Consider the following 144,179-nt stretch of genomic DNA (forward strand, 5'->3'; position numbering starts at 1 on the left):
CGCGCGGTCTTTTCGACCGCACAGAATCTATGGGCCATTATTTAATGCACAAATTATTTTTTCGAACACAATACACCGAAACGTCATATCATAGCTTTATTACACAAACGTATGTCTAATCAGCTGAGAAAACATTCTACAAGACACAAAATAAAGACATCTTCATTTCAATTGACTACTTTGAACATCTGTCTGTCAGAACTTATGGCTACCGATGTTTAAAAATTGAACTCTGGAAATGTAAAAGGCAAACAATAATATACATTAAAGAATGAAAACCCACTCAAGTCCCAATGCACCAATCATTAGTAATTTTCATCACCCATGGCTGCTTCAAAACAAATCTCGGAACTAAACACTGAGTGCAATACAGGAAAACCGTTCAGAACTTGCCAGATCTCACAAATGCTGAAGAATTTAGTCATCATCCCCCTCCTCCTGTACGATTTCAACACTTTTCTCCGCGCACTGGACACATGATGGCCATGTGTGCTCTTTACATATGAAACGTGAACATGAAACACATTTAGTTTTGGTTTTCCGATTCTTCTTTCTGTCACAATAAGCACAGCGACCATTGTCTGTCTGATTTACAGTTTGGTGACGTTGGTCCTCTTTTTCAATACCCAAAATCCTACGCAAACGTATCTTTACTGAACACAAACAAAAGAACAACGCCAAACGCAAGGCCTCGCGCGCGGTGGAAAAGACCGCAACTTCCGTCGAGGTCAGAGTTTCGTCCTCCCGGTAACAATGGACAACAAATTTAGATTAACTGTTACTGCACTAGCGTTATCAACTCTCCATCGAAGGATAAGAGAAGCAAGAGCAAGACGAGATGTAAGCTCATTGCAGATTACAAGTGAATAAATGAATGTGCGGTCGAAAAGACCGCGCGGCGAGTACTCGCGGGCTAGACAAGACGAGTGACAGCAGTGTTCAGTATATCATTCTAAAGAAGAAAGACCAATTTAACATGAATATGACCTCCATATGACATCATCCGGTGATGCAATATCTCCGCTACATTTAGAAAATAAAATCGCCATGTTGCGTGGCTAAAAATTAGCCTAGTTCAGGAGTATGGTAGCTCGTCGTGTGATACTGTATGTCATTTAATTCGTCTCAGTGAGTACTACAAGCATGTGGCAACAAATAATAAAATTGTAACCCTTTATGAAAATTGTGACGCTAAAAAATGCGAAAATGTATTTCCTTTGCAGAATTTTTCGCGACATATGAGCAATGTATGGTTTGAAAGTGAACGAAAACGCATTCGGGTAAATAAAGTGCTTTGTAAAAAAATCCAAAATGCCCAAAATCGAGGTCCAAAATGCGTATGAAGATCGTCCCAAATTTAAGGTGGCCGAGCGTCGTGAAAAATATTGGAACCCCAGCTGAACACATCTACCACCCCAGTGGTGGAGAATGATTTGGAACTTGTAGATGTGTAAATTAGAATTAAGAAACTGAACCTCAACAATAAGATGCCAAAGTCATACAGATTAGATGCCTTATTTCGACAATAACTATCACGCGGTATGTGATCTACTTTAGAACTTGCCGCTGTGACCCCGACAGAGCCCTGTTCGAAATTTTTCGAAATTGAGAATTTACACCTAACTCCATGATTCCATTCCCCAATCGAAAGTTGTGGCAGGCCACATAGTGCGTAACGCCCACTCATTGGCCAGGAGATGAGCTACATTTGGAGGTGTGATGGAAGGAGTTAGGTACGTTAGAGATGTTGAAATTAATATTTCCCTTTCACCATCGAATTGTGCTTCCCGTTGATTTTGAGTTCTTTTGTGGGTCTTTGAACGGCATTTGTTCCCTTTTGGTGCTTTTTCTGGCTTTATATTGTCAATATCAACGCCCTTGTTTTTTGGATCTTGGTCGCTGACGAGATGGTCGAGAAAAGTTAGTCTATAACTAAGAACAGAGAAGAAAAATACAGGAATATCAAACAAACCGAGTGAGTTAGCTATTTGATACGGTAGGCATAGGGTTCGAATCCCACCATCGGCAGCTCTGAAGGTGGTTGACTGTGGCTTCCCGGTAAATGGCGGGGCTGTACAATAATTAAGGCCCCGGCCACTTCCCTCCGTACCCTATCGTTGCCGAAAAATTTCATTTTACGCCACGTTCAACCACTTGAAAATATATATCAGAATGAGAAGTACCGTAAATAAATAACGGATATTATATGTTTAAAATACGAATCCACTCGGCCATGCCAGGAACTACTGCTTGTTTACGTCGAGTGCTCTGTCAGATAGCTCTGTCTCTGGCTCGCTAACTCTATGACCGCTCAGTTAATCCGTGGTTTCTTTCTCTCTAACGTCGGTAGCCCCTGGACGATTGACACACATTCCACTGTTGTGCCTGTCCCTCAGCGTACTAGTGCCACTGTGCCCAAGTGAAATCGTATTTTGAATATTTAATATAATTTGAATATATAATTAATACACGGCACATTGATTAAATCATCAAGCAACGACAGGAGTACGAAAGTGGTTTGAATCCGTCTTCATTTTCCAGTTTCTCCTCCGATTAACCACTTCCACTGCTGCTGGGCGGTTGGAAGATGACATTCTGAGTGTTGACGAGAACTTGATCTGGGCAGTGTAATTACAGCGAGGAGTCAGGTGTTACAAGTCGTGGCCCGCAGCGCACTGTCTTGACTTTGACTTACGGCAGCTCACAGTTAATACGAGTTTGATTTATCTGCCGTCGTGACGTCATTTGTTAGCCCCCACGTCAATTATCACGTCTGGCGAGAGTAGTACTCCTCTGTAAACAGCACGCCTCGGTCGTGATTCTACTGTGCTACTCTGGAGCTTCCAGAAACCAACTGCCTGAAATTATTGACGTTCTCCCGTGACTCCCACACAAACAATAAAATAAACAGACAAATACTGAACTGAACACATTTTCGACTTTCGTATAAATAATCGGGGATAGAAACAAATTCTGAGGCAAACCTTGGAAGTGTGCAGACAAAATCGTAATTTTATTTCTATAAATATTCCAGTTCACGTATCCTCCGTTCTCTTGTGCTTGTTTTATTGTGTGTGTGTGAAGGTCACGGAAAAATGGCTTGACAGAATTTCTTGAAACTCGTTATTTAAGTTCAGGGATATCCAGAGAGTGCGCTAGGCTTATATAATATTTGATTAATATGCAGTTGTGTATTAATATTACGGGGACCGGAACAGGAAATATCAAATTTCTCCATTAACATTAGCTGTATCGGAAGCTGTAAATTGTCAAGGTTGTGTAAATATAATTTTATTTTTTAATGTTTTATATACTTATATATTTCGTATAGGTGTAATTCGGGGGTGGCAAGGAGTGGCAGCACCCCCTCCCAAATATTTTTGAGAAAACAAAATTTTCTTTTTATTACAGACAGAGATATACATTTTATACATATTGTGTTTTCCGTTACTCTGTTTAATTTTTGTTCAATGAACCAAATGGAAGATTAAATATTTTGCTAGTGGCTTTACGTCCCACCGACACAGATAGGTCTTATGGCGACGATGGGATAGGAAAGGGCTAGGAGTTGGAAGGAAGCGGCTGTGGCCTTAATAATGGAAGATTAAAGAAAAACAAGTATATCCAAGGAAAATCTCCCGTTCTTGCAGAGAAGTATTTGAAAAGTGTGTTCACTCTCATTTTTACCTCCCCATTTGTTTTTTACAGTTCCAATACATTCAGCAATCCGTGAGAGGTAATTTTCATGCTTAGGGCGTTTAACATACTGCAGGGACACGATCGCCCAGGAGAGGTAATCCTCTTTGGCTGTTTGGCTATCAAAAGGAGTACTGACCGGGCGAGTTGGCCGTGCCCGTAGAGGCGTGCGGCTGTGAGCTTGCATCCGGGAGATAGTAGGTTCGAATCCCACTATCGGCAGCCCTGAAGATGGTTTTCCGTGGTTTCCCATTTTCACACCAGGCAAAAGCTGGGGCTGTACCTTAATTAAGGATGTAGTTCTGGCAGACTACACAGGAAGCCTCGGCAAGTTCGTTCTTGCCCCCAGGACGTATTTTGGGCGGCCCTGGCGCACACAGGTAGCTTAGCGGAAGCATCCTCGTTTCGTCCGCTAAAGTTTTGACTTCCGTACTTGATACAAAAGGAATTGCAGTATAATAATGCTGGTTTTCTCCTAATGTTGAGGTTGTAGTAGAAAGAACATTACCGTATATGATACACATTTGTTAATCGTTTTTTTGGACCCTCGAATGCTTGAAATGCTCCGTTATCACAGTATGATAAAAGGACCTACTTTGCGAACTTGTGTCAAACGTAATTCCACTCAGAAACAAGTTTTCCCCTTCCTCATAAAGTCTAAAACTACGGACACAATGGGAATCTGGACATTGTTGAGGTCATCGTGAATGTGCAAGGCTGGATTTTCTCACTAAACAAGTTGGCCATCGGTAATCCACTCGTTGGCTGAACGGTCAGCGTACTGGCCTTCGGTTCAGAAGGTCCCGGGTTCGATTCCGGCCGGGTCGGGGATTTTAACCTTAATTGGTTAATTCCAATGGCACGGGGGCTGGGTGTATGTGTTGTCTTCATCATCATTTCATCCTCATCAAGACGCGGAGGTCGCCTACGGGCGTCAAATAGAAAGACCTACACCTGGCGAGCCGAACCCGTTCTGGGATATCCCGGCACTAAAAGCCACACGACATTTCATTTCATTTCATCGGTAATCGAAATGATGTTATAAACCATGACAATATAATCCTAAAATAACACATGTCCTGGTAACATGGTTGTCAAAGAGTGTATCAGAAAAGGATTTCTGCAGAGAGATCAGGCCATTTATCTCAGTTCAAGGGAACTTTACTGGATAGAATTTGAGGAACTGGATTGGATTGGGAACTCGGCAGAAGCGTGTTTCAAATATGTGTTACTCGTCGCTTCATACTCGTGATATTTGTTTTAGTACCCCGTAAGATTGATGAATAATGGAAATTATATCATCGGTGGAACATATTTTGAAACAGTCGAGTTTTCTGCTCTTCTTCCGTTCTCTGAAGGAACCTTAAATTTTCTTTCCTCGTCGTAGAAGTGTTTTGGGACAAGGAGAATTTCCTTTCGACATCCCTAGTACGCCTCTTCAGTGATGCCTAGGCCATCTATGACAGCTGATGGCAGAGCTGTTGAGGATCCCACGAGCGTTAGCGCTGACGGACTGAGCGAAGCCTACACACATACATGGTTTCATTTTTTTATTTTTTTTTTTTTTTTTTTTTTGCTGTTTGTTTTACGTCGCACCGACACAGACAGTATTATGGCAACGATAGAACAGGAAAGGCCTAGGAAGCGGCCGTGACCTTAATTAAGGTACAGTCCCAGAATTTGCCTGGTGTGAAAGATCACAATATGAAGATAAAGTTGGAATTCAAGAGGACAAACTGGGGCAAATATTCATTTATAGGAAGGGGAGTTAGGGATTGGAATAACTTACCAAGGGAGATGTTCAATAAATTTCCAATTTCTTTGAAATCATTTAGGAACAAGCTAGGAAAACAACAGATAGGTAATCTTCCACCTGTACGACTGCCCTAAATGCAGATCAGTATTGATTGATTGATTGATACATGGTACCGACACCCTTAACAATGAAGATTACTGAAGGAAGATTACGAATAACAATCCAGTCAACTTATGATTTAGAGTATTATGTGAAGCTTGCTTGTTTGTGCGTAGGTGGTGGAGTGCCTAAAGTATGTTATGCTGTTATTTTCTTAAACACATATTAATGGATACTATAGATCGAAACTCCGTATTACATAATTTATTATGGATAGTTATTAAGTTCCGTCGCTTGCTGGGTGGCTCACTGTCATGAGATCTTGAAGGATTTATGCAAAAGCGGTCCGTACACTTTACTGTTTGATGAACCATTAAAGTAGTAACCATTAAAATATTTATTACGATTTATCTATTGAAGATAAACATGCTGTCACGCACTTTCCTTACGAGCTCAGAGCTACAGTAATCTTACCGGTAATATTTTGATGCACCCGTAATAACTTAGGCAGTATATTCACTTTTAAGGGTGCTAAAAACCAATACCAAACCCGATGGCTCAACAGCCCTGAAAGACATTGGCCTACCAAGCGACCGCTGCTCAGAGGTCGTGTGGTCGGCACGACGAATCCTATCGGTGGTTATTCTTGGTTTTCTTGATTCGAGGGTTCGGGATATGCAATTCTGTCGACTTGACACTCTTCTTATTCCAATTGCTGGCTCATCAGATGTGCTAGGTCATTTATATATACCCTATGATCGTTTGGAAAAAAGTTAAAGTTTCTAATGGAGGAAGAATTATTAAAATCAGTCGAGTGCTTCCCAAAATGAACTTCTCTTTATAATATTAATATAGATCATATAATAACCGATAGTGAATATAACAGGGCAAGTCAGTACATGCTGGACGTAACTCAGAGGACTACTGTGAGAATATGCTGCAGGTGGTAAGTACTTAGTCTGGTCACGTGGCACTTCGGGGTGACGAGCTTTAGATCTGTGAAACTACTGTTCCATATTTCATCACGCGCAATTTATAGCACCATTGTGCTAGAAAGAACAATACATCGAACTTGTGGTAGGAGATAGGAGGAGTACAACAACATTCTTCCCATATTATCTACGCTCATCCCCGCTGACAGTCGGCCAATAACACTAACCCGCGCGTCATTCATCTTCTTGAACATAATTTCAGCCGAGGCAGTAATTATATCAGTAAATAGAGAAAGAAAGAAAAAATGAATTCCTAGCCTCATCCATGTCGCAACATGTTATTAAGTGACCAATTGAGAAAAGTCTCACTAGCGCAAGGCCCACTGACAAGCCGAGTTCAAATCACAGAGCTGATAGAAGTCATTTTGACAGTGTTTTATTCGGCACTAAAATTTGGGCAATGATGTGATTTCACATTGTATCTATTTCCATGGATGACATTTTAAATTCGGATACACATAAATTGCAAATTTTAAAAACAACAACGGGAATAATAAATAATAATAATAATAATAATAATAATAATAATAATAATAAATAATAATAATAATAATAATAATAATAAATAATCGTGGCGACTATAGACTTACCATGTACAGGCATACTGATTGAAGGACATTTAGACAGCTTGTATGTCAATTTCGTACCACTTTATTCTAGTGGATGGCAGAACTGTGCTCCTTGGCTGAATGGTCAGCTTACTGGCCTTCTGTTCAGGAGGCTGTTTGTTCGATTCCCGGTCGAACGGGGGATTTTAACTGTTTATGGTTAATTTATCTGGCTTGGGAACTGGATGTTTGTGTTCGTCTTAATACACTTCTCATTACATACACACATTACAAGCAACCACAGAAACACGAAAATGTGAATATATCTCTCCACATAGAGCTGGAGTCAGGAAGGGAATCCGGCCGTAAACATGAGCCAACTTTACATCTGTTGCCGATCCCATGAAATGAGCTAAGAAGATTACAAGGCAATAGAAACTCTATTGAGCTATCTCGTCTTACAATTCTTAATTAATTTCATCCTGTAAGCAACTAACGTGGGCGAAAATCTCTGCCATGCCAACATCGTACATATGGAGTGCCAAATAGGGTACAATAGTGATACAATAGCTAGTTGGGCACAATATGCATGAGGACTGAGTTTTCATTTCGATTATAACTCGTTCTTTTGCTCTTCCGACTTAAGAATAAATATTGTACTTTCTTTGGAGAAACAGCATAAATGTATATTATACATATACGGGTTATATGTCAAAAGCATGCCATCTCACATTCATTTATTAGTAGAAAGCTGTCTGCAGGCAGGGTGAAATTGGAATCTCCTCCACCCTAACTTTTAATGCATTACGTAACGAGTGTCAGTCACCAGTTTGTTTACTGACTCATCTGTACTTAAACAAAAAATAGAATTGTGTCTTCGAAAATATGAAGACGTATTATTTTTCATTGATTAGGGTTGGAATTTGATTTTCAGTCAAGAATATCTTATAAATCAGATGCAGTGTATAAAATAGATATACTTGTATGAAGAGCGATTGACAAATTTTAGGGCAGTTTTTAATTCTTCTTATCTCTTGGCTTGAAATATATTTCAAAATTTGTCTACTCTGATAAACTTGCAATCTAATTATGCGCGACGATTTGAGTATATTTTGAGGGAACTCTTTCATGTTTCGTGGAAACAGAATTGGAATATTTACTTTCTTTTTTTTTTTCTTTCCTTTTTGGTAGATTGTTCAGGCAGGACTGGTAAATAAGGAAAACATCTAATAAAGAATCACATACATTTGTATCGCGGTAATGTTAGTCGTATAAAAACGTTATACACCAAGCGCAGTGAAGCTCTTATCTTGCATTCTGCGGTTGCTGGGTTCGACCCTCACCATCGGCAACACGGAAGATGGTTTTATGTGTTTTCTTATTTACACACCAGGAGTTGTGCCTGTATAAGGGCTACGGACGCTTCCTTCCTTGCTCTAGCTAGACTTTCCTATCCTATCGTCACTAAAAAGCATGTCCGTGTTAGTGGGTTATTAACCCACCGACAAAAATGGAAAGTCGTTGTAGATCAACAGCAAAAGAGACAATTTCCGATCTTATCTGTATTTCGAAAAGTTAATTACGGTATTGCGGTAGAAAGTTGTGAAAAAGTTCAAGTTATTCCTCCCTCTCCGGAATATTTAATTAATCAGTATTCAACATTTTACTGGTGGTACAAACAGCGCAGTGACCTGGCTTCCAGATTTTTATCCAGGTTGTTGAGAATGAATTTCAGTCGATACTGGAGTGCAATTTTCACCTGCAACAAACTCACGTGGCATCGGGTTAGGTATCTCACCTTAAACCAAAGATCAAAACTCAAAAATGAGCCAAGGCAGCTACAGAAACTTGAAAAATAACTGAAATAAAAGTAAGTTTCTGCCACCATTTCCATCCATGAAGAATAATGGTTTCTCTCTCGTAGGTGACTAAAATGGGTGACTCTAGAGACTCTCAACTTAGAAGAGTGGGTTGACAACCACAGGTACTCTAACTGTGTGTGTAATTGTTTCCTCCTACTTGCAATGTACCAGTCTCCTCATTTCATCTTTCCTGTCTGACCTCCTTCGGTCAAGATTTGTCCTCTACCAAACCTCTGCCACCTTGACCGTGTACAATCTTTTTTCTGTGCTATCGTCAGAGCCAGGGTCCCTGCATGTCGCAATCTAAGCACTATCCAAGTGCTTGGGAAACTGAACCTCAAGACTCTTTCTGCTCGGAGGAAAGTAGCCGACCTAAAGCTGCTATACAAAGCAGTTAATGGTCTGTTTAGGTCTCCAGATTAAGCTTCCTTATTTCCCCTCCACGTCCCATCCCGTAATACCAGAATGAAGACCCTATTCCATACTCCTTACTCCCGGCTTTCTCTCACCCAAAGGTCCCTTTCGGTACGTATTCCAGCAATGTTTAATACATTATCTATCAACAACAACCTAGATCTCTTCGTAACGTTTCCTTCCTTCTGTCATGATATTTATCATATAACTTAATTTTCCTTCTTGTTCTTTCCCGTTCTGCTCCTGTATTTACTGTAAATGTATTTTTCTTTGTTAATAACGTTGTTTATGTAAATATGTATTATGTATGATTGTACAGTTTTTATTGTGTATATTCGTGTCCTTTGTAAGTATTTATATATCTTTCATTTTAGATTCATATCTGTTGTACATAGCTCAGATCGTTGTAATTCGGCGTTATGCTGTTGCTGATCCTGAATAAATAAATAAATAAATAAATAGATGATGTTACATTTGCTCCTTTCTCTCGTTCCACCGATAACTTCGTTCTTCGAAAGGTTGAAACTCCTCCAATTTTCCTTCCGATTAGTCTATGTTAAAAGGAAATGTTTGCCTAGTTGCACAGGTCGATCAAAATCAATATTTGGAATTTGTATAACATAGGTAACGTTTGAATCAATACTAGCAAACGTGTGCAATCTGTTATGAATTAAAGAGTAACTGTGAGAGATTACCCAAAGTTATTATTTCCGGGTCAGGTTCTTTTACTTCAACTCCTTCTCTGCCCTTGCGGCTCTCTGACCTGTGCCATAGGAGCAGCCAGTCTCCCGGCTCAATCGACGCAGTGATTTCTTTGGAGAGATCAGTAAGCGCCCTTAAATGTCATCAATACAATCTTGACTAAATTTTCGTCTGTGATTTCCACTCTCACTGAGGGCCGAGCCAGCTCTCCCCAGCTATCTTACCATTGATAAAATTGTGGACCTGGTTGGAACATCAATTGATTTGTCTTCTAATTCATCTTCACAGGGCTCTTGCATCTAATATGACATACATCGCCTGATTTCAGTGATTTACGCCAAGTATTGCATATGTTATACAATTTTAAATGTTATAAGGTCACATCAGAAAGTCAACATTTTTGGAAATAATATGTACTGTATCCTCTAATTGGTTTCAAGTATCACCACCAAGATTCTTGTAGAGACTTAGCAATAGTTAGGGGACATTTTAGTATAAATATGAAAATTCCGAAAAAATGTGGCACCCATTTTTGTGGGTTTATTTTTTTTCAAACCAGTGCTAAAATAGTCAATTTTTCCTTGTTCTTGTCATAGGTCTCAGTGTGAACTATCGACATCAGAAACGTATTCTTGGATGCCATCCACAGAGTGAAAATGAAACTATCAGGGCAGATAAGTTTAACGCCGATAGCTCACACTGAGACCTTGGGCCATACATGACAAAGGCAAAGAAAAATCAACGATTTTGGCCCTGGTTCAAAAAAATAAAACACGAAAAAAAAAAAACCGGTGCCGAATATTTTTGGAATTGTTATGTTTATACTAAAATGTCCCCCACCTATTCCTAAGTCTACAGAAAAATCTTGTTGGTGATACTTCCAACCAATTAGAGTATTAAGTACATTATATTACCAAAATGTTTTATTTTTGTTGTGACCTTCAAAGAGTTAAAAATTCATAACTTCTACAGTACTTGAACTAACTCAATGAAATCAGGCGACATATATCCTATTAGATGTGAGATATCAGAAAGAAAATTACAGAGGTCTAGTTGCACAATTTTAGGTTCTAGATGACATTTCGTGATTTCTTTATGTGGTCCTAAACAGTTGACCGGTACTATACTTAAAATGTTGTAAACATGGACAGTTCCTTGTTTATATAACGTGCAAGCTACGTTACGTAACTCACACTCTATTGTCAGATAGATTGCGACAGAAATTGGCAGCTGACAACGGCAGTCCTTGTTATGGAACGAATGATATCAACAACAGTAAATACATTTATCTGTGTGCATAAAGGCTATACCCCATACGTGTGTAGAAAAAATTCAGTGAAGAATACATAATAACACAGAAAAATATTATATTTAGAAAACAAAAGCTCTACAGTGATATATTTAAAAAAAACCCATGATACTACAGCCCTTGAAGGGCTTTGGCCTACCAAGTGACCGCTGCTCAGCCCGAAGGCCTACAGATTACGAGGTGTCGTATTGTCAGCACGACGAATCCTCTCGGCCGTTATTCTTGGCTTTCGAGACCGACAGTGATATATAATTATATGCAATCGTGCTGCTCGCCATTCGAATCCAACAAAAGCGAATAGAGAAGTGAAAAACGAGATGACTTTGTCTCTTCCCTCTTTTTACACATTTCTTTGGGTCATTGAAATAACTTAACCCATCTCTTTCTTGGCCGGTAATTTGAAAACGGACGCTCTTGTGGAGATTCGACCGTAATTATACACCAGAGTCTGCCATTGCTAGTGGTGATGATCATTTTTTTTATGGGGAAACAGCTGTGGTACTTGCAGGTGCTTAAATACGCCAACCTCCTGTAGTTAAATGTATCAACATTTAAAAGAAACTTCTGACACTTGGGTCTCCAAATATCGTAAATTGGTTTGTCAGACATAAAACCGATAATATTTTTACCACATGGTTCGACAGGACTAGTTATTTTAGTCACTAACTTCTATACCAACCATTCAAATATTGTTAGTGTTAAACTGTAGAAGTATTGTAGAATTATAATGTAGAATTAAAGCTCTGTTTCCGTTCTTTTCTTTTTTCTGGAATCCAGTACTTTTATGAGATTCTTTGATATTCCCGTGGGATGCCGATGTCACCAATAGGCTACAGAAATTTGGACAACGTATTTATTTATTTATTTATTTATTTATTTATTTATTTATTTATTTATTTATTTATTTATTTGAGATTCTTTGATATTCCCGTGGGATGCCGATGTCACCAATAGGCTACAGAAATTTGGACAACGTATTTATTTATTTATTTATTTATTTATTTATTTATTTATTTATTTATTTATTTATTTATTTATTTATTTATTTATTTATTTATTTATTTATTTATTTATTTATTTTGCTCATGGTTTAATGTCGCACTAACACATTGAACGTTTTCAGTGACGCAAGGTTGGGAAAGGTCTAGGATAGGGAAGGAACGCATCACAACAAAGCAGTGCCTGAAATCAGAAAATATCAAAGGGATGACAGTGAAGTGAGTGCAATAATGCTCCAGCTCATCCAGATGAAGTCTATCGTGCAATCAGATTATTGCCCTCACTTTGCGGTTGTTTACTTTTCCCTACTTTACCATATTTTAGCATTTGGATGAAAATGTGGAACCAGACGAAGATGGGTATCACACGCAAGATTTTCATGAAGCTATGCTTCGAGACGGTGAGAAGGAAGTTCTGGTGGGGGTGATTGTTGTTTTAATAGGAACTACAACTGGGCAACCATCCTCTCTTAACAATAATCTGAGGGGAAAATGAAGGTATCGGCAAAAGAAAGGGAAGCGTAACGCATGACATGAATATGAAAGACGCCTCAGGACTCACAAACGTAATAGTGTTGGGGTAAGAAGAGAACAAGAGATTGACTTAGGGAGATCATACAGAAAATTTGAAAGTGAGGAGCCTAACAGAAGTGGAAGTAATGCAACCACTGAGGGGAATCGTGGTCGCCAACCCACATTCCTAGTTTTTTTCTTTTACTTTTTCTTAATTTGTTTATATTTTTGGGAGGCTGGAGATACCGTGGATGTATTCTATTTTCCGATATAAAAGTAAGTTCTATTGGAGGATGTTGAGGCAACGCTGGAAGCTGATTAAGGTGATATTTTAACGGATCCTGCCACTGTGCATGTCAGTGTTTATTTCGTGAAATAGAGCTTGAATTAGTAAGCACTATCATAACAATGCCTATGGCTATCAATAATAAGGTAGGGTACTGTGTCAACAGATTTTTCAAGATTTGAGGATCAAATGTTCTGAACTTGGAGTTGAAATAACTATTCTTCGAGTCAGTACATTTCAGAACAATCCATCAAACATCTCTACTACAGACCCCAGGTCATCTATCATGTTTCAACCTTTGTGCCATTCCTGGAAGACTTCTTCTCGGCTCTGGAAGAACGATTTCTACACCACGAGGAAATCATTTCATCCCTGCAATTTGTCATCCCTCGCTTCTCTGATGTCAACTTTGAAAATGTCAGATGTTGTGTCAATATCTACAAAGCGGACCTTGGTAACCCAATGGGAGATCTAGTTAAAGTGCACTGGTACTTGTGAAGACCGATGTGGCATTGTAGCACGGAACTCCCAGCAACAACCACGTAGTCTGCGCTTTTTCACAGTCTTCCAACATTATTAATTTTGCTCCATATCTTTGCCGTCTTACCCTTGGCCACAGGAAGAGTGGAGAGGAGATTCTCTACGTCGAGACTCTTCAAAACTTACTTGAGGAGCATAACAGGACAGAAGAGGTTCACCGGATTCACTTCACTATCTGCGAAATAATCACATACTCACATAATCACATGCCCGAAGCCTTCAGTTAAGTTTGTAGGTGATTTGATTCCTGTTTGATCATTTGTACCATAATATTTCAGTCCTGTGTCTGCATGAAATACTACTATATTCTAGCTCTGATGGTCGCATCTAACGGGTGCACGGCATTTCGGGCCAGTCCGTACCCCCGCCCCACAAAAGAAATCGTGGGTCAGCAGGTTTTCTCCTGCCCGTATCTTAATATAAAGGAAGTCTAGATTAGGCATAGGAGTAATACTGAAAAAATTCTAGGTCTACCATTTGTATTAATGAAAATAATTATTTTATCTCGCCAATATCTGAAATTATTTATTTATTTATTTATTTATTTATTTATTTATTTATTTATTTATTTATTTATTTATTTATTTATTTATTTATTTATTTATTTATTTATTTGTAGAGATGCCTGTGGAATGCAAAAGCCTTACTCCACAACCAACTCAAATGCTTCTCTCATGCAATCAGAAGAAAATGCTCCTACGTCTTTCTTTTCCGATTTATAGTTATGTTCTGTAATTTTAAAGAAAACAATTACGCTTCCATTAGTCAACCTGTATAAAGCTGCTATCGTATTCTAACATACAAATAAGGTTGTATGAAAATTATTATTAAACTTAATTTGCTTTAAGGACACAATGAGATAGTCATATATAGCGTCTCGTAGAACCCCATCTGGTTGTGTCCAACTGTGACCCACGACTAGTGACCCGCTGTGGGTGGGGGAGGTAGAATAACACCCACGGCATCCCCTGCCTGTCGTAAGAGGCGACTAAAAGGGGCCCCAGCGGCTCTGAACTTTGGAGCGTGGGTTGGCGACCACGGGGCCCTTAGCTGAGTCCTGGCATTGCTTCCACTTACTTGTGCCAGGCTCCTAACTTTCATCTATCCTATCCGACCTCTCTTGGTCAACTCTTGTTCTTTTCTGACCCCGACGCTATTAGGTTTGCGAGGGCTAGGGAGTCTTTCAATTTCACGCCTTCATGGCCCTTGTCTTCCTTTGGCTGATATCTTCATTTTTTGAAGTGTCGGACCCCTTCCATTTTTTCTCTCTGATTAGTGTTATATAGAGGATGGTTGCCTAGTTGTACTTCCTCTTAAAACAATAATCACCACCACCACCACCACGACTAGTGCATTTATAAAAACAAAAGAACGTTTCTCCTAGCCTTGAAACAAGCACAATCAAAGGTTCTTCTCAGCTCTTTATTCGCATTGCCTGCTATATTCCATTCACAATAATTGAATAGCGATGCATAATACTATAGAAAGCAAGACTACATGAAGCGAACACAAAAAATGTACGGTAACTTTATTTACGGTACTTCAAAAGTAATCAACTGGAATAACAAAGAAACTTCTTCTTCAAGACTTCTAGGGTCAGAATAGCCACATTAATTCTAGTTCATATTTTCACCATAGCTGCCCCTTCTAAGACAATTCGAAATATTTGAAATCAGCAATGTGTCACTGCTGCTGCTACTACTACTAAATGTTTACAGCATCACCTTTCTACTGTTAAAAGGTAGAACTATTTTGTAACCTCTGTAATTTTCTTTATAAGATATTCATGATTCAGAGTGTACTCTTATCCACAATATGTATATTAATTATCCGCAAACCACATAAACGTCCATCGATCGTTCCAATATACAGAGTTTGAAAGGTATAAACCGGGACTTTTCAATAGGGAGCGCAACAAAGCATGAGTCGCGCTCTTGTGGCAACGCACGGCACTACCCGCTTCATCCTGCCTCGTAGTGGCCTCTCGTGTGCATAAGTACAACTAACTCTCCACTTGGGAACCACTTTACAATACAGATGTCGCGCCATGTACAGTATGCAGTATACCTACGATATACATCAAGGAATGACATGAGCATGGGGAAGAAGAGACATGTTTACCGTTCCCATACCCAACCAAACCGCACATTCTGTGTTCTTGCTGAGCAAAGCGCCGTAGTAAAGATTTAGATCTAGAAAATGACAAATTGAACAGTCGATAGGGTTCCAACATGATATTATCGACATACTACAATATATTTCAATGAAATGAAATGGCGTATGGCTTTTAGTGCCGCGAGTGACCGAGGACAAGTTCGGTTCGCCAGATGCAGGTCTGTTGATTTGAATCCCGCAGGCGACCTGCGCGTCGTGATGACATTGATATGATGATGAAGACGACACATACACCCAGCCCCCGTGCCAGCGAAATTAACCAATTAAGTTTAAATTTCCCGGCCCTGCCGGGAATCGAACCCGGGACCCCTGCGACCAAAGGCCAGCACGCTAACCATTTAGCCATGGAGCCAATGATGTGGCTTAACTCGTCAGAAGAAGAGTTGAATGATAGATAAGTTTATTTGCTTTTACGCCCCACTAACTATTTTTAAGGTTTTCAGAAGAAGGGTTGTTTAGTACCATTTATTTCCCTGACTCTTCGTATTTCGTGGTTGATTTTTTGAACTCACTTTTTCCATGAATTCAGGTGTTCTGCGGATTCCTTTGTGAAAAAAATATCAGTCACCGATTGAAAAGGAAGAGTGTTTAAAGCTATCATATCGAGGAAATAACGAATCATCTGCTTACACTTGGTTTTTGCCTTGTTCTCACCAAGATTAATGTTTCGGGTAAATGATACATCATGGCCTCTGCCGTAATGTAGTGGTAAGTGAGATTAATTGCCAACCCCGGAGGCCTGAGTTCTATTCTCGGCTCTGTTATTAAATTTGAAAAGTGGTACGAGGACTGGAACGGGGTCCACTCAGCCTTCTGAAGTTAACTGATTAGAGGGTGGGGGTTCGATTCCCATATCGGCCATACTCGAAGTTGTTTTCCGTGGTTTCGCACTTCTCCTGCAGGCAAATGCCGGTATGGTAACTCTTTTAAGGCCACGGCCGTTTCCTTCCCTCTTCCTTGTGTATTCCCCCAAAAGGCCCTTGTTAAGCGTATAAGGTAAAGCCACCTGGGCCAGGTACTGGTCCCCCTCCCCAGTTTTATACCCCGACCCAAAGTTTCACGCTCCAAGACACTACACTTGAGGCGGTAGAGGTAGGATCCCTCACTGAGTCCGAGGGAGAAGCCAACCCTGGACGGTAAACGGATTGTAATTTACGTGCTTTAAATTCAAATCAAAGTTATTAATTTGTAAATTAAGTTTTTATTTATTTATTTTACAGTGTTCATACGGAAACACAATAAACTCGTTGAGTTCTAGATAACCAAAACATTTTTATTGGGAAGTTCCCTCAATTTTACCACAGATAAATGTTAAAACTAGCACCCGGCTCCTCAGCTGAATGGTCAGCGTCATATACTTCGGTTCGGAGGATCACGGGTTCGATTCACGGCCCGGTCGAGGATTTTATCTGTGTCTGGTCAATTCGTCTGACTCGAGGACTGGGAGTTCCTATTTGTTTCAGCACATATAAGTGGTCAGGGAGAAAAACAGGTAAATAAACTTGGTTCAGAGCTCAGAAAAAAGCAATTGTGAATTTCAGAATGTTACTAGAAAAACACATAAACAGTTACCAAATCATATGCTTTGAATAACTGAAGTTCGAAATGCATCAAATCAGTCATGTCAAGGTCACGAGCTGACCGTCAGCTTTGCGTGCACAGGTGCTACGAGTGCTAGCCCAGGACATTATCGGATAGCGCAAGCCTGGAGGTGTGTACATTTCTCGTTCATAAATACGGTACTCTCCCAATGCGTGTACATATTGTATATTATTCTTATAGGTCTTAACAAATACAGTAGAGATAATACGCGACACTGAGCGAGATATCGAGGAACAGCTACTGGCAGCTCACTCTAGCGGATAGACCTGAACAGTACTGATTCTCTCATAAGAGCACGTGCATTTTTGTGTGAAGTGTTTGTTGTTACTTATGCGTTTCCAGTGAGTTGACATAAATAAATAGTAGTGTGTATCATTCCTTGATATCTCCTCTCAACATGAGGGGAAAGGTATGTGCTGTGTTTGGCTGCAGTAATTACGAAGTAGAGAAAATGCGCGGTCGTTCTTCAGGTTCCCTCGTGAAAAGAACATGTAAGTAATATTGTGTTTGCATATATATTCTTCCAGTGACAGAGATTTTTATAGTACTTCGTAATCTTCTGACCTGCTCGACCCATATTTTAACTGGCATAAAATGTAATACGCATATTTTATTCTATAGTGCAGCAGTTAACCTTCAATACCGATGTGTTGTTGTAGGTGTGATCTGTGGGTTTTGAAATGTCACAAAAGCGATTTGGATAAGGTGTACAAGAAAGAAGGGACGTTACGCTTATATAAGAATTTTAAGATCTGTTCAGATCATTTCCAGGCCAGCGACTTTAAAAATCCTCGACAATACAGCCAAGGGTATGTTATATTTTTGTTCTAATTGTACGTAAATATTCCTTAAAGCATCACTATCGACAACATTTTCATATTTTCTTTCTTTATCCCTCTTCTCAGATTAAAGCCGGGATTTTATAGATGATCTTTCTGTTAGTAGGCTTCATGTTAGGAGGAAAATTGTCCAGCTATTAAATGTTAATTCGCCGGGCTGAGTGGCTCAGACGGTTAAAGCGCTGGCCTTCTGACCCCAACTTGGCAGGTTCGATCCTGGCTCAGTGCGGTGGTATTTGAAGGTGCTCAAATACGTCAGCCTCGTGTCGGTAGATTTATTGGCACGTAAAAGAACTCTTGCGGGACTAAATTCCGGCACCTCGGCGTCTCCGAAAACCGTATAAGAGTAGTTAGTGGGACGTAAAACAAAAACATTATTATTATTATTATTATTATTATTATTATTATTATTATTATTATTATTATTATTATTATTATTATTATTATTATTATTATTATTATTATTATTATTATTATTATTAAATGTTAATTCATTGCATCATATGTGTAAGTAATATCTTTCTCTTAGTAGGCTTCATGTTAAGAGCAAAATTGTCCATCTATTAAATGTTAATACATTGCATCATATGTGTAAGGAATGTGCCGATATTTTTATTGACAACTGTCTTAATGTGATGATACAATGTTTTTAAATGAGAAAAAAGACAAATCCAACCGTAAGAGTTCAGGCAGGAATGCTAAAGCTAAAAAATGCATAAATGAATGATCAAGCCATTTCACAACAGTCCATTTCACTTCTTCTTTATATGTCTAATTTCAGTCTTTGAATAATAACCTTTTAAATAATTCTTCATTCACTTATCCAGAATTGCTTTAGCAACTTCGAAGTTAATATCTCAATAACACTTTCTTTCTAGACGTAATTTATTTATCCATTTCCGTATATACATTTCCATTGATATTTGAATTTAGCGCGATTTGTTCAGGTCAAGTCACTAGGAGCGCCACCGTCGAATTGTCTCCCATTTTAGCAAGGCGAAATCCGTAAGTGTCGCGTATTATCTCTACTGTATTTGGTCTTAACGCTACGATGGGACAGGAAAGGGCAGGGAGTGGGAAGGAAGCGGCGATGGCCTTAATTCTGGTACAGCCCGAACATTTGCCTGATATGAAAATGAGAAACCACGGGAACCATCTTCAGGGCTGCCGACAGTGTGGTCTTCAACACACTATTTCCCGATTACTGGATACTGGCCGTACTTAAGCGACTGAAGCTATCGAGCTCGGCAATACCTTTCTTCCCCTAGGGTTGGTATATTAAAGGGTATTCTACCGTAAGAAAGCGCCGAGTCCACATGTGCAACACAGTTCATATCTGCGACCCCATATGAGTGTGGGAAAAGTGGTGGAAGTAGAAGAGATGGTATGGTATTAATATCATCGTTGTAACAGAATCTTTTCGAGAAAGAGGACGACATGAAACTCAGAAAATTTGTTGTCATTTTCATATAAGGAACCTTAAAAAGGACAGTCTGAAATTTACTCTGTATGAGAATCAGTGCTGGATTAAGGCGTTTGGGAGCCCTGGGCTATTTAAAAATGTGGGGCCCCTTCTTCGTAACATCACATAAGACTAGCATACTGAAGTCGGGTACTTCCACTTAAATTGATGAATAGGGAAGTGTTGAAATAGACTCAAATTCTTCTCTATTTTTCATGTCAAAATTTCATAATGCCGAAACATATTTTACATTTGTCTCATCATCACTACCAAATCGACATACAAAACAGAACTTAGGTTTTTGGCGCCACTAGGTTATTTTCTATCCATTTTACAAGAACATTACAGTTATAACTTACGAATGGTTCAATAATCAGAGGTAATGATAATAATTTTATGTGGCTATTTCTAGTCGGGTGCAGCCCTTGTAAGGCTCCGATGAGGATGGGCGGCATCAGTCATGTGTAGGTAACTGCGTGTTATTGTGGTGAAGGACAGTGTTATGTGTGGTGTGTGAGTTGCAGGGATGTTGGTAACAACACAAACAGGAATTAACTAATGAAGGTTAAAATCCCCGACCCGGCCGGGAATCGAACCCGAGACCCTCTGAACCGAAGGCCAGTACGCTGACCATTCAGCCAACGAGTCGGACATAATCAGAGGAGAACTGGAAGTTCTCTTCCTGATGGAAAGATATAGTATAGCATGCGCATTCCACCGTGCTTCCCCTGTCCTCACCCGCTTACTTCCTAGACTTCTTCCCCACTTCCCCCTCTGCCCGTACACACAAGCTGCCAGATTTAAATTTTCGTCAGCAATAACCTTTACAATAATTACAGTGCGTAAGTAGCAAGGATTCGTGTCTCCGGATGGTAATTGATTCTAGCAGTGATGAAATACTAACGCGGACAGCTGATAAGAAAGAAGGAAGAGTGCGTGCTCGATATTTTGCGAGCGTAAATATTCATATACATGCACGGAGGTGGAGCAGCAGACCTCTTTACACAATTTTACGTTCGGCCAAGGGCCGGGGCCTTTTGGCAGGCGGGGCCCGGGGCTGCAGCCCCTTTAGCCCCCCCCCCCCCCCCTTAATCCGACCCTGGTGAGAATATGTTCATAAACTAACAGTCCTGGTTACGTAAGGTGCAGACATGCGAGTTAATTTTAATTACTTCTGTAATGTTAATTTATCCCTCAGTCTTTCGTGTGGTAACAGTCCACATAATAATAATCAGAGGAAACAATGGATCTTTCGAATGATGACGATGTTTGCAGTTTCCATCTTTTTTTTATTTTATTTTTTTATTTTTTTTATTTTTTTTTATGACCCGAATATTAATGTCTACTATTGAGCATTATAGTTCCTTTTGCTGCGTATTAGACATTTAAAATCATCTGAGCAATAACAACAAGGATTCTAAGTGTGTATTTATATATGTCCAACCCATGTTCCGTTCCTCTACGGGGTCGGGTGTGAACTGGGATGAATCATCGTAGCAAGTTTTATGACCGGATGTCCTTCCCTACGTCAACCTCATCGGAGGAGTTAATGGCATGAGATGAATGATGTGACATATGATAGTAGGAAGGGAGAGGGTGAAACCCAGTGCCGGCACATAGCCTACACCCCTTGAATAGCACCGAGGGGTCTGCTAAAGGCTTTACGTCCCCATCCGACGGACGAATCACCATCAATAGCGGCATATGGCCTCACTCCATATAATCACTGCGGAGAGGTTTGGAATTAAATTCAGGCTTTTGGTATGCAATCTAGAGATTATAAATTGTATACCAGCACCTCCCCTACCCTGCCGGCTAATATTCTGACGATGGACAATTTTTTCGACCAACGGGACTCGAGCCGGCTAACCACGGTGTTAGACCTTATAGACTTATAGACTTATAGACTTAGACTTATAGACGCCTTAACGATCATGGCCACTAGGCGGGCTTTATGGTTGTACTGATTATAAATTCTTCATTGGAAACATAGATCATTCTACTAACAAAATGTTCATGGGTAAGCCCAGGGACCTTTCTCCTAGCAGAATATAATTTCTAAAGGGATTTCCATTACACAATAATCTGACACAACAAGAAATTGCAGCTAATTCAGGCATATCCTAGACTCCCCATAAGTGATAATGTGAAAGATGGAAATGATTACTTGAATAACAGAATGCTTCTGTGGAAAGTAGGAAATGGTGACTCCACGAAACAAGGAAACAAGAGGGTATCTAATGCAGCTGTCAGTAGGGAAATGAACAGTGCGTCGAATTTTGTTCAGTCTTGGGTACAGCTGCCTTCGGCCAACTAAGAAAGCAAGGCAGAAATAGAGGCTGCAATGGGAAAAAGACCACAGGCATGTTAGTGTAGAAGACTAGAAAAGAATAGTTTTTGAATATGAATCCCTCAACAAGAAATATTTTATGGTTCAGCCCATTCTGATGAACATCCCTCATTTTTTAATGGATCGTTTTCATTCTCACAGGTTTTCGCAGTGTCGAGTAAGAAGTCTTGGATTGTGAGAAGAGTGTCGAATGAAAAACATGATAGAAACTCCGTTCAGCAAATAGTTATCCAATAAAAGTCATGATAATGGCCAGTAATAAGCGAAAAGGGAACGAGAGTGCAAGCAGTCATAACAGCTAACATTGGGCTGACAAATATTAAAACTATCATGTTTAAATGGCATATCACGTTAACAAATATCCGACTCGTTGGCTGAACGGTCAACGTACTGGCCTTCGGTTCAGAGGGTCCCGGGTTCGATTCCCGGCCGGGTCGGGGATTTTAACCGTAATTGGTTAATTCCAATGGCACGGGGGCTGAGTGTATGTGTTGTCTTCATCATAATTTCACCCTCATCACGACGCGGAGGTCGCCTACGGCCGTCAAATAGAAAGACCTTCAGCTGGCGAGCCGAACCTGTCTTGGGATATCCCGGCACTATATATGTTTAAACATGGTAGCTAAAGAGACACGGTAGGTGTCACACGCAGCCGGCCAGGAGCATTTGATGACAGCGGACTCTAGTCTGCCAGTCGCTGTGCTGTAACTTAGAAATGACAAAGGTCACAATTATTCAGTAGTGACATCTGATTAATGTCCCAACTTCATGCAGTAACAATTTCACGTTTTATTCGATGGATAGAGTTCTTTATGGCGCTTCTTTTGAATGTTCGGAGTTGAGGTGTACCTACTGCTACAATTATTATTATTATTATTATTATTATTATTATTATTATTATTATTATTATTATTATTATAGAATTTTCTCAGTAATAAAAAAGCAATCATGTTAGTACAGTACTTACTATTTTCACGAAAAGTAATACAACTTTCAGTATTTAATCTTGTGTATTTTATTTAATATTATTTCTTGATTGTAAAGCTTTGATTTATTTAATCTGTACATATATAGGGCACTTATCTTAAATTATTTATAGTAATTGGGAACTGTAAATACTAAAATTTTCTGTATATTGGAACATTTAAAAATGATTTTCAAACATATTAGCAAAAAGTAGTATCCAGGAATTTCTTGTTTCCTTTTTTTTTTTTTTTGCTATTGACTTTACATTGCACCGACACAGATAGGTCTTATGGCGACGATGGGATAGGAAAGTCCTAGGAGTTGGAAGGAAGCGGCCTGGCCTTAATTAAGGTACAGCCCCAGCATTTGCCTGGTATGAAAATGGGAAACCACAGAAAACCATCTTCAGAGCTGCCGACGGAGGGGTTCGAACCCACTATCTCCCAAATACTGGATACTGCCCGCACTTAAGTGACTGAGCTATCGAGCTCGGTGTCAACATTTTCAAAAACTTATTTTGTTTATGTAAGCTATCTTCGAGGTTGTACTGCTCAGTAAACTGATCTATTAATGAGTCAACTACACAGTTACAGTCTTCATACTCTGAATCAAAAACTTCCAAGTTAGTTCGACTGATTCTATGGTGTCATTAGTAACAGACAGTCTACTCGGTCGAGGACATATATAGCTAATGTTTCACACTCTTTCCTATTGCCGTTTCCAGTTTTAATGATGTCATATGTACTTTTGCTCAGTAATAGGGACTTTATTCTCTGGATAACTGTTATGGGCAGCGTTGGTATTAAAACTGACCTAAGCCCCTAATCATAGAAAAATGTCTCTAAAACATCTTGATTACATTTCGATGCTAGTAGATATTGCTATCTTTCAGATTATAGGTTTCGAAATAATCCCAGCATACTACGGATGGAAACCATACAGCCTATTTGAAAAGGTAGTAAGTCAGTTTTTCCAGTAACTCTTGCTGATGAAAATAGGTCGAACATGACATTATATTCAGTATAACATCCTGTTCCTCTAAACCTGTTAAGCACTTTTGAACTTGTTTGTTGAATAATGAATTATTCTGTCATTAAGAACATCAAATCCATCATTAAAAGTTTCAACAAAATGTACTACATGTTGATTCCCAGGAAAAATGTACGATATAGCCACAGTGCCAGAGAGTTCAGCAGCTTCTCTCACGTTTTGTCATTCACTACCAGTTACTGGCAAATGTAGTTCGGTTATTTTGTGAGTGAATTTTAAGCCTCCAGTATTCTGGCACTGTACTAAGTCTACAAAGATGTCTTTGACACCAGTTTTTCCAAATGCAAGCATGTATCCTTGATCTAACAGGTGGTTTCTCCCAAATCACACGATCATCAGTACATGGATGTTTATGGAAAACTTCTCTAGACTTATTCCCAGGTCGATGCCTTACTTTCAGTTGGAACCACCCATATCACTCACAAAAGCCATTAGGCGAAATGCCGTATCCTCAACAAGTTTTAACGTTTTATAAAATAAAGTAGTAGTGACGGTCTGGTTACTCAGACAGTAAACAGGCTGTTTCCATTTACCAGTTAGACTGCTTAATATAATAAACTGGACATTTACATCGCGCCCTCTAAACACATCTTCGACACCATCGCAGTATATATCATATTTAACTTCCATCTCGTCAAAGCACATCAATACATCTCTTTCAAAACTAACATTCACAATATTTGCTTGACCCTTCAGTGGGTTAGAACTGGTATCTTTGGAGTTAAAAATTGCGACAACCGCCGTGTTATTGTTGTTTCACTACGAAGAGGGTATTTCACGGTTTCCCTAACATATAAGGGTTGGGGCAAAAGTCATGGCAACTATTTTTTTTTCTTGAAGATACCAGTCCGGTTGGAAAATGTGACATATACAGACGAAAGGACAAGGTGTTAGCTACATGTGTGGACAATGAATAGCACTGAAATATCGTAACACACTATTTTATTACGGTAGTATACAGGGCAATGTGGCCTTCCCGGTGCAAAAGAATGACAATACAGTACACATAAAGTTGACATGACAAATCTGGGCCTAAAGATCCTCAAAGTAGTCACCTGCTACTGACTCCACACGCTGCCAACGATGTGGGAGGCGCTGATTACCAATTTGCCTCAGCATTTGCCGCACCATGTGTGAATCGGGTCACCTGTTGGCGCACAGCATTAGCAATGTCCTCTCGTGTTGCAAACCGTCTACCACGTAGTGGTTCCTTAATCTTTCGAATGAGATCGAAGTCACAGGGCGAAATGTCAGGTGGGTACGGTGGGTGATGCAATTCTTCCCATCCCCAACGTCGCAGTAGCTGCCCAATACACTCTGATTTATGTGGTTTTGCATTGTCGTGCAGGATTATTGTACTGTCCACAAGATCCGGACATTTCTCCCGAACGCCACGTCGTGCCTGTCGCACCAGCGAGTCCCTGTAGTACTGTGCGGTCACTGTTCTGCCATGTGTAACAAAGTGGCAAACAATGACACCCCTGACGTCATACACGACGATCATCACCAATTTGACTGGGGAAGGATTCTGAGGGACCTTCTGCCTCCTTGGTGATCCAGCATGTCGCCACTCCGCGGACTGACGTTTCAGTTCTGGTTCGTATGCCCTGGCCCAAAATTCATCGATGGCGATTATAATTGACAAGAATTGATCGCCGTCCTGTTGCCAGCGTTCAAGGTGGTCGGAGCATATTTCATAGCGCACCCACCTTTGAACTTCCGTCAGTGCATGCGGTATGGACCGCGATACGATTTTGCGCAGTTGCAGCTCATTACGCAATATCATGTGGACGGTGCGTTTCTCGATGCCACTTGCCCTCTCTAACTCCAGTAGTAGGGATGGGTCCAGTCAGTTCATTTGTTTGAACTAGTTCATTCGATACCGTTCATCGCCTTGAGTCGTTCAAATGAACTAGTTCAAATGAACGAGGTAGTTCATAAGCAGGTGAGAAATGTGCTGTCACGTGACCATTAACATGGCACGCCATTGGCCATTTTTGAACGAGCTCATTTTGTCGTTCAAATGAACGAGGTAGTTCATTTGTGCTCTCGCGGCATTTCGTTCAAATAAACGAAATCGTTCAAACGAACGAAGTCGTTCAAATGAACGAGGTAGTTTATTATGAGCTCTCTTGGCAACAGCACAAGCGGCGTGAGGAGAGGTATATAGTTTACCGTACCGCACGCGAACTAGTACGTAAATTTTACAACAGATGGTACTTGCGTACGTCTTCGTCTTCCTTTAATTTAATGGCAAACCATACAGCCTTGACCCCACCCCACCTCCTTCGTTGTTTAAAGCTCGGTGGTTTTAAGGAGCGTATGAATCAGCTGTTTGAGAGAGAAGAAGCTACTATATTTACTGCCTTTATACACGGGAAAACATTGCACTAAGGTGATAATTGTCCTTTTTATCTGTTAACGAGCTGGGAGGACGAACCGTATGAAACGTCCTGTTAATAAGGGATGTTCCTGAATAGCTAACTAATAAAATGTCAGATGTAAGTCCTTTAAGGCGTTTGCTGTATAAAACTAGAGTTTCGTCTTAGGCCTGACATTACACTCATCAGAGTGGAATGTGTCAGGCCCTATCCACTGACGATGATTGGGTGTATGCACGTGAATTTATCAGAACTTTTGATATGCTCTATTGGTATGAAAAATCTAATTTCCTCATCGATAAACATTCCCCATTAATATTACAACATATTGCAGTGAGTTGTGACTGACATTATGAACTTGATATGCGGTCAGCTGATTCTTAACCCAGACGTAATTAATAGTTTCGTTGTCAGGGAAGAAATGTAGGAGATACACAATTTCAATTTGTCTTCATCACACCATTGTTAAAGCGTAGTTCTTTGCTCTATTCACTTGATCATAAGAATGTATGGTAATTTCGAAGGAATATGATAGAAAAATATTTTGTATGCGACAAAGTGACAATAAATACGTACATAGGTTAATGGGAATGCAAAATTCCCTCTGTAGATCAGTAGTCTACTTCCGATCCGCAAGATTGGGGGTTCAAACCCGGCAGAAGTACTCGGATGTTTGAAGGGCGGAAAGAAATCCGTTCGAAACTATATCGTGCGATATCGGCATGTAAAAGATCTCTGGTAACACATATGGTGTTTACCTTAAGTCAGTCAGATCACCCTCCTGGTGAAATAAAGCAGAACGTCAAATCAAAATGCCTGTACATGGTAGCTGAAGCGTACTTAAAATAATAATAATAATAATAATAATAATAATAATAATAATAATAATAATTTATTTATTTATCTGTTTACCCTCCAGGGTTGGTTTTCCCCTCGGACTCAGCAAGAGATCTCACCTCTACCGCCTCAGGGCAGAGTTCCGGAGCCTGAGACTTTTGGTCGGGGGATACAACTGGGGAGGAGGACTAGACCTCGCCTAGGCGGCTTCACCTGTTATGCTGAACAGGGGCCTAGTAGCGGGGGGGGGGTCAAAAGGGATAGACAAGGAGGAGGGAAGGAAGCGGCCGTGGCCTTAAGTTAGATACGATCCCGGCATTTGCCTGGAGGAGAAGTGGGGAGACCACGGAAAACCACTTCGAGGATAGCTGAGATGGGAATCGAACTCACCTCTACTCAGCTGACCTCCCGAGACTGAGTGGACCCCGTTCCAGCCCTCGTACCACTCTTCAAATTTCGTGGCAGAGCAGGGAATCGAATCCGGGCCTCCGGGGATGGCAGCTAATCACGTTAAGCACCACACCACAGAACAGAGGTGGGCATTATTATTATTATTATTATTATTATTATTATTATTATTATTATTATTATTATTATTATTATTATTATTATTATTATTATTATATTTTTGCTAGTTGCTTTACGTCGCACCGACACAGATAGGTCTTATGGCGACGATGGGACAGGAAAGGACTAGGAGTAGGAAGGAAGCGGTCGTTGCCTTAATTAAGCTACAGCCCCAGCATTTGCCTGGTGTGAAAATGGGAAACCACGGAAAACCATCTTCAGGGCTACCGACAGTGGGGTTCGAACCTACTTTCTCCCGAATACTGGATACTGGCCACACTTACGTGACTGCAGCTATCGAGCTCGGTGTTATTATTATAATACAGCAATTGAATGAGTGCACTTGTTACACACATGACCACTTCCTTTTAAAATTTAAAATTTGGGCTTGGAGCTGTAAAAACGGTGGTAGGGTGATAGTGATTACATTTTTATACAGGGAAACTGAACAGTTTTTAAAGCCCAAAACTGAAATATTGATAGGCCTATTTGAAGGAAAATAGCCAAATTTTCACTCCTGATTCACCTTAGCGTAGTTTACGGTATTATTTGCTTAAGATGTATTTGTTTAGAGAAAATATTCTTAAGGCGTATTTTTTATGTGGTTTATGATGGTGGAAATGATGAAAACTTTCGCGTATTCTGTGTCAATCGCATCTTAAGATAACTTATGTGTACTGATGTGTTGTAATTGTTACCATGTGCTAGCATGGTTTTGCTACTCCGCTCCAAATGCGTGTGATTTCGTTGTTGACATTGTTTATTTTGTGTGTAGACAAGAGTATTTATTTACCGGTGCCCGTGTATTATTCCCCACAACTGTCGTGTATGATAGAACGCTTACGCAAGTGCCAGACAGTGAACACGTTTTTTTTCCGTTTTTTTTTTTCGTAATGGAATTCTGAGGAACCTCGAATACGGTATTGTTCGTTAATATTATGTGGGATATCGTTGTTATAAGAGGTAAACCAGCGACATTATCACCCCATTGTGTGTTTCGTGGACCTATCTTGCATAGGACCGGACTCGAACCAACATGCGCTCAGTTACAAAGCTGGGCGACTAGTACGACATTCTGTGAACTTGGTACTTCATCGTCTTGCGGAGCGCCTAGCACGAGCAGAAAACAGCTGCCCAGTGCCCAGCGGCGCCGCCAGCCTGCCTAGGTGGAGAAAAGTCATCTACGAGAGACAGAGAAACAGGTAAACTTTCTAATTTTTTATAACTCTTCTCCCTGCTCCATCACCAGTTGAGAAATGTGCTGTCATGTGATCATTAACACGGCACGCCATTGGCCATTTTCGTGCGTGATTATTTTGTCGTTCAAATGATCGAGGTAGTTCATTTGTGCTGTCTTCATACAAGCAGCCCTCGCAGCATTTCGTTCAAATGAACTAGGTAAAGCTATCTTAGCAACAGCACCAGCGGCGCAAGAGAGATAGTATTCCGTGCTGGACGTAAGCTAGTACTTAAGATTTACAATAGATGGTGCTTGCTTACGTCTTCGTCCTCCTTTAATATGCTGTATGCTCGCGTGAACGACTCGTTCAAATAAACGAGTCGTTCAAATGAACTAGTTAGTTCATGAACGACCCAACTCTATCCAGTAGCGTCCATCATCTGTCTTCATCCAGCAGCTGCTCGATGACGGCACGTGCCACGTCGGTCCACACAATGGCAGGTCGTTCCAAACGTTGCTCATCACTGGTTGACACACGTCCTTGCTGAAACTTTCCTACGCACCGTGATGCTGTACGGTATGGTAGGGCATTATTCCCAAGGGCTTCCACTAATTCACTGTGACATTCCATCGCATTTCTTCCTCGGAGTGCGCTGCTCAACACGGGTTACGTCCATCTCGCACGACACTTACCAACTGACTGATTTCACATCCCTCGGTGCGCTGCTACCAGCTATCACTGAGCCATCTGTTGTTCTGCAAACCCACTATGCCTGCAGAACTTCCACGCGACACATACTGTATATGTTTGTGATCCGTTCGCATATCTACAAAAAAAAAAAAAAAATAGTTGTCATGACTTTTGCCCCAATTCTCGTATGACAAAGTTTTTTGGAGATATACCGAATTGTAACTGCTTTGGCTACATCTTTGGGTGACCAGTTTTTACACTTTTCCTTTAGTAAATAATATTTTTTGACATTTAGAAAAAATCCTCGTAGTTTTTTTAAATTTCGTCCAATTTTTTATTTTGGTTTCTGCTCTTTTTGGATCTTCAGTAAGTAATTTGATTCTTTCATTTAATTCTTCATTTGCGACCATCAGACCAGCTAGTTCACACTTCAGAGGCAAGTTGTCTATTTTGGCGTAACTGTTCATTAATTTGGCCTTCCTGAGAAAGGTCATAAAGCTCACTTGATTTCTCTACAGAATTGCTTATTAACGATTCTGGACCATTTTTTATCACCCCGCCTTTCGGCGTATTTCTTTCTGAATTGTTCAATGATGCAGAAAACGTGGGAATGCTTTGGGCAGGCACTGTTCCTTCTCTTCAATAAGCGCTTAGGGGAAAGGCCTAACAGTTCAGATTGTAAATCTCTTTCAGAATCAGAGGAGTGAAAATGTTCGGAGCATGTACATGCGATATTAGAATTAAACGCATCTTTTCTTCTAAAAAATGTACCCATTGTTTGTGCAGAGTTGGGTCTACTATCTCCCGGATGCAAGCTCATAGCTGCGCGCCGCTAACCTCACGGCCAACTCGCCCGGTATAAAATGAAATTGTGTATAGCTATTAGTGCCGGAAGTGTCGGAGGAAAAGTTCGGCTCGCCAGATGCAGGTCTCTTGATTTGACGCCCGTAGGCAACCTGTGCGTCGTGATGAGGATGAATACGATACATACACCCAAGCCCTGTGCCAGCGAAATTAAAGAATCATGGTTAAAATTCCCGACCCTGCCGGGAATCGAACCCGGGACCCCTGCGACCAAAGGCTAGCACGGTAACCATTTAGCCATGGAGCCGGACACTCGCCCGGTATGATGTTCTTAGGCAGTTTTCATTGTCATTGGCAATGGCAAGCAGTTCCTGATTTCAACACGGTCCGTTTCTGGTCGTCAGTCAGCAAACACGCCACGAATTTTGTACTAATAAGACGTATCTCAAGTTTAACGCTCAAAATTTGATTGAAATATCTCTGTGAAATTTTGTCCAAGTTTGTAACCAAATTTCACAAATACGCTTAGTTCTTCGAGCTCTTTTATTGCCACTTTGGCATTAATCCCACGAACAGCTTTATCTCCAAGGTGGTGATGGTATCTCAAATGGCCTGTAAAATGTCTGCAAGGATTTCGTCTGGTCCTGATGCCTTTCTCGTCTTGAAATAAAATTCTGCTCTGAATATTGGTGGTCCTATTTCATCAAATTCTACTTGGTCCTCACTTTACAGGACCTATGTATCCAGAATTCCGTGGTGTTGTTGTTGTTGGTGGTGGTGGTGATTATTGTTTTAATAGGAAGTACAACTAGACAACCATCCTCTATATGGCACTAATCAGAGAGAAAATTGAACTGATCCGACACTTCTAAAAATGAAGGTATCGGCGAAAGAAAGACAAGGGCCACGAAGAGGTTGAAAATGAAACACCCCTTAGCCTCGACTGCTCCAATACCGTCGGGGTCGGAAAACAACAAGGGTTGACGAAGGGAGAACGGATAGGATACATGAAAGTGAGGGACCTGGCACAAGTAAGTGGAAACAATGCCAGGACTCAGCTGAGGGTCCCATGGTTCGCAACCCACGCTCCCAAGATAAGAGCCTTTGTGGCCCCTTTCAGTCGCATCTTATGACAGGCGGGCGAATCCGTGGGTGAATTCCATGGTAGAGTTCTGTTTACTCCTTCCGATGTAGCTCTACTTTATCTTCTTAGGCCTTCGCCATTCTTCGGGGTTACCGTACTTACGCGATTATGCTGGCATGTCCTTATTTCCGACGTTTTATTGAACGCTGCATGGATTTCAACTGTGAGAAGGCGCAACGGGAGATTTTTCAACGTCGAAAGTAGAATAGGGTCTTTAAGTGTGGTGGCAGGCAAATTCATGGAAATGTATCGGTCGTCGAACCGAGGATTATTTATTTGTGAGGCTAGAGAATTGCCTGTGGATAATTACGGGGCTGAGATGACAAGAGACAGGCAATGAAAGCCATGATGTTACATTTGGAGCTATGATAATGTTGAGTTAATGAGCCGGCCTGTTACATATGAGATTCTTTAAGGCTGTGAGCCGTATTTTTGCTGGTCAGAATTTTGTGCTGTTCTCAAGCACCGAGAATATTGTCGATGTGCTTTCGTTCTTGCCAAGTAGCAGCCCCTTGACTCAGCTGTACGCTGGGCGCAGAAAATAATAGTCAATGTGGTTACAAATTATCCCGTTATTCTAATAAATCGCCTGATCACAAAGCCCTAGTTAGGTGAAGTTTAGGTTGCTAACTAGCTGAACTCCCTGCCGTTTCAAATACTACTGCTATGCTGCATGCTATATATGGGATATGTGAAGTCCAGTGCCCGGATATGTTGATTTCTTGACCCGACAACTCTATGAACTTCAGTGTGTTTATTCTGTGTGCTTTATTTTGCAGGTTGTGGTCATTTCATTTGTGATTGTATTGTTGTGTACAATGAGTTTTTCTTTGTTGAAATGGTGTCTTTTGCTCGATAATGCAGATACTTTGCTCGGCAGTCCTAACAACGTGTCGATCAATCCCGTTGAGGGTCTCCTCATTTTGGGGTTTCAGAATATGGTAACACTAGCATTCTTACCCCGTAAGGTGTTCAAGACTTTCTTTCTGGTTCCAAATGGTTTCCGCGTATCAGCATTTACTCTCTCGCTATTACGTTTACTGTTCGAGTTAGCTGTGTGGTTAGGGGCGCGCAGTTGTTAGCTTGCATCCGGCAGATAATGGGTTCGTGTCTCACTGTCGGTAGCCCCGAAGATGGTTTTCCGCGGTTTCTCATTTTCACACCAGGCAAATGCTGGGGCTGTACCTTAACTAAAGCCACGGCTGCTTCCTTGCCACTCCTAGTCTTTTCCTATCGTATCGCCGCCATAAGACCTGTGTCAGTAAGGCATAAAACAAATCGTAAAAGCAGAGAGATATTACATTTCATCATATTTTTTCTATGTCTTTGCACTCTTTTTATACAATTGTTCTCTTATTCTTCCTACTTCTCTGTTTATCTTATTCTGTAGTCTTCATATTCTTCCTGGATTCCTCTTGCTTTGCACTTCCTACGTTCTTACATTATCTCCAGTGATCCAAGGTTTGTAAACTGTCTCTTCCAGTCTTCCACACCATGTATCAGCCATTTGAGTTTCTTTCTTTCTTTTTTTTCTTTCTTTCTTTTTACTGTCGCATTTCTCCTGTACATTACTTCCTGACATCTTCTTGAAATCAATCTTTTTTTATAATTTTTTCTCTGAACTCATTTAAAGCTTGATTGTCATGAGTACACCGTGACTACAATTCTGTCTCTGTCTCTCTCTCTCTCTCTCTGTTGTTTTCTCAATATTTGCACGTTAATGCTGTGTGGAGTTTATGCAGACACTTAATATGTGGTGATCGCGTTGATGTTTCTAGAAATCAATATTTTCTGGCAGGCATTTACGCACTGCATTTAAGCTTCCCGGGGAGTTCAAAACAGCCCGAGATTGTATTTCTTTTCGGACTAGATAATACTATCCGGTAAATCTAATAGTAACTGCAGCACATCCTGATCATTATATCTGCATCTACGAGAAATTTACCACGGACTCTATTAGTAGTCCAGAAGGAACATACAGAGCTGGATATAATTGTGAACTGTTATTGTCAAGGAGTCTAATTTACTTTGCAGATTTTTTTATATGAATAAAATATAAAGAGGAAAATACAATGTTTTCTCCTTTAGTTAGGCAACTTTCAGGTTTGTATGAAAAAACAGTAACTCTCATTTGACTAGAAAAGTCAAGTCTGTAATCTTTTAGCATTAGGAAATAAAACTGCTAACCACTTATATTATGTTGACCTGTAGCTGCCAATGTTATACCTGTAACTGTATACTGTACTGTCCCCGTCAAATTTGGCGATATCTAGTATATTTCCAACAAGTGGATATTAAAAGTTTTATTGTCTGCCTGGAGCAGTAATTTGTCATTTGGGACGTAGTGTGGCGAGCTCAGAACCAGTTTCTTCGTCATTCAGAGGGGCGCTGTATTGATTGTGCTTCGACAAGGCTAAGGCAAATCACGTGACGAGTCCATGCACTACCCTGCCACGCGTGAACGACAGACAGCCTGATTCCAGAATAGTCTGAGCCAATTAAAGGAGACCTAACGACCAATTACCATTCTCGTTGGAGTACACGCCTCCCAAGCCGAGAATATAAAAAGCCTCGTTCCGAGTAAATCACTCTCTGAATGCTCTACTCTAATCTCTGAATACTCTGCACTCTCTGCACTCTGTACTTGCTATTCTACGCTGCTGTGCGACGCTACGACCACGTGGAGAAATAACTTTCGGTGCAAGCAGACACCCGTTCTGCCACAATTTAGTGAAATAATTAGCTAGCTCCTACGGAGTAAAAGTCATCTCAAAACCCAAGTTAAGTGTGACTATCTAGAAGAATAATCAATATTCTGCGTGTGTTTGTGCCCATATTTATTCTTGCCATCTCAGTTACAGCTTACGTCCGGAACTCAATAGAATTCGTCTTGAAAGCCGCAGCACATCAACATGGATAATTCTGCAATCATCTGCAACTCAACTTCATCAAGGGACCTCGACTACCAAGTCTCCGGGGATCTCTAAAATGTGAGGCGTCTCTGGTCATTGGAAGGAAACTGATCGGGGAAATGCTGGAATGATTGACTGCTACCTGGAATCGAACCTCATCTAAAACTTAAGTACCATTTAATCTAATTTCTGTCTCATCTTTTGTAAAACTAGAGGTCTTTCTTCTTTAAATCGTAAATCTATTAGTTTTGTTGTAGTTAGAAACATTTCATTTTCCATTTCTTAAGGTGTCGTGGTAGACGAGTCACGTGTGTGAATTAAATTTTGAACCTGTTAGAGTAGACATATAGTCTGTCTTTGAATGATTTCCGTGCTTATGAGCTAAATATCTAAAAATCACTGACCACACGATAAATCTACTTTTTTTGTAATGTTGAAATTTATCGAACTTGAATTTACGTGTACATTTTGTTAGGTAGGGTCGAACCTAGTGTCTTTATAGATCACTTGTATTCCTTAGGATCGAGTCATCTAATTTTATGATATTTCACGAGGATTGGTAGAGGTAATAATCACTTGAGTAATAATAAAAATTACTAAAGATCGGGTAAAAGAGAATTAAACGCTCGTGAGCCATAACTTTACAGTAGATTCCTTAGATGTCAGATTGAATGTGCTCTGTTCATGAAGTGTCTGGAATATGACCAATCCTGCGGGATATTCATTTTGTAATTGAGCGATTGGATGATTTATTTATGATGATTGACTTGTTCTTGTGTTATTGGGAGCGCAAGATAAATTATAATTAATGGAGCACGTGTTGCGTGTGTATATCACGGATAGGGAATAATAATAATGCGATTGAGGCTCACGGACGCGATAGTTTCAACTTGTAACCCATGTGCTGGTAGTGATTACGGATTTTATTGGAATCTTCAAATATAGTTTCAAAGGTTAGATGAGTGTCTATCGTTGTGAGAAGCATATTCCTACACAAGTCATATCCCTAACTTCGATCACTAGTCACCATTAATGATAAAAATAATTTCTGGACACAAATTATCTCCTACTGGATATGACGTGACCTGACCATTCTTACAAGTCAAGAGTAAACTTGCAGGAACAGGATTCGATGTAAATAATGTATATAAAATACGTGTTTCCCAGTATGAATGAGTATATGTGTGTGTGTAAATATGTGTATTCTTCTTGTATCATAATTGTTCTATTTAACTTGATCTGGTCGTGTACTTGTGGCGACGCAGATTACATTCATCGTTGTGTGCTACCTTAAGAAGTAAGTTTCGTGCCCTTGAGGGAAAATTTTATAAGTTTAAGTCGAGGTAGACTAGAAAAGGTTTTATTTTGTTGATGAACGTGATTTAAAAGGAAATATCATCTTGTTATTTTCACAAAGGCAATCGATTTTAAAGTAAACTATTATTTAACTAGCTCATACGTGGATATCAGAGTTTTTCTAACACATTTATATTTGAATTTTGAAATATTTTAAAATTAATTTGAAACGTAAATGCCATGCAAAGATCAGAAGTAGATGTTAACTAGCTGCATAATTACTTTGAATTCTGGTGATAGTGAGTCACAATAATTAATGGGAGAATAATTATTTTGGAATGTAAATGACAATCGCTATGTGAATGATGCAGTGAAAAATTAATTAGAAACATGATCGTGTGATGGTGAAGAACGTGTTAATTAAATAAGGAGAGAGATTGATAATAATAATGAGAATAATAATTAATTAAGTTTTAGTTTTTGAAATTAATTTCGATTTTCTATTAAAGCTTATACTGGTGTTATTGACCAATGTTAAATACTTTCAATGATAAAACTTAGTAGAATTCAGCTTAAACCACGTGTTGAGACTACTTTAAAGTCATGAAGCCTTTAACTACTTTGTTGTAAAAACATTCGCAAGACAGTTATCTAGTTATTTTGTGAACCTCTTTGTTAAGTTCTTGAATTCTTTCAGCCGAATATTGTGATTTTTAAAAGGCGGTAGGCCTAATTTTTCTTTGATTTTCGTTACAGAACAGTAAGGTTGGAGGTTAAGAAATACGTGTCTCTCAAAGGCTGAGGAAGAAATGGATATTATGAAAGTTCAATGTAAAAAAAAAGTAATATCAGTAAGAACATTTTCATTTGTGATCTGCTTGTGTTAATAAATGTCAGTGTGTTGTTTTAATTTTTTTTCTTTGCTTGGGTATCAACCCTTCTTTTCCCTTAAATGCCTCTAGAAAACAGTAGCCAATGAACGAACGGTCCACCTTGGGATCTCTCGCTCACTGGCTGGGCTTAGCTAGGCAATAATGGGGGCAGTACTATATATACTGTGTTTGATAACTTTATCGGATAATCCGACATATCACAGCCCCAATTAACCCTGATCATCCTGTTTCTAGTAGTTGCTATTAATTGCTATTATGCGTGAGAAAGTAATTTGTTTCAGTATTGTTATAGGTTTACACTAGTCACTAAAATATAATCACTTTTTCACAAGTCCGGCTCAATGACTAAATGGTTAGCGTGCTGGCCTTTGGTCGCAGGGGTCTCGGGTTCGATTCCCGGTAGGGTCGGGAATTTTAACCATCATTTGTTAATTTCGCTGGCACGAGGGCAGGGTGTATGTATCGTCTTCATCATCATTCCATCCTCATCACGACCGCAGGTCGCCTACGGTGTCAAATCAAAAGACGTGCACCTAGCGAGCCGAACATGTCCTCGGACACTCCCGGCATGAAAAGCCATACGCCATTTCATTTCTTTATTTTTTTCCTTTTTCACACAATGAGAATGCAGCAAGAATACAAAAAAATGCATGTTTGTATGTACTAAGTCCGCGTGATGAGAAGTCACCTGTGGCGGAGTGGGTGGGGCGAGTGGCTTCCGGCAAAATAATTCCTGAGCAGCACAGTGCTTGCCAGCTGTTGTGTCTTAAACGTGTTGGTTTGTAGGAAGTGTCGGAAGTGTTGTGGTTGTGAGAAATAGTTGACAGTATTTCCACTACTGTAGTTCTTTCCCTACACCTAGTGGGTTAGTGGGAGCGAACTGATTCGCACATGTGGATTTGGCGCTGGTTCTTCTTCTTCTCTTTTTTTGCTAATTGCTTTACGTCGCACCGACACAGATAGGTCTTTTCGCGACGATGGGATAGGGAAGGCCTAGGAATGGGGAGGAAGCGGCCGTGGCCTTCATTAAGGTACAGGCCCAGCATTTGCCTGGTGTGGGCAAATGTTAAACCACGGAAAACGATCTTCAGGGCTGCCGACAATGGGATTCGAACCCACTATCTCCCGATTACTGGATACTGGCCGCACTTAAGCGACCGCTTGGCGCTGTTTTATGGCGAGTATTTCTCATTCAATAAAGTATCTTCTTAGGTAAGTTGAAATTTTCGAAATGTATGGCACAGAAAATTTGTTTTATTTTAGAAGATTTTTATAGCTGAACAGTGAGTTTTGATGATGTTTTGTTTCATTATTGTTTAAAATATTTTCTGATCATGTCGAAGAGGAATTGTATATTTACGGATAAACTCCGAGAAAAGCATGCGAGCTTTCGTCACGGAGGAGTACAATAGGAATTTATGACTTGCTGTCCAGATACCTGTTTCAATTGCAAATAATGGCGCTAGCGAACAGAAACTGCACTTGAAGACAGAGAAACCTATGAAGTATGTTGACGGTGCAAATTCATCGAGATAAGAAACCATTTTTTTTATAAAACCCTATACTGAAGTGGAAAATAATGTAAATGTTGCTGAAGGCACTCTTGCTTATCATACAGTGTCACACCACAGCAGTAATAAATCTATGGATTGTACGCCTGGAGATAAATTCAGCTAATATTGTAGCCCGATGGCTATCTTTGAGAAGAAAGGTTCTGACCTTGTCTGTCATTATGGGTTCGAATCTATATAAGTAGAATCTGTGACCATTTTGGAAGGGAAATTCAGACGCATCCTAGCAAGTGTTTTATATGTTTGTGTCCGAGTGATCGGAATACATATGTGGTTTAGGCGAATTATTACGGGTATTACTATAGCATATCATGAACGGTTTAGAAATCGAGCGCCCCCCCCACACACACACACACACACAAATGAAAAACTTCTTAATCGGCTGTAGACTCGCACCATTATTCAAATAAAAAGATGATTCCTCATACCGCGTGTTGGGATATGAATATTTATGGATCTTCACTCAGTTTCACGAGAATAGTCACTGAGTATTACTTGAAACATTTATTCCTCAATAATATTTCCTCAAAAACACCACACAAAAAATATATTATAAGAACAACAAACACATTGACGAAAGCATAATGAGGTAAACCGACAAACAGACAAAAATAATTTCAATAATGAACTCAAGAATATTTGCGATAAGTCAGCATAGATTTCAGTCGACCTCCTCAATAGTTGGTCCTCCAGTAGCTGAGGAAGATCCTTGGTGCCCTCTAGGAAAGGGCTGGGTGCCAGCTCCCGCTTGATACATTCTGGTGATGATAGGGTTCAAAGCTTTCTCCAACTGGTGTAGATAATGTTCGTATTCGTCCTTCTCAGCCGTCTGATTGTCGTCCAGCCAGCGGATTGTTTCGTTACATTTCCTAAGGATAAAGGTACGGTCTGAATCAGGCAGTTTGTCTCTTACATTATCGTCCTCCATGGTATTCTTCATGTTGTAACAGTAGGACTCCAGGGCGTTCTTCGCTGCAATACGCTCCTTTTGCTGGTCATCTTCAGATTTATATCTCTCAGCCTCTTCCACCATTCGTTCTATCTCCTCTTTGGACAATCGTCCCTTGTCATTGGTGATAGTGATCTTATTATTCTTGCCGGTAGATTTGTCAACCGCTGAAACATTGAGTATGCCATTTGCATCTATGTCGAAAGTGACTTCTATTTGAGGAATACCTCTTGGTGCTGGTGGGATGCCAACGAGTTCAAATTTTCCAAGTAGGTTGTTGTCCCTTGTCATGCTCCTTTCACCCTCAAATACTTGTATTAGGACTCCAGGTTGGTTATCGGAGTAAGTGGTGAAGGTCTGAGTCTGTTTCGTAGGAATCGTAGTGTTGCGCTTTATAAGGCTGGTCATCACACCACCCGCTGTCTCAATACCCAAAGACAATGGAGTAACATCTAACAGTAGTAGATCCTGTACTTGCTCTGATTTGTCCCCCATAAGAATTGCTGCCTGGACTGCAGCTCCATATGCCACAGCTTCATCCGGGTTGATCGACTTGTTCAGTTCTTTCCCACTGAACAGATCTTGTAGTAACCTCTGGATCTTAGGAATACGAGTAGAACCACCCACTAAAACGATATCGTTTATCCTTGATTTGTCCATTTTAGCATCACGCAGAGCTTTCTCGACTGGTTCCAAGGTGCTTCTAAAAAGATCGGAGTTGAGTTCTTCGAATCTCGCACGAGTGATCGAGCTATAAAAGTCTATACCTTCGAAGAGGGAATCAATTTCGATGCTAGCTTGAGTTGAGGAGGACAGAGTGCGCTTTGCACGTTCACACGCCGTTCTAAGTCGGCGAACTGCTCGCTTATTCTCTATCATATCCCTCTTGTATTTCCTCTTAAATTCTTGAACGAAATGATTCACCAGCCTCGTATCGAAGTCCTCACCTCCCAAGTGAGTATCTCCCGCAGTAGACTTCACTTCGAATATACCATCCTCTATGGTCAACACAGACACGTCGAAAGTTCCTCCGCCCAAATCGTAGATAAGAACATTGCGTTCTCCGGTGCCCTGGAAAATTACGATAAAATTACATATTAACATTCGAAAATCAGAGTTTTTTACTTTAAAATTATTATGATTCTTGAATGTAACACCACTTTCATTGAAATGTACAGCGAGGAAAATATACAATTATTTTGTGCTTCCTAGATCTGAAGAAGTTATATGACACACACAAAGAAAGGGAAAAGATATTGGTCATGCTGACGAATAATGGTATCAGGGGTATGTTTTCACAGGCAATCGAAGGCATATAGTGTTGATGATCAGGCTACATAGAGAGTTCTTGGTTCAAGGAATAGTAGTTACATGGATTACAGAAGACTGTAATCGTTCACTCGGATTGTTCGTTTATAATATGGGTCATTCATTGAAAGTAATAAAATGGCAGGGTGGGATTCAGCTGGGTGAAAATGCAGTAAACAGTTTGGTCGATGTCGGAGGATTAATATTAATAGAAGACTTTTCCAAAAGCTTGCAAACTAATATCCAGGAAAATAGGAAGAGGTACATGATAAATCCCACGATAAAGTGGTGTGATCTTGGAGAAAGCATAAGATAAGTGAATATCAAATAGGGAAAACGAAACTGGAATAGATGAATCATTTCAAGTACTGTCCGGCTCCATGACTGAATGGTGAGGTTAGTAGCCTTTGCTTCAGATGTCCCTGGGTTTGATTCCGGCAGAGTGAGGTATTTTAATTTGGAATGTTTGTTTACCTTGCATTGGGACTTGCTTCGTCTCCTACATTCCTGAAATTCACATACGATACACAGCAATACCTTCTACCACATTAACACGCAGTTTCCTAGACACAGCACATGCCGCCCGCTCTCACTGGAGGGTGAGCCTACAAGGGCTGCACCAAGTTAGCAATAAACAACCGCAATGTTTTTCAAGTACTTATGATGTGTAGGCCTTACTCTTTCAGCATGGTAGTATACACAAAGTCATCTCCGTACAGGCCATGAAGGCCTTTGGAGGAGTGGAAGGTAAAGGCTTCCACTATCCGAAACCTTGACACTTGTTGAGGTAGAGTGATCAGCTCTACGCCCGGCCGCCTTTGCCCCAAGAAATTAACCTGGAACTGATTTTTGGTGTAGTCTGAGTGAACCTCAAGGCCATATGCACCACCGGAAGTGGAAATCTCACTTGTAAAATTTTTCGACTCCCTGACGGGGAATCGAACCGACGTCCTTCCGGGTAGAACTCGGCCACGCAGCCCCTGGATGATAGTGTAGTAAGTGAAAGGTACTGTAGCTAGTTTGCAGTTGTGATCAACGGCTTTCTTTAAGAAAGGTGACTTTTTAGACGATAGTATTTTACATAGGTAGGTTTTTAGACCGAGTTGGCTGTACGGGAGTGACACATAGGTATGCTCAGGATATTTCATTCATAACCTGGAAATAATTCTAAACAATGATTGCTAATACAAACAGTTGGAAACACAAGGCAGATGGGTACTCGAAGTTATAAAGAATTATTGCTAATACACACAGTTAGGAACACAAGTGAGATGGATACTCGAAGTTATGTTAGGAAATGAATTCGTGTATGAAGCTTTGAGAATGAAGCGATGTCACGTGAGGTGAATCGAGGAGGATGGGTTACCTAGGTGAATAATGGGCTCCCCTATGAAGGTTAAAAGAAGCAGAGAGAAACTAAGGTGACAATTATTAGACTCAGTTTAACAAGGCGAAACAAAACACGTTTAACTTCAACTGTGTTTTCGACGATTTTATTATAATAATGCTATGAACATAAACTTAACACGCATCATAATCAGTACTGTAATCTGTGAATCACCTTTAATCTTCGAGTGTTAGCAAAATTTTATTTTGAGATTTATCGTAAGAAAAAGTCAGTGATTCACTCAGGACATCGGTCATAATTTCTCAAATGCACTACTTAATGTCTCAGATTAGCCTCTTCCTATAGATATAACCGATGATTTTATTAGTATTAATTTTCCAGTTTTTCTGAGTATTATCATAGGAATCGTTTTCAACTATGTACAGATTCTAAAAAAACATCTGCTGTAGCACTTGCAATTTGCCTGAAGCGACGAAGTAAAATATTCAGTTTGACAATAATTGATAATTTCTACACGTACGGAACTCAAGGTCTGCTATATGTTTGTATGTATATATTGGTGTCCGATTATAACTGGACGTACATGTATTTTTATGGGGTTTCCACTGTTGCCTAGGATGTGTAGAGGAAAGTTTTTGAGCATAAAATGTTCAATTGTGGTGAAAGGAAACCTAGGAACAACGAATTACGCGAAACAACTCGAAGTAAACGACGCCACGTGATAAATGTATCCGCTTCAGCTACCTGGACAGTTAAAGCTATCAACAAAATTATATGCATGAAAATTGTTGAGCCTGAAAATGGACTACAGAAAAGTCCCCGAGATCATTTACCTGCGTTTAAACAGCTACAATGACTGTTTTTTCTTTTACTAGACATTCTGCGCTAGATACAGGAAGAAAATTTCGTAACTCAAGAACCGCTGGGAAGATTTTTAATATGGTATTCAGTGTTGCTTAGAAGATCGCCCGAGGAACGCTTGTAGGCCTATATACGAAATGTTGAAATGTGGTTACAGAAAACCGAGAAGTAACGATTTCTGAGAAATTGGGGAGTAAATTTTATCGGTTTTCCTTGCCTAGACGACTGAACTATATTGATAACGACTGTAGAGCATAAAGTATTCTTGAAAAAATTATTTCCGACTGCGTACCTATCTCTAAATGTTCGACTTCAATTACAGTTTTTATGCCTGTTAACAGTAGAAATCCTGACTATATATAAGAAGATCATCCCATAACTTGCGAACCAATGGAGAAATTCTTAGCGGTTTTCGCTGTAGCACGGAGGATCTACCGGGGAAAGATTTCACGTCACTCACAACGAAAGCTTTTATATAGCCCCCCTGGCACTATGATTGTAAAAGCATCAAGTCCTTACGGTTTGACACCGTAATAAGATGGTTCGAGTCCCGTTGGTTGAACATATTTTTACCATCAAAATATTCGTCGGCGGGGTAGAAGAGTTCTAATATCTAATATGTGCCTAACGCCTGAGTTCGGTTACAAATATCTCGCAGTGATCATATGACATATGACGCTGTTGATGGTTTTTCGTCCGTCCAATGTGGAAGTTAAGCTGTGAGGAGACCCCATGCTTTTATGCGTCGACACCGGATTTCACCCTCTTCCTACTTCGTTACTACCGCTCTCCCATGGCCGTCAACTAGAAAGACCTACACACATCATATGACATGATAGCTTATATGTATGAAGAGTAGAGCAGGGACGCCGTTGGCAGAGGATGGACGGGGGAGGCACATGCCCCTTCAGTACCCGTCTATTTGGGATCCAGAATATCTAGGTAGAGATATAAATAGTAGTTTGTTAGCCCTTTATACTTACATTAAACCGATCGAGTAGCTGAGTGGTTTGGCTGTCAGCATGCAGTGCGTTGGAACGCCACTGCCGGCAGCCCTGAAGGTGCTTTTCCACAGTTTTTCATTTCACCACGAGGAAACTGGTACTGTACCTTAATTAGGCCATGGTCACTTCTTTCCCACGAATAATCCTTTCCCATCCCACTGTCGCAGTAAGACCTATCGGAATCGGTACGACGTAAAGCAGATTGTATGCTGACATTCAAACCTGAGTTTGGCTGAATAAATGCATCCAATTATTGTAGGTAGAGTACAAACAATAAGGCTGTTCCAAAAAAATGGCGTGTTGCTTCCGAAGAGGCCTGGTGGAGATCTTTCGAGGCGACGCCGTACGGGCGATCTGCGCGTCTATAAGAATGGGGCCCTACATTTGATGAATTGTAATATTATGAATGCGGTACACACACACCCAGCCCTAGAATCATCGGAATTAATCATAAGGTTAAAATCTCCGACCAGACCAGGAATCGAATCCGGGGCCCCTTGACAAAAGGCCAGCAGGCTAACCATTTAGCTATGGAGTCAGACAAATATAAGTGTTGTCATGACATTTGCTGTGGGTGCAGTTCATTATTTTTGAGATACAATCTAGACTGATCGGTGTGAAGAAAGGGAGATATTGTGTTGTCATTTAAAAAAGAAAATGTTGTAAATTTCGTTTGAGTTTTTAGCCATGTATAAATAGATAGGTATATAGATGGACAGAAGGACGGAGGAATGGAGAGAGAGAGGGGGGAATTACAGCAGTTGAATATTATCGATTGCCATGATCAATCCAGGCCAGGAAGTTGTATTTCTTAAGTAATTTATACCAAACCCAATCATGGGTACGTTCCATGTGCCTTCTATTTTACGTTTCTTGAGTTTTCCCACAATTTCCTTAAGGAGGAAATAGCACCTAGCCGTAGCCGTGTTGAAACACCGGATCCCGTGAGATCTCCGACATTAAGCAACATTGGGCGTGTTCAATATTTGGATGGGTTGCCACGCACTGTTGGTGGAGATAAGGGAATGGAGGAGCGGAAACCCGACACAGGCACACCTCTACGGAGGTTCGGACCCGCCTTCGGGCAGAATACACCCTTGCGTTACCTTACAGGCACTCCTCAGATGTGAATTGTGTGCTACTCCATATCGCTCATTAGCATGTATCAAACGTATATGGTATCTATGATTTTATTTTGTGATTTTCTCCTTCTTATTCTTCTCTGCCAGTCTTCCCGCGCCCTAGTTGGGTATTAGTATTTATATTATAATATTGTGTGTTGTAGCTAGGGATGTCCAATAGCCCCATTGGTTACGAAGGACAAAGAATAGGAAGTTCTGAATATAGGATATCCCTTTGGTTAATAACGGAATGATATAAGCTACTACGTGCAGGTATCTTGACTTAACGCCATCTAGGCGTTCATTATTTACGTTCGTTGTACGTGCCATTCACTGTCTTCAAGATAACCAGGTCGTCAAGTGAAGGGAGGACAATCAACCTCTAACTGAAACTCCAGTTCTACCGGAAATTTTCCATCCATCATCATAAATTTAAAAAGGAGCTAGAGGCATACACTTCATTCTATGTCAATGTTCTAACACTTGTATTATTATGCTATGTGTACCTAAATGATATAATAAATTTATATCGGGGTAATTTTATTTTATATTGTGTTATTTTGCTATTGCTACGTATATATATTTTTGTTTGAATTTACAGTTATTTGGACACTAAGTTTACTGTTGCACAACTGTGAGGTCCTATCGGGCTGATGTCAGACAAGGGTATCTTTCGTGAGTGCTGTTTAACGTGATTTTACAGAAAGTGATGAGGTATTACAGGCAGCAGAAGTGGAGTGAAGTGGAGTGGAGCGGAGCGGAGTGAGGACGGCAAGTAATTTCAAATCCCTCACATACGCGGCAGTGTTAGGCCGCTTTCACACAGTCTACCGCCTTTAACGCCTCTTCACTGCACACTATCACAAGTATGAAAATAAGCCCGGATTATTCAGACGAGACACCTCACGTGGCGCCATTTCCCGCCACCCTCGACAACAACAGGCTTCTGTCAAGTGGCCTGAAGTTCCTTCCATTCTTGGTAACAGGTAGCTCACAGGTCAATGTTCAAGAGTCAGACTGAGACGCAAAAGATGTTGTGGGGACTAGAAGTTGCCAACAAGTTGCCGGAAGTAGACCCCGGGGTAAAACAGAATATCTGAAAAGTGGCGTGGAGTGGCGTGGAGTGGCGTGGAGTGGCGTGGAAGGTGATGTACCATGTGAAAGCGGACTTACTCAGTGAATCAACAAATGGGCTGAATAAAATGTACCGGTAAATGGTCAGTTGTGCGTGGGAAGTTTGACGCTGGTGAATCAGGGCCACAAGGATTTCGTGGAACTGGGCAGAAAACAATAGCTAAAGGCATCCCATGAAATATATGCTCTGATTCAGGGGGTTAAACAAAGTTCTTGGGATCCTACTTTAACACTGATAACATTCTCTTCAAGGACATCAAAGAGAGGATAGCAGTGGAATTCATATGCACTCATAGAGCTGTCCAACTCAACTCGAGCTCAGTGAACCCCAAGTGAGAATCTTTATGTACAACAGTAGGCCTACTTTATGGATCAGAAACCTACGAACTAAGAGTGAAACAGAATAAGTATTTAATTTTCAAATAAAGTTAATGAGGAAAATTTGGCGCCCTGTATTGGAGAATGGAGGAAAATCAAGAATGAAGAAATAAATTTCCTGACGCAGTAACGAATGACTCTGAGGAAATACAAGACCTGGAGAATTCAATGGGAAATCCATCAGGCTCATATCCCCGAAGTAAGTTGTTAAAGAAGGCACTCCAGGGAAATCTGAACGCTAGGCAACTCCTATGACGGCCATGACCACTTTGGATGAATGACCGACCAGGTGATGGAATTGACTCTCCTCGGTGGCGACGCCATCTACAGAAACCATGAAGGAAACAGAAGGGACTGGAAAAAATTTGTGAAAGCAGCACGCGGTCTGTGAGACCTGTGATAGGCATTGTAAATTGCATTGACGGCCGACAATGATTTCGTGTTCCATATGGTCAGTGCATTCATCAAGAAATAGTAATAGCATTCTTATTATAAGGGCAGTCTACCTTCTTGTCTAAGCCGTAAGCGATGGCGGCAGCCGTCGGCTCGTTAATAATGCGGAGAACATTGAGGTGTGCGATGGTTCCGGCGTCTTTAGTGGCCTGCCTCTGCGAGTCGTTGAAATATGCAGGCACAGTGATGACAGCATTTTCCACGACTTTACCGATGAAGGCTTCAGCAGTTTCCTTCATCTTAGACAAGACCATAGAGGAGATCTCTTCTGGGAAGAAGTTTTTAGTTTCTCCTTTAAACTCCACCGAGATCTTAGGTTTGCCGCGCTCATTGATCACAGTAAAAGGCCACAGCTTCATATCGTCCTGCACAGTGGGGTCATCAAAGCGCCGACCGATTAATCGCTTGGCGTCTGTAAACAGACAACATATCAAACTAGTACATGAGGTTCAGGACAAATAATTATACAAAGTTTCATTGTTAGAAATTGATTTTAACTGGTTGGTGTAGAAGTGGACTAAGTACGTTATGGGCTTTTCTATTTTCTTTCTTACGGAATATCGCTAGTAATATTTATCAAATTATCTTAATATGAGATGGATGTAATTGTGAATCATGGTTATAAATTGAAGACAATTGCGTAATATAGGTCTACCCCCAAAACTGAAAACTGTTGTCAGCTTCCTGCTAAAGTGACATTCAATAGCCAATGGCTATTCCAGCGGTTCCCAAGCACTTTCATATGTAACAGTTTCCATGTGACGAACCTGTACAAAAAATATTTATATAATCTAGTAATATTCGATAGTACTTCTGTAAACGAAAAACAAGTTATTTGCATCAGTAGTTTGCGATTTTTAAATGTAAAAAAAAAAAGAACAAATAGGAATAAATTGGTGAGATGTACGTATGCTTTTGTAGTACACCACCTCATATGTACAGATTGATCATAATGGCGAAACGTTTTAATATTTCAGTATAACTTTTTAAATAATACTTAATAATTATACACATTCGCACATAAGACATATTCTGGAATAACAAACACATTTGATGTGGGGTGTTATTATGTTTTATTTATGCAACAATTAATAAGTAAATGCATTTCACAATGGTAACACACTTCATTTGACTTACACATGATTAAAATAATTTTAGAAACTAGTTAACAGAGGTAGGTACCGTAATTTATGTCTTAGTGAGATAGGTGAGCTTGTTTCTTGTCGCGCAAAACATGAATCCGAGTACATTGTTCAATAAAGCTACGTGGATCTTCTCAACGTTAATTTTGGTTCTACATTACCGCCAGCACAAGCAAGGAAGAGATTTCTTAAGAAAAGAAACTTGCTCACTTCAAACATTGATATAGAAATTAGAAATATGTTTTTGAAGACTTTCGTGTGGAGCGTGGCACTGTGTGGAAGTGAAACATGGACGATAACTAGCACAGGAAGAAAGAGAATGGAAGCTTTTGAAATGTGGTGTTACAGAAGAATGCTGAAGGTGAGATGGATAGACCGAATCACAAATGAAGAGATACGGAATCGAATTGGCGAGAGGAGATTGATTTGGCTAAATTTGACGAGAAGAACGGATAGAATGATAGGACATAACTTAAGACACCCAGGACTTGTTCAGTTGGTTTTTGAAGGAAGTCTAGGTGGTAAGAACGGTAGGGATAGACCAAGGTATGAATATTACAAGCACATTAGAGCAGATGTAGGATGCAGTAGTTACGTAGAAATGAAAAGGTTAGCACAGGATAGGGTGGCATGGGGGGCTGCATCAAACCAGTCTATGGACTGATGACTCAAACAACAACATTACCCCCAGAGCTAAAAATCCTGCTTCGCACAGATAGAATGTGGAAAAATGGGATATTACTGTCCCGGATTTCTTGATCAGTTCTGGATATTCCTTTGAAACACGGTTCCAAAATTGTGGCAGAGTCCCCGGAGAGAATCTGATTTTCAGAGTGGAGTCTGTAGCAATGCCTATTAACTGTTCCTGCTCAGCAGTAGTGAAGGTTGATTGTGGATTTTCTGTAACCTATCTATGTTCACCCATTTCTGGAGGAAAATAATTGTCATATTGAACGTAAAGTTTAGATAGATTCTAAAATTGCCGATTTTAATTTCACACTTAACAGTATCTAGTTTTCTTGAATACACTTTTCTAACGTAGAAAAATAATCAAAATCAAATACAGCAGAAGTCCGATAGTCCAGGACGTTCGGGACCGGCCCGGTGCCGGATTACCGAAAATGCCGGACTATCGGGCGGTACCTCTTACTACGATATAGGTTAAGGTGTACAGCGAAAACAGCTGTAATACGGCGTTTTGCAGTAAAATCTTTTTGTTTCTTATGTCGTAAATTTTTGACGAGCCAGTATTAAATTCATTCTACAATATATTTCTATTCTAAACTTTCTCCAGGCGTTTGATGATTTCCAGTTTCTGGTTGATGGTCAGAGTTACGTGCTTACGTTTCTCTCCTGATTTGAAACTTGAAGAAGGTTTTGGTTTTGAGAACATTGTCACTGCTTAAATACCAAGAAAACTTCCACAGGGCACTTTGATATGTATGTTCACTACATTGCTGCACTACTGTAATATGGATCCTAGATCGCAAGAATTAAGTACTCTAGCGAAAAGTGCACGCAATCAAAACAATGAGCTGAACCTGTATGTGGTGACAGCCAACAATGTCGATTGTGTCTACCAATAGCAGACACGTAGTGGACACTTCCGTGTGGTTTCGAACCGCGCCGTGCGCTTCTACTGTCACAAACGTAAAAAAAAAAAGTAACATAAAAAATCCTGGATTGGTGTCGGACCATCAGGCGTTCCGGACTGTTGGATACCGGACTAATGGAATTCTACTGTAGGTGCTTACTGTTCTTTCACGAAAGTAGCTTTGTTATAAAAGCCAGAATCTTGTCGGACAGCTGCATTATGTGCGATTCTCTGTCTCGGAGGTTCACATGTAGATAATTCAACCCCTAAAACACGTCGCATAAATTCGCCAATTTTAAAATGAAGTCACTGTTAATGAATCACTAAGCGCTACTATGTATTTATTTTTTGAAAAAACGTAAAGGTAGTTAGTGGGACGTAAAGCAAATAAGATTAGTATTACTGTATTTTTTCAGTAAGGAACGAGAACATTTTATTCTTCAATTCAAAAACATACGGCCCCACATTGCCACGAGAAAGTGAGCGATATTTACGATCGTAGATCAGGAAAGTGTGCTCAGATCCACGTCAATGCACATATTTGTAAAGAATCTAGCCTTTTATGATTTATATTTGATGTAGTTCACGACTAACATTATTGTTTCCTGTACTAAATTCAAATCAGTAAATATTTTCTGAGATGCCATTGCCTCTTCATATATTAATCGATGCGTTCATCTGACGGTAGGGTCTTTCTCACTTTGAAAAACAACACACCGACAACTCATCGAACGAAAACCATTTGTGCAATCAACAATCGATACCACTTTCTGGTATGGAAGCACCCGTGATATTGTCTAAGTCCACTGGTTTGGTGCCGTCTCTAATGTCCTTACAGAAGAGAATATATTCATAAAAGTCACTGTCATGAAATACATATAACGTACTATGAATTTGTTGTTGTCAGTTGCCTCATCTAATTCAATATTAACATCTCTGCTTCTCAGTTTGTCGACGGTCTGGTCAGTTATGTACTCTGACGATTCACTCATTCGTCGACTAACTGTGTTGTTTAATAATGGAACACTAGAAGGCTGTCTGGGAGCAGACTTCCCGATCATAACTGACACAATGCCAAGAGCAGGAGGCAAAACTAACTCCTCGGTAATTGTGTGAGGTTTCTTGCTTTGTGCCACTTTGCAGTATACAAGTAGGGCTTGCTAACGTTTGTGCTTGTGCACAGAAATGAGTCTTATGCTCATGTATTTCATATAACTTCACGACAAAAATCATCTCTCAGCTGCTTACTTGCTAAGGCACTCTGTACGGTTTTCAGTTGATGTTGCAGTTTGTTTGGCAGCACAACTTCGGATGTCAACACTTTTAAGACAGGTCACACAGTGAGGACGTTCTTCATTCTTAACAACAGTGCACGTGAATCCAAAATCCAAATTCAAATACATGTGATATTTTCTGGACCAATGTCCACTCACCTGTGTAGAATAATCTACAACTTTTTGTACAGCACATTTCTTTCTGAAATATTATCTATGAACATAGTCCAGCTCCATGGCTAAATGGTTAGCGTGCTGGCCTTTGGTCACAGGAGTCCATAGTTCTATTCCTGGCAGGGTCGAGAATTTAACCATGATTGGTTAATTTCTCCGGAACGGGGGCTGGGTGTATGTGTTGTCTTCATCAGCATTTCATCTTCATCAAGACGCGCAGGTCACCTACGGGTTTCAAATTAAAAGACCTGCATCTGGCGAGCCGAACTTGTCCTCGGACTCTCCCGTCACTAAAAGCCATACGCCATTTCATCTACTAACATACATAAAAGAACACACAATATTATAGAAAGAATAACGCCCACATTTATTAAAATAACAGCAGTTCAGTTCTAATGAACGTTTTAAGAGGATAAAATTTATAAAGCCTGGTAATGGGTTGACAAATAGTTATTACTTAAGGTGGGTTAAGTTAATTTACAAACTGTGGTGAGGAGAAATCCGCATTACATCATCTCGTGTTTGCGGCACCAGAAGGTTGCCACTTGATATGGGTCAAATCCACTTTCAAACTGTAGGGGACTGAGGTCCGCACTACGACACGTCAGTTTATAAATGTATACGAAGGCTGTGCTTTCACAACAAGAAACAAAATGTGTTTTATTGTATGATTTCCTCCATTATTTAAAATTTTATTCGTATTGAAAATAGACATGCTTCAATACACAACATGGTTTAGTTTTTCTCATAACATCGACGACCTGGACCAAGACCGGCGATTCCTCAGAATGTCACAACGCACAGTTTGGGAACCCCTAGGTTAATCTATAATCAGGGAAGCTTGTGGTAGAAAAATTCGTTCACCTCAATTTTCTTGCTTGTCTGCCGAGGTCCTCATTTCCTCGAGGACTTTCTCTACATCATCTTGCCAACATATTGCGAGTTTGATTTATTCTTACATGTCATTCAACATTATCTTGAACTGGTTCATATGACTCCCTTACGATTGTCATTAATTCTTCTTTTCAATCATTATCCATATTTCTTCACCATATGCTATCATATATCCAATGACCGTCTTCAATACCTGTAATTTAAGACACTGAGGCATATGTCAGTTTCTTAAAATATTCAACAGTGCACAGTAGTATCTGTTACTAGCTTCATTTCTATATTTAACTTGTTCCCTCCACCTCGTTCTTACGAGTTACTGATACCATATTTTAAAAATAATTAAAATCGAAAAAGTAACCGAATACCTGCAATTGACCTTTATACACTATCTATCAAAATACCATTTTTAACTTGGACAACAATATAGAATCTATTTTCAAACGCACTTAAATTAATCTTCCATCAAATTGGAATGCGTCACTAATTCTTTTCACAAATGACATTCTTTCGGTAACGGATTTATTTCAGACATAAAAGCCCCTTATTGAGTTAGAACAGAAGGTGATACGCTAAACACGCTGGTATACGTCTGAAGTTAGTCCCTGTCATGAACAGTGTCAAAGTTACGGTTCTAGGAACAGTTATGTGAATTTTAGAGTGTAACAGTAATTTGTGTATCAGTAATTATATCAGCAGTGAGAAATTATTTGGCTCCTCATCTCAGTTACAAACTTCTTCAGTGGCGCCTGATGGTGGTGCTGTTTGGGATGCAACCATCCTTCGGGTAGAGGATTAAAAACAACGCAACACACGTTTGCAGTTAACAAATCATAAATTAACCAGCCTATTTCTCAGTCAATATTTTATAACGATTGTCTTGAATTGTTTAATACGGTAAAGAAAGGAAATTAAAAGTGAGTACATTATACCAACATTTTCTGACACCTTCGAAAAAATTGTAATTTTCTCCATAGGAGGAAAATGGGGATTAGACCGTTTTGATCCACGTGTCTAAAATTAGAAAACCGGTAGCCTGCTTTATTAAATCCTTTGATAGCGTCGCACTTTATCCGATATGGCGAGCTCTTCGACACCACGGAGTACCAGAAATGTCTGTGAGAGAGATGCAGATCCTCTATTGAAATGTATGAAGTGTTGTCCAGTGGCCCGCTGGGATCTCTCAACTTTAGTGTTGGCGTCCATCAGGTGTCAGTTCTCTCTCCGACACTCTTCGCCATCTGTATGGACACAGTAAAGTTTGATATACAGTCCCCCATCCCAGGAAACTTCTGCATGCAGACGACATGTTACTCATTCAGAGCAGCGTCTGGCACTCCAAAATCAGACGTAAACTTGGAAAGACAGACTAACAGAGAATGGCATGCCTCTCAATCTGCAAAAAATGAAATACCTCAAACTGGTGTACCATCAATATCAAAGATCAGAACTTGAAGAAAATCATTGTGTTAAAATAATCTGGATCTCTAATAACATCCTCGAACGATTCAGCCCGGATGCGTGTCAGTGCACCTTGGATAAACTGAAGACAAGTCTTTGGTATTCGCTGTGGCAAGAGAGATACCTGAACATCTGAAGTGAAAACATTGATAATACATTGGTGAGTCCAGTAGCCCTCTACGGGATAGAACGTTTTACAAGCAAACAGGGACAGGCTCTTTATAAGATGGAGATGATGATTCTGCGATGTCCCTCGGATTGGCCTTCTATGACCATATAACAAGTGACAACATGCGTCAAAAGCTTGGTGTACTCCTTTGGAGTAACGAAGAGAGGCCCGACTTTATGGTACGGTTAAGTCACAAAAGACGACGATTCCGCTTCCAAAACAGCACAGCAACTCGATCCTGGAGAAGGTCGACCCGTTGATTGACCGCTGGAGAGGTGGATCGATAACATCATGAATTAGGATGTACATCTCGATTCCGGAGACGTCCAAAACAGAGCCCTGTGGGAGGGACACGACAGCCCAAGCCCACAGAAAGCCATATAATGAGTTGCAGATCACGTGTAGTGTAACGAATTGCTAGTAAAGAAGGAGTAGTTAGCCTCCTCAGCGATTTCTGAAAATAAGTTAATATTAAAATATGTCAGTGCCGTATATGCTGTAACTGGTATTGCCGCCACATCGTCAGTTTATTACGAATATATATATGTTTAAAACACTAGACGGATTTTTGTTTCAGCGAATTTGAGAAGATGGCTGAGCCGACTGACATCTTAAGAGATTCTGACGATAGCTCCTGTCGTACAGATTTGCAGATTGTCTTCAAAAGCATAAACATTTCTTGCCGCATATTTTATTTTATTAAGGAAAAAAGAAATAATCTGATTGGCCAATGCACTCCCTAGTAGTTCAAGGCCACCTGCTGGTCTACTGCCGGCCATGCGCGTGACGGGAATACTAAAGGGCGCACACGCACGGGTGCACACATGCGCAGTTTGGTATGACGTCTCCTCGCTCTCGTCTACATAACTGAGCTGTCAGTCGTGAATTCAAGATATGTTGAGCGTATTTCACGTTTACTACACAAATATTCATCATCAATATTATCAATTTTCCAGAACTGGATTCCCGTGTGTGGTGTACAAGCGCTCTCCTTTTCTTTCTGTCAGAGTAGAGTTTCTGTTCCTCTACGTCTTCCCATTTCACATTTCGATCTTCCTACTGGTACTTTCCCTCTCATTTCTCTGTCCTAATCAATGTGAACCTAATTTACTCTCATTATTATTATTATTATTATTATTATTATTATTATTATTATTATTATATAATTCTCTGGGGCCACCAAGGACCACGTTAAGTCTTGTTGCATTTGACACTGAACTTGGCCTTCTTTAGAGCCCAAATTTCCCTCATTCTTTGTGAGTGGGCCTGCTTACGCTACTCTGTCCAAGGGGCAAAGTGTCTTCTCTTCGGTCGCTCGTCTCGGTTTAGCCCGTTCGTCAATATTTTCTTGCGGAAGAGATCTCTGTTAAGGGCGTCTTCAGCTGAGATATGTAGCATTTGCAGGTCTTCTTTGGTATTTCTAAACCAGGGAATGGTGGATGTGGGGTTTGAATAAAAAAGTGAAAGATTTCTTTAGTTAACCTTCTTCCGTCCATTCTTTTCAGATGACCGTGAAATCGTGCCCGTCTTTTTCTGATTGTGTCGGTAATTTTCTCTATTTTGCTGTAGACTTCCCTGTTGGATCTCTTTTGATGGATTCCATTTCTGTACTTTGATCCCAAGATTCCTCTCACACTTTTGCGTTCTCTTTTCTCCAGTTCTTCAAGGAGTCCTTTGTTGGCATTTAGAGACAGGGTTTCGGCTGCATATAGAACTACTGGCTTCAGAACTGTTTCATAGTGACGTACCTTGGTGTTTTAGGAAAGGCATTTTTTGTTGTAGATTGTGCGGGATGTTTGGTAGGCTATTTCCAGTTTGCGTACTCGCTCCTGAAGTGCTTCTTTGTCCAGTCCATTTTTCATGATGATCTCACCCAGGTATTTGAATTTGTCTACTCGGGTGATGGAGCCTCTTTGATGTTAGTCATTACTTCTGTTTTCTCAAACGATATCTGCAAACCGGTTTGCTCGGCAATTTCCTTTAAAATTTCAACTTGAGCTCTAGCGGTTTCTATGTCGTTTGAGAGAACATCAATATCATCGGCAAATGCTAAGCAGCCTGTTGCGATCCCCTCGGATTTGGTTCCTATTCTCAATGGACTGTAGTTGGTTTCCAGTAATCTCACCCGCCAGGTTCTGATGATCTTTTCAAGAACACAGTTGAAGAGTATCGGGAATAGCCCATTACCTTGTCGGACTCCTGTTTTGATGTCAAAGGAATGCGAGAGACATCCGTGGAACTTCACCTTGGATTTTGTATCGGTCAGGGTGGCTCTAATTAATGCCAGCAGTTTCAAATCAACTCCAAATTCATTTAAGATGTTTAGCAGGACTTCCCGGTCAATGGAGTCATACGCTTTCTTAAAGTCCACAAAGACAGACACATACTGCTTGGACCTTAGTGTACAATATCTGATGATCGTTTTGAGATTTTGGATCTGTTCAGCTGTTGAGCGACCTTTTCTGAACCCTCCTTGGTATTCACCTATTTGATGTTCGACTTGTGCTTCCAAACGCTCCAGGATGGCAAGTAATAGAATTTTGTAAGTCACGGGTAGCAAAGAATTCCTCTGTAGTTGCTGATGTTCTTCATGCTGCCTTTCTTGTGTAATGGATGGATCAAAGCTATTTTCCAATCTTCGGGTAGGGTCTCCTTGTTCCAAATTTCTTCAATTTGCTTTTGCAAGATATCAAGTGATTCCTATGGGGCGTATTTCCATAGTTCTGCTACTACTGAGTCTTCCCCCGGCGCTTTGTTATTTTTGAGACGGGCAATGTGGCACTTGATTTCATCTCTGTCGGGTGGTCTGGAATCTGGGTACCTGAGCAAGGGTTTCTTGGTCTCAATGGTGCTTTGCGGTTTAGAGCAATTAAGTAAATTCTTGAAGTAATCTGCCAGAATGCTGCGATTTTCATTTGACGTCGCCAGTGTGCCGTCCTTTCGCTCAAAGCATAGAGATGGTGGTTTATAGCCAGCGAGTTTGCGTTTGAAGGCTCTGTAGTACTCTCTGCTTTCATTCTTCTAAAGTTTTATTCTATCTTTTCAATGAGAGATTTTTCGTATTTACGTTTCTCAGTTCTGAACACCCTAGCTGCTTGGGCACGTTGGGTTTTGTAGGTTTACCAATAATTTTCTGATTTCGTGGAGTAGTACTGCTTCCACTCATTGAGTCTTTCTTGGAGGACTGATTCGCAGATACCATTCCACCAGGCATGCTTTTTGTTTCTCTCGATTTCTGCGTCTTTGGCGGCCTCAACAAAGTCACAGTCATTTGGTCTAGCCTTCTCCTGGAACTCCTTGAGTGGTGGTGGTGGTGATTATTGTTTTAAGAGGAAGTACAACTAGGCAACCATCCTCTATATAACACTAATCAGAGGGAAAAATGGAAGGGGTCCGACACTTCGAAAAATGAAGATATCGGCCAAAGGAAGACAAGGGCCACGAAGGGCGTGAAAATGAAAGACTCCCTAGCCCTCACAAACCTAGTAGCGTCGGGTTCGGAAAAGAACAAGAGTTGACCAAAGGAGGTCGGATAGGATAGATGAAAGAGAGGAGCCTGTCACAAGTAAGTGGAAGCAATGTCAGGACTCAGCTAATGGCCCCGTGGTCGCCAATCCACGCTCCAAAGTTCAGAGCCCCTGGGGCCCCTTTTAGTCGCCTCTTACGACAGGCAGGGGATACCGTGGGTGTTATTCTACCGCCCCCACCCACAGGGGGATGGAACTCCTTGACCCTTTGCTGAAGTTTATCATTGTCGAAGCTTGTGATCTGTTTGGTTGTCTTCCTTGTGTTTGCGGGAATTGGTTTGAATTTGATAAGAGACAAATAGTGATCTGAGGCCACATTGATGCCTTTCTTTACCTTGACATTCATAATCTCAGGGCTATTTCTCCTGGAGATTGCAACATGATCAATTTGGAACTCTCCGAGAGCTTGGACGGGAGAACGCCAAGTCATTTGCTTTCTGGGTAGATGGCGAAAGTGGGTCGACATGACCTGCAGGTTGTGATTTTCGCAAATGGACACCAGTCTTTTGCCGTTGGGATTGGTTCTTTTGTGAGCAGGGTCATTTCCTATAACTTTCTTGTACTTCTGTTCACGACCTAATTGGGCATTGAAGTCACCCAAAAGAAGCTTGACATGGTGTTTGGGGATTTTGTTTAATTTTTCATCCAGTAGTTCCCAGAAATTCTCAACTTCGTCTGGATCAGACTTGTTCTTATCGTTTGTAGGAGCATGTGCGTTAACTAGGGCGTAGGTTTTGTTCGCGCATTTAATTGTGAGTATAGACAATCTGTCATTCACAGGTTCGAAATTTTCAACCGATTTAAGGATCTTGGTTCTAACAGTAAACGCGGTTCCAAGCATCACAGCTCCATTGACGATTCCTCTTTGCGCTTTTTTCTTGAAAAATCGGTAGCCTTCGGATTCAAAAATCTCTTCATCTGGGTACCTTGTTTCCTGTAGGCCCATTATGGATATCTGATTTTCATGAAGAGCTTTGGTGAGGGTTTTCAGCTTGCGAGTTTGTGTAAGTGAATTTATGTTGAAAGTTGCTGGAAATGTTTTAGATTTTGGCCTGAGTTTTTGATTCTTCGGGGTACACCGAGACGCTCCGACTCGTCCCTTGCATGATGTCGAGTCTCCCCCAGAATCCGAACGAGACTCGTGCGCTGTGGCGTTCACGACTAGGGATTTACCCGAAGATTATCCCCTGGGGTATGTTTCTTGAAATGTTGTGCCATCATGCTTTTTGACTTGACTTTGCTTTGGACGGGTACCCATCCTTTTACAACTAGGTTTGTTAGCCCTAGAGGTTGCCTCAAGATGTTTTCTGGCTTCTGGTCATTTACCAGTCTTCGCCGTAACCCTGGCAGGGGACCAGTTTGTTTCACGGTGGTATTTTATTTCCCTACTACCCTCTGACTCTGCTGGTGGCAGAGCCAGCGAGCTTCCCCAATTCCAATGGGACGCGCCCGATGGAGGTAACCGGTAAATCCCCACATTATTATTATTATTATTATTATTATTATTATTATTATTATTATTATTATTATTATTATTATTCCGGGGTCTCCGTGGACCAGAAGGAGGTGAAAGAAAGTCCTGGTGTTGAATGGGTCTAACTACGATATCAAAAATTTATTTAAAACTTTAAATAAAGGTTATATTTCATTTAGAAATTCAAACTTAACAAAATTTTCACTGAGTAAATATAACAAAGCGACAGGTACAAATAGCAATCTTGAAACAGGAATTGGAAAACCCAACCATAGGCAATTTACAAATTTTGAGCTTCAGGCTTCATATTTACAAGTTTCGCAAAAATTTGCGTTATTCAGATAAGGAGAGATATCTCCCACTACACAGTGTTCTTCACGAGCGCTTTGCTCCAACAGTAACCATTTACGTCCTTCCAAAGGCACCTCACAATATTTCAGTAACTTAGAAAAGAGCTTACATGCTCTCCAACATTAACTGATATCTAACAGCCCGCTTAAGGCAACATTACACAAAATCTTACGATCTCTGGCCTCTTTGGGCACAATTTACAATTTAAAATTACTTTTACACAGGGGTATCTATTATCCAACTTACTGGGCCTTCGTGGAAAAAGAACAGGTTAAATTAATGGCCCGAACACAACATGAATGGAGGCGTACACTTGCGCTCCTAGATAACGAAGTATAAAATCCAAACTGGGCTCTCGGCCCAATGATACAGGTGCTAATCGCAAGCTACTGAGGTGACTTGAAAGAAGGTTATTTTAATGCAATAAAGGAAAGGAAAACAGTTATGAAATGGTAGTCACCTCAAACCAAGTTGAAGATAAACTCAAGAGGGTAACGCACTCTCTATCCCCGATTTACAGTTAAAGACTTTAGGAAATTCTACATTAGCCGAAAGAAAATTTACAATTTAGAAAAGGTTGGTTACATAGTTAGAAAATTCGAACCTTCCCCTCGGATAATTTTTCACAGACAGCTAGAAAGATAGAATATTGGTGGCTATTACCTGGGCTAGAAGTGTTGCAAACATACAAATATATAAAAAAATAGATGAACATTAATTTAGTTTGGAAACATAACACAAAACTCTTTAAATCTCTAATTCTTCCGTCTTGCACCAGAGTGCATGACCACAGTTTTCGTAGAGACAGCTATGGAGAAAAAATAAAACTTCTTGAAGTAAACAAACACAAAGCAAATAAATCCAGTCAGTTTAGGCAATTTCATAATAACACAATCACTCAGTACTTCAATGGTGACATCTTCAGGTCAATGTCTCAACTTCATGCCGTAGCTGTTTCACGTTTTGTTTGCGAGATAAAGTTCTTTAAGGCGCTTCTTTTGAATGGGCGGCGTTGAGGTGTACCTCCCGGTACAATTATTATTATTATTATTATTATTATTATTATTATTATTATTATTATTATATACTGCGCCATTCCCGCGTCCAGGTCGAGTCGCATGAGATCCATGCTAGCTCGAATATATCTTAATTCCTCGTTTCTTAAATTTTATGCGCTAATAAATAATAATAATAATAATCGTATGGCCTCAGCTACCGTGTGCAGACATTTCAATTTGACGCCATCTGGCTGTCTGCTCGTCAATTTCGACGTTCCGTTTTTCTCTAGGCCCCCACTAGGTGGCAAACCGAGTAAACCGAAACTCTCTTGGGCGTCTATGGCTGAGATTTAATTAATTTTGTCGGGTAAACACCAAATGTGTCACCAGAGATCTTTTACATGCCGACATCGTACGACTTGGAGTGTCGAATGGATTTTTTTCCGCCCTTCAAAAATCCGACTACCTCTGCCGGGTTTGAACCCGCTATCTTGGGATCCGGAGGCCGACACTCTACCGCTGATCCACAGAGGCAGCTATTTTATGCGCTATGGGTTCCACATTCGAGAAAAAAAAATGGCCAGCTTACGCTTGCAGTAAAGGCCTAATCTACGTAGTGGACGTGTCCTACCCGCAATTTGATTAGTTTCCACATTTGGCACATGAAAATATAAAAATAATCATCACTTTCATCTAATAGTTATTCTAAGAAATTGAAAGACTGCTTAAGTGTTACAATACAATATTTATTTGAAAATGAACTTGAGAAGAATAATTAAGTGTTGAATTCTTCGAGAAAGTAGATAACAAATAACTGACTTGATGTCACATAAATTAAACTTAATATATATATATATATATATATATATATATATATATATATATATATATATATATATATATATATATATATTTCGGAAATGTCTTGGAAATATTAGATTGAAAATATTAGATGCATCTAATTGAATGAAGGGAAATATATCAGTTTACATTATTTACAACGTCGTCGATTGAGAGTTATCAAATGCATTGGACGCAGATTTTTTACGACTGAATTACAAACAAATGTTAGAATCACATCTTTCATCTTATTAACTCTTGTGCGAAATGTTCCTACAATCTATCTCGTCTTCATCAAACACTTGCTAATTCCATCACAGTGCAACGATTTCGCATGGTTGTAACTGTTCATGTTCAATTACGGACAACAGGTTATTCATGAGAAAATGTTTTCAGAAACCATAAAAATATTCAACATGTATTACACTTTTCTAACATTCTTTCAAGATTCTTAGTGCTTTCTTCTTGTAGAGGAAGATAATCAATTTAGTTATATCCGTCAGAAAAATATGATCAAAATATAATGCCTAAAAATTACTCAAATTGTTTTCTAAGTTGTAAGTCTTAATTAATTTAAATGCTTATCTATGCCATAAAATGGTACAATTATCTATATCTGACAGTCATTCAACCAGATCATGCTGTTTTCAGGTGATCTAGCTTGTACGAATATTCTATCGATTATTAACAATCTTCAATTGTGAAGAAAATTACCAGTGATATTGGGTAATGCAGTAAAATAAGCTTCCTAGCTTTGCTAACCTGAGTAAGAATTCTTGTGGTTAGAAGAAACATATGAAAATAGGCGATTTCTATGTTATCCCTCCTATTAGGAATTTTTCGATGATCTACCAACTGAATATCAACATAAGGACGTTAATGAGATCGTATTCTGCGCTATATGTGGCTTATTCAAGTATCAACGGTCGATTGAAAACAAATTGTAATCATCCATCATCTCAAAAAATACGCAAATTGAAACAATATCATCGGTAACATAAACTAAAACTTCACTTGCGATGAAACAATAAATATCACCAACATCATTCATCACAATCTATTACCATTACTCGCATATAAAACCATCACTTCACATTATTCGTCTCATATAACATTCTACATTACCTTAAACACATCAATTCACTTCAACCTGACGTATATTATAACGCCCTCATTGACCATTCACCTGATTATTCCGTTGTATTCTCAATCTTGAATAAATTCAAATCACCACATTTTACTATTAAGCCCTCAAAATCTTATATACGATCTCATTTCCACTTAATTTCATGTCACATGTTCTTCTACAAACCTAGTGACTACCACAACGTCGTATATCATTCACCTAAAGGAGAAACTTAACCTTTTTTCACTTAATATTGACAGCATTACGAATGGAATACCTAATTATCACTGGTTAACTGTCTCCTATATATGGATTTGACGGCTATGTCAGATGATTACCTACCAACCTCTATTTATAGAAGTTGTCTTCTCATATGTTATTACTCCTACGATATTAATTAAGATAGCACTTTCCGAAAGAAATTAATTTCATTTACAATAATAACTCCAATGACTTATCTTTCTCTGTATTCCCTCGCTGTCATCACATGTCTCGGTGGTTAGACATGCAGGCTTGGTTCACGGCATTTCCCTCATCTATTTTGGAACTCCTAGGACAGTCTCGATCGGTTACCGGTCATCATGGGTTGGATCAGTCATCTCGTGTCGCTATAATCTAGGTAGCTGTGTCTCCTCATCCATAGTGCATGATGTTCTTGGTCTCTTGCGCAATTCAAACAGAACAATACGCCAGCATGGTTAATTTCGTCATATTACACATATAGCCTCCTATAATCTATATATTGTATGGGAATACCGCTTCTTAAAAATGATCTTTGGGTTATTCTAGGACTTGTAATGTATCTACGAATATTTCAATTGAGCTCTGATAGTAAACGCTTTTCTTTTCTCTTTCGCTATGCTGATATCACTGCTATGTGGCCTCTCAAAGTCAATTATACCGGCCAACACGTCGTTTTGTAAAGATAACGTGACGTAGTAGTACGGAAGTCTTTTTACTCTGTAGGGACAGTTTCAACTTTCGAAGTGAAATATTATTCAGCGCCGATATCTCGCAAAATAGTTCGTGGACAGTAACCCTTATCTATCTAATGTCTTAAACTTCGTCTAGACGATATTGTTCTTCCTCTCGAGCAGTTCTGGATGAGGTTCTCCTTCTGTACCTTCAGTGCGAATCGAATGTTATATTCCAATAATAAATTTTAACAATCTTCTTGCGTCTCTCTTTACCACCGCCTTCTATGCTCCATTCTCATCAAGTACCTGACGAAAACAGTACTCCTTTGACATGTAAGAATATTCTGACGCTTTACCAATGACGTTCTAATGGCTCAAACTCCATTTTTGTTCCAATTAGGCCTTCTTGGGAACAGTGAAATGGCACAATACACAACTCATCACACTACTAAGTACCACAAGAGCACGCAAAAGTGAATACATCCCTCCACATGGGATTAAAAAAGTATGTCGAAATATGTTAGTAATAATTGTTATTGTTTCAGCCAACTGAGTAGTCCTGAAATTAAATCACTAAATGACCACTCCAATATTTGCCCTATCCGGCAATACAGAGTTAAGGAGTAACATATTTGCGTAAACATGCACGAAGCTAAATGATTAAAAATGACAGGCGTCTATTGCCAAACCTGTAATTTCAACCAAACTTGGTACACGTATGACTTTCTATCTGGAGAAAAATACTGTGGGGTGGGGTGGGGGTAAATTACCCGCAGCACCCCTACGGTTGGGATATGAAAAATTATTAGTGTCGGATCCATATTTATCGGGACTGCTGAGATGAATTGTGACATTCTGTACGTCGTGTAAGACCAAGTTCAGCCTTCATGGGCATGGGAGTCAAAATCGTTGAAAAATAACATGTCAAAAATGCCCGAAATTAGTGTTGAATTCATAGTTCTCGGGTTCGCTGGGCTGATTAGTGACAGTTTAAATGACAGTTGGAATCGTATACATCATATCTATAGCGCAACACGTAAATACATATTGTACCGGAAGTACAACCGCCCCGTTCATTTAAATTAAGCGCCTTGGAGAACGCCATCTGATATAATGAAGTTTGCAACAACTAATACAAGGTGATTGGACATTTCTCAACAGATGACACTACTAGAAACTTACGTTATGAACTATGGTGTGAAGATTGTAGAGTAAATTTGTATGTTAAGGTTTCCTAACTGAATCGTTTATTCTTTGTTTTCGGTGTTTTAAAGTTTACAACCCTTCTATCTCTTCCCAGAAACCTAAGATGTCGGGTGATAGAAAAAAAATTATATTTATTTTTCATTTTCCAATCAAAATTTTCTGGTATTTATTTGATCAACCAGTAAGAATTGGGGGTATGTTGGGCTTTGGCCCTGAGCTTTCCGGAATTTGACCCTTGGCTATAAAAGCTAGCACATTTTCGGACCAGGTTGTCTTTGTGATCGCTCCAGTCTACAGAGTGTGTGTTAGTGAAGGAGGCGGGGTCGCCTCGTACCTCTTCGAGAGGTCCACCAGCTCAAGGTAATGGCAGATCCCTATTAAAATTTTATGATATTTCAAAAGTAGCTCGAGAGGAAAGTTTCAAACCTTTATTAATATCAAATGTAAAATCTAAAATGTAAATTTTAAACTCTAAATGTAAATTTCAAGCCAGTCGTAAGAACTTAGACCGAAATCAGGGAATAGAGAGTGAAATACCCTCTCGTATTCCCTCTCAAGTTAATTTTGAGGTGACTATGATTTTGTAACCTTTTCTATCCTGTAATTTCTCTAACATAACTTTTCTCCGTCTAATCACCTCGACTGTATAGGCCTAGCCTCTGTAACGTAGGGCCACAAGCGGAAATATGATTTTATATATTTAACGTAAATTTCTAGGTGTGCAAGAGTTCGCCTTCTCCCCATTTTGTCTTTTTGGGCTGGTATTTTACCCGTTTGGTTTTTTTTTTTGCTAGTTGCTTTACGTCGCACGGACACAGATAGGTTTTATGGCGACGATGGGACAGGGAAGGGCTGGAAGTGGGAAGGAAGCGGCCATGGCCTTAATTAAGGTACAGTCCCAGCATTTGACTGGTGTGAAAATGGTAAACCACGGAAAACCATTTTCAGGGCTGCCGACAGTGAGGTTCGAACCTACTATCTCCCGAATACTGGATACTGGCCGCACTTAAGTGACTGCAGCTATCGAGCTCGGTGCAGTTTGTTTTTTCCAAAGGCCGTGTAGAATGGGTACGTGTTACCCCTGTTACAATCGATGTCATTCAGCTTCATGTTAAGGATACCTGACTGGAGACAGATAATACTGTTTAGTTACATGTAGTTTGTGCCTAGAGAGGCCTGGAAAGTGTGAATTTTCTAAAATGGAATCCTAATTGTAAATTAATAAATCAAAGACCCTCTTCCTATTAATGTAAAGGTTGAATGGTGCCTTTGGAAGCCTGGAATTGTATAATGTTTGGAGAGTAGTCTACAAGATAATTTTGTGGAACAAAGGTGCTCCTTTAAGATTGTATATTTTGGATACTCAGTATTCTAGTGGTGCAAATGGAATCGGGAGATCTTTCTCCATGCTTGTGGGTTAGAAGGGAGCGGTTGTGCTCATGCAAAGTTGTAATGGGGAGCTTCAAGCCCAGCCTGTAAAATTGTTATTTTCAATCTCTCTAAAGGTGTTGTATCAAGACTACGGGCTAACTTCTGTAAATAACTTTTAATTACTTGGCAAGCTATTAAGATTGTGTTATTCGATTAGCGAACATCTGAAAAGGAAAAAAGGGAAGAAATAAAACTGCCAATTTTAAAGTTTTAAGTCAACCTTTCGATTGCGTTATATCCACACATTCATGCCGGCACCATCTTTCACCTCTGTTCACCACGGAATCTCCGTAACACGTGGTAGCAGAGCGTGGTTGAATGGGTCTGGATAAAGCCCATTTTGATGGCTAATCATAGAAGTCAATATCGAAATCTGAACACTGTTTTGGGTTACTGGAATTTTGCAAATTTTAGATTTTCTATGAATATGTCTGGTTCGCGCGAAGTCCTTGCAGGTGGGTACCTGTGCAAGGAGGAATTAATTTATGAACTAATTAGGAAGGTCCAGCCAGTTGCGGCAGATATTGCAAAACCTAAGGAATCTTTAGAATTTCGCATTTGTATCCCAGTATATGGGGAGAACGATATTGATGAGGCTCTGTCCACTATTACTGATAATACCACCAAGCTAGCTTCTGTCGTTAGTTATTTTGAAGTAAGTGACCCTTCTACTAATCAACCCAAAAAATTTCAGGCTAGACTGTTTCATTTTTGCAATGGGGCTAGGGACCTATATTCTCTGAAATTGAAGGATGAGCATGCTAGGGAAGCGAGTAATCTATTGGAACACCTGTCTGATATGCTGAATAGGGTTAGACAATTGTTGTCTGGGGCCGCTAGTGCTTAAAGTGACACTGTTCCAACTGTAAACTCAGCTGCGGAAGAGGACTCTAAGAGGTCGGCAGAGAGTAGGAAATCGGTGGCTACACAACAAACGTCGGTTCCATTGGAACAAACATCTGACCATCTAAAAAACTTCCATCCGTTTGTATGAGTAATGCTGCTTTTGAACCCACTCAGTCTCCAGTGTCGTCAGCTACTATGCCACCAGGTTTCAGCAGTTTGCCCCACCCCTTAGCCATGTCGCTTAAGGGCATATCCAAATTTTCAATGAATTCAACTTATGAGGTAATTTCATATCTAACAGTTTCCGGCCACCACTTCGCCGAATATTCCACACACGCAAGTGTTCTGCGTGCGGATCGACTGAACACCTTAGGAATAAGCGTCCCTTGGTAAAATTAAAATCTAGTGGAACTAGGACCGGAACAGGTCTGTCCAAAGGTTGTTTCAAGTGTGGGCCGTTTTACACTCTAGCCAAAAATTGCACTTCGCTTAACAGCAAACCGTCTTGTTCAACTTCTTGTTCTGCCTCTACTAACTAGGAAGTGACAAGGGTCATTGGCTGAGTACAATGTTCTGTTTCCCGAGGCTCAGCCGCCCTTAAACTAGGAAACGAATCCTTAATGGAAGGGAGCTCCTCCAATTTGTCATTTGAAGGCTTTAGAATTGCTTCTGATATCCAAGGATGCGTGCCATTTCTTAAAATTGAAGTGAATAACGAACCCGTCACGGCGCTATTAAATTTAGGGGCGTTATCTTTATTATTTCCGAGGAGTGGTACTCTAAGCTAAAAGCCTGTTTTAAATTCGCAGACTATTGTTTGTCTCCCATTAAATGCGTTTCGGCAAATTCATCACCGTTAGAAATTTTAGGCTTTATTTTTTATAAAGTTCATATCTCGAAATTTACTTGGAAAATTGTTTTTGGCTAAGCATTTGTCTTGCCCTATAATATTGGGAGCGGATTTCATGTCTCATTCTGGTCGACCTGCAGAGCAAGGCGTGCACATTCAAATTTGATAGTAACGTTAACATTACTCTTTTCACATGTAATTCTGTGTCATTTTCATCTATTTCGCCTATCCAAAATGAGATGTCGGTAGATCTTCGGCATCTACCTGAGGATCAGACCGAAATTATAAGAAAGTTGTGCCAGTCCTTCCGGACCCTTGGTGTCACTGACCTGATTGAGTATAAGATTGAGGTTCTGGATTCAATTCCTGTAATATTTTCCCCATATAGGCTATTTCCACCTAAAATGAAGGCTTTTGCGAAGATCATAGATCAAATGTTAAAGGACGGTATTATTCGACCTTCAGAGTCAGCGTATTCATTGCCCATTTTTTTGTACCGAAACCCCAATGTGGCTTCAGGCCTGTCATTGATTACAGGGCTTTAAACCGTAAGGTCGTATTACAATCTGTGCCCCTTGCTGATCATTCATGTTTTTCATGGTTTCGCAGGGCTAAGTTCTTTACAATCTTAGATCTGAACCAAGCATATAATCAGATTCCTATGGCGGAAAAATTCAAACATTGGCGGCTTTCGCTACCGACTGGAACTTATATGAATAAAACCGCGCGCCTTTCGTGCTCTCCACGGGCGCGGCTGTCCTGCCTGGACTGCTGGATGGGATCTTCTAGACATCAAATTGACTATCTTTATCATTATCTCGACGATGTCGTTGTGTTCTTGAAGACCTTCGAAGAACACTTAGATCATCTGAAGGAAGTCGTTAATCGCTTTCGTAAGGCTGGGTTGACAGTTAAGTTATCTAAGATTGCTTTTGCTATGCCTTGCATGTCATTTAGGGCATATTTTGTCGCCCGATGGTGTTTCTATAGAACATTCCAAAACGCAAGCTATTCGTAATTTCAAGCCCCCTAAGGATATCAAAGGAATTTCAAGGTTTATGGGCATGGTGAATTTTTCAGGAAAATTATTCCTAACTTCGCTAATAGGGTGGTGCCTCTAAACCTGCTTCGTAGGAAAGGTTCAAATTGGGGCCGTCACAGCAAGTTAGCTCTCTGTAACCCCATTTCATTGTTCAAACTAATGCCTCTTCATCTGCTATTTCTGCTGTCTTTCTTCAAGAAACTGAACTCAGAAGGTGGCCTATTGCCTATGTGTCTAGAACTTTGTCGGCTGAAGAAGCCAAGTACTCCATCTATGAGTTGGAAGGACTTTCAATCTGATTGCCTTGGAGAAGTTCCGCCTTTATCTGGAGCATGCCAAATTTGAATTAGAAATTGACAATCAAGCTTTAAGTTGGGTTTTAGGTAGGCCTCATCGTAATGGACGTATCTCCCGTTGGGCTATCACAATTTCTGCTTTTCAGTTCGACGTGCGACACATTCGAGGATCGGAAAATGTGGCCGCGGATGGACTAAGCCACATGTTTTCTAGTGACGTCGAGTCCAGAGAACAGGAGGACAGTTCTTATCCTTCCATGCCCATACCTTGTAGTGTTAGTACTATTTTGACTGTCGTGACATTGAGAAATGTCAACTATAAGATCCAGTGCTGGCTCGTATAATGGAGACCCTTTCTTCTGGGGAACATGTTCTCCCATATGTGTTGAGGAACGTGGTTCTGTGCTGCCCTTCCAAGCACGATCAGACGATGAAAGCAGTTGTTCTAGCTGTTCCTGTGCCAAGGATCTTCAAATACTATCATGAGACCCAACTAGGGGGGCATTCAGGTATCTTTAGAACCCGAGGGAAAATCAGAGAAATGTTTATTTGGAATAGTATGGACGGGAAAATCAGAGAAATCGTTAAAGCTTGTAAACCTTGCTTGCTTATTAATCCCGCCTTGTCTACTAAGCTAGGGATATTGTCACCTCATCAAGCATCTCGCCCCATGGAACGTTTGTATATAGACTACGTCGGACCCTACCCTCAATCGAATGGGAATGGGAATGGGAATAAATTCATTCTTGTATGTGTAGATGGCTTCACTAGATTCTCATTGTTATTTCCGACTAAGCTGGCTACGACTCAGTTTACCATTTCTTGACTGAATACTATCATTGCTTCTTTTGGTCCTTACAATATATAGGGTCCGATAATGCAAAGGCTTTCACATATAATTTATTCAAAAAATTCTGTTTTGATTCGTCCATATCTCATATAACTACCTCCGCTTATTACCGTCAAATATCTCTGGCTGAGCGGGTCGATCGTAATCTTCGATATGCTTTGATAGCTTTTCATAATGAAGATCATTCCAGGGGGCTCTTCTCTGCATTGGTTAGCCTTTGCTCTAAATTCGGCCGTTCATGAGTCCCACAAGTTCACTCCTGCCTCTCTCATATTTAAGTTTGTTCCTAACATGCTGTTGTCTAATCTTTGGTCCATCAATGAGATATTTCCAGAGACAATAGGTCCCGATAACATCAGGGACCTGTGGAAGCGGAGTAACAGGAACATTAAGGCCTCTCATGAGAAGGTTAGAGAGAGATATGATCGTGGACGTAGGCCCACCAATATAAAGTTTGGAGATCAGGTAATGGTAAAGAATTTTGTACCGGCAGGCAAACTTGCCCCCATATTTCATGGGCCATGTATTATTTTGGATTCCTTAACGCCAGTCACTCTTTTGGTGAGCAGTCCAGCCACTGAAATAATTTCTAGATTGCACCACTCCCAAATAAACCCGGCATAAATCTTTTGGTTTGCTGTATAGTCCGCTAAGTTATGGCAGTGAGGAAGTAGTTACATTTCTTTCCCTAAACGCTCAGAATTTTAAATTGTAAATAAAAGTGGATACCTTCTACCCCACTAATCTAGTGTATTACCTTTCATTGTTCCAACCGTGTACAAACCTTTTCTTCCGTTGCCTTGCTGCCACCACCTTTCCCCCGCCTCCAAAACCGTGCCGGCATTTCATACACTCATCCTTGATGCCACCCGGCTCATGTGAACCTGCATCTTAAATATAAACAGACTCGCTCACTACATAGAAACTCCACAGTCGCCAGGAAAATTACAGCTTCATTGCCCTGTCTGTCATCTGCGGCCGAGTCACAACATCTGGCGAGTGATGCTGGCGTGGGTTAACGGCCCACCCCACTTTGGCCCAGTCTCCCTCATGACGGCGCACAAGCACCATCCTTACGGGCAAGGGCTGATGTGCGGTAACATTACCGCCTACTTCACCTTGAAGCAGTGCATCAATACCCGATCTGTGGCGACAATCACCACGGCTACCCCTCTCATGGTAGCGGGAAGGGAACCCCACTCGGGTTTGCGCAGCGGCGGCTGCTCTTTCCGTCAAGCTTGAACTCTACATTCCGGACTTTTACCACTGCGGGAAGCCTTCAAGACTTGTCTTTGACATAATTTCTTACAAAATAACTTTCATCAAGATATTTTCTGTCCGTAAAAACAACTTCAATTTTTTCTAAAAAGAATAATTCCAAACTGTGTCCCCCGAGGAAGGACTTTGGGAGAAGGAGGTCTGTACCGGAGGTACCTGCCCCGTTCATTTAAATTTAGTGTCTTGGAGAACGTCATCTGATATATGATGTTTGCAACAATTATTACAAGAAAGTTGGACATTTCTCAACAGATGTCACTACTATAAACTTAGGTTATGCCCTCTGGTGTGAGGATGAGCTATTAAAATTGTAGAGTAATATTGCATGATAAGGTTTTCTAAACTGAATCGTTTATTCCCTGTTTTCGGTGTGTTAATATTTGAAACATTCCTATTTCTCCCGGCCAACTTAAGATGTCGAGCAATGGAATATTTTGTGTATTTATTTTTCATCCAAACAAAATTTTCTGGTATTTATGTGATCATGCAATAAGAACTGGGATGTGTCGGGCCTTAGCCCAGAGCTTTCTGGAACTTTCCCATTTGCTATAAAAGCTGGCACATTTTGGGCCAGGTTGTGTTAGTGATCGCTCCAGTCCACAGAGTGTGTGTTAGTGAAGCAGGTGGGGTCGCCTCGTCCATATTCGAGAGGTCCACCAGCTCAAGGTAATTGCAGATCCTGATTAAAATCTTATATTCAAAACTAGCTCGAGGGCAATATTTCAAACATTTAATAATTCAACTTCATTTCTCTAAAATGTAAATTTCAAACAAGACATAAACCTATTTACCTCCTCTAGTAAGAGGACCAAAATGGTAACGGGAACGTCATCTGACCGTAAAATAGTGTCATTTGTAGTTAAGCCCCTTCCAAGGTGACGACGGGAAGGCGTCTGGACATAAAACTAGGTTAGGTCATATGTGCCTCCTCTGGTGTGAGGATCAAAATGGCGACGGGAAGGTCATCTCACTGTATAACTGTGCCCTGTATATTTAGGCTCCTCCAACATGGCGTCGGGAATGGCATCTGACTGTAAAGCAAGGCTCTGTGTAGTTAGGCTCTTCCATGTGGTTAGGTTTGCTCTTTTATGCGAATCCCCATTGCCCTACTGTTCAAGATAGTGTCGCGAGAATCCCTATCACCCTACTACACAAGATGGCATCAGGAAGGGCATCTGACCGTAGAATTAGGCCATGTGTAGTTAAGCTCCTCCATGTGGTTGGTGTGCTCTCTTATGCGAATCACTATTGCGCTACTACTGAAGATAGCGCCTCGAGAATTCGCATTGACCTCCTACTCTGGACGGCGTCGGGATGGGCATGTAGCCGTAGAAGTGAAGTCAAGCCCCTCCATGAGTTTAGGCATGCTCTTTTACGCGAATCCAAATTGCCAACAACTTAAGTTGGCGTCGCGATAATCTCCATTGCTCTACTAGTCAAGATGCGTCGGGAAGGGCATCTAGCCGTTAAATTGAGGTTCAGTCCATCCAAGATGGCGACTGTCCACGTCGGGAAAGGCATCTGCTCGGAAAACTGAGGTTAGGCCCCTGCAAGATGGCGACTGTCCACGTCGCGAAGAGCATCTGCCCGTAAAAATGAGGTTAGGCCCCTCCAAATTGGCGACTGTGGGGTTAGGCATGTTCCCTTATGTAAAATCCACGTCGAGAAGTTCAACTTGCCTTGAAAGTGCGGTTAGACCCCTCTAAGGTGGCGTCTGTGAAGTTAGGCTCGCTCTCTTATGCAAATTCCATGAATCGGCATAGCCCTACTACTATACTAGGGGTCAATGACCCCAGGTCAGAACCCGCATAGTTATACTACTACAGTAGTGCTGACTCAGCAGAAAAATGCTGACACCAGTCACTTAGAACCGGCCTAGAGTATACTACTTATATCTGGTTCATTCAAAACATCCCTGACCAGGTCAAGGACTGGAAGACTGGTTGAAAGCTTTCATTATGCCGCGAACGCTCTAGGCCCTGGGCGGAAGTTCCTTAGAACGGAGGGGAGTGCGTTCGATCCTCGCACAGTCGAAAGAGCATTTGTTTACCCATAAGTTTGGATTATTTATTGCTTTCCAGATGGGCTGGCATTTATCTCTAGACTAAAAAGGTCCCTTGACTATCGATCGCCGTGGCGATATAGACCCATGTGGCTGTAGCTCAGTTGGGGCGTTATTGCCATCGTATGGTTCCATAAGGCCATTTGGGATGATGGGAAAGGTCCCAATACAAATCCGTGAACACAGTGGACTGCCCAAACATGTGCAAAAATTGCCACATTAGGAACCACTAAGATAAATGCCAAGTAGATCAGTCGTTCATTGGCAACGGCTACGGACATAAAAGTGACAACCATACCTCGTAAGGCTTGCATTCTCGCGCTTCACTGAATTGGTAATGTCTTCCCTTGTGTAGGAGCATTGTCCATGCAGATAATTTTTCAATTTGGGAATCAAAATGCTTATTTTTATTTCACTTTTGTGAGATGAGTGTGGTATATGTTTAACTTCTGCCCATCTGGATCAAAACGGATTCCCGAACATCGTGTCAAAATCACGACAAATTCCAGAGAAGATACATTCTGATGGACCTTGTCGATTCTTGATAGCACCATTTCGTGAATTTACAGCTCAGCAATAGTAGTCTTGGTCCTTTTTTCATTAATGCTAATGATATTTAACAAAATATTGCCTTCATTGCGTCCGTTTAATTCCATATTCACGCGACACATCTCAATGCGTACCATCTTTTGCATTTCAATCAGTGTGCAAGACAATTACTCTGCAGCAATCTTGCACATTTGTCTATATTTTCTTAAAATAATTGCCAGGTCAATACCTACGTGTGCCCGTATTACTCGTCGTGCATTTCTTAACATTTTCAGAACTATAACTATAACTATAACTATAACTATAACTATAACTATAACTATAACTATAACTATAACTATAACTATAACTATAACTATAACTATAACTATAACTATAACTATAACTATAACTATAACTATAACTATAACTATAACTATAACTATAACTATAACTATAACTATAACACATAACTTACAACTAGAAGTACAGTTTTGCGAAAGCCTTAAGACCTCATCGGAGCCTTAAATAATATTAATTTTAATAAAAAGAGAAGAATAAACTACAAAAACAGTTTAGCGATAGAAGATGACGTCACCGGAATATGACTTAACGGGAAGTTACCCGTGAACAAACCAGCTGGCATAACGCCAATGAAAGTACGTTGCACCATATCGCACTCCTAGCTGGATTTGTGAGAAGTAAGGAAGCACAAGAGGAGTACTCCATTAATAGAAGTCAGAATATTTAAAAGAAAGGAGGGTTTATACGGAATTTTAACATAAATATTTATACACGACTTAATAATATTCATCAATTAATAAAGTATAAAATAAGAATTAAAATTAATGTTTGGGAATATGGTAACGTTCTTTCAAGAAAGAAAAATATAATTCTGTTTTTAATTGATGACGGTTTATTCAGATATACTCTGTTATTAAAATAATGTGTTTTTTTCTTTTCTAAATTGAAACTCTCTCCTGAGTTAGTTTAAACATATTGAAAAACATCAAAGTTATAGATTAACTGACTTGAAACTGAAGATGATTTATTTCCACTATAACAAATAATTTCAGATATTCTATTACAAGTACAGAGCAACTGACATTACTTCATTTCAAGATTAATTTTTTTAAACCATACACATAAAATAAATAAATAATGAAAATATTATTACTAGAAAGGCTTCAGCTACCTTGTGTAGGCATTTGCTCCAACCGCGAATAAATTTTGAAGTTTTGTTTTACACTGCCAGGTGGCCAAATGAAACGATCTCTGTTGGGTGATCTATGATTTAGTTTCAATTAAATTTGTTGAGTAAACACCAAATGTTTCACCAGAGATCTTTTACGTACCGACATTGTACGACATGGAGAATCGAATGGACCTCGTTCCACCCTTCAAAAATCCGACTACCTCTGCTGGGGTTGAACCCATGATCTTGGAATCTGGAGACCGACGCCCTACCAGTGATCCACATAGGGAGGTTAGAAAAAAGTGAAATTATTACATTTCAATCACAGTAATATCAACATGAGTAATCAACCGAATTGACTTATATTAAACGATACTTCTCCCATTCAAAGCAAGTGCTAATTATGTCTCTATAAATAAGACTAAATAAGACATAAATCAGTCAATGTCAAAGACTCACCAAAGATGGTATTGTTGGGATTCATTGCAACCTGGTTCTTTGCAGGTTCTCCAACTAATCTCTCGGTATCAGTGAAAGCAACGTAACTCGGAGTTGTTCTATTCCCTTGCTCATTTGCAATTATTTCAACTTTACCATGTTGGAATACTGCGACACAGGAGAATGTGGTGCCTAGGTCGATCCCTATTGCTGGAACTTTTGCCATAGCAGTAGATCAATAAAAATAACGACCTGCAAAAAAATACAAATTTCTTGTTACTTCATTTAATTCTATGGAGTCATATTTCATTTAAATATTATAGTAACTATTATAAGCCGCAAATATATCGTACGGGTGATATTGCGCCCTCTGACGAGAGTCCCCAGCCTCCATTCCAGATATTTCTAAGTATTTGAATCCTAATGTTAGTAACGAGTTCCATCAGATTCCTGAGGAAATATATCATTTGATTTTTTTTGCTAGGGGCTTTACGTCGCACCGACACAGATAGGTCTTATGGCGACGATGGGATAGGAAAGGCCTAGGAGTTGGAAGGAAGCGGCCGTGGCCTTAATTAAGGTACAGCCCCAGCATTTGCCTGGTGTGAAAATGGGGAAACCACGGAAAACCATCTTCAGGGCTGCCGATAGTGGGATTCGAACCTACTATCTCCCGGATGCAAGCTCACAGCCGCGCGCCTCTACGCGCACGGCCAACTCGCCCGGTCATTTCATGTTAGTGAAGGGACGTTAAGCTGACCACTTGGCGCTCTCTCCCTCTCTCCATTTCTCACACATACACAAGCTGTTGAAGTATCAGATATGTTGTAGGTCTGTGACAATTACGCATTTGTATACAGGATTTCTAAAAGATATAATCAATATATTTGATCTTATTCACGTAATTCGAAGAATATGAAGATGTCGAATCCGTTGGTTGAAACATAAACATGCTGTCATTAATAATGTTTTTCATTATTATTATTTTCTAATTATTGTTTTTAAGTTTATTTATTGTCGCTTTAACTTAGAAAGTCATATAGCAACATTCATAATTGGATGCCGTTATGCATCACTAGACCAAGCGCCAAAAGTTGGTTGCGAGATAATCGCGTTTAAATTTGGTTCTATGTGTAAATTCGGGCGAACATAATTTTACTAAATATGGTATTACTGGTCTTGTAGGATAATAAATTGTACCTTCTCACCAAATTTCAACATTTTTATAATCGCACTACATAGATTTTCTTCAAGAAATGGCGCTTAGTCTACTGATGCAATTTAAGGTTTTTCTCAAGTGCGAATAATGTATCACGATGCTACACCAATAACACCTAAATGTTGAATATCTACTGAGTAAAACTTCAAAAAAATACAACGTGGCGGCAGCCATGATTAAAAATGGAATCTCCTACTGTCTGAAAAGGCCCGCTAATTGCTTGATCCACCACGAGCCGCGCCACAACTCCGGTACATTATTCAAGTTTTAGATGGAGAAATTCTAGAAGGGAAGCTATTCTCTAAAGTCGTTGCTATAACGACTTACTGATTTTAGGAATTTCAACTTATTTGAGTCAAATACAAATGTTAAGACATGAGCCATTCTAGTCTATACAATTTTTAATGGATTTTCCTTCACGATAGGCCTATTATATACTGAGAGTACAGTATTGACGTGATATTTTTAAGCCTATGGGTAAGTTTTGTTCTGCTTGAGACAGAAAATGTGATTAAAGATATTTTCTCCCATAAATACACACAAATCACTGGACAGGTAATAAGATTGTTGCTCTCAGTTCATTCAATCTCGAAATCAGGATCTCCATTAAATTCATCTACGTCATCCACGATCTGAGCATCTGCTTGAAGATTCTGGTAAAATTGTTTGGCATCTGTAGGTATTAGGTGCATCAGCGAACCAAAGTCTCTTAGTTTGGCTTCAGAGATAGGGTTTCCTTTTGGCCACAGAAGTATTAATGCCTGGTGAAATGGAACTCTACTTTCCCGTGGTCGTCCCTGTCTTGACTTATTTAGATTTACTTCCTGAGATTCACCATCAAATTCTAGAGAATGATTCTCAGACGCAACCTTCTTAGCAAGCTGCATTAGTAACATTGTCCTTCTACTTACTTTTGGAAGTACTTGATACATCGCTGAATTTCGTCACTTGATAAACCACTCAGTGTATCAGCACGTAAAAATGTCAGCACTATCGAAAATGCGGGCTCCCACGCTGTCATCCGCGCGCAATGTGAGGAATGTGGCGCTTGATCCAATGATGCAGACTGGTACGTCGCATAGTCTACTGATGCAATTTACGTTTTTACTGATTTCCGCTTTGTCGCTTAGGTTTTCTGTTTACTAACAACTAACGGCCTCTTGTAATGCAGTGGGGAATTTTTTATAAATAGTTCAAGCCTTCCTCTACAAGATGGCGCTAAAATCTCAATTTTCATCAAATGGCGCTTAGTCTACTGATGCATAACGGCATCCAATTATACATCAAGGCTTATTACACTGATTACATAGAGTTACAATTGAAAAAATAAGAACAGTACATATTGATCAGATAGTGATTACATGTCATTGAATAGATTAATTTGTTTGTCCAAAAAAAAATTAATGATGTTTTTACTCTGAGTATCTTTGTTCAAGGTGTCACATGTCTGGTTTAAATTACACAATTGTCTTTGTTGATCGTATAGATGGCATTCTAGTAAAATGTGGTCAACAGTCTTTCTTTTTTCTTTTTTTCTTTTTTTTTTGACAAGTGTCACACATTGATGGAGGTTTCTTAGAGAAGATATGTGCATGAGTCAGTGTGCTATGGCCTGTACGTATTATAGTTATGAGCACTTGTTCTCGACGCTGAAGGAATTAAACATCAACTTTATCTGTAGATCCACGCCTGATATCATGGAGTCTTGTGAGTTGTTCACGTGTCCACTCAGTTAACCACTGTTTTCAGATCTTGTAGTAAGAAAAGGAGCAACATCGGTGTAGGGGATTAGAAAGTTTCGATCATGTACAGGAAGACGAGTTGCTTTTTCAGCTGATATGTCAGCTTGTTTATTGCCTTTCATTCCCTTATATGAGGTAATCCATATTATAGTAACTTGCTGTCCTTTATTTTTCACAGTATTGTAAGTCTGCAGTATGTCTTGGGCTAATGCCTTTGAGGATGATGCATTTTGAATGAGTTTTACTGTTGATAAAGAATCACTAAGGATTAAAAAAGGTTCTTTAGGGGGGGGGACTCTTTATGGATTCCATAGCTTTTAGGATAACATACAGTTTAGATGTGAGTATGGAGCATGTAGCTGGTAGTGCATACTTCATTGTGTGATCGGAGTGGACAACAGCACAACCGCTACCATATTCGGTTTTTGAGCCTTCAATGTATACAGGAGTGTGTTTGGACAGACTTTCACGCTTTTCAGATAGTATTTGTTTAAATACAGTACTGTCTGTTGTTTCTTCATTGATTTCAATTAAATCTAATATTGTTACTGGTGGTTCAGCTTTCCATGGAGAGAATGTGATGTAATTTTTAGTTCTTGAAGCAATTGGGGGGGGGGGGGGAGGAACTGAATAATTAATTTCCTGTAAGTATTGCGTAAACCCAATGTGGAATGGTATATGTTTCTTTTGTTGCGACGAACAGCGTTGAGGCTGATAGCGTGGGAAAACATAATCATGTGCTCTGGAGTGAGGAGAGGCCGCTATCTTTACTGCGTAGTTGATAGTCAGTTGTTTACTGCGAGTCCGAAGCGGGGATTCATTAGCTTCTATTAATAAACTTGAGATCGGGATAGTTTTGAATGCTCCCAAAACAATTCTGAGAGACGTGTTTTGAATCGGGTCAAGCATTTTTCAGTGAGGATGCTCTAGCTGAATTATATATAATAGAACCATAACCCAGTTGGGTGCGAATTATTGATTTGTAAGTGCACATTAATACATGAAGATCTGCTGCCCAGTTATTAACAGCTAATGATTTGAGTACATTAATTCGATGTAGGCAATCTTTTCTTTTTACAGTTTTTAGATGAGAGTTCCATGTTAATTTTCTGTCAATGGTCATTCGTAGTATCTGTTACCGAGTTTTTGTGGTAGTTAAGCATGAAAGAAGGTGCTGGGTGGTGAATAGGTCTCAAGCTACTAAAGAGAAATTAAATTTTAAAATTTAACAAGGTTATATTTTCTTTTCAAAATTAGGTAACAACAAATAGAACAGGTACTTAGTAGCCGAAATACAACTTGAAATGTACAATTACAGGGATTAAAGAATTTGGGCTTCGAGCCCTGAAAACACAATTCTTGAGCAACTAGCTCAACTTTACGATATACCAATTTTAACAAAAGGGGCAGAAGACCCCACTCAAACTCTGGAGCCCTTGCTCCAAATTACACAGCAAAGCCTCCTCGAGGCATACAACTCTCAGTTTTAGAAAAGAGCCACTCGCTCTTAAAGTTAAGCCTCTCCCAGGCCACACCAAACTCAACTTTCAAGTTGTCCTCAAAGGACATATACACAGGGGTAAAATACCCAACCTACTGAGGTCTATTAGGTGAGAAAAGATTAATACATGACCTCTAAAATACAACTTGAGAGGAGGCGAACTTGCACTCCTAATACACTTTGCTTTTAAAACCTAATCTGGCTCTGGGCCACTAACGCAAGGGCTAATCCCATACTACAGAGGTGACTTAGAGAAGAACACTTTACATTACATAAACGAAGAAAAGTTTGAGAAAATAAGTTCACCTCAAAACAAATGTGAGTGGGAGCTCGAGAGGGTTAGCACTCTCTATCCCAATAGGTAACTTTACAAGAAAAAGAAGAAAAGAGTAGTTACATTTTAGGAAAAGGTTACATGATGGAAAACGCTTCGAACCCGCCGCGAGAGTTAAACTGCCGACCTAGCAAGAAAAGAAGATATTAATAGGCCATTACCTGGTAGTAGATCGCTGCCGAGGAAAGAGGCGCTTCCCGCCTCCTGCTATGTACTAAATACACTGAAAGATGGAACAGAAGTGGCCCGGAGACCCCAAAATCAGCAGTTTATATCCTCTCGCGGAAGATTCTAGGCGTTAGGGGAAAGAAAACACCCTCCCACAAAATCTTTATTGGTTCGGGAAAAGAAACCCCTACATAGAGGAAAAAGAAACACATTATTGGTGGAAAATTAATTAAAGAAATTCGGGATTGGCTAGATCCAAAATAAGGGGAAAAGGAGGGGTATACAGCCAACTTAAACCATGACAGAAAGAAATTTAACAAAGAACAAACTCTTGAAATAAAAATTTCTCCAACAAAATAGTTCTTTAACTCCGCACTAGGTCGCACTATTGTTGATCTTCAGTAGTGTCCTCTAGAAGAGAAAGTTCACACTTCTTACTTCAAGCGAAACAAGAACACATCAAAAGTGACACAGTTCAAAAACTCAAAATTTTCCACGTGGTGACATCTTCTGAGAAAGTAGAGAATTAATAGAATAGATAAAGTTCAACCTTCCTCCAGAAGAGGAGTTTCAACTGGCGCAACTTTTAAATAAACAGAGTAGAGGTGTACCGCCCGGTACAGACCTCCCCCCCCAAAAGTTCCTCCAAGGGGTAACACAGAAGAACATAAGTTTTGTTTCCAAAATAAGGTCCAAGTTTTGATGTTGATGTTAAGATTAATTGCGGAAGCATTTATAAGATTTTAGTAATTTGGTTGGTTGCAATTTCAAATTTTTGTTGTTGCCGGTGCAGTAAAGTTTTTATGTTTGTAGAATTTGTATTTCTGAAGATAAACTTTTAATACTTAAAGGTGAAGAAAAATTTTGCAATGTCCACCAAATATTGTTGTTAAATTCCCAAATGTAATTATTGCTTATGGTGACTGTCCATGTAGTTGATGTAGATTGAGTCGGATGGCCAGACCGGCCGTTGCAGCTTGCGTCCAACGGAGGCCGCTCGGACCCCTCAAGTACCCTGAGATACCGCTCGCCCGCACTATGAGGGGAGCAGAGGTGTTGAAGTACGCCGCGCCCGCGGTGAACAGATACAGGCTGCGGGCATGTAGCAGGTCGTGCGCCGCACATCAGCCTTGGCCGGGAGGTGAGCTCCGGCTCGCCGTGCACATGTCGTCCTCGCTGGAGAGGAGGGGGCCCATCCCCCTCCCCAGTCGCTGCACGGCGCTGCGCGGCTGCGGGGGCGCTGAAACATTAAAGCTAGGCGGCAGAATTGTGTTGGACAATTATTTTCTTTGAGGGTACAGGCTTGTAGAGAGAGTGAGGGGCCAGCGGCGTGCAGATATTCATGGTATTCATTAAGCCACTGTGTAGAGTGGAGCAGGAGACGGGAGCGTGGTAATGGCCGTGGCAAGAACAGGATGGCAGTTTAACGGGTCGGGGCAGGTTTTACATAAGGCTTACATCTAAAACCAAAATATTACAGAAGGGGCAGAATGCCTTAAAAGTGAAACTCAAAAAAAATATAACCTTCATATCCTTTCAAAATAATATGGAGCAAGTTAACACAGAAATTACACCGGTTTCACCTGGGACAGGTGAACTCTAAATATCCTCTCGGTGGCTGGATTACTTAGCAATAAGGTAACCGGCGTAAGAAAATCGAGAATGATACAAGGCCCATGAAATCTGGGGGCAAGCTTGCCCGCGGGAACAAAATTTTTGACCATAACCTGGTCACCTACCTTCAAAGTGGTGGGTCTCCGTCCACGATCATACCTTTCCCTAACCTTTTCATGAGACACTTTAAGATTAGCTTTAGCCTTCTTCCAAAGATCTTTAATGTTGTCCGGATCTATTGTCTCGGGCAGAATGTCATTCAGAGACCAGAGGTTAGAGAGCGGCGTGTTGGGAACGAACTTAAACATCAAAGAAGCTGGAGTAAATTTGTGAGATTCATGAACCGCCGAATTCAAAGCAAAAGCTAACCAATGCAGGGACGTGTCCCACCTAGAATGATCTTCATGATGATAGGCAATAAGTGCGGACCTGAGATTGCGGTTAACCCGTTCAGCCAGAGATGGTTGAGGGTAATAAGCAGATGTAGTTACATGAGAGATGGACAAGTCAAAACAGAATTTACGAAACAGATTTGATGTAAAAGCTTTAGCATTATCAGATACAATGTATTGGCACGGACCAAAAGAAGCAAAAATAGAATTTAGGCAAGTAATGGTGGACTGAGCGGTAGCCAGCTTAGTCGGAAATAACCAGGAAAATCTTGTAAAACCATCTACACACACAAAGATGAACTTGTTGGCATTACCCTTTGACTGGGGGAAGGGTCCCACATAATCGATATACAGGCGTTCCATGGGGCGCGACGCTTGATGAGAAGACAAAAGGCCTACTTTAGTGGACATGGTGGGTTTACTGATCAAACAAGATTTACAAGCTTTTACAAGTTCTCGAATTTCACCGTCCATACCTTTCCATATGAACATTTCACGAATCTTTTCACGAGTTTTAAAGATTCCAAGATGCCCCCCCAATGGGGTCTCATGATAGTATTTGAAGATCATAGGTACAAGAACCGCTGGAACAACAACTTTCATCAACTTATCATGCCTCGAAGGGCAACATAGAACACCATTCCTCAGAACATAAGGGACAACATGTTCCCCAGAAGAAAGGGTTTCCATTATAGGAGCCAGCGTCGGATCTTCACGTTGGTATTTCTCAATATCCCTAAAAAGCATGGGAGCACCTGTTAAGATGGCATTAACACCAGATAGTATGGACTCGGAAGGTGATGAACTATCGACCGGTTCGTGGGTCTCGACGTCGTTATGAAACATACGGCTGAGTCCATCAGCAACAACATTTTCGGTACCTCTGATATGCCGTACATCGAATTGGAAGGCAGAAATACGGATGGCCCAACGGGCTATACGACCTGTACGACGCGGCCTACCTAAGACCCAGCTTAAGGCTTGATTATCTGTCTCCAGGTCGAATTTGACATGTTCCAGATAGAGACGGAACTTTTCTAAGGCGAATAAGACTGCCAACCCTTCGAGCTCATAGATGGAATACTTGGCTTCTTGAACCGATAGAGTCCTAGATGCATAGGCGATGGGACGCCTCCCTAGTTCAGTCTCTTGAAGAAGGACTGCAGCTACAGCTGACGACGACGCGTCCGTTTGGACGATGAATTTCTTCGAGAAATCAGGCATAGCAAGTACAGGGGCATTACAGAGAGCTAATTTAAGATCTTCGAAAGCGGCTTGTTGAGAAGGTCCCCACTCGAATTTGATGCCTTTCCTACGAAGAAGGTTTAAGGGCGCCGCTCTATTAGCGAAGTTAGGAATAAACTTCCTGAAGAAATTCACCATACCAATGAATCTAGCGATACCTTTGATGTCCTTAGGAGGTTTAAAATCACGGATGGCCTGTGTTCTAGAATGATCGACTGCTACACCATCAGGTGACACAATATGCCCTAGGAATGACATAGAGGGCTTAGCAAAGGCAACCTTGGACAACTTAACAGTTAACCCAGCCTTACGAAGGCGATTGAGAACTTCTCGCAAATGATCTAGATGTTCTTCAAAGGTTTCGGAAAATACGACGACATCATCCAAGTAGTGATATAAGTACTCAAATTTGATGTCGGAAAAGACCCTATCTAGTAGCCTAGTGAGCACAGCTGCCCCCGTGGGGAGCCCGAAAGGCACGCGGTTGTATTCATATAAATTCCAGTCCGTGGCAAACGCTGTAAGATGTTTAGACTCTTCGGCAAGGGGAATTTGATTATAGGCCTGATTCAAGTCCAAGATGGTGAAGAACTTGGCCTTACGAAACCATGAAAAGCAAGAATGAAGGTCGGGAAGGGGCACAGATTGCAACACCACCTTCCGATTGAGAGCCCTGTAATCAATGACAGGCCTGAAGCCTCCTTGGGGTTTCGGGACTAGAAAAATAGGCGAAGAATACGCTGACTTAGAGGGCCTAATAATACCATCCTTCAACATCTGATCGATGATTTCTTTCAGAGCCTTCATTTTAGGTGGAGATAGCCTATACGGTGGAAAACGGACAGGAATTGAATCCGTGACCTCAATTTTGTATTCAATAAGGTCAGTAACACCAAGAGTATCAGAGAACACCTCGGGAAACGACTGACACAGTTTCCGAATACTATCAGCCTGCTCCTCAGGTAGATGTCTAAGGTCTAACAACATCTCATCCTGGGTAGGCGAAATAGATGAACATGATACAGAATTACACTTTAACAAGGGAATTCTACAATTGGACGCAAATTTGAATATGCACGACCTACTCTGGAGATCGAGCACAAGACCAGTGTGAGAAATGAAGTCCGCTCCCAATATGATGGGGCAAGACAAACGCTTGGCCACAAACAATTTGATCTTCCATGTAAACTTAAAAACCCGAATTTTGACATGTATGGAACCTAGAATTTCTAATGGAGATGAATTAGCCGAAACATATTGAACAGGAGAAGAGACATAGTCAGGAAGTTTACAAACAGATTTCAATTTAGAATACCAATCAGCCGAAATAATGGAACAAACACTGCCTGAATCTAAGAGAGCTGTTATAGGCTCGTTATTTAACTCAATCTTAAGAAAAGGAACAGGTGCGGGGGTATCCGCCGCAATCCTAAGACACTCTTTAGGGCATTCAAAAGATGAATTTGAAGGCTGGTCGTTCTCTGCATTTACAACCTGTTTACTAGGGGCTAAGTCTCGGGAAGATGGATTAGTCGGCTCAGCCGACGCCACTAGTCACTTTTTATTATTGGAATAGCTGGAATTTGCACCAGAAGTTGAGCAGGAGGGGGTGCTATTTGAGTTTGGGCAATTCTTGGCGATATGTGAGAAGGCCCCACACTTAAAACAGCCTTGTGATGACCCTACTCCATTCCTTGTCCCACTTGACTTGATCAGAGGACACTTATTCCGCAGATGGTCAGGCGACCCACAAGCATAACATTTACGGGGATTGACTGGTCGGCGAGGTGGAGGCCGAGTGTTACTAAAGGAAGGCGGGGGTTCTTTCGCCACACGCAAGGAATCGGCATACCTAACTCCTTCCGCAGAGACGGCTAATGCTTCCAGTTCAGAGAAGGTTTGCGGGCACGCCGCGAAACACAAATATGACCTGTAGGGTGGTGAAATCCCTTCGACAATAGCTTGCACGATCTGATCCTCAGGGAAGTGGAGAGCAAACACCCTAGTATAAAACTTAATATCTTGGATGAAGTCTGCCAGGTTTTCATCCAAGCGCTGTACCCGATAATAGTATTTCTGAATAAGGGAGGACCTGGCCCTAGCCGGGATGAAGTTAGCTAGCAAATGGGCGTGGAAATCCTCAATAGAAGATTGCTCGGCAATGGCTCTAACTATTTTGTCAGATAGAACACCAATAGCATAAGGATAGATAATTTGCAAAATTTGACATGGGGAAAGAGAAAACACAAGGGCATGATCCTGAAATTCCACTAGAAATCTTAAAAATGAAATTACGTCACTGGTGGTGTTGACGGAAAACTTAGAGATACCTCTAAGCAACATTGCCAATGGATGAGGCAAGCTGCTGAACCCAGGTGTCATAGTCGTTAAAGGTTTCAAGGGCAAGGAAGTTAATTCAGAGCGGATGTTACTCAATGACGCACGGCGTTCAGATTCGTTGTTCGATGGGGCAGAGATAGTTTGAGCAGCAACGGTTATCCTATTGACTTCTCCCTGAGGAGGCTCTTCCTCGTTACCTACATTCACCGTGGCGGGTTGATCAGTTTTGGGAGGAACTTCGCCGGTTAGCAATTGAGTGACCTTATTAGACAATTCAGAAATAGTTTCAAGGAGCGTATTAGCTTGCTTCCTCTGAACGTCATTCACCTTTAGAGACAATAGATCATTAACTCTATTTGCAAAGTGATACAGCCTGCCTTGCACACGCTTAATTTGATTAGGAGATGGATCGTTTTCATCAAAAAAGCTGACTACCGATGCTAGCCCAGTAATATTCTCGACAATCGTGGAAAGAGAGTCGTCAATTTCTTTCTCTCCCAAATTGGGGATGGAAATGGGCAAATCAAGGGACTCTCTAAGCTTGTTAGTGTCTATTGCAACCGTGCCTCCAGATTGAACGTTTCTGATAGTTAACTCATATATCAACTCCTCTTTGCGCAAGTAGTTAAGGAGGAGAACATCGCGAGGGCCGGGCATGATGACAGAACAATTTTGAAAAACTCAAAAAATTCCAGCAACTGAGAAAATTGTTAGAGTTCGAATCAAAGCAATGTTTAGCCGTCAAAAGGGGCTAAATTGAGACCCATTCAACCACGCTCTGCTACCACTTGTTACCGAGTTTTTGTGGTAGTTAAGCATGAAAGAAGGTGCTGGGTGGTGAATAGGTCTCAAGCTACTAAAGAGAAATTAAATTTTAAAATTTAACAAGGTTATATTTTCTTTTCAAAATTAGGTAACAACAAATAGAACAGGTACTTAGTAGCCGAAATACAACTTGAAATGTACAATTACAGGGATTAAAGAATTTGGGCTTCGAGCCCTGAAAACACAATTCTTGAGCAACTAGCTCAACTTTACGATATACCAATTTTAACAAAAGGGGCAGAAGACCCCACTCAAACTCTGGAGCCCTTGCTCCAAATTACACAGCAAAGCCTCCTCGAGGCATACAACTCTCAGTTTTAGAAAAGAGCCACTCGCTCTTAAAGTTAAGCCTCTCCCAGGCCACACCAAACTCAACTTTCAAGTTGTCCTCAAAGGACATATACACAGGGGTAAAATACCCAACCTACTGAGGTCTATTAGGTGAGAAAAGATTAATACATGACCTCTAAAATACAACTTGAGAGGAGGCGAACTTGCACTCCTAATACACTTTGCTTTTAAAACCTAATCTGGCTCTGGGCCACTAACGCAAGGGCTAATCCCATACTACAGAGGTGACTTAGAGAAGAACACTTTACATTACATAAACGAAGAAAAGTTTGAGAAAATAAGTTCACCTCAAAACAAATGTGAGTGGGAGCTCGAGAGGGTTAGCACTCTCTATCCCAATAGGTAACTTTACAAGAAAAAGAAGAAAAGAGTAGTTACATTTTAGGAAAAGGTTACATGATGGAAAACGCTTTGAACCCGCCGCGAGAGTTAAACTGCCGACCTAGCAAGAAAAGAAGATATTAATAGGCCATTACCTGGTAGTAGATCGCTGCCGAGGAAAGAGGCGCTTCCCGCCTCCTGCTATGTACTAAATACACTGAAAGATGGAACAGAAGTGGCCCGGAGACCCCAAAATCAGCAGTTTATATCCTCTCGCGGAAGATTCTAGGCGTTAGGGGAAAGAAAACACCCTCCCACAAAATCTTTATTGGTTCGGGAAAAGAAACCCCTACATAGAGGAAAAAGAAACACATTATTGGTGGAAAATTAATTAAAGAAATTCGGGATTGGCTAGATCCAAAATAAGGGGAAAAGGAGGGGTATACAGCCAACTTAAACCATGACAGAAAGAAATTTAACAAAGAACAAACTCTTGAAATAAAAATTTCTCCAACAAAATAGTTCTTTAACTCCGCACTAGGTCGCACTATTGTTGATCTTCAGTAGTGTCCTCTAGAAGAGAAAGTTCACACTTCTTACTTCAAGCGAAACAAGAACACATCAAAAGTGACACAGTTCAAAAACTCAAAATTTTCCACGTGGTGACATCTTCTGAGAAAGTAGAGAATTAATAGAATAGATAAAGTTCAACCTTCCTCCAGAAGAGGAGTTTCAACTGGCGCAACTTTTAAATAAACAGAGTAGAGGTGTACCGCCCGGTACAGTATCTTTATTTCATTTACTATCTCAGTTTTATTTCCCTTGAGGTACAATTATGGGCAGTTACTATCACTCTTTTGTTTGGAAAATAAGATGCATTTAGTTTTGGTTGAAGAAAAGGTAAAGCCTGTGTGTTTTCCGCATTTGGCAATATCTTTCAAGAGAATTTTGTATAATTGTTTAGGTGGTTAACAGTTTACGACCTCCACAAAAAATAGTCATGTCATCAGCAAAGAGGCAGGTCTTTACAGGAGGGTTAACGCATGACGTGATGCCATTTATAGCTAATAAGAATAGTGTTACACTCAGAACTGAGCCTTGTGGGACACCATTTTCTAAACTGACTTCTTGGGACAGGATGCCATTAGCTCGAACTTGAATGCGTCGCTCTTACAGGAAGTTGTAGTTAAAACTGATCATATTTCCCTTAATATTATATTGCAGCAGAGTTTTAATAAAGTGAGTTTACAACATATCATACGCTTTATGAATATCTAGACAGACTGCAAGGAGATGTTGTCAGTAATGAAAGGCATCCAGGATTTCTGACTCTAATACTACTAAGGTGTCAGCTGTTATGTGAAACTGTCGGAAGCCACACTGTTCTGAAGTGAAGAAATTCTGTTGTTCTAGAACCCATTTTAGTATTTTATTCATTTTTTCCATTAGTTTACACATAGTGCAGGTTAGAGCTATTGGTCGATTGTTATCTGGTAACATGTGGTCGCATCCAAGGTTAAATATTGGAATTACTATAGCTTTCCTCCAGGCTACAGGAAAGGCTTTCTGTGACCAAATGAAATTAAATATTTCAGTAAGGAATGCTAGGACTTCAGGAGGAAGTTCTTTCAATAAGTCATATATAATATCGTCAGGACTTGGGCTTGTATTTTGACACCTACTAAGTTGAAGTAGTACTTCAGTAATACTGATATTATCGTTGTAGCATTAGTCAGCACTTTGATGGATGTGTGACTGTAAATCAGGACAATCTTCACGAGAGGATAAATATTCTTGTTCATAGTTGGAATCACTTGAAATTTTTGCAAAGTTCTGTGTTAATGCATTTGCAATATCGTGATGTGTTGTTGTAACTGATCCAGTCGTTTAATTGAGGTCTATGATACGCGAGGGTTTTTTAAGCCCTCTTATTTTTCGTAGGTGTTCCCAAATTGTGTTTTGTGGGGTGTAGTGAGAAATAGATCACACATACTTCAGCCAAGATGCTCGTTTACTCTCTTTTTTGACTTTTCGGGTTGCAGCATGACTTTCTTGGAACCGTAATTTGTTTTGTAAAGTGGGATGGCGTTTATACTTGTTGAATGCTTGGTTTTCCTTTTTAATTGCATCTTTACAGGAATCATTCCACCAAGGAACTGATTTTCTGTAAGTTGTATTGTTGGTCTTCGGAACATAACTTTCTGCAGCTTTGAGTATGATATTGGTGAATTCTCTTACGATATAGTCAATGTTGTAATTTTTGAAATGGATAGGTGGTGGTAATCTGTATAACTCGGCATTAATATTTTCTTTGTATTATTACCAGTTGGCGTGTTTAGTATTCCATTTATTTGGGCGTATACTTGGGTGGGGCTTGTTGTTTCCATTTATTATGATAGGAAAATGATCACTTCAGAAAATGGTTTTGCTAGCTGATGATGTAAATATCGTTGCTGCACCTGGAGTGCTCAGACACAGATTTATAGGACTAAAAGTTCCATGCTGGATATCATAATGAGTTGGACCATTCGAGTCTATTAGGATCAAATTTTCAGAATCTAGCAACGATTCAATTATTCTTCCTCTTGTGTTAGTATAAAGACAGTTCCATAGGGTGTTACGGGAGTTAATGTCTCCTAAGAGGAAAATGGTTTAGGAAGTTGATTTATCATATCTACTACTTCATTTAAATCCATGTTCTGGCTGCTGGGCAACTAAATATTACAGATGCATAGGGAAAATGTTAGAAAGACTGTAACTGCTACTGCTTCCAAATTGGTTTTTAGTGGTATTTCATTCTGAGGAACATTGTCGCGTACGTAAGTAGCAACCCCTCAACTTGCGTGAATGGAATTTTTGCGGTTTTTGTGATATGCTGTGAAATGTCTCATATTAGCTACGTAGTTGTTTCGAAAGTTAGTTTCTTGTAAGCAAATTGTTTCAGGTTTGTGATCATTAATAAGTTATTGTAGACATTCGTTTTAAGGGTAAAATCCATTCATATTCCACTGCAGTATCCAATAATTCATGATGGCTTTTAAGAGATGTATTTACTAGATTTGATCCTTATCAATTATTGGGATTGTCTGATCTGGGGCAGACCTATTGCTTTCTCCGTTTATGGCAGTGAGTAGTTTCTTTACAAGTCTGGTACTCTGGTTCTTAATTGTTTTGTCATGATAGTAGTGGTATAGTTTATGCAGGGTCTCGATGAGATCTTCAACATGGGAAGTATAAGATAATGCAATAGGTAAGATATTTGTTTCCGATGTTTCTTTGGTATTTTCAAGTAAACTTTTTAGTTGTATAAATTAAGAATAAAATTTGGAGGATTAGCTTCTATTACTTCCTTAACAGGAAGTAGTTGTTCTTTAACACTGAGGGGATTTAATACCATTAGTTCCTTCTTAGGCTGTTTAATGTCCTGGGTTTTATGTGATCCTAGAACAGGAAATTAATCATTTGTTTTATCATCTCCCGAGATATAAGAATTATCTAAGAAGGAATTATCAGCCTTGGAAGTGTTGTTTGAAGAGTAACTTGAAAGGAAGGGTCGTTTTATTCCTTCAGGTTTAGTTATGAGTGATTCTTTTTGTTTCACATATTGGGACTGAAGTATTCAAGTTCAAGGAGACGTCCTGTTGAGGGAGGTTTTTAGAGGAAGATGATGTATACAACCACATAACAATCAATCAATGACCTGCACTTAGGGCTGTCGCCCAGGTGGCAGATTCCGTACCAATTGTTTATCAAGTTTTTTCTTAAACATTTTCAAAGAATTTGGAAATTTCATCCTAAATCTTCATCATGAACTGCAATAGCCCTGCGGTTACACTTTGGGCGAATTATAATTTCAGTATTGACAATTTAAAGAAAATATCCGCATTTAAAACACAAAGTTAACAAAATTAAGTCTGGCAAAAAACAGTATTAAATGAGAGAAACATAACCTAACATGTGCTCATTATGTTTTTCTGAGCGGCTATATTTACTCTAATGTTAGCACCTCACGTAGAATCAGAAACTTAAAACGTACGACTTTTTTTAATATATAGCAAAAGTCTAGTTTGTTATAAGACATTATTACTTGCTAGTAATTAGAAGGTGCCAGTAATACGGCTACTTATTTTGTTGAATATTCCGTTTAAGGATTGAACATTTCTAATGGAAACGTACAGTACTCTTACATAGACTATGCCGGGTGTAACAAAATACAATACTCAAATAACCATAGGTTACAGATTGATAATTGAGATAATTTTTGACGTGATTGGGAATGAAATTATGATATTTCTAATTACTTATATTTTTCAATTTTCAAACTGAATGCAAGCTCTGCAACGACGTGCCATTGCCCATCTCAAACGTTCAAAGACTCTAGGTATGTGAGGTAGGTAGTAAGCAATAGTAAGCGCCATAGCGAAGGACTCTTCCTCCGACTGAGTTGGAATCTCGTAAAGAAGACTCTAACCTTCCTCAAGCAAGCAATTCGAGTTAGGTGAGGTCGGGAAGATGAGCATTTTATGGAACAGGGGGTCGCACTTTTGAATAGTTTTGAAAAAGATTAGAATTAACTTGAAATCTAAGAGTTGCATTCTCAATAACAGAAGAATTACCTCTGTTATCGATCACCGGTATTTTTTTTTTTTTGCTAGTTGCTTTACGTCGCACCGACACAGATAGGTCTTAAGGCGACGAAGGGCAGGAAAGGGCTAGGAATGGGAAGGAAGCGGCCGTGGCCTTAATTAAGGTACAGCCAAAGCATTTGCCTGGTGTGAAAATGGGAAACCACAGAAAACCATTTTCAGGGCTGCCGACAGTCGAGTTCGAACCTACTATCTCCCGAATACTGGATACTGTCCGCATTTAAGCGACTGCAGCTATCGAGCTCGGTGCCGGTACAAATAGGTGGTAACAATGACAGAAGGGTGCTCCTAATGAAGACACCAAGTTAGGAATGAACTAGATTGATGAAGCTGTACGCATAAACCGGATTCTGTGTTGCAGTCATGCAAGGCGAATGGAGGAGTGTAGGTTACCTAAGAAAATAATGGACTCGATCATGGAAGGTAAGAGGAGCGGTGGGATACCAAGACGATGATATGTAAGCTCAATTTCTAACGATTTAAAGTATGAGGTATAGAACTAATCGAGGCCACAGAACTAATTTCAAATAGAGGATTGTAACGGCATTTAGTACATTCACAGAGGAATGCAGACTGAACACTGAAAGGAATAACCATCTATAATGTATGTTGAAATGTGGACCATTTCTGCTGCTACGGAGAAGAAGATCTGAACTTTTGAAATGAGGATGAAGGTGTATCTTAAGGATCTCGTAGACCGTCCAGCTAAGAAATAAAAAGGTTCTTCGTAGAATGAACTGCCCACCTTGGGAATACTTTGAGGAACGAGCAAGGATGTCCAATACTACATGTCATAATACTAGGAAATCTAGAAGGTAGAGGAGGACTCCCTACAAGAATAATTTCCTCATTGGCGAACTTGAGAGAATGGAATCTAACCCTCGTCAACTTCTGGAAACTGCGCTCGCCAATGGTGACACCCAGCATCCGGAACGGGTAAGGCAAACAAACAAGAATGTAAAAGTGGATGGACAAATCACTGATACATTTTACGCGGATAATTTTGTACGTGATTATCAATCAGGTACTCACCAGAAGTAAGGAGCCTTGAAAGGATTCATTTGATGAATAACTGGAGTTTGAAAAATAATGTTTCCGTATCTTCCTATTTTACCTCGTCCAGAGAAGGTTGAGGTTTCACTAAAATAAAATAAATTAGGCTAAAAATTACATTTTATTTGAAATTTGTGTACATGTGGCAGGCGTTGCCAGGTAATTTACAACAATGGAATCAGCTCTTAATACCTACTATTGCACCGTATAAGAGTTTCGACGAATTTTGCAAATGGTAAATGTAAGAATTAATATGATCCCTTGCCCTACGACGACTGAAGTCTCTGCAGGAAGAAATGCACTATAGGACCGGTCGAGTTGGCCGTGCGGTTAGGAGTGGGCGGCTGTGAGCTAGCATCCGGGAGATAGTGGGTTCGAATCCCACCGTCGGCAACCATGAAGATGATTTTCCGTGGTTTCCCATTTTCACACCAGGGAAATGCTGGGACTTACCTTAATTAAGGCCACGGCTGCTTCCTTCCAACTCTTAGGCCTTTCCTATCCCATCGTCGCCATAAAACCTATCTGTGTCGGTGCGACGTAAAAGTCACTAGCACTATATGTAGGAAAAATCTTGAATATCCTAATATAAATCAATGAATGAATGAATGAATGAATGAATGAATCAATCAATCAATCAATCAATCAATCAGTCAATCAATCAATCACAACTGATCTGCATTATCGCACATCTCCCTCAGTAAATTATTCCAACCCCAACTCCCCGTCATATAAAAGAATATTAGACATAATTAGTTCTCTTGAATTCCAAATTTACCTTCATCTTGTGATCTTTCCGACTTTTAACAACACCAACCAAGCTTATTCGTTTATTGAAGTCATTCCACGTCATCTCTCCACTGACAGCTCGAAATACCGCTTAGTTCAGCAGCTCGTCTCCTTTCCCCCAAGTCTTCCCAGAACAACATTTGCAAGTCGGAAGTCACCCAGAACAAATCGAGCAACTTTTTCTTGGTTTTTTCCAGTACTCGAATCAAGTAGGGACTAATCCTGGTGAGAGTCCCATACAATGGAACCTTATTCTAACTTTGGTCTTACCAGATAGGTATATGTCCTTACGTTTACATCCTTACTACAACCCCTAAATACTCTTATAACCATGTGAAGAGGTCTGTAAACTTTATTTGGAATCCCGTTTATGTGATTACCCCGAAGAACATCTTTCCTTATATTAAAGCCTAGGTACTTACAAATGATTCCCATGAGGAACTTTCATCCAATTAATGCAGTAATTAATACTGAGAGGACTTCTCCTGTATGTGAAACTCACAGATTGACTTTTAACCCCGTTTATCACCATACCATTAGTATTGTCCATCCCACAATATTACCGAGGTTTTCTTGAAGTCGCTCACAATCTTCTAATATTTATTATTACCATGTACAGTATAAGCCGGCCCCGTGGTGTAGGGGTAGCGTGCCTCCCTCTTACCCGGAGGCCCCGGGTTCGATTTCCGGCCAGATCAGGGATTTTTACCTGGACCTGAGGGCTGGTTCGAGGTCCACTCAGCCTACGTGAGTAGAATTGAGGAGCTATCTGACAGTGAGATAGCGGCCCCGGTCTAGGAAGCCAAGAATAACGGCCGAGAGGATTCGTCGTGCTGACCACGCGACACCTCGTAATCTGCAGGCCTTCGGGCTGGGCAGCGGTTACTTGGTAGGCCAAGGCCCTTCAAGGGCTGTAGTGCCATGGGGTTTGGTTTGGTTTGGTTTGGTTATGTACAGTATAACATCATCTGCAAAAAGCCTTATACCTGTTCCAGTTCTTTCCCCATATTATTTTTATACCGGGTGGTTCATAAGCCCCTTTTTTTTGGAGGTAGATAATCCAACTAACACGTATATCATAGTCATCCGAAAAACATTAGTACCTGCTCTTTTATGGCATTTTTACGACTGTACCGTTTATATAATGCTCACGAATATGGTAGATATCATTAGCGGAAGTGATTTTTCTATTGTTTAAACTATAATGAAGGTGCAAAACGATCACAGTTGCGAATAAAACTAACGTTCGGACAGGAGTGCCTATAAGGAATTCAACGTGCTACGTATACACCACGGCTCGCGGTAACTAAGGTAGCTAAACCACGAATCGCTGCTATTGTATCAGCCTAGCTGTGTGGTAGTTGTTTCGATTCAGTGGCTGGTAGATTTTTTTTAATTAACGCCGTTTACAGTGACTGTATAATGGCCACATGTCATCGTCTTCCGAAGAGAGAGTTTTTATTTGGTCCTGAAGAGGACCGCTTTTATCGGATGTTACGTAGCCAGGTTGGACTACGACATGATGGTCTGTAGGTAGGAAGTAGAGTACCCTCCATATTCAACGTAACAAGTGTTCGAAATGTTGACCACCTTGGTTTATGCAGATTTCAGCATGACGTTTCAAAGACATTCTTGCACATATCAGGTGTAACAGCTTGGTATGCCTCAGTGATCAGTTGCCGTCAGGCTCCTGTGCATACACTACCCAGAGGAAGAAGTGAAGTGGCGTTAGATCCGGTGATCTGGCGGGACAGTGAACGGGTCCGCCACTTCCTATCCATTTATTTCCGTACGAAACATGAAGATGGTTCCGGACAACTACTGATTCGTGAAGTGGAGCCCAGATCGGTTGAAACCACATACGAAATAGCACGAGAAGTGGCATTTTCTCCAGCAACAGTGGGAGTTCGTTTTGAAGAAAATGAAGGTAACTTGTCCTCCTCCGTGCTGCAGTTGTTAGCTGCCACCCCGGAGGTCCTTGTTCGAATCCTGGCTCTGCTATGAAATTTTGAAAGTGGTACGAGGGCTGGAACGGTGCCCACTCAGCCTCCGGAGGTCAACTGAGTCACCCATCCTGGAAGTGGTTTTCCGTTGTTTCCCACTTCTCCTTCAGGCAAATGCCGGGATGGCACCTAATTTAAGGCCGCGGCCGCTTCCTTTCTTTTTCTCCCTCTATCCATTCCAATCTTCCCATCCACCCACAAGGCACCTGTTCAGTATAGCATGTCGACCATAACAGATTCAAGCCTCCAACCTGCGGGGGGGGGGTGAATTAATTACCGGTACCGATGCAATTCAATGCACCTCACCCAATCTTACTATATATATGAAAATGGATGTATGTATGTGTGTAAATGACACATCTCCTCCTAAACCACTAGAGCAATTTCAACCAAACTTGTACACTTATGACTTACAATCTGGAGACGAGCACTGTGGGGGTAAGCCATTCGTAACCTAATTAGGGGTGGGGGGTCAGGGGAGGCAAGGTATAAAAATCGAAAAATTGTCGAATCCATAGTTTTCGGGGTCGCTGAGATGAATAGTGACACTACCGTTTCTTTAAAAGTCAGAGTTCAGCTCCCTTTTTGGTGGGGGCGAGGGGGGGGGTGATATATAAAATGTAACGAAAATAGTGTCGAATACAAAGTTTTCGGGGTCGCCGAGGTGAATTGTACACTTCGTATTTTAATATCAGGAGACAAACCACATGGGGGTAGGACACCCCAAGAACGCTTAGGGGCGGGATGGAGCGAGGGGGTGAGATAAAAATATCATCGAAAGTGGTGTCGAATCCATTCTTTTCGGGGTAGCTGAGATGAATAGTGACACTCCGGATTTTTTTAAAGTGGTGGGGGGCAATGGGAGAGTGATGTATAAAAATAATCGAAAATAGTGTTGAATCCATAGTTGTCGGGATCGCTGAGATGAATTGTGAGATTCCGGATATTTTATAAGTCCAAGTTCATCCCCATTTGTGGTGAGGGGCGAGGGGGGATTGAGATATAAAAATAATCGAAAATAGTTTCGAATCCATAGTTTTCGGGGTCGCTGAGATGAATAGTAACACTCACGATTTTTCAAAACTCAAAGTTTAGTCCCCTTTAGGGAGGGGAAGGGGGGAGTGAGATATAATAATAATAGAATATACTGCCGATCCATAGTTTTCCGGGTCGCTGACATGAATAGTAACAATACGGATTTTTAAAGTTCAACTTCAGCCCCGTTTGGCATAGGGGGTGAGAAAGGGTGAAAAAATAAATTGCCAAAAATGACCGAGATAATGGACGTGCGTATGTTCAAGTATGACTTTCAAGTATGACTTACTACCTGGAAAGCACACTGTGGGAGTAAGACGCCCCTAGAACCACTAGGTAAGCGGGTGAAATATAACATGTATTAATAAATTGTAGTCAGTTTGGCGCGATCTATATATACTGTACTATATATATAAATTAAGGCATAAACTGAAAACAGACGTGAATTAATGAGACCATTCTAGGCATCATAGAATCTTAAAACTTGGTACCAGACAAGCTGATGACTTCAGGATCCCTAGAAAAATCTATAATTCTCAAAATTCACTGAGGGGGACACGCTGGGAGTTTCAAATCTGCATAAGAACACCGTCGGTGATATTTATCCAAAACGATAACCTATAGGTTTCGTGGTCTTAAAAGTTTCCTGATAATCCTAATTTTTAAACCCCTCCCTCATATCAAGATGGCAGCACAATCTCCCAAACGAGTTAGAAAATAGAAATTTTGCAAAATTATAGCTTTTTGCCTGTAACCGATGGAAAATTTACGAGATGTTTAAAAATTTTATTTTTTACCCCCCAAAATATCGAAATGTGGAAGCAATTTTAATGACGGTGCGGACCTTCGTTTCGAGGTATTTGGTGGCTAAACGGTAAGTCGTATCACAAAACGGATGGCACAATCTCGGTTCAATTTCGAGTGATCTACAACTTTGGTCCTATGACTTTTTGTCGTATCTCCATCGCTTATACGTTAAATTTGGCTCTATTTCTCGATTTACCTAAATTTTGCACTTTGTACACGTATAATAGATGGTTTGATTCAATTATAGGAAAAATGGGATCATCAAATTCTACTAGAATGTAGGCCCACCTAGTAGCCATATGTGAGCCAAATTCTATGTTTGAACCTGCCTCATAAGTACCTGAAAAGTAATTTACTGGGTGAAAACTTTACACAAATTTCACCCTAATCAACGTTTCTAAAACAATTTTACCTTTAAATAGATGAGATACGAGGAAATATCGTAGTTCCAGCCATTTAGATCGCTAAGTGAGGCCAGAGGCGTCTTTTCGTATAATCCGTTTTTCGATATGATGCACCGTTTAGCAGAAGTTATTCTGTAAATGAAGGTGTACATGCATATACTTCCGTATGTAGATCTACATTTATTCATTTCAGTCGATTTGTAGCGATCTAGAAGGGGTGTGTCTGACATTGTAATTAATACTTTACAAATCAGTAGTGACTGTCAGCAGGAGGGCGTATGCTGTTTTAATCAGTACTCCCCACACCGACTTTAACTGGCAGTAGGAATAGAGTCCTCCTCCAACGCCTGTGTACCATTGTAATGAATTATTCCCTTCTCGATTTGATTAGCAGAAGGCAAGGGAGCGTGCATTTTTCTCAAAACTCTTTTACCCGATTCTCTTTATCATTAGGTATAGGTGCCTCCGTGCAAGTGTGCCCCCGATTATAAACAAATTTACCCATCAAAATGTGACTGACGTTACGCACAGTGAATTGCGGTAGACAAGTGGACCGGTCGTTATCATCACAACTCCGCAACTCACACTTTACATTGGGAACAACATCTGCAGACCTCCCTATGCTTTTATTCAGATTTACGCCAAGAGACATGCAATTTAATAGTTCTGATTCTCTTCATGTACAGTAATTTACTTCGATATCCGTATAAATGTAGAATACCGTAGCGAAGCACGGGTACATTTGCCAGTCTATTTATTAAAAAGAAAATTAGTGGTAAAAAATAATGATAGTTAAAAGATAGTATTGTGTTTGTGAAGGAAGGTATAAGTGATTTTAAAGAAGAGAGAGATAGAAATGAAAAGTAATTTAAATTGGTAAGTAATTTTATGTCCGCCTCTGTGATGTAGTGATTAGTGTCATTAGCTGCCACACCCGGAGTAGAGTTGGGTTCGATTCCCAACTCAGCCATCCTGGGAGTGGTTTTCCGTAGTTTCCCCACTTCTCCTACAGGCAAATGCCGGGATGGTACCTAACTTAAGGCCACGACCGCTTCCTTCCCTCTTCCTTGTCAATCCCTTCCAATCTTCCCATCCCCCCGCAAGATCCCTGTTCAGCATAGCAAGTGAGGCCGCCTGGGCGAGGTACTGGTCATCCTCTCCAGCTGTATCCGCCGACCCAATGTCTCACGCTCCAGAACACTGCCCTTGAGGCGGTAGAGGTGAGATCTGTCGCTATGTCCGAGGGAAAAACTAACCCTCGAGGGTAAGCATATTTTATGTTTTTAGTGGTATTAAGGACGGTTAATTTATTAGAGACTTAATTTATGATCGTTAAGCCATTATCTGAACCAGAGAGAATGCCTGACAGATAATTTATGAACATGGCCTGCGGTACGTGGTACACCTGAGTGGTCACCCATCCAGGTACTGACCACGCTCAATTTTGCTTCAGTACAGAAGCTTGGTCGATACTGCTCTTGTGTATGGAATTGCAGAGGTTAGTGTTGTAAAGCAGCATTATGGCGTCAGCGTTTGTTGTGGCACCCTGCCTCGGCTGTACCCGGGGTTCCAGTGCTTTAAAAGGCTCAGGTTTTATTAGGAAGTGAGAACTTTTGTGTAGCTTGGTGGGCTTGTTTGATGGTAATATGGGAAGGTTGGGGGAGGGGGGTGCTGTTTCGGTATTATTAATATATGGTGGTGATCGGGGGTTGGGGGTGATCTGTTCTGAGCCCTGAGGAGGTTTAGTAGTAGTAATTGTAGCAAGTTGTATCGATCTTGAGTTTGAGGAAGGGTGAGGGTGGATGGGGGGCTGGGTTCGAAGGGGCGAGATTTGAGGCTTAGGGGGGAAGGTGGGGATATGTTTGTGTGTTTAAGGTGGCATTGTTGTCTGTAATGCTTCATTATTGCCTGTTTTATATATGGACAGCCTGGGAACGAAGCTGCATGACTCCCTTGGCAGTTCGCACATTTCGCCTTGTCCCAAGGTACCTTACAAACAGAGTGGTGGTGAGTACCGCCACATCTGTTGCAGCGGGTAGGTTCTGAGCAATTAGCTGCAGAATTATATAGTTTCATGCAATTGAAACATTGTGTGACGAGGTTGGGACGTGGTAGGGCACGGGTTCGAGTCACTGTTGGGCGTGTTTGTGACTTGAGGGCAGGTTTTTACGCCTACTCCCAGTCTGTGTACTCGTGGCTTGTGTGTATGGGTTTGGGGCTGATTTCGAAGATAGTTCAGCCTTTGTCTCGTCTGTTAGTGTAATTTGGTTGGTTTGTGGTGGGGGAAGTTGGGGGAAGGGGAGATGTGGCGGTTGGGATTGGTGGTAGTGGAGATGGGTCTGTTTCCATTTCTGTTTCCATGCTGGTTAGGGTTGGTGGTAGTGGAGGTGGATCTGTTTGGATTTCTGTTTCTATGGTGGTAGGTATTGCTTCTATGACCTCGTGACGAGTTCTGATTGAGTCTCCTTATTTTTGGCTTTCATAGAATACTTGAAGGAGGTTTGGGTACCGGTTTCTGTGGTTGGATATGGGGGTGGAGTGAAATTAGGTGAGCGATCGCGTTGGTTAATAGTAGTGGGTTAATTTTGGAGTGGGATGGTGATACCTGTGTGTTGGAGTTTGTTGAGGGTAATGGGAATAGATCTGTTTCTTATGGGAGTGATGATGATTTCTTCAATGACGGCAATATGATGGCTGATTTTATGTTGGATTGCTTGGATAATGGTTTGACGGGTGGGTGGTATGGGTCCCGGGTTCGTGAGTAGAAATATGAGGAAATTGCATTTTTCAGGTATGGGAAAAGTAGCCTTGCGTTTGGTGTAGTCGAAGGGGTGTTTGAAGTTGTGTTCTTCTTATTCACCTTCTGTGTCTTCTTGTTCTTAAGTTTCTTCTTTTTATTATTCTTCCACTTCTTGGGTTTGTGCTGCGTGGTCTGTTGGTTTAGTTTGGCGATGCCGGTAGCTTGCCCGGGAGTCGACTATGATTTCTTTGAATTTTTCATTGGCTGAATGGTGGTTGGTAATAATAAATAAAAATATTCTGTGTGTCCTTGTATGCTGTGGATGAGGCTGATGAAGAGTTGGAGGATAGTAGTAAAGTTTTGCCTAAACTTGATTATTTTTTGTAAGGATTTATTTTGTGAGCCGGCAATAACAAAGTAATTATTGCCGTCACGAGGGTGAACCTGGTTGAATGTGATGTTGAGAGTTTGGGAGAAGTCTGAGTAAGTGCACCAGCTACTCAATCCACCGGGGTTATCCATACTCCTGGGTCGTTGGTTATTTACGGTGTGGGTGGGGTGGGCGGTTCGCTTGGTCGGGTACAGGAAGAAGCACTGGAACGGTCAAACTCCTAGGAGGATTGGCTTCGATTTTACTTGGCACTACTTAGTGAATAACTGTCGGGTCAGGTATAGTTATCGGATCTCGTCGTGACAAGACCCGAACAAGTTATTTCACAAATGTGCTTTCTTCTTCTGTTGTACTGCATTACTGCCTGTAAACTTGATGGGCAGTTTTCGATTGTTGCTTGAACACGCTGTGTTCGGCGGGTGGCTTGTGTTGGTGAGCTAGGGGCTTGCGGCTGGCGGGATCATCTTTTGGACGCTCCGTGCGGCTGGGTTAGGTACTAATGTACCGTAGAGCTGTATGTTGACAGCAATGTGACATAGCGAGATCAGGTCACTGGGGCGAGGTACTGGTCCTCCAACCCAGTTTCATCCCCTTTCTCAAATTCTCACTCTCCAGAACACTGCTCTTGAGGCGGTAGGGGTGTGATCCTTCGCTGAGTCCGTGGAAAAACAACCCTGGAGGGTAAATAGATTAAGAAAGAAAGAAAGAAGGAAGGAAGGAAGGAAGGAAGGAAAGAAAGAAAGATGATGGTAGCATGATCCCGTTAGATGTCCGTCGAAGAAATATGGTCCGATGAGGTAGTCACCCAAGATCCCACACCAGACATTTACTCCCTACTGCACCTGAATTGGACCTTTTCTTACCCAATGGGGATTCTCCAATAGTGCATATTGTGCCGATTCATGATGCTATTGTTGTGAAATTGTAATTCGTCTGAAAACAGGACTCTTGACATCCTCCGTAATGCCAATTGACACAATGTTACTCTAGCATAGAAATCACGTCCGTGGAACTGCAGATAGTATGGGCAAAATTTATTGTTATGCAGTATACGCATGACTGATGACCGACTGATGTTAGTATGTTGGGCAAGTGTCCGAGTACTAACACGAGGGTAATTATGGACAGCGTCCAAAACAGTCTCTTCATTTGGATCAGACGTTGTAGGAGCATCTCTAAAGGCAAGTGTCCGAGTACTAACATCAGGGTAATTATGGACAGCGTCCAAAACAGTCTCTTCATTTGGACCAGACGTTGTAGGAGCATCTCTAACGTAAGGTACGCTTCCAAGCTTCCCAGATGACCGCAATCTTCGTTGAAGGTTTCGGAAAGCATTGGTAGACGGCATCCTTCCGTCAGGAAAACGCTCGTAATAGAGACGTTGCGAGTGGACTGCGTTATGGCTTGTTTCCTCATAAATGAGCAACATATCAACGTACTCGTCACTGGAATGCATCGTGAGTGAATGAATACGTACTGTGCTGTTACCTGGTAAGTATATATAAACATTGTGTGTCCATTAAAATGTGGCATGATCTGTCGGTCAAAATATGCATGCGTAAGGTTGCAATCGAACCACCGCTGTACCGGTATTCCGACACCGTGTGTCATCGGTCCTGAACCGACTCAGCTACGAATACAACAGACGAGACGCTCGCTAAAGGATTATTACTTAAGTATGGCCGTTCGACATCGAAAGTTAATATCCGTGCTAAATTCTTCAATAATGCTTTATAGTGTTCATTTAACTTTTTACCATTACGGAGCAAGTGGCATACTTATATATACGACAGTACTTTATCCCTAAATTAACAACAACTCAACGTACTCTCCATAGGAATGCATCGTGATAAACTGAATAAGTGCTGTGATGTGACCTCGTGGGTGTACATTGTTATTTGTGTGCGTTGGACTCGGGAGATTGTGGATTCGAATCCCATACTGGCCGTCCTGAAAATGACGTCGTTAAATTAAAACAACGAGGCCAACCATCATCGCACTAATTTCTCTCTACCTCTCTTACCCTCCACGGCGAAGTCCATCTTCCCCCATTCACCTCTCATGACCTCATCACTGACTGCCACAGCTTCACCAATTGGATTCATTCCTTATTCTTTATCTCATCATTTCGAGTAGTTTCCTGCCATTCTCCCAACTGTTTGTATCAGCAATCATTCTCGCTATATTCATATTTGATACTTCCTACTTACGAGTAAAATGTCCTGAGTCCATCCAGCTTTTCTCTCCCGTACAGTGAAGTCAGCCTGAAAACAGACCGATGAAAGGATAAAATGGTCTGGGAGCAGTCTTCTGCCTTACAGAATACCCTTGCTTACAACTGTGCACTCATTGCATTAACTTATACATCCTAAGCACTTGAAATGATCTATCTGTTCCAGTTTCGTTTGCCAGACTTGACGCTCAATCCTCACAGGTTTCTTCAGTAAAAAAATCACTTAAATCTTGGAAGTTCTACTTTTCATATCGTATTCTCTACTGCTCTTTTCACGTTCAATCATATTAGATTGCAAGCTTTCAAGGCAGACTACTATTATGACAAAGTCGTCGATATAGGCCAAATTGATTTCTACGGTTTCACCTTATCAAATCCCTCCATGTCATTTTGTCAATCAGTATATGATCCGTATATAGTATGAACAGTAAAATAATGTGAAAAACTACTATACAGTGTTCTCCAACATGTGTGACTACTTTCAAGTAAAAACCTAATTTTGCTCTTTCTCTTTGAGGCCCGATTTTAAAATTGCTTTTAATTGTTTGTTATAGGCTACCCCTCTCCCTCTCGTGGCTAAATGGTTAACATGTTGATCTTCAACGGGTTTGATTTCCTGCCAGATTGGGGATTTTAAACTTCATTGATTAATTCATCTGGCTCGGGAACTGCGGTATGTGTGCCGCTTTCAACATTGCATTGCAGGGAAGTCCCCATCCTCACAGACGCACAGGTCAGTCATGGGCTTCAACTTGAAACACCTGCATCAGGTCCCGTTGGAGGCCACACGCCAATAAAATTTAAACTCGCCTCTAATCCCATAATCCCCTCTACGTATTGTCATATACCTCCTCTAGATCTACGAAATATATACATTACACTGTATTTTTCGTAGTATTTTTCAATTACTTGACGGCTGCAGAAACTCTGGTTCTGACAGCCCCTTTGTGGTCAGAAATTACACTGGCTTTCATCCAAGGTACTCTCCGTTCATAGCACCTTGCGTGGTACACTGATCAAAGACATACTTTCATAATTGTTGCAATCCTTCGTGTTTCCTTGCTGTTGGATAGATGCAATTATTCCTTTCTTCCAATCAGACAAACGAAACAAATTTTCTATACTCGGCATGGGTCATTATTGCAGAACCCTAAGATGACTTGATGGACAGCATTATCTGAATATACTATGAGAAGGGAACTCAAGATAACGTTGAAAAGCATAATGTAGTTTCATAGATTACAGTTTCCAAACTCCAGTTAAACAAAAACTGGTATTACACTTCCCTTTCTACCGAGCGAGTGGCTGGGCGGTTTGCGTCATAAATCTGTCAGCTTAAATTTGGGAGATGGTGGGTTTGAATCTCACTGTAGGCAACTCTGAAGATTTTTTCCGTGGGTTTCCCATTCCTAAAACAGGCAAATGCTGGGCTGTACATTAATTGAGGCCACGATAGCATCATTCCAAATCCTAGCCCTTTCCTAACCCATCGTCGCTGTAAGACCTCTCTGCGTAGGTGTAACGTGAAAGCAAAATTGTAAAGAAAATTGATTTATTTGCATTTCGTTGTCAAACTATGAATTACATACTTTGATGGAATAATATTAAAGTGCATCCTACATCGACCCACGAGTGTTTGAACAACGCATTGTGAAGTCAACAGAAAAACTTATGGAAAAACCCTTCGAAAATGTTGAGTGGAAATTGCTTTTACAGGTATTGGGGAATATAGGACTTAACTGGAAAGACAGGCGCCTTATTCTCAATCTATATAAATCTAAGTCGCGGAAGTTAATATTAATGGTACTACACGTGAAGCAATGTTTAGAAGCGGAGTACGACAAGGCTGGCCACTGTCACCATCTCTCTTTAACCTGTTCATAGAAAATGCAGTTAGATTAATGTAAGATCATACTAAAGTGGTTAATTTTAATGGTATTCAGGTGCCCAGTATCCACCTTGCAGATGATATTGCTATAGTAGCGAATTATGAAAAGAATATGAGTAAAATGCTAAAAACACTCAACAAATATTTAGAAAAACGTAAACTAAAAATAATTTGGTTAGTGTAATTACCTCTGATAACAGGTCCCTTTCGATAATCAAGAAAAGTATAGTGGTAGCAAAACAAGCCTTTCTGAATAAGAAAAACTTATTGCTAAATAACCATCTCAGTTTGGAGACCACAAAATCATTTCTCAAGACCTTTGTTTGGAGTGTTCTACTATATGGATAAGAAACCTGGACATTAGGGAAACAAAGTGTAGTTTTGGAGAATAATTACAAAAAAAAAGGTTACTTTGTTTTAAAGAACGTAAAACAATTAAATACGATAAAGAAGTGATAAACAAAGTTCCTTGGACAACTACTAAGATATCACTCTCTTCTCCAAACCATCACTGAAGGTAAAGTACTAGGAAAGATATCCAGGGGACGACCAAGAATGACATATATCAGGAACTCTGTCAGTGAACTAGCATGTAGTTCATACAGAAACATCAAGAGCCTTGCAGAAGATCGTCAGATATGGCTACAGCGACAAACCATTGCCTTTAGCAGATGATGATGATGATGATGATGATTGTGAATAATGCTTATGCCCAGAATTTTTTCATACGAAGGACAATACATCGCAAATCGAACCTGAGAAAGTATAGCAACAAGTGTAAAATTCTCTTCTATTCTGAACACTGAAAGAAATGTTATACACAAATAAACAGATTATTTTTAAACATTAATAGATGAAATGCCACAGCAATGAATATATATTCTCGTGCGACCTGCATGTGTTTGTTGAAAATCAATCGCAATACGAAATTTATGACCCAGTACATGACAAAAAAAAAATAATAAATTGAAATGGCGTATGGCTTTTAGAGCCGGGAGTGTACGAGGACATGTTCGGCTCGCCAGACGCACGTCTTTTGATTTGATGCCCGTAGGCAACCTGCATCTCGTGATGAGGATGAAATGATGTTGAAGACGGCACATACACTCAGCCCCCGTGCCAGCGAATTTTACCAATGATGGTTAAAGTTCCCAACCCTGTCGGGAATCGAACCCGTGACGCCAGAGACCAATGGCCAGCACGCTAAACATTTAGCCATGGTTGATTTTGTCATATCAAAATGTGATAAAGCCATTGTATAATGATTTTGCTATGGAGAAGCATTTGAATGGAAGGGAATGATATTGCTGTATTACTTTTATTTGTAATATCACTTTCACATTCTACAATATAGTCTAAGAAAACGGGTATCAAAATCGGTGAGTAGAGTCTGTAATATTATTGTTTGATGTTGTTGTTGTTATAACTAAATATTAGGAAATGTGATAGAGGGCCTCACATTTCTCTTCCCGCTGGGGATCCAAGAATATATTGATTCGGCCCTGCTAGTTGTTGTGTACTTGCGTTACCCATGCTGAACGTTGGTAAAAGCCTACTAATATTGCATCTTGTCCACCCCAACAGAGAGTGACGTCATCAGAAGACGAGCAATAACAAGCCGTCTCCCTCCTTCTACTATCTAAAGTAATAAACCGAATCATAACGTTGATCTTTATGAGAAGCAGAGCACTACATTTTATGCTTGCACCACACTTGATTAAGGTGTAACCAATCCAGGACATGTTTACATTAACTGCTAATTAAGGGGGAGGTGGCAACATTTCTTCACATAATGGTGATTGAAACACATACCAGGGGATTGTAAAGCAGGGGATATATTGACTTGGATCTCACGCACTTACGTGTCGAGCGGTGTTTGTGTTCATAAGTAAACATAGAGAACCTTCTAGCTTCTAAGTTTTCCAAGTATGTACGTACTTGCTAAAACCAAGAAAAAATATGTGGTGACGAGTGTTGTTTTGAAATTATCTGAACCTTGAGCCCAGGGGCGTTCATCGCGCTCTCGCAGCTCGGGACAGCACGGTTCTGAAGAACTGTACTACAATTAGCCTTCAAAATTTAACTGAACTTATATTACATAGCAATTGCTTTGTAAGGATATTGAACTTCAATTTTGTACTAATTTATGCTGAGAATAATAATTGGTGGGTCCATGTGTTCTCATATCACAAAGCGTTATGCCTTGATAATTTCCACAGTAAACATGAATCCAATGAGGGAAAACTTCCAACTCACCGTCGTTTTGTTGTACTATACTATAGTAACATGCCTTTTTATGTGAAATGTATTTGTCTGTCTGTTAGGTCATCAGCTCGGAGGCTGGTTGGATCCTCAAATAGCACCACCAAAGGCTATACAGTTATAGAGAAAGCGCTAAAACCAACGGCAGAGCCCAAATGAGGCGTACTAGGCAAAATGAGAATTGAGGTACTTTGCCATTGCTTTCCTCACTGAACCAGAAAGTGCTATTGCAGCACGTCTAACCCTGTGAGTAACACCTTCCATAACACTCAGACACAATTTGTGCTCTAATGTCATTACTCAGCACCACCCATACCCCAGCAGCTTTCATATAGCCACAGTCACGGATGAGACTGGGACTTCAGTGGTGGTCTGGCCCGTGCCAAGAGAGGGGGATTAGGCCTCATAGCAGTCTCCGAAAAATGCAAAGCTCTCCTGATCAGAGAAATGGTGCAGTATTCGTCTTCCGACCACGCTAGAGCAGTCCAGTCCCCCCCCCCCCCTTGTGGAAAATAATCATTACCTTCGCTTGTCTTGTTTTAAATCGTTTCTGCAGACTTTGTACAGCTTGCAACTTTCTGACCATAATATCCCCCCTGTTAAACTACTTTATAATAAATTGCTACAGAAGCATGATCATCTTCCACACATCATGGTCAAATACCCCTATTACAATTGGACTAATATTTGGACCACTTTCCAAATATCTCGCATCCCCTTAGAATGGAAAGTAGCTAGCTATAAGGTTATAAACGAGTTACTTCCGACAGAAGAAAATAAATTCCGCCACAGGATGACACAATCGCCGCTATGCAAGAAATGTGCGGTAATTAACACTCAGTTTCATAGACTGACTAGTTGTGGAGCCGTCAAGGACATATGGCAATGGCTCAGAGTAGCGTTCCACAGGTTGACGGGATCTAGAAACCCGAACGATGTGTATCGTGCAGTATTGACTTTGGACATTAGCAGACGTGATCATCGACATTCTCTGACTTGGCTTAGTATGGGGTATCTCTCTTACTTTCAAACCAACGACAAGGTATCCCTGACTTCCTTCAGAAGGTACTTACAAGAATGTAAATGGAAAATAGCTAGATGTGGTAGTCCCACCACTAGTCTACTCATCAAAGACCTCCAAAGTATACTGTGATATAATCAGGTTTGTTGTCTCAGCAGTGTCTAAACCTTCCACCGATACCTCGTGTGTATTATAATTTCTTTCTTTAATCCCTGTCACAAAGGTGCTGGAAAGCGGTGCGAGTGTTAGCGACGCGCTGGGTTACAGTGAAGATCATGGTTTCCGACAAGTTACATTGTACAGACTGTGTTCCTTAGTGAATTTCATGTAGCATGAAGTAATACATTTTGATGTAAGTGCATAGGCGTAAGAAGTAAGCACAGGACACTGAGGTGCAAGAAAAGTGCTAATGATGATATATAACGACATCACGTTTCTGTATCAATACATCATGTCCCTTGTTACGTGCTTATGTGTATATTGTAACTTTATGTGTAAGTGTATACTAGTAAATAAAAAAAAAAAAGAGAGACAGATACAAAAGTACTGCATCCATCAATAAATGGCAACAGGAGGGAAATATACTTACTAGTCAGAAAATGTAAGCATTTATCAAGTATTCAAAAGAAGTATGCACTTCTTATTGACATGTAATGCATGGTTCCGCTTGAAAATTTCTGTCACTAACGTGTAAATTTGAAATTAAATGTGGTTCGGGCTTTAAGCTAGCCAAAGTCAGTACACCAGCTCACAGCTTTATTTCAGCAAGGCAATCTGGGCTTCATACGGCGTGTTGAATTAGCTCAGACGATCTGACAATCTGCCAATTAGCCTGGTAAGCGTGAGCTCGCCGGAAACTCAAGCTGCAAGAGCGCGATGCATGCCCCTGCTTGAGTCTGATCGTGTTAGAAAAATCGATGCATTTAAGTACGTAGCATTAGTGATGAACAGGACTGTTCGGTCGGTGTGATGAATGCCCCAGACTGTTTCCTATGACTGATGACTAGAGACCGAATTCTTATGAAATTACATATTCCATTCCCTTACTTGTAGACAACTGAAAATATCGGTGAATTTTAGTTCTGAAATAGTTATACCTGTGTTTCATTTGACTTTTTGTACATATTCCTTGGAATATTACATATGTTTACACAACATGTGAAGAATGTAATATTTCTGTACACATCTACGTAATTACTCACATTTTTTTAAACATTGCGTCAGCTGATTTCATCTCACATAGAATATATTTCAATTGCAAAAATCGCCTTTAAAATTTGGATTTCAGACCCTTTGTTTGTGAAATACAGTAGATCCGAGTGTCTCAACTACATACAACAGTACTAATCCTTTCTCATAATCTGAGGTGGCTGGGTGGCTTTCATTGGTCAGGGTTTCTAACGAACTCCATGCAGTCCTGAAACGAAATTTAGATTATCCAAGCTCTCTGTTTGCAAGATCATGCGTGGAGAGGAGCCCCCGGAAGATATTTCACCCGGTTTTTAACATATGCACCGGTGACTTACTGCGATGTTAATGGTTCTTCTCAGCCTACAAGAGAATTTCATCAGAGCAACGCCAAAACATCAGAATAATAATTTCGTCTGGCTATTTCTAGCCGGGTGCAGCACTTGTAAGGCAAACACTCCGATGAGTGTGGGTGGCATCTACCACGTGTAGGTAACTGCGTGTTATTGTGGTAGAGGATGGTGTTATGTGTGGTGTGTGAGCTGCAGGGATGTTGGGGACAGCACAAATACCCAGTCCCCAAGCCAAGGGAATTAACTATTCAAGGTTAAAATCTCTGACCCGGCCGGGAATCGAACCCGGGTCACCTGTGGCCAAAGGCAAGCACACTAACCATTTAGGCATGGAGCCGGATAACATCAGGATGCAAAACATGGGTAAATAGTTGGTGACACACGGCTCATCAGGATAAAAAAGGTTACCGTACTATTTGTGTTACTTAATAGGGGTTTAAAAATAGATTATATATTGAACCCATGACCTTTGTGCCCTAAGAACATTATGCATAAATCGACAATCATTTAAAAGTTGGCTTCTTGATAGCATGGATTTGACACGTGACGAGGGGGTGATTACCTTCGGTACCACGCTCTGGGGTACATGACGTCAGCCACACGTGTCGACGGCGGAAGAATCTCAAGTCATTTTTATGAACTATTTCAAAGCACGTGTACATGGTGTGACCCAAGCCAAGTCAAAAAATATAGTGCCTATCAAAGGGGGTCAATCATCTCACAAATCGAACCCGTAAAAATTTTAAATGTCCATGAACACTACCGCCAGAAATGTAGCAAGCATGTAGTCACTTTCAAAACTCTTGAAATTACAGTTTAGTTAAGTCAGAAAATTTATAGAAATTTTCTTGGTGGCAAAGGGAGATATCCGAAGAGAGGGGGTAACTGCTATAAATATGAAGGGACGCCATGACGAAGTCTCCTTCGCCGGCATTTGTGATACAAAGCGGATGACAAATTGTTGAGCTGCTCTGCGAAATCAAACAACAAAAGTAGACTGAGTTCAACTGCAGATTTTAGCCATTGTAGCTAGGTCTTGACTCCATGAGGAGATAGTTTTCTTGAGTGAAATAATTGTACCAGATAGGACGGTCAAAGTACTGAATAAATTCTAATGTGATTAAGTAATTCGTGTGCGGAAATAATTATAGTCCATCGTGTGCGCTCAGCAAACAAGTGAAGGGTATTTTCTTTTTTTAATGCTTTATTCCAGGAAACCTGAAGAAATATGAAAATGGTTTGTAAAGCCATGAATGTAAAAATGGCTAAATAAAATGCCAGGGTCGCAGGTGAACTCTATGACGAACAATGGTGTGACTACATAAGGTAATGTGACTTTCCATCTTACTACCTATTATATCTTGTTTCATGATCTCTGAAAGTGTATTTGAATGGGGATATACGACGCAGTGGTCACCCCTACTAAGTTTTGTAAATGTGAGAGTACGACTAAAAGAGTCATTTGTTTTATTTTCCACTTGGATACATTTTTGAAGTCTTCCGAGTGCCGTATAATGTTGTAAAAGTTATTGAATAGGGTTTCGAAGTGATATCACGCCCAATGTAGATCGTCATCCGTGTGAGTGTACTGCCTATATTTTGTGATGTCAAATTAAGATGTTCATTCGACGTAAATTTTTCTGTCTGCAATTTGACGTTAATAATGTAGGAATCTATGGTTACTCATTTTCAATCGAGTGGAAGCGCGCTGTCGGGTGAGAATCTAGGGTGATGAAATTGGTCACGGAGAGAAACGTTTTTCTAGGCCCATTTTAAACTGTGTCCGACTGACAATAAAAAGATCTAGTAGGATGTTTCAGTCATTTTTCGTAAAAATCAAGTTATTAAATACGATATCCTTTATGCGAAGTTATTCATGATTAATGCATTGTGCGATATTAGACGTCGAGATTTCTAGTAAGGATTTTATTCCAGTTCTTTGTCGATGATAATTGTGGTGCGGGGAAATAGAGGTTAGTTTTGTTGATATGAGATTTGTGAATCAGGTTGGACCTGTCATTGAAGCCGGGACACGGAAGCCCGAGGAATGTTTTATATGAGTTGAGATGAGATGTGCGAATCAGGTTAGAGACCTGTCATTGAAGCCGGGACAGGATAGCCCGAGGTATATTTTATAATGTTGGGAATGGAAAGAAATACATAGAAATCCATAGCGGTATTAATTTGCGACTCGTATAATTAGTGTGGGCATCTTGAAGCATAATCTGTGCATTTTGTTGGTTAGAATATCGTATTTGCTTAATTATGTCGGCAGAGTTTAAAGGTGAGCATTTTGAGAAGCCAGTCAACTGGAACAAACCAGGTGTTTCATGTTACTGCCAAGCGAACTTGGGGACGAGAGGCCTCAGCTGTGAGGGTTACACCATGATAACGGGACAGGCGTGGAATTGAGATTGTATTCTCGGCCGCGGAGAACGTTAAAATGCTGGATTTAGTTGAGATTCATAGCCGGTAATAATCTGAGTATTGTGGGATACTGTCAAATCTGTTTAATTGGGGACGTAATGAACATTTGAAATCACGAACTTTGAGTATAAGGAACAGAGTAACCAAATTCAGGGTTGTCCAAAATATAGAGCGATGGTTGTGATGATTAGTTTATCTGTGAGGGGTGTGCAAAATTCATAAATGGTATGACGAGGTATGACATCGTAATTATATGGCGAGTTGTTTGGTTTGTACGTAGATTATTAGGATATCCAAGTGTTAATAACGGTTAGGATTAGATTAGATTTTAAAGTGTGAGATCATGAGACAAGATATATAACTGGACATGAATTATGTAACAATTCTTTTCCAGCCAGATAAATATCACAAGATTGAATTCACATCACAGCTGCGTAGGAATTTGTGAAGAAACCAGAGTCCGCGGAGATAAAATTTACTGTTCTTTAACATTTCGTTAAATCATTTAAATTTATTTAATTATTAAATTCAGTGAAACCGCATTTTGAAGTAACTTTAATCAAGCGAATAACTAGGAGATGCGTCCTGGAAATTTAGTTTGTTTTCTGGGGAATATTTAAATGTAAAGTAACGATTAAGGGGACATATCCGAAGGAAATGGATTTTACTGCCACAAAGTTTGTGAGCATTGCTATTGTTGTAATTATTGAACTTTGATTGATTGAGCAGTGAATGTGCTGGGGATAGTAAAGTGGAAACTTTGGTCATCAACCGATGTAACTTAATTGTGTTTAGCCTTCAGCCTAGAAATTTGGATGGTCAGGGGGTCATCAATCTCACTGACTTAGATTAGGGCCATATGCCATTGTAGCATCATTTCCTTGCGGTCATCATCCACAATGACTTTAAAGTAACTTAGAAGAGTAGATGTCGGTCCATGACATAGACGCAGGTCACATCGATTCAATTAAGGGTCCATGCCGTAGAACCACTGTGTGGCACACACCGATTGGACGGCCTTAATTATACCCAGAGTCCAAAGTTCGTGTTACTAGGGCTGGACCATAACGAATCACTATGATGGTACATGTGGTCTCACATGGAAGCCGAGATTAAGGATTTACAGACTTTCCTTTCTTAAATAATTAATAATTGAGACAATGGTTTCTAGTAAGAATGCCCATCAGGCAGTTACGTTAAAGTCTCACACCAGTGTTCTGACCTTTATGTAAAAATGATTGTGGTGTCCAGTGGACACAATTGACTTCTATGATACCGTTGACATATCAGATTGCTTCAGAATAGGAATCTTTTAAACAGACCTTTCATTCCAGTAGATAGATCAGAATTACTGAACCCTACCTTTACCTTAGCAAGTGACGAAGAACCCGATACGACCCAAGAGACAGATCTCATGAACTTCGCTGATAGGTAAGAAAGGTAGGTATCCCTCACTATGGACCAAAGGGTTCAATATTAACTTTACTTAGTAACATTTTACACTGACTGACAGAGCAAATGCAACACCAAGAAGGAGTGGTCAGAACGTTATGCCAATTGCAGGGTAGACTAACGTCACTGAGGTATGCTCATGATGTGAAATGCACCGCTGTGCTGCGCACGTAGCGAACGATAAATGGGACACGGCGTTGGCGAATGGCCCACTTCGTACCGTGATTTCTCAGCCGACAGTCATTGTAGAACGTGGTGTCGTGTGCCACAGGACACGTGTATAGCTAAGAATGCCAGGCCGCCGTCAACGGAGGCATTTCCAGCAGACAGACGACTTTACGAGGGGTATGGTGATCGGGCTGAGAAGGGCAGGTTGGTCGCTTCGTCAAATCACAGCCGATACCCATAGGGATGTGTCCACGGTGCAGCGCCTGTGGCGAAGATGGTTGGCGCAGGGACATGTGGCACGTGCGAGGGGTCCAGGCGCAGCCCGAGTGACGTCAGCACGCGAGGATCGGCGCATCCGCCGGCAAGCGGTGGCAGCCCCGGACGCCACGTCAACCGCCATTCTTCAGCATGTGCAAGACACCCTGGCTGTTCCAATATCGACCAGAACAATTTCCCGTCGATTGGTTGAAGGAGGCCTGCACTCCCGGCTCCCTGCGTCCGCTCAGAAGACTACCATTGACTCCACAGCATAGACGTGCACGCCTGGCATGGTGCCGGGCTAGAGCGACTTGGATGAGGGAATGGCGGAACGTCGTGTTCTCCGATGAGTCACGCTTCTGTTCTGTCAGTGATAGTCACCGCAGACGAGTGTGGCGTCGGCGTGGAGAAAGGTCAAATCTGGCAGTTACTGTGGAGCGCCCTACCGCTAGACAACGCGGCATCATGGTTTGGGGCGCTATTGTGTATGATTCCACGTCACCTCTAGTGCGTATTCAAGGCACGTTAAATGCCCACCGCTACGTGCAGCATGTGCTGCGGCCGGTGGCACTCCCGTACCTTCAGGGGCTGCCCAATGCTCTGTTTCAGCAGGATAATGCCCGCCCACACACTGCTCGCATCTCCCAACAGGCTCTACGAGGTGTACAGATGCTTCCGTGGCCAGCGTACTCTCCGGATCTCTCACCAATCGAACACGTGTGGGATCTCATTGGACGCCGTTTGCAAACTCTGCCCCAGCCTCGTACGGACGACCAACTGTGGCAAATGGTTGACAGAGAATGGAGAACCATCCCTCAGGACACCATCCGCACTCTTATTGACTCTGTACCTCGACGTGTTTCTGCGTGCATCGCCGCTCGCGGTGGTCCTACATCCTACTGAGTCGATGCCGTGCGCATTGTGTAACCTGCATATCGGTTTGAAATAAACATCAATTATTCGTCCGTGCCGTCTCTGTTTTTTCCCCAACTTTCATCCCTTTCGAACCACTCCTTCTTGGTGTTGCATTTGCTCTGTCAGTCAGTGTATTTTCATTTTCATGGCATTAGGGCAACAGAAAATTAGCTACTACAATACGTTGTTCCGTTGTATGTATTTGAGGTACTCCGATCTACTGTGTTTCACAGACAATGGGTAATAATATTTCGTCTGGCTATTTATAGCCGGGTGCAGCACTTGTAAGGCAAACCCACCGATGAGGGTGGACGGCATCTGCCATTTGTAGGTAACTGCGTGCTTTTGTGGTGGTGGATAGTGTTTTGCGTGGCGTTTGAGTGGAAGGAATGTTGGGGATTGGCATAATAGGCAAATATTCACTAAAGACTGTGCAGGATAGATCTGTTTACCAAACGCTCGTCGAAAGTCACAAATGGGCCGATGCTAAGATCAAAACACAAATCACAGAAGCTGAGAGAAATAGAAGTGAAAAATGGTTATTGGTAAGAGCGAAGACACGCTGAACAAGTCCCTCGAGATCCTGAGGATCGAAACGAACAAAATAAGTAACTAAAAAAATATATAAATAAATATCGTAAACACTTACAACAGAATGAGCTAGAATTAAGTAAACGAAAAGTTTCAGAAATGGTAACGTGGGGTCCACGAGCACCCCTGTCACATTAACACTTTTTTTCTGTGATCAGAGATGTAGTTTTCTTCTTTTTGGCTGATGTTCGTTGTCCTCAAATATCACAGTTCGGTCGAACACCATAGTAGCTCCTTTAGCTCAGTCGAAGACTATGATCGATTGCAAACGAGGAGCCTAACCTCACTATAATGTGTTTCGCCGACGATACGGTAATATTTGGGAAAAACACTGAATCTGCTGCCGAACTAGCCAGGATCGCCATAGAAAGATTTAAGGAACTCGGCCTGCACATCAGCGCTTCAAAATCAGCTTGTCTTTCTATCAAGAAAGGTCGGCTAACGGAGGAGAATATCATCATTAATGACGACTGTGAAATTAAATCACAGTGCAACGGAAGTGCAATTCGTTACTTAGGTGTGAATTTCATCAATGAAATTAAACTGGATCCACAAGCCGTACTTGAAAAGACGCGAAACAAGATTGACACCCTTGTTAGCTCACCATTGCTGCAATCTGACCAGAAATTTTCAATTTTAAACAGTTCAATATCACCTACTCTTATTTATCCACTCCAAGTTACTCCCCTAAACAAGATACCTCAATCTTTTCTATCAGATGCGGATAAAATATTAAAGAGTGGAACTAAAGAATTATTATAACTACCAGCAGACGTTCCGGATCACATGGTATACTCCGAAAGGAAGTATGAAGGCCTCGGTTTGTTTCGCGCGACTTGGGAAGCCAAACTACAGCATATTAACATCTGTAATAAATTATCGCTTGCAAATAACGGCTACATTAATGCAACTAGAAACTTGGAACAAGAGCGTACAATTTGTTTGCAAGATCTAGGCATAGAAATGAATGATCGAGTTATGTCCAAAAATAGCCATCCTCCCAACGTAAGGAAGGTCCGACAGACACTACGAGACAGAGAAGTTCAGTCATGGACGAAGTTGCCGCACAAAGGAAAGGGCGTCGGACTCTTCCAGGAATACACGCCAGCGAACAAATGGATAAGAGATCACCGAGGCTTATCCTGTGCGGAATGGAGAGAGGCCATCAAGATGACAGCGAACGTGTGCGCCGTTCGCTCCGTGCCAGGAAGGTCTCAGGAAAACACCCTCTGTCGGCGTTGCCACAGAGAGCACGAAACCCTTGCCCATGTCCTGGGAGCCTGCCCTCACGGGGAGGTATTGAGAAATTCCCGCCATCATACAATACGACACATGATTGCGACCTCGCTGAGGGATCACGGTTTCACGGTGCACGAAGAGGTCTCTGGCCTAGCTACCGACGGGAGTAACAGACGTATTGACATGATAGCCTTTCAACCAGCTAGCAAGCAAGGACTAATCTTAGATCCCACAATACGCTTCGAGTCGCACGTTGGCCAGGCCGAAGAGGTGGACGCCGAAAAGAAGTCAATTTACCAGCCAACTGTAAACTACTATAAAGATAAATATCACCTAGACAATATTTCCGTCCATGGACTCATGATCGGAGCTCGAGGCACAATCCCTAAATTTCTTGTACAGCTATGGGATTCTCTCGGTCTCAGCCGGACACGACTCCACGACATCGCTATCGCCGCAATACGAGGTTCAGTGACCATACTCCGTAATCATCTATATAACATCTGACGAACCGTATTGCAAATCTATTCCTGAGCCTTTTGGGGAATCTTCTACCTGGCACACTAGCAAAGTCAACAGTAACTTAGAAGACAAAATACTGTGTAGTTGACATACTTTGTCCTTGTGGCAGCCTCCGCATGGGGGAAGTTGTAATAATAATAATAAAATCAGCTCGACGTGTGGATGTGTCTTCGTAGAGCATCAGACTTCTTTATAGATCGCACACCAATCAGCCATGCAATAAAATAGTACGTGAATCACAAGTCAGTTCTGTTTACAGGTCGATATCACTGAACTTAGGAGCAATATTAAGCAAAACTAACAGACCAATGAACAGCTAATGGAGTTCTCCGTCAGATTACTCCCTCCCCAGTATTAAACGAAACTCCCACATATTTCCTGCATGGAAAGTACTAAAATATTGGTCAAGATTAAGAAGAAGAGAGGGGAGGGAAATATTGAACCTAGCATACCAACACCTAAATGATGACAATTGGGTATCGAAAGTGAAAAGTATGCTAGACAGAATAGGAATGGGAGAATACTGGGACAAAGAGATGAACAGTAAAGAGAAGAGATTCATAAAAAAAAGTAACGATCAGAGTGAGGGACATAGAGAAAGAGATGATTAGGTCAGAACGTGAAACTAAAAGAACACTAGCAGAATTTTTCGGAATTATTAAAAATATGTCAAAAAGAAAGACTCCCTAAAAGAGAACTAAGAGGTGTGGTGTGGTGGCTAATTGCGATAAATAAAAATAAGGGACTGAGAGAAAAGCATAATTAAAATTTATTCTGTGGAGAAATAATGGAAGAGGCTCATCTATTGACAACATGTAACGGAACTAATGCACTGAGAACTAAATATTTTGGGGAAGAATGAAAACCTACAACCTGTTTTCCAGTAATTGACCGGGTCAGGGATGTAATGAATGAAGCAGATATAGGCTATTAGTACGATGGGGTCGCCACTCCCAAAGTGCTTTATTAATGACTGATAGATGCTATGAAATGAGAATGGAGAGTGTTGCTGGAAGGAAAGATGACAGGGAGAACCGGAGTACCCGGAGAAAAACCTGTCTCGCCTCCGCTTTGTCCAGCAAAAATCTCACATGGAGTGACCGGGATTTGAACCACGGTATCCAGCGGTGAGAAGCCGACGCGCTGCCGTCTGAGCCTCGGAGGCACCTTTTGGGGAGGAATATAAATAGAGAGAAGGAATTGTATACAATAGCTAAATTGTTAAATAACGAATGGAGCACCCCATGGAGAATAGCTAAGTTTATTTGTATTTTAAGAAGCATGTGGCAGAAAGAAATGAAAAGAGATTAGCACTAACTAAAAGTACTGTTACTGTTAGTATGTAGGGGAACTGATGTACTGAGAACTAAATATTGCGGTGGTGAATATAAACAAAAGTAGAATGTGGCCGTAGGAGATGAAAAGAGATTAGCACCACTAGTAGGTTTAATTTATCTATATTAAATGTAGTAATATACAAATTGTTGTATTAAATAGGTTAAGGAAGGGAAAGATACATGTTGTCCTAAACTATATAATATTGTAAACGTCTAGGACAAAATAAATTATATTTAGTAGAGTAATAGTCAAATAATTGTGAGAGGGAAATGTAAGACATGTATCGAATTCAATGATTTGCAATAAACGAATGCTCTCTCCCCCAGTTTCAGGCGATCCGGAACTGGGAGACGGGAGTATTCTATTCTATTCTATTCTATTCTATTCTATTCTATTCTATTCTATTCTATTCTATTCTATTCTATTCTATTTCCTGCATAATTAATAGGCGGATATGATTCCTTTCACCACAGTAAGGTGTACCTTGGAGGTTCATTATACCAAGTAAAAAACGAATGACTTTAGTTCCTTTCTCCACCGACCAATTTAATTAGGGTACAGCCCCAGCACTTAAAATATACTCCCAACAAGTGATCTGCTTTTCTTAGAAAACCTAGATTCGTGTGAAACTGTTCTTGTGTAAAAGTCAACATATCTGTTGTTCTCGCTCGGAAATTCTTAGAAACGCTGGTTTACAAAACCTGCTTCAGACTATACCAGATATTTCTGAAGTCGCTTTTGTATTTTACCCGAGAGTCCAAGGCCTACCCTTCCTGACAATTACATTTTTGAGATCAAAAACCCAAACCTTGTTCTCCCGGAATTTGAGCCTCAATCACCCGGATAGAAGCCCAGAAGTTTTTAGCATGTCCCAAAATTTGGACTACCTCTGCATGAGATAATGCACGACAAAACTCTCAATTTATGAACCAGGAACTACTTACTGAAACGAAAGATACAAATTAGAAAAGAGGTAATCGGATCGGTGGTCGGTGGACATGGCAGTATAACATCAATATCTGCCCTAATTTGGGGATCTCTAACTCCGGGATAAAGAACATTTCTATGGTTACCCTTAAAGGATGAATCGCCATCTTGTGGAACTGCCTTTATGTCTCTCAGAATGTTATATAAATTCTCTTCAATTTTCTATCGGTTTCAAGATGTATCTGAAATATTTTTAACAAATATCAGGACGGTAATCCTTGAAGGAATAGAAGACAGAATGTGCAAGCAGCTTGTCTGAGAAATATTTCGCACTGAAGAAATACGTGGTTGTAAAAGTGTGTTAGTTAAAAATCTTCTGCAACAGATTGTGAGTGCGTGACAGGTAATGATAGCGCGGTAGATAGCGGGCGTATAAGCTGACTTAGGACTAAACTGACTAAATTCGGTTCTACAGCTATTCTGCTTCAAAAAAGACAGAAATTAGGTAAAATAGCTTGTATTTGCTCAGTTAAGAATCAAAATATGGACAATTACACCGTAGTTTCGTTTCAAAACATGACAACTCCTTCAGTAGCCAATGAGAAACTTGCATTCATGCAATCTGCTCGCAACATGCACTGAAAATCCATCATGGCTGAATGTTTATAGTTTAATGAGTGGATTTAGTGATGATTCTTATTAATAACTAACTTTATAATTGTTCAATAAGAGTATTGATATTTACATGTAATATTTATACCAATGACCAACCACTCCCTAACAAAACAAGAAGTTTCATATATGCAGACGACCTTGCACTAGCCTGCCAGAGTGCCACTTTTGAAGAGATATAACTCACTCTTGACAGCGCTCTGAAGGAATTAGGCACATATTACAAGGCTAACCACGTAAAGCCGAATCTCTGCTTTGTGCTTTCCACCTCAAGAACAGAGAGGCATCAAAGAAATTACATGTCTCCCGGAATGGAACCCCCTTGAAACAACATCCTGAGGAAGCTGAGAGGTACAAACTGGGGTGAAAAGCCACAAGTTCTTAGAACCACTGCACTGGCTCTGTGTTACTCTGCTGCAAAATACGCATCCCCTGTGTGGTAGAGATCATTGCATGTCAAGGCTGTGGACCCTGCCCTAAATGAAGCTTGTAGATTAATCACAGGATGCCTGAAACCTACCCCTGTTGAGAAGCTATACTGTCTTGCTGGTGTTGCACCTCCAAGTATTCGTCGAGAAGTCGCTGCTGATCAAGAACGACTAAAGGTTGAGAACGTTGAAGCTCACCCGCTGTTTGGTCACCAACAATCTCAATCTAGGCTGAAATCCAGGAATAGTTTCCTCCAGATATCAAAGCCCTTGAAAGGAACACTAAATAAGGCAAGACTTTCCTTGTGGAAATCTAGGCAACAAGAATGGATGGAGCCGCGTGAACAACTTCCGGCTCGCTACAATGAAGACTGGAGTGTGTGGAGGTCCCTTAACCGATTAAGAACTGGTGTCGGCAGGGCAAAGTCCTCACTTAAGTTGTAGGGCTTCACATCAGAGGACAGCAAGTGCGACTGTGGTGAAGAACAAACAGTGAGCCATATGTATCAATGTCCTCTCTGCCCATTTTCATGCTCAGAGCAAGGCTTAATGCTTGCTGATGACAACGCCCTAGGTGTGGCTCAGTTTTGGAAAAACACCATCTAGATGTGCAGTAAATTTTGTCATTTTCCTTTGTCTGTTAATTTTTGTAAATAGTTAAATTATTACTTTATTTTTAACTGTACGATTAAGTAAGCTTCTGACACGAGTAAATAAAATAAATTGTGAGTGTGATGAGTTAAAGAGTGCAGATTTTGATGAACTGGTTCTTTCTAAGATGTAAGAATAACGCAAAGATTTCAGTTTTGTCAAAAGGCATCTAAATACAATTTGTTCATTTCATTGTTAACTATATGACAGATTTTATTTAATACATTAGACAGCATTATGCTATTTTAAAACACCCTTATGCATTAGAAGTTTAAGCGAAGAAAATACAATCAATTCATTGATATCGAGTTCATAATTGTTTAGTTTCAAAAGAGGACACATTCAATTTTAAAATGGCTCCCTTTGGCTTCAAAAACAGACAACTCCATGACTTGGTTTCATACATGGTCAACTCCACCATTTGAAGTGTAATTACGGCTTTAATATACATATATTTTTTTAATGAGTATGAAAATATTTTTATGTGGCCCATAAGAATGACATATAAAAAATCACCATGATACTGACAACCATACTGTGGATCTAGTTTTTCACCTCTCCTGTAAAAAATGCAAATGTGGAGTTGTCCAACTTTGATACCAAGCTCCTCATTTGCTTTACGTCGCACCGACACAGATAGGTCTTATGGCGACTATGGGTTAGAAAAAGGCTAAGAGTGGGAAGGATGCGACCGTGGTGTGATAATGGGAAACCACGGAAAAACATTTTCAGGGGTTTGGAACCCACTAGCTACCCAATGCAAGCTCACAGGTGCGCCCCTAATGGCATGGCCAACTCACTCGGTCACGTGTGATAAATGATCGTTTTGGCTCACAGGCTGAATACCTGAAGATAAAGAACAACATATACGTCTTATCAAAGTCTACGTTACACTGGTTTGTCTAGAGCAGTTCGTAACTGCCGACTCATTCCTCTCAGACAGAAAGGATACACAGAACCAGTCACATTACTGACAACCATATTATTAAATGCATTAGATCACAAATGAAATATCCTCTTCTAATAGATGTTTTAAGTATTATAGAAAATCTTCATTAGTATTAATAATATAGCGAATTGTGTATAAGTGGAAGGAATCTTAAGATTTTTATAGCTATTAAATTTTTTTAAACATCTAAGTAACAATTGTCATGAACATTGTAATCGGGACTCATGATCTGTTATGTTAACAATAAATAAATAAATAAATAAATAAATAAATAAATAAATAAATAAATAAATAAATAAATAAATAAATAAATTGCGTCCCTGCCACAGTAAGACTCTCTAAATAATTTAATTGTTTACAAGCCTTTGACAGAATTTCTGATTGCACAATCACAAAGCAAGCGTATTTATTATGAACGTGTAGTGCAGATTTCGTTGTTTATATTCAGTCAAAGAAGACATCTCCTGTTATACGAAGTCCCTTAGTCATTTCCCTCTTATTACTTGCAACATCAGCTTTCTTCCTTCTTTTCCATACTTTACTGGCCGATGCATTCAAGACGTTGTTTGCTTCCGCTATATCACTCGCGAGAGATTGAATAAAAGATAATATTTGGTTACTCTAAATGTCATGGTCGATTGGAAAATCATCTGTATTATCTCCTTCGGTAGCAGCGAGGGTATTTTTAATACCTGAATGAGTGTTGGCATTTGGATTAACTTGCTCGTTAATATCACTTTCCTGATGGATGTTGATATCGCCAACGTTACACTCATCGTAGCATTCTTGATTAGTAATACATTCTGCTAAGTGTAAATTAGAATCTACATTCGTTACACCCATCCGTAAAGCAATCACCTCAAATACCAACTCTTCTTTACCACTAAAGTAAGAGGTACATTTTGTTCACTAGTAAGAAAATGTAACTGTTTTTGTTGTAGATCTGTCTCAGAGGTCAATATCAAAACAGTCGTTTTTCTTTCAGTTGTGAGTACCTTCAGCTTAGAACCGTCACGTCCAAATCTGCAGTCTTCTTTAATATGGAGGCCAATGGCTTTAAGAGAATTTGAAAGCTGGTTAATTCCCTCGAAATCTGACAGTTTAGACAAAGATGCATAACATTGCATCCTAAAAGCAAACAACACAGAACAATGTTGGAGAATACCATGACATCAAAACTATCAATAATATTGATTGACGTGCAAATGATCATCACCATCATTCACCATCGAATACATTCACAAATAAATATATGTTTATAAACTTACAAACTTAACTGGAACAACAGTTCAAAACAGTTTTACTTCAATCTTTAGTTAAACGACTATGTGTATAATAAGAGCTCATCAACAATAATTGTTGAATATTACTGAATAAAATCCCACTACAAGTTATTGGAAATGTTAACTTAGAAATTTTCTGCTCGTGAATACATGTAAGGTCTTACAAGGTATCAATTACTACATTGTTTTTAAACGAATTTTTTTTCTTGGTACGAGGTGTTGACAATCTGAAAGAACACTTGTTTTCACATAATAAAAAGCAAAAAAGTACAAATAATCAAAAACTAATTTACAAGATAGACGTATTGCTTCTTAGCAGTCGATACACAGTATATACCAGGTGGCCTCCAGCCCCGTGCTTTCTACCTATAAGTGTCTGGCGTGCAATAGTGCTGAATGAGATGCCTAATCGCTGGTTTTGAATGAAGCGCTATAACGTAGTATAGACCTACAGGGTACTTTATCTAGTATTGTCTGCATTGACGTTTTAATATTTTGGGTGTTACTGAAACACAGGCCTCACGAATTCATTGCTGTAATTGTTCGGCATTTTCTGTTTCTCTTCCGAACACTTCTGATTTGATACAGTCCTACAGGAAAAGTCCAGAGAGGTTATATCAGGCAATCGTGATTGCCATTGCCACCGTCCACCATGACCTATCCACCGTTCAGAATGTTCTCTAACGGTTCGAAAGTAGGAGGTGGTACAATCATGCAGCAACCAATGTTGCAGAACTAGCTGCAGCAGAATATCTTTTAGGAAGTCTTCTGGAGATAAGTCAGTCTCTTGAAATTCCATATAACGCTTTGCTGTGAGACTAGGGGCTATAAAATAAGCCCAATGATTCATTCTCCCAGAACACCACATCACATGTTAACCCCCCACTGGAGGTGCTTATGCTGTGCTCGAACCCACTGAGGGTTGTTGGAGTCCAATATGGAGATGATGAGAGTTGGCGATGGAATTATTCGACACAAAAATAAACATTCATCACTCAACAGGATATCTCTGGTAAAATGTGTAACTTGGCGTAGTGCACCGGCCATTCTTCTACAATATGTTACCCTGTGATCAAAATTATCTCCATAGAGTTGCTGATGTATGTGCGCCTTTTGCAGGTGCCATCGTCTCTCCTTCAGGATCTTTGAATTGACGTTCGGGGCACCACTACCTACCGTGCAGCTCTTCTTTGACCTAAGTAACATTAAGCATATCATGGTTGCGCCTCAAAATGCCGCTATGTGACAATGTTGAGGGGAGCAGTGCTGTTGACCCGCAGCACATGTATCACTTAGAACGAAATTTCTTTGATATAGTTCATTCAATACTAAGTCGTAGATGACAGAACCTTTCTGGTCAGAGTTCTAAGCTGAAGGATTATCACATAGCGGTTTCTCCAGGCGCAGTGACGATATGGACGTTGCAACACTGATGGTGTGTGTATATTATTATTATTATTATTATTATTATTATTATTATTATTATTATTATTATTATTATTATTATTATTATTATTTGTTACCGTGGTTTGGTGGATCACAGAGAGGTGAAAGAAGGTGCTGGAGTGAATGGGTCTATCTACAATATCAAAATTAATTTAAAACTTGAACTGGAGGTTGTATTTCTTCAAAACAACAAACTTAACAAATTTTCACTAGGTGACAATAACAATGATATCTCAGGTAGAATGACAAACAAAGGTGGAACGCCCCAGACTAGGGAATTTTACAATTTTGGGCTTCAAGCCCTCGATTTACAATTTCTGAGCTACGAGCTCAAGTTTACGAAATTCACAAATGAGGAATAAATTAGGCAAAGGCAGAAATCCACTAATTCAAGAGCACTTGCTCCCAAAATTACAATATCTAGCCTTCCAGAGGCACCCCTCACTATTACAAAACTTTGAAAAGAGCTTACATGCTTTCGATTTCTTACAGTCTACTCAAAGCAACATCACATCACAATCTTACACACTCTGGCCTCATAAGGCACGAATTACAAATGGAAATAGTTTTTCCCAGAGGTATTTAGTACCCAATCTACAGGGCCTTTGCGGAAAAAGAACAAGTTATTAAATGGCCCCAACACAACCTCAATGGAGGCGTACACTGCGCTCCCAGATCATGAAATATTTAAAACCTACATAGCTCTCGGCCGATGACACTGGGGCTAATCCCAAGCTACTGAGGTGGCTCACATGGAAATAACTTCAATATATATCAGAAGAGAAAACAGTTGCGAAATCGAAGTCAACTAAAACCAAGATGAACGGGAGCTCTAGAGGGTAAGTCACTCTCTATCCCCGATTTACAGTTAAAGACTTTATGAAATTTTACATGAAATGGAAGAAATTTACATTAAAACGGTTACATAGTTTAAAATTCGGACCTTCCTCTCGGATAAGTATGCGGAAACAGCAAGAAGGATTGAATTTATGTGGCCATTACCTGGCTGATGTACTGCCTGCCGAAAAATGAGGCGCCCCGCCTCCTGTCTTAACACACACACATTCAGAAAGACGACGATCAATAGACAAGGAAACTCGAAAAGCCGCGACTTATATACCCTAAGGGAAGGTTCGAGAGGATTCTGGGCTAATCCGTACACACCCTCTAATTTTTATTGGTTGAACCCAAAAGTTACACTCAAAACGGAACAAGAAGCCTGTGATAGGCTGAAAATTAATTACAAAAAATTTTCATTGGCCAGAGTCAAAACTGGCGGAATGAGACAGAAGTGTCGCAAACCTAGAATTACATTAAAAAGCAAATGAAAGTTGAGAAAACCTATAAACACAACATTTATTTCAATAACACTTCCTTTACCTTGCACCAGAGTGCATGACTATAGTTTTTTGGTAGTGACATCTGTGGAAAAACGTCCAACCTTCTTGATGTAAACAACCACACAGCAAAAAAAAAACAGTCAATTTAGGCAACTTCAGACTAACACAATTACTTTTAATACTTTAGTTGTGACATCTTCCAATTAAAGTCTCAACTTTATGTAGTAGCAATTTCACATTTTGGTCGATAGAGGAGTTCATTGAGGCGCTTATTTTGAATGAGTGGAGTTGAGGTGTACCTCCCGGTACAATTATTATTATTATTATTATTATTATTATTATTATTATTACTATTATTATTATTATTATTATTATTATTATTATTATTATTATTATTATTATTATTATTATTATTACCTTTAGTTTCACAATCTGAGTCTTTATTCGTTATTTATTAAATGACACTATCACACAAAATACTTGAAGAATGTGCTCAGAAGGAATTCAAGTAGTATTGAATATAATAATACAAAAATATTTTTGCGACCGGACGAGTCTGTGAAATTCTGAGCGAACCTCATTATCAATAATCACAGACATGTCCGTCATTCAATCTTACTAGCCGGTTTCTGTTAATGGGTTCTTTGGCAATGCAAGAGAGAATTCCGGCCAAGCATTTAAAGAGTCAATGAACTTAACAGATGACATCACCGAGAGCGAGTGACGTCATGAGATGCTGGACTGACCTACATGCTGGTTATGTAATTGACGACGGCCCAGCTGTTCTTGGTGTTGTACACTCACTTCCAGACTCCCCTGCGCTTGTCTGTTAGGTCATCAACCCAGAGGCTGGTTGGATCCTCAAATAGCAACACCAAAGGCTATGCAGTTCAATTTTTTATTAGTGAATAAATACTTGTAACATGAGCAGACCGTCTTCATCCACAATATGAACTCCTAGGTGGCTTAGATGCCTTTGCTGGTGAGATGTAGTGTTTACAGTGCACTGTGTCTTCTGGTATGGGCTATATCAAATTTGTTGCTTTCATTGACCTGTCTCAGTCTCATTCTTGGCTTTGACAATATGAAAGTGACTGAGGTATGAGCGATGCTAGTAATACCATTCCTTATGCAGCCAGTCCCTGTTATGAATGGTGTGAATATATCGCTCATAGGGTCGGTTGGTGCATGCGTTTCGGTGGGCTTGGCAGACTGATATGTAATAGCAACTGCTGGCTCAGTGAGGAAAGCAACGGGAAATTACCTCACTCCTCATTTCCCTAGTACGCCTCCACAGTGACGCCTAGGCTATTTATGACAGGTGTTGGTGGAGCTGCAGAGGATCAAACCAGCCTTCGGGTTAAATATCCAATATACATACAGGTGGCTTAGATAATCTCAGGCTGGGCTGAGTGCCTCAAATTGTTGAGGCGCTGGCCTTTTGATCCCAAATTGGCAGGTTCGATCCTGACTCAGTCCGATGGTATTTGAAGTTGTTCAAATACGTCAGCCTTGTGTCGATAGATTTACTGGCATGTAAAGGAACTCCTGCGGGGCAAAATGCCGGCACCCCGGCGTCATTGAAAACCGTCGAAGTAGTTAGTGGATCGTAAAATTATTATTATTATTATTATTATTATTATTACTATTACTACTACTATTATAATTATTATTATTATCTTACTTTCCTTCTTTCTTTCTTTCTTTCTTTCTTTCTTTCTTTCTTTCTTTCTTTCTTTCTTTCTTTCTTTCTTCATTAAAGCGTAGATAGTTAATCACAAGAAACTTTACTGTCTTGATCGGTATTTAGGAATTTTCTGACTCTATGACAGCTGTCCAATATGTCTTCTCATAGATGATATGTGACAGATTCAGCTGGTGTAGCTGAGTAACTGTTCTGGTACAACTTCAGTTACTGAGATCACAACTGCAATAACACTATCTGTGTGTTATTTTCAGCGGCGTATGATTTGTCCTGTCAGGTCCATACATGAGTAAGTGCTGGATTTATCTTGGGTCTTAATTTGTGGGAGTTTGGTACAACAATGTCTATCGTCCATGGTTTCAAATGCGATTTATCTGTGATTACAGTGTCAGGTTTGGTAATTTAAATAATAATAATAATAACAATAATAATAATAATAATAATAATAATAATAATAATAATAATAATAATAATAATAATGAAAACCTACAACCTGTTTTCCAGTGATTGACCGGGTCAGGGATGGAGTGAATGAAGCAGATATAGGCTATTAGTACGATGGGGTCGTCACTCCCAAAGTGATTTATTAATGACTGATAGACGCTATGAAATGAGAATGGAGAATGTTGCTGGAATGAAAGATGACAGGGAAAACCGGAGTACCCGGAGGAAAACCAGTCCCGCCTCCGCTTTGTCCAGCACAAATCTCACATGGAGTGACCGGGATTTGAACCACGGTATCCAGCGGTGAGAGGCCGACGCCCTGCCGTCTGAGCCACGGAGGCTCTTTAATAATAATAATATAAGTAAATTTCATTTGGGACGTATCCCGATAACAAGAACTACTTACAATATTGCAACTACGAATAAAGTTACACAGAAGAGGAACATAAAATTACATGATAGTTAAAATTACTTACGAGTGGTGTTAACACAATAGTTACAATCAAGCACATACATTTATATATATATATATATATATATATATATATATATATTTGCTATTTGCTTTACGTCGCACCGACACAGATATGTCTTACGGCGACGATAGTATAGGAAAGGCCTAGGAATTGGAAGGAAGCGGCCGTGGCCTTAATTAAGGAACAGCCCCGGCATTTGTCTGGTGTGAAAATGGGAAACCACGGAAAACCATCTTCTGGGCTGCCGACAATGGGGCTCGAACCCACTATCTCCCGATTACTGGATACTGGCCGCACTTAAGCGACTGCAGCTATCGAGCTCGGTCACATAGAAATTCATCGAAATTTACGGAACATAACTGCGTAATATTCCCTTACATATAACGTAACAAAATTACATTTTGAGCGACTGCGTTCCGATTATCATTTCCCCAATTTACAAATAAATCTTTACAGTAGTTTGTTTCCTGCGACGTACTCTTTGCTTTACGTGAAAGATCTGTTCTGCTTATGTAACAGGATTTTTCTAGTAGACTGTTCAATTCTTCCCAAACCTATTTGTTCAGACATTGCACATGGCACTTTTATTTCTAGCCTCCTCGGTTCCCCCATACTGGTTATCGTCATATTCCTTCTAAGATTGAAATCATCTTTGGCTGTATATATATGTAACATTGATGATCCCAGTTTGGTACCCGTGCGATAGGGCTGCAGGGTGTTCTTGGATTAGCCTCACGAACGACAGGTAGCCTGCGCATGAGAACTGGTGCCATTTGAAACCCTGATCACAAAATGCAGCTACTTGCAAGTTTTAGTCATTACACTTCCTACGGGTGTTCCACATTTTAGATTTATTTTTAAACATGGACTCGTAGATATTGTCTCACTTTGGCGTGGAATACACGCGCGGTATACCCCTCCTGCCGCAAAGGGATGATTTCTTAGGAACTATCAATTTCGGTTTGTGGGTTGTCTATGAAGGGGCTTCCACTTCTTTGTGCCCGGGCCCTTAAGATAATCTTTACATTTTTCTAAAAACTGGATCTGGAAGCATTTCTGTCATTTTCATACCGTTTGTGACCCTACCCCTTCTTTCACCAGTACCTCTCCTATTGAACGATGCTATGTCTATCATTTTCTCCTATCACGAGGTGAAGATTATCTCTTTGTACTTTAATCAATAGAACCAACACCATCTTCGATCCTTGAAATGCAGTTTGAGATTCTAAAGGACTTCAAATAAATTACTGCTGACATATAATGCTTTCTTGATAACACTGAAAGTGAGTAGAGTCCGTTTATTTCCTCGTGTATTATTATTATTATTATTATTATTATTATTATTATTATTATTATTATTATTATTATTATTATCATCATCATCATTAACCGAATCCTTTGCTGAGTGTTCAGCGTTGAGACCTGCAGCTGAAAGGATTTCGGGTTCGATTCCTGGCCGGATCGGAAATTTTAATCCCGTCTGCTTAATCCCTCTGACTCGGAGACCGGTTATTTGTGTTTGTCCCAATACACTTCTCTTCATATTCAGACAAAAAATTACAATAAAAACCATCACAGAAAGACGCAATAGCGAATACATCCCTCCTAATAAGGGTTGGCGTCAAAAATGGGCATCCGGCCGTAAATCATAGCCAAGTCAAGATATGCGATGTAGTTTGTACTTGCGATCCTACAAATGCGTGGGAAAAAGTAGTAGAATATTATTATTATTATTATTATTATTATTATTATTATTATTATTATTATTATTATTATTATTATTATTATTATTCCGCTTTCATTATCTACACACACATATAGTGCTCAAAATAACAACGCGTTCAGATAAAAATTGTCAGAGGATCAGATCAGAAAAAAAATCATATATGCCTGCAAGTACGCGATACTTTATTTCATTCTGAGATTACTTAGAGAACAACTTGCTGTGAGATACAAATATATGAGACGGGGTATGGGAATTAGTGCATCAGTACAACAGTTCAAAATAAGGATAGCTGTACGGTCTCCGTGAACTACTAGTACTGCTGAACATCTGCGTGACATGGGCTCAAAGAGATTATGAATGAGTTGTTGGGGGATGACGCACCACTCTGCCAGAAGGGAAGTTCCCAGTTCTGTATTATATTTGGGATGAACTGGTCTAGCTTCAAAGCACTGGCTTACTTCATCCCAATGTGTTCAAATGGATTTAAGTCTGGTGAGCAAGCAGGCCATCGTAGATTCTCGATACCCTCTAGGTCCAGCATGTCGTCCCCCAACCCAGCTTTTTGTGAAAGAGTATTATGATGCATGAAACGGAACGAATCACCAATAGTACCAGAATAAGGCATGTCTATAGTAAGAGGATCTCGTTTTTTTAAACATTTCTCACCAGACAAAGTAGGGGTACCCATACCATGAAAAACGTACAATTTTTTCCTCTATTGCGCAAAACGTTCAAGGGCTAAAGGGTCCGGAAAGGTATCAAATTTAGAGTCTTGGATAGCTCTATCAGACTATTAAAAACAAATTTCGAAAATCACTTCCGGTCTAAATGCAGCTCCGGAAAAACAGCCTAACACTGCTTGTTTCATTACTCGTTTTCTCTTTTACTTAAATCCAAGCCAAATTAACTAATTTACAAAATTCTTTCTGTAATATGTTCCTTGGTTCAATGCCCTGAGGTGTTTTTTGATTTTTAGAAAAATGCCCTCACCGAATGTAGTTATAAGGGCTTAAGTGACACTCTGCATTGACTCACATTAGCACCCGTAGTGGTGCTTGAGTGAAACAATGCATTGACTCACATTAACACCCATGGTGGTGCTTGAGTGAAACAATGCATTGACTCACATTAGCGCTCGTAGTGGTGCTTGAGTGAAACAATGCATTGACTCACATTAGCACCCGTAGTGGTGCTTGAGTGAAAAAATGCATTGACTCACATTAGCACCCGTAGTGGTGCTTGAGTGAAACAATGCATTGACTCACATTAGCACCCGTAGTGGTGCTTGAGTGAAACAATGCATTGACTCACATCAGCGCTCGTAGTGATAGAGAAAGGCAAACTGCTAACCTAATCGACCGGATAACGATGATTATAAAAGGATTGAAATTTTTATGATTAAATAAAGAATATATTCTCACGATTTATTAAATTTTATTAGCCTAAATTTCGTAGCTCAAAATCCTAGGATATTTTTAACAATGAGTTGCTTGTCTGATGGTACAGAACTGTGGATTTCTATTTTAAAGCCTTCAATTTGCCATAGTGGGTTATGTGCACCAATACCGATTCCTGCCCACACCATCGGACCATCGCCACTATGTCTGGAACTTTCTTGTTGATAAAAGGGAAATTATCACTATTATTATTATCATCATGGACCCTCCGTGGTAGCGTGCCGGCCTTTCACCGCTGAATACCGTGGTTCAAATCCTGGTCACTCCATGTGAGATTTGTGCTGGACAAAGCGGAGGCGGGACAGGTTTCTCTCCGGGTACTCCGGTTTTCCCTGTCATCTTTCATTTCAGCAGTACTCTCCATTATCAGTTCATTTCATCTGTCAGTCATTAATCATTGCCCCAGAGGAGTGCGACAAGCCTCGGCAGCCGGCATACTTCCTATCCTCGCCCAAGTTAGGGGCTTCATTCATCCCATCCCTGACCCGGTCTTTGACTGGAAAACAGGCTGTAGGTTTTTCATTATCATCATCATAGTCCGACTCGTTGGCTGAACGGTCAGCATACTGGCCTTCGGTTCAGTGGGTCTCGGGTTCGATTCCCGGCCGGGTCGGGGATTTTAACCTTAATTGATTAATTCCAACGGCACGGGGGCTGGGTGTATGTGTTGTCTACATCATCATTTCATCCTCATCACGACGCGCAGGTCGCCTACGGGAGTCAAATAGAAAGACCTGCACCTGGCGAGCCGAACCCGTCCTGGGATATCCCGGCACTAAAAAACATACGACATTTCATTATCATTATTATAATTATTATTATTATTATTATTATTATTATTATTATTATTATTATTTTATTATTATTATTATTATTATTATTATTATTATTATTATTATTATTATTATTATTATTATTATTATTATTATTATTATTATACCGGGAAGTACACCTCAACCCAGTGCATTTAAATGAAGCGCCTTAAAGAACTCTGTCTAACACATAAAACTTGAAACAACTAGTGCAAAAAGTTGGGACGTTGGGCAACAGATGGCACTACTAAAGTGATAGAGTAATGTGTTATTTTAAGGTTTACTAAACTTACTGGAATTCCTTTGTTCTTTGGTGTATCACAGTTGTCAACACTTCGATCTCTTTCCGCCAACTTTAAAAGTAACCAATTAGAAAATTTGTGTATTTAGTTTTCAACCAATCAGGGTATTCTTGTACATATTTAATTAGCCAATAAAAAACTGGGGGTGCGTCGGGTATTATTCCAGATCTTTCTCGAACCTTCCTCTTGGGCATAAAAGCTGGCAATTTTTCGAGCTAACGTTTCTTACTGATCGTCGCGTTACTGAGTGTGTGTGATAAGAGAGGAGGCGGAGGCCTCATCCATCGGCAAGCAGAACATCAGCTAAGGTAATGGCCACCATATTTCTAACTCTGTAGGTACCTCTGCCGGATAATTTGAGGGGAATGTTTCCAATCTTTAGTAATGTAACTGTAAAATTCCGAAAATGTAAAGTTCTCTGTGTTCTCATGTAAAAGTTCAACTAGTCTATAACACTTAACTAATACCGGGCGTAGTGAGTGCGTTACCCTCTCGAATTCCCCTTCAATTTAATCTTGAGGTGACTATGATTTTGTAACTGTTTTCACTGTTGCACTATTCACTTGTCCATCTAGTTACCTCAGTAGAATGAGATTAGCCCCTGTAACTTCGGGCCAGGAGCCCAAATAGGGTTTTATCTTGTGTGCAAATTTCAAGGAGTGCAAATATCTGCCTCCACTGCATTTTGATTTTTTGGGCCAGTAACCTTAACCTGTACCTTTTCACGAAGGCGCCGGTAGAATGGGTACTCGATACTCCTATGTAAACTTAAAAAACAATTGATATGGTCTTGTAAATTATATGTTGTGCCTAGAGAGACCTGAAGGTGTAAAATTTTATTGAGAACAGACGCTCTAATCACAAATGTAAAAGTTAAGTTTTGCCTTGAGTAGGCTATAAGGGTTTGGGAGCGGTGTCTCCCTTGTAGAATCGTGTAAATTGTGTAAATATTGAATGGTGCCTTTGGAAGGCCGTATCTTGTAATCCTTGAAGCAAGAGGTGCTCGTGAAAATTGTGTGTGATTTAAATATCCTGTAAAAGAAATTGAGAGACTCGTCTCCTTGACTAACTAACTAAACGCAAGAATAGTGATGTAGGGACTTTTGTAAATTGAGGAGCTGGAAGCTCGAATTTTGTAGCTAACCTTACTGGGTTTTTCTGTTTTCCTACTTTGTACCAAACTATCTCTGTACCTGAAATCTTGTTCTTTCACCAAGTGAATATTTTTGTTAAAATTTAATATCTGAAAAGATATATGACATTTATTTTTAAAGTTTTAATTTAATCTTTGACTATCGTAGATAGACCCATTCAAGCCAGCTTCTTCTCTCATCTCTCTGTTCCACGCAAACACAGTAGCAGTTATTATTGTACCGAGTGGTACACCTCTATGTCGCACATTTAAATCTTCCGCCTTAAAATACTCCTCTACAGGAGAAACAGTGAACTTGAAACTGGACCAACTTATAAATTTTCTCAGTAGATGTAACTACCGAAATTTCTTTTTTGGTGAAGTTTCCTGAACTGTGTAAAATTCTACTTGTTTTGTTTTCCATTCAGCAAGAAGTTTGGACAGTCTCTCATAGAGGTCACTACAAAAACTATGATCATGCACCCTGGTGCGAAGTGAAAGAACCTTTCAGAAGAATTTTTTTTTTTATAAGTTTTTCTGTACTAAATTTCCTTCCTTCCTTTTTGGGTTGGCTATATTTATCCTGTCTTTCCGCCTGTTTTGATTTTAACCAATAAAGAATTTCTGTAATTAATTTCCTACCAATCACAGGTTTCTTCTTCGATTTGATGTGTAACTTTAAGCGACCCAATAAAAGAGAGAGGGTGTGGCTTAATTATTCATGAAAGGTCTCGAACTTTCCCCGAGGGTTTATAAACTGTTGATTTTCTCGTCTCTCGGCCACTCGATCAACATCTAACTAAGTATGTGGACGTAAAGCAGGAGGCGGGAAGCGCCTCTTTCATAAGGCAGTAGGTCTTCAGTAAGGTAACGGCCGTTTAACATCTTTAATTTTTGCTAGCTCAGCAGTTTAACACGCGGGAAAGGTCCGCAACCTTTACATGTAACCTAATTTCCTAAATATGTAGTCCGCAACCTTTACATGTAACCTAATTTCCTAAATATGTAATTTTCTGCCGGCTTATGAAAAACTTAATTAAATTTGTAACTGTAATTCGGGGATAGAGAGTGATTTACCCTCTCGAGCTCCCCTTCATTTTGGTTTGAGGTGACTACGTTTTGGTAACTGAAATTTTCTCTTCCGTAACGTTTAAATTTCCTTCTTATACGGGTCACCTCCATAGGTTGGGAATAGCCCCTGTGTCATCGGCCTAGTGCCTTTTGGGTTTTAAGAATGCATGTGTAGGAGCGCAAATACTCGCCTCCATTCCTTTTGGATTTTCGGGCCAGTTTCCTAACCTGTTCTTTTTCTGCTAAGGTCCAGTAGATTGGGTACAAGATACCCCCGTGTCATGTTTGTAAGTTGTGCCTTGATGGCAATTAATTGTAAAGTCTGGTATGGCCTTTAATTGGCTTGAAAATCTGAGAGAAAGTCAGTTCTTTTATGTGTTGTAAAAGTGCCTCCAGGAGGCTTGATATTGTAAATGACGGAGCTGGTGCTCCATGTTTTAGGGGATTTCTGCCCTTTGAACAAATTTGTATATGGTAATGCGGAGCTAGGAGCTCAAACTTGTAAAATCTAGGGGCGTGTTGCCCAAGGGTGTTTAAATTCTGAAACCTTGGATCCTTCTTAGTCTTGTTTCTTCACCTAATCAAAAATTGTTAGAGTTTTGTTGTTATTAATAGTTGGAACTCAGAAAATATAACCGTTGTTAAAGATGTAAAATTAACTTTGATGTGGTAGTTAGACCCATTCATCCCGGCACCTTCTTTCACCTCCGCTGTTCCACAGATACCCCGGAACATTATTATTATTATTATTATTATTATTATTATTATTATTATTATTATTATTATTATTATTATTATTATTATTGTTATTGTTATTATTATTAAAAAATCATCGTATGGGGTTTTGTCTGCGTCACGACCATAACGTTTGATATAAAGTACCTATAAGTTCCGCGTTATTATCTGAACATTTACTGTTAACTTGTTATTTCTTAATTCTAACCAAATTTAGACATTTTCAAGATCATGAGTGCCAAATCATTTTTACCTCTGGTAAACAGCAGTTGATGTACTCGGCAGCGGTTCCAGCAGCCCGGAAGTTCCCTCAGGATGTTCTGCAGCTGTAACTTTGAATCGCGCCCTGAGGCTTTCGAGGCTCAACGTACGATATTTTGGACTTTTTGAATTCCGACAAGCCGCTCTATTTTCTGGAATGTGTTTCTGATAATTTTCAAGTCATTGTATAATAGGTGCCACGATATTATAGGAAACAAACTCTTTGCATTTCTTCGCTCCACAATTTTCAGAAATGTTCACTGTTTGATTTAGTTTTTGCCATATACGGGTATAACCCGCTCATATAACATATGTGAGCCCTCACTCGACGTCTTCCTGCACCGTGATCCAGAGTTACACTACTTTCTAGCCGAGAGGCACGACGATTTTAAGGCGACACTTTGGAGATGAAAATATATATTTACCTAATGCATAGATTTTCACGAAACTGTGGGAATGTCACCTACATAAAAGTGGAGATATCACAAACTTTTCTTTCGTATACAATTAATAGTGTAATAGTTTAATACTGTTGCCCATGGGGCAAAAACTGTTCCAAAACTATGTAGGTATACATCGGGTGTCCCGGACATTTGCGGTCACCACAAAATCACGGACATTTGCGTTTACTGAGAATGTGTTTGTACCCGGGCTGGATCGGCTGAAACACTACAGATTTTCCGTCACCACAAATTACGGACATTTGGAGTATCTGAGATGTGTTTGTGCCCGGGTTTTGTCGGCCGGGGTGCGAAAGCTCGGCGGAGAATTGTGGTCATCACTCTAGTCGACAAAATATTACGTGTACTCGACTTTGGAGGTTGTTTATGAAATAAGCAATAGGCTTATAGAAAATGCAGTAACACCTTAATTTTTCTCGTTTCACTTCACGTTAGGTCATGTACGTTTGAAATGTCGAATTTTGTACCTTCATATTTTTTATCGCAGGTGGAATGCAAAAGTGCCCGTTTTTAAACCTATATCAACGATGACTGAATTTTAGGGCAATGATTCTCTAAATAATGGCCTAGAGAAGAATTTTGTTCTCGAAGCGAGCAAACAGGAGCCAAGGCATGTTAGTGGGGATACCCCGAGGTTAAGTTAATAAAGCCCACATACTGCAGGAGTGACCGCCACCTCCTGTGACTGCTGGAAAATTTCTGGGAGTGGGCACAAATATCCGGCAACCATACTACAGTATGTAAAAAACTCCATGCGAAGAACGGGTATTTCCATTATTATTGAAATCAATTCTGATTTTAAAAAATATGAAACAATCATGTCTCGGGTATGACTAATGACGAAGTTCGCCCTATGTCCGACTGTTTCCACATTTACAGTCACTGGTGGCTGGTATTCAGGTTGTTGTTTTCAATACCTTGTAAGATAAATAGTGGGGGAAAAGAAGAAGAGTTATAATCCGTGGAAATCATAAAATATTTGTGAAGAAGGCGCCATGAGATCATAATGAACATTGTCAGTTGGACACCGAGATCGATGTCAGATTTGGCTGATATCCTGTAATTGTCCCACAAAGAATAGTCACATTCCTTAATATGAGTAAATAAGTAAATAAATAAATACATGTTCAAATCGACGCCAACAGACGAGAAAGTGTAAATAAAATTAATTTGGAAATTCTAACATCCACTTTCATTACCACTGGTTGCTGCCGCGGGCTTATTTTTTTCTTCACATTCCACAAGTTTGATTTATTTATTTATATCGTGTCAGAAGCATACATAAGTTTAAAATTAAAGATAAGGAAGAACATAAAACATAATATAAATACTCCAATGGCGAAGAGCCACATTAAACTATGTGAGCCCAAAACCTTGCAACATCAAGTGCATTTGGCTTCGCTTTAACCAGGTCTTCTGTTGTGCAGCTGAATGGGCATGAACTGCATTGCAGCAAATGGGCTGTGGTCTGCTCTTCTCCACATACACACAAGGTACTGTCCACTTCGAAACCCCATTTCTTCTAGTTTACCCTGCACCGCGTAACACCAGAGCGCAGTCTGTTCAGTGCTCTCCAATTCACCAATCTGTGACATGGCCAGGAGGGAGTTCCTCTTTTGGGGTCATCCATTGACTGATCCTCGTATGTTGACTCCTGACGCGCCATTCTTGAATTCTTGCTTGCTGCGCTGTTCCTGCAAGTGTTTCGGTTACTCTCAAGAAGCTTTTCCTAGACTTAAGCCGCTGGCGTGGTGGCTCATATCCAAACAAAGGGTGGGCTTCCAATGTCAACAACTTTCTCTTTTCTTTCTTGGCTGCCACTTCACGGCGAATATCGGGAGGTGCTATCCCTGCAAGGCAATACACTTTTTCCAAAGGTGTAGGTCTCAAACATCCAGTAATAATGCGGCAGGTTTCGTTGATTGCTACATCAACTGCTTTGGTATGGCAAGATTTGTACCACACCGGGCATGCGTATTCAGCTGCGGAATAGCAGAGCGAAAGGGCAGATGTCCTCACTGTGTCTGGTTGTGCTCCCCAAGATGTTCCAGTTAGCTTCCGCACAATATTGTTTCTAGCAGCCACTTCCTGCTTGATGATAGCTGTTGATCGTGTATGATTGGATAGCTATAAAAATGAAATGAGTTGGATTTCTCAGTAATTGCTGGTATTAATCAACTGCAAATACATGGTCAAAGTTAACTTCTCCTTAATGGAGCACAAAGGCTATCATTATTAAATATTAAATTAAGGCTTCGTTCGTGGGTCACTAATCTTTGCTACCACATGGAGAATAATTTGCAGAATTTCATTTTTTTAAATCTTTTTACACACATACACTACGTTGAGAAATAAAAGTGAAATGAAAGATCGCTGAACTTCAAGAGATTTGTAGCTGTTCACGCGCCAATCTTGGTCCTTTTCTACGGCTTTTCCCACACCTGTGGTGCGAACTGTTTTGCACACGTGGATTTGGCCCTGTTGTACTGCCAGATGCCCTTACTGACTCCAACCCTATATGGACGGATGTAATCACTATTGCGTGTTTTTGTGGTGGTTGGTAGTTTAGTTAAGTCAATGTTGTGAAAACTTCGCGGTCCTTTTTAAACATTATCATGCTAATAACAGTTTGTTGTCTGAATATGAAGAGGAAAGTGTTGGAACAAACACAAATACCCAGTCCCCGGGACAGAGGAATTAATCAGAGGCGATTCAAATCCCCGACTCGGCCGGAAATCGAACTCGGGACCCTTTGAACCGAAGGCCTCAACACTGAATGTTCAACCAAGGAGTCAGACAGCTGTTCGCGTGCCAATACTACATGCTTATTTCAGTATTAAGTCAACGTTGTGACATCCTCGCGGTTCCTTTTAAACATTATCTTGCTAATAACAGTTTCAGATTGGTATAGTGTGTTGGACATTGGAACTGGAAAAGTAAGAGTATTATCATTTTCGTTTCTTCTAAGAAACCTTATATTATCTCGGGTAAGATTCGAGGATTCTAACATCGCAAAGAAAATGCCATGCAAACGCACTAAACCGGGCATACTTGTCGAAAATGTGATAGCGCCAGAAGAACAGAAAGTACTAATCCAATTTCTAGATATATAATGGACATGCCAAATTTACAGTATTATTATTATTATTATTATTATTATTATTATTATTATTATTATTATTATTGTTGTTGTTGATGATGATGATGTTGATGATGTTGTTGTTATTGTTGTTGTTGTTGTTGTTGTTGTTGTTGTTGTTGTTGTTGTAGAATGACCTACGACTTCACCTGTAACTAGTCTACCCCTCTTAAACCTAAACTGCTTGCCATCTAGCCCCATCTCTTAGAACATTAATTACCGAGCTCTATAGCTGCAGTCGCTTAAGTACGGCTAGTATCCAGTATTCGGGAGATAGTAGGTTCGAACCCCACTGTCGGCAGCCCTGAAAATGGTTTTCCGTGATTTCCCATTTTCACACCAGGCAAATGCTGGGGCTGTACCTTAATTAAGGCCACGGCCGCTTCCTTCCCACTTCTAGCTCTTTCCTGTCCCATCGTAGCCATAAGACCTATCTGTGTCGGTGAGACGTAAAGCAACTAGCAAAAAAAAAAATAAAAAAAAATAGAACATTAATTTGGGTGTGATGAGTTTCATTTTCGGAGTTACTACCCTTTATGGATTGTTAAGGTGGCAAGCTACCTATACAAGAAACGTGATGTTCCTGAGTAAGGGACTTTGTACTCTCTCGAAACTCGGGCTCTGTCCATGCGCTTGTTGTTGTAGGACTGGGCGACGGCTGGCGGGCTAGTGAAGGTAGGTAGTATTTAAAATGTGATTTGAGAAAGGCATTCTCTGGAAGTCCTCTCGTGGTTGAGGGAGCTATTTTAGTGGCTAAGTAAATTCTAACTGTGCGTTCATAGATTGAGGCCGTTAGATTTTAATTTATGTAAGCGACAATTTTCAAGCGAGTGATGGACCAAGTGTTAATGTTTTTACACTCAAGTAAGGATATCGCCATGCTGGGCTAATGTAAGCTTCAGATATATACATCCTATTTTTCTATATTATAATAATAATAATATAAATCTGCCATGCTCATTATTACTATTATCACATCTTCCAGAATGTCGAGTTAAATAGTCGGCAAACCTACTTATTTCATGACCTTAATTAAAAATAACGTGACTTGATAAAATATCATGTCACTGATTTATTTGAACTGGAAAGATGTTTCAGCAGCGGATGGCTGCAGCTATGGACGAATAACCGTAGCTTGTCATGCATTAAAATCGAATACTCAACTAGGAAAGAGTGTTTAGCCTTGTAGGTATACTACAGTATTTGGAAAGGATAAATATCTGGCATACGCCCTCAGATAACTCGGTGTTTATGTCCGCAGAATTCCACGGACAAGTGAGATCGAATCTCTGCTAAATACACCGTGTCTGGGTTAGAGGTATAGAAACTAGCAGCTTATAACGCGGGAACTACTGAGGATATGTATGTTGTAGGTAAATTCGCAATCGACACACAACCTTTCCGAGATTTGATTTTCAAATTTACATGTCATAGTCGAGTTGTACCTCACGAAATAGCAGACGTGGCATGAGAAGAAATAACGCATAAATTAATCTAACTTATTCCTGTTATTCAAGAAGTGGACTCCACGGCGTAAATTGCAGTGAGTGCTATAAATAACAGAATTTATATCAGTTACGCGTGTTGAGTGACGTGCAAGAAGGGAAAATAATCTGGACTTTTCCCCGGCATTTTTAATAGAACAATACTCTACTAGAGATGAGAATTTGTATACGAAGAGGGGGTCCTAATGCCTAGTTCGATTTCTTCTCGATCTGCGGATTTGACACCTTTAGGCTCTTTTGCTAGAGGGATGGTTAGTGACAATTTATTCCAGACGAACGTTCGATGTCTGACTGATTCATAGTTGTATCATTGCACATATAAACTTCAAATCCTCATAAACACGTGGTGAGAGTTTGAATGCCGTTTGGTGGGGTGTCCATGTTGAAGTGTGCCAATGTGTATACAACGTTTTGATTTGTTATGTACAATATTGGACAAGTAATTAAGTAACGCATGTGAGTACCAAAATATAAGCATGTATTTTGTATACCTCTAGGTTGTACACCCTTTTAAACCACGGCAGCTATGCAGGGCAGTATCTAGACATTTTAACAGACGCAGATAATGTTGGCTCCCTGAGGTTTAGTGCTAAGGGTGCTATGACTATTTACGCCATGATTGTCGAAGATGGGTAGAATATTAAGCTTTATATAAGTAAATTTGTGGTATTTAACCAGGCCTTGGTTAGGGCAATTGTTTCACTACTTCGCGACGGGCGCGTTTCGCGAGGAACTTCCTTAGCGAACCGTGTGCTGCTTTTCAAACTGTATTCTCACCCTTCAAGTGAAGTGTGTATTATAAATGTATCAGTGTGTTTAGCTGATCTTGCAAAGAGAAAGGGTATTTCGGCTCGCAGCATTAAGCAGCGAAGATATTGTCAACCAAAGTCTTCTGTGTTCCAGTGAATTATTTTCCAGCAAGATGATGGCTATGCATGCAGAAGAAGGAAGTGCTAATGCTGTGATTAACATGGAGTAAATCCCTCAATCAGCGGGGATGTAAGCTGCTATCCTGGTATCTCGAGAGTCGTCGGATGAAATTCAGTTAAGACGCATGTGTTATTTATGGAATGATATGTAAGTTATGTTAAGGTACTAGGCAGTGTAGATAGGATTTTTAATTTTATGTAAAGTAAGCCTGATGGCATGTGTTTGTTTAATTTTGTTACTATGATACATTCGGATACGAGAATAATGCATGTTTATTTTATTTTCATTTTGCTTTATGATTAGATGATGGATTGATGAGGGATTGGTACGATTAGTTATTGTTTATTTATGCATGTTGCTTAGTGTAGGATATTCTGAGTTTTCCTTATATATATGCTAGAAGGGCTAGATTGACAGTTTCATCTTTATACAACGTTAAATACGTATTATTTCATTTTATTTCGGTTATTCAGAGAGACAGGTATAGCTATTCTGCATGATGCATGATTTTACAGAAGCTGACTGAAGGAGCTGCAGAACGTCGTTGTTAGACTAAGATCTTTGAAGTTAAGTTGGATTCTGTTTTGCCTGATGGTCTGCAAAGGACACGAACTGAGTCTCATAATGTGGAAGGCCAATGGGATTTATGAGAAATAAGAGATAAAGATTGCATGTGTAATTATAATGTATTGGTGCAGGCTGATTGTATGCCTGACAAGAGAAAGAGTATTGTGCAGATGTGTGTGCCTGCCAAGTGTCTTCCCAGTGGATATTGTGATCAGAATGGACAGTATTAATTCCAGACTATTGAGTCTGATGTTGTTAAATGGCACAAGTATGCTAAGAAGGAATGAATATACGTGAGTTTCCGTGTAGCCGGCGAAAGACGTTATCTCATGGCAAGCTGATTTCTGGTCTGTGTTTATCTGTAGGCGAGAATGAGACGATATTTCCTTGTGACAGCCTCGGGAGACAGAATCCAAACTTTAGCTTAGTGTTGAGTTCAACATTTATTTTCAGCTCGTAATCTACCCGGAAGTACATGACGGATGACCGCGCTGTTGAGCGCTCAAATGCAGCAGAAGTAGGCAATGTTGCCCATTGCTTTCTTCATGATATCAAGGGTTATTTATTTGTTTTCCCCTTACAGGATGGTTTTACATTGTTATTTGTGGTTGAATACCTTGTCTCCTTGTTTTAAAAGGGAACAGCCCGAGTGCTGAAGTATTAGTGGTTTATCTAGTTCTGTCTAGATCTTTTGCAGTGAACTGGGTTTCACATTAGAATCTGTGTAGCTTTTAAGACTTTACTCGATATCCGATGTATATATATGTTTAGTTTGATTATTTGAATGGTTGTAAATATAGTATAGGACATGCTCCTAGTATTTTGCATAACTTACATAGCGTCCATTGCGTCTTAATTATTTTTCTTTTCGTCGTAACTTTTCTTTATAACGTAACTTTTATTTAACGGTAACATTGCAGCGGCTCTCGGATTTAACTTAACTTTGGAAACCGTATCGTTGTGATGCGATAGTGCGTAACTCCATGCGGAAATACCACATGTCAGTGTTTGCGTACACTTGTTGCCATACAACA

At 40.3% G+C, this 144,179-nt stretch overlaps 1 protein-coding gene across 1 annotated transcript; it reads right to left on the bottom strand.

Moving 5' to 3' along the window:
• Positions 1–39,096: 39,096 nt before the first annotated feature.
• LOC136874475 (heat shock 70 kDa protein cognate 4-like) lies at positions 39,097–75,177 on the bottom strand. The gene is made up of 3 exons (XM_067148104.2): positions 74,973–75,177; positions 47,045–47,403; positions 39,097–40,455 (listed from the first exon to the last, which is right to left on the bottom strand). The coding sequence occupies exons 1-3, from the start codon at positions 75,175–75,177 to the stop codon at positions 39,097–39,099; spliced, it is 1,923 nt and encodes a 640-aa protein (XP_067004205.2).
• Positions 75,178–144,179: the final 69,002 nt, after the last annotated feature.

This window comes from Anabrus simplex, chromosome 5, assembly GCF_040414725.1.
Source record: "Anabrus simplex isolate iqAnaSimp1 chromosome 5, ASM4041472v1, whole genome shotgun sequence".
NCBI classification, from domain to species: domain Eukaryota; kingdom Metazoa; phylum Arthropoda; class Insecta; order Orthoptera; family Tettigoniidae; genus Anabrus; species Anabrus simplex.

Coding starts and splice junctions, on each gene's coding strand:
- LOC136874475 (XM_067148104.2), bottom strand. CDS start 75,177: ATGGCAAAAGTTCCAGCAATAGGGATCGACCTAGGCACCACATTCTCC. Junction 47,404..74,972: donor TCCCAACAATACCATCTTTG/GTGAGTCTTTGA, acceptor GTCTGTTTACAG/ACGCCAAGCGATTAATCGGT. Junction 40,456..47,044: donor CTTACGGCTTAGACAAGAAG/GTAGACTGCCCT, acceptor GTAATTTTCCAG/GGCACCGGAGAACGCAATGT.